The sequence below is a fragment of the Eurosta solidaginis genome, chromosome 1 (assembly GCF_040869045.1).
Source record: "Eurosta solidaginis isolate ZX-2024a chromosome 1, ASM4086904v1, whole genome shotgun sequence".
Classification (NCBI taxonomy): domain Eukaryota; kingdom Metazoa; phylum Arthropoda; class Insecta; order Diptera; family Tephritidae; genus Eurosta; species Eurosta solidaginis.
In genome coordinates, this window is record NC_090319.1 from 325,092,252 (window position 1) to 325,214,147 (window position 121,896).

General features: G+C 35.7%; 2 protein-coding genes and 2 long non-coding RNA genes across 8 annotated transcripts; 2 read left to right on the forward strand and 2 right to left on the reverse strand.

Moving 5' to 3' along the window:
- Positions 1-4,681: 4,681 nt before the first annotated feature.
- Positions 4,682-89,989, forward strand: LOC137237811 (fatty-acid amide hydrolase 2). Of its 3 annotated transcripts, XM_067762010.1 has the most exons (4): positions 4,682-4,792; positions 4,918-4,978; positions 43,907-44,087; positions 84,760-89,989. In XM_067762010.1, coding segments are annotated over exons 1-4 (1,644 nt in total). In that variant the 5' UTR covers positions 4,682-4,791; the 3' UTR covers positions 86,161-89,989. The 3 variants fall into 3 exon arrangements, with proteins under 3 accessions (XP_067618111.1, XP_067618112.1, XP_067618113.1); XM_067762011.1 differs by lacking the exons at positions 4,682-4,792; positions 4,918-4,978 and adding an exon at positions 38,580-39,360 and having other exon boundaries at positions 42,485-44,087; positions 84,760-89,988; XM_067762012.1 differs by lacking the exons at positions 4,682-4,792; positions 4,918-4,978 and adding an exon at positions 38,580-38,809 and having other exon boundaries at positions 43,522-44,087; positions 84,760-89,988.
- LOC137244158 (succinate--hydroxymethylglutarate CoA-transferase) lies at positions 20,202-22,068 on the reverse strand. The gene has a single exon (XM_067772766.1). It carries the CDS (start codon positions 21,659-21,661, stop codon positions 20,330-20,332), a length of 1,332 nt encoding a protein of 443 aa, XP_067628867.1. The 5' UTR covers positions 21,662-22,068; the 3' UTR covers positions 20,202-20,329.
- Positions 43,758-120,880, reverse strand: LOC137237812 (uncharacterized). The gene is made up of 2 exons (XR_010949041.1): positions 120,654-120,880; positions 43,758-44,134 (listed from the first exon to the last, which is right to left on the reverse strand). It is a non-coding gene; the product is annotated as an uncharacterized lncRNA (long non-coding RNA).
- On the forward strand, positions 103,816-109,580 carry LOC137244164 (uncharacterized). 3 transcript variants are annotated; one of them, XR_010950827.1, is made up of 9 exons: positions 106,269-106,304; positions 106,601-106,667; positions 106,885-106,985; positions 107,046-107,167; positions 107,224-107,336; positions 107,393-107,605; positions 108,206-108,528; positions 108,585-108,744; positions 108,808-109,580. It is a non-coding gene; the product is annotated as an uncharacterized lncRNA (long non-coding RNA). The 3 variants fall into 3 exon arrangements; XR_010950826.1 differs by having other exon boundaries at positions 103,816-106,667; XR_010950828.1 differs by having other exon boundaries at positions 103,816-106,667; positions 108,591-108,744.
- Positions 120,881-121,896: the final 1,016 nt, after the last annotated feature.

The following is a 121,896-nucleotide window of genomic DNA, read 5'->3' on the forward strand; positions in this document are numbered from 1 at the left end:
ATGGAAGAGAAGCTCGGCCTTAGATCTCTTCGGAGGTTATCGCGCCTTAAATTTATTTTATTTTTTAGGTATGTAGGTTGAACTGGCCGGTCCATGAGGACCTCACATAGACTGATTGTGTCCGTATTGTTACCAGAAGTTTGCTTTAACGACCAAACTGAAAAACCCTATCAAAACCCAGGACCTATGTTATAAAATAACTCCGTCCTTTTGGCAAATACTAGAAGCTTCCTAGGACTTAAGCCACTTGCTGCTTCTAGATCTGACTGCTGTATCACTCCTAATAGCTGGAGTCTTAGCCTGGCAAGTGCAGGGCACGAGCACAGAACGTGATCGATCGTTTCCTCCTCCAACCCGCACTTCCTACATCTGCTATCACTGACCAAGCCTAGTTTAAAGGCATGTGACGCCAGAAGGCAGTGTCCAGTCAGAATACCCGTCATGAGTCTACAGTCCTCTCTTTTTAATGATAGGAGCAATTGTGTTAGTCTAAGGTTGTAAGACCTACACATAATCTTCGACACTTTACAGCCCGCGCTTGAACCCACGCCTTTCCCGCTTGGTCGATCATGTGCACCTCTCGACTTCGCTTAATCTCGCCCAATATAATTGGGACATCTACGGAGCAAGCTTCAAGGGATGCGCCATTTTTAGCTAGTTCGTCCGCCTTTTCATTCCCATCTATTCCCATATGCCCTGAGACCCAATATAGATGTATGCTTCTCCCTGTCCCGATTCTCTCCAGAGACTGCTTACACTCTAACACGCATTTAGATGCTGTGCTATGCGAGATTATTGCCTTAATTGCTGCTTGACTGTCAATATAAAAGTTAACACGGTTGCAGCTTAAGCTATTCTCTTCCAGGGTTTCTACTGCTTTGGTTACGGCTAATATTTCCGCTTGGAAAACGCTACAGTAATCCGGGAGCCTGTAGGATCTGCTTATTTCCGGATCAGCGCAGTATACCGCAGGCCCTACACCTTCCACTACTTTGGAACCATCGGTGTACACATGTATCGCCTCGTCCGCCATTTGCGCACCCTTGCGCCAACCGTCCACCTCTATTGTGGCCTTAAGATCTCCCTCGAAGCGCAGATAGGGAATCATTTAGTCTGTTCGTCTTGTGATTGATGACGCTATACTACTATGGCCATATGGTCGGCGCTCAAGCTGCCCCGAAGCACCGAGCCTGGTTGCGGTCGTTAACGCTTTGTTCTTTGCTACCAGGTCTACAGGTGGGGTGTGCAAAATGACATACAGTGCAGCCGTCGGGGTTGTTTTCAGGGCTGTGTAATACCTGCAAAGATTTCAAGGGTCTTTTATATCACCCTGCAGAACTTTTTCATTTTCTTCTACTTAGTATGGTAGGTGTCACAACCATTTTACAAAGTTTTTTCCAAAGTTATATTTCGCGTCAATACACCAATCCAGTTACCATGTTTCATCCCTTTTTTCGTATTTGGTATAGAATTATGGCATTTTTTTCATTTTTCGTAATTTTCGATATCGAAAAAGTGGGCGTGGTCATAGTCGGACTTCGTTCATTTTTTATACCAAGACAAAGTGCGTTCAGATAAGTACGTGAACTAAGTTCAGTAAAGATACGTCGATTTTTGCTATAGTTATCGTGTTAACGGCCATGCGGAAGGACAGACGGACGACCGTGTATAAAAACTGGGCGTGGCTTCAACCGATTTCGCCCATTTTCACAGAAAACAGTTAACGTCATAAAATCTATGCCCCTACCAAATTTCAAAAGGATTGGTAAATTTTTGTTCGACTTATGGCATTAAAAGTATCCTAGACAAATTAAATGAAAAAGGGCGGAGCCACGCCCATTTTGAAAATGTCTTTTATTTTTGTATTTTGTTGCACCATATCATTACTGGAGTTAAATGTTGACATAATTTACTTATATACTGTAAAGATATTAAATTTTTTGTTAAAATTTTACTTAAAAAAATTTTTTTTTAAAAGTGGGCGTGGTCCTTCTCCGATTTTGCTAAGTTTTATTAAGCGTACATGTAGTAATAGGAGTAACGTTCCTGCCAAATTTCATAATGATATCTTCAGCGACTGCCAAATTACAGCTTGCAAAATTTTAAATTACCTTCTTTTAAAAGTGGGCGGTGCCACGCCCATTGTCCAAAATTTTACTAATTTTCAATTCTGCGTCATAAGTTCAACTCACCTACCAAATTTCATCGCTTTATCTGTCTTTGGCAATGAATTATTGCACTTTTTCGGTTTTTCGAAATTTTCGATATCGAAAAAGTGGGCGTGGTTATAGTCCGATATCGTTCACTTTAAATAGAGATCTGAGATGAGTGTTCAGGAACCTACATACCAAATTTCATCAAGATACCTCAAAATTTACTCAAGTTATCGTGTTAACGGACGGACGGACGGACGGACATGGCTCAATCAAATTTTTTTTCGATCCTGATGATTTTGATATATGGAAGTCTATATCTATCTCGATGCCTTTATACCTGTACAACCAACCGTTATGCAATCAAACTTAATATACTCTGTGAGCTCTGCTCAACTGAGTATAAAAACGGCGCGGCGGCGTTCGGCGCATTACTATATTTTCTACTCTTTTAAGACTGTCTATGCCATTTATTTTTCATCTCGAAAATTGGTCCGATATGGTCGAAAGGGGTATAAAGGGATGCGCATCACTGCCAGTTATGAAAATACAATCCAAGAATAAGCGAAATCAGTGATGCAAAATTCTTTAGTAGGCTCCAGTGGTTTAAATTCTCCTTTGAAATGATTCTCAGCTCACGCTTAAGTTCAACACATATGAGAAGGGTTTGAAAAATCACTTTATTTGCTTAGCTATAAAAATAGCGTCTGAAATCTTATTTTGATTTTCACACTTCATCGTTCAACAACCAAGTCTCCCGGTTTGATATTTCCTAAAGTTGGTGGCCCTATTCCCATCTAGTCCCTTGGAGTGAATCACATTGGATATAGCCTATCAACCATCCTTAAATATGACCAGCACGTGACGGCTCCTGTTACAAATGTGAATACGTAGGCACATTTTCTAACCAGGTTAGGCTTTGTCCTTGGCAAGAACACTCAAAGTGATGAAGCAAAAGCTTTCTCAAGACAGTCGAACAAATTACCGGGTGTTCTACTATCCTAACGTAGAGGCTAATCGAACTAGTCTGAAAACTGAAGGTGGTCGTCCATAATGAGCTCTTATATCATATGGCCGGAAACGAAGACTATTGAAGTCAATGTATCGAACACAAACGTTTGCGAATTTTGGTCTACATTTTAGAACTTTTATTCACGGTCCTAGTAAAGTTTTAATTATGTAGATGCGCCAACGATTATATGATTTTCACCCATGTGTTACCCAATCATATCGACTTAGACTGCTTATGATTTCGAGAGCGGCATGCTTGACCGAATAAATACTCCCTAACATTTCAAGGTGTTTTTTTGGTGTAGCTCGGAAGCATAGCGCGACAAAAACATCCGTCAGAAAGTCTTCGGAGCTACACCTACAGCTTCTAGGAAAGTAACGTCGGCGAAGGTATGAGTTCGAAGTCGCAGTCCTACAGCTTCTGTGCTGGCATATGGTATAAGGGCCAGCATACGTGGTAGCGACTGGTGGTCGGGATTGCTACTGTTCGCACGTCGGGAATTGTAGCTCCTAGAAAAATACTAAAAAACTGAAGGCGACCTTTGGCGCGATCAACAATAACCCAGCATTGACGGCAATCGTTAAACTTGGGCCACCAAAGTCATGACTATTAGTAGATAATTGATAGCAGCCGTAAGTCGCCTTCGTGCGTGACCAGCATGTAGCCACAAATGGTTTAAAGTAATCGTGCCGACGACGGGTATTAGAGTTAGCCCAGATCATCTCCTCCGGTAAAACTACGATACAAAAGTTTTAAGTATTTTTCCCCTTCTCTGCATGGAGGTACTCCCAAAATTGTTTGAACGTACTGCGAGATTTTGAGGCAAAAACCGCGGATCTTTCCGAAATGGCCGAAACGTCGATTTCCTTAAATACTTATAAACAAAACCTTTCCAAATATTTTTTTTTCTAATTTTCGCTTTACAAGCCTCCCAGACACTCATCCGGAAGTTAATGATATTGTTCGAGATCGTCAAACATACTCGTACCATTGACGTCTGCAGTATATTTCTATATCCATTAGTTGTGGGCAATGTGATACTGTGAAGTCCAGCCATTCAATTAAGAGGTTTACGCCGATCACTTTGTCGGCGCGCCGGTCACACCCCCGCCGCCGGTAAAAAATAGAGCCTATGCCGCCGCCGACGATTAAGTGACCGGCGTAAAACTCTAATATGTATACACAATAGGTAAATAAATCGTTAGTTAACCGAAGTACATAATGACTTTATTGCCCATCTTCGAGATTTTCCTGTGCCGGTATCTAAGTAATGTTGTTGTATTTGTTGTATCTAATAGTGGCAAATTTGTGTGTAACTGCGCTGTTGGCGTTAACGGTCATTGAATTAGGTGGTGTTGGGTGCGCGATTTCACCGATGGCTCTGTGTGGAGGGGTCGGCTGCGGCCGGTTAGGCGCCACACATGCCTACATTCATATATACCAATGAATGTAAATATGAAAATGCCTAGATGAGTTCGCCAATTTTACTTTTAATTTGCAATTATTTAGATTCATTTCGTTTTCGGTTGCGGACGTCTTACGCATTTTAGATTAATCTTTTAAGGCGCTTATTTGAAATTTTGTTCTAAGTGATTTTAATTTGTGTGAATTAAAATAAAATTTAATAGTAAGTGAATCATTATTTGTTTTTTGATTAAATTTTATTCGCTTATTTTTATTTTTGTATCTTTTAATTTTTCTCTTCATTGCTGCAACAACCACAAAATTCACACAAATGAATTGTGATATCAGTGCATCCGAAAAAATCGATAGCTGCAATCATCAGACAACAGTTGCATGAAGTTTTCTATTCGTAAGTGATACATTTTTAAAACAAGAACAAAATATTTCTTTATATTGTTTTATTGGAAATCTCTACTAACATATGTGCAAAATGTGGTTTGTTTCGGTACTATCTGCATAAATTTTTTGGCTGCACTAACCGTTTAAGTCAAGATAACAAAAGTTAGAGTTCTACGCCTGGTTCGATGCTTAACATTACAACGAGTCGAAAAAAGATTGCAAAACACCGCTCTTTGGTTTGAAGCTTAGGTTGAGCGGATCTCTTCAAAAGAACGTTTTCTTTGATCCTTGTAAATATGTGGTATTGAGAAGCTCATTATTTCATTATTATGGCCCTTTGATCACCAATTTAGTTTGAACATAGTTTGGTTGCTAAACGAGTTGTAGCCCCTAAAAGTGTGCTTCTAGTTTCACCAAACTATAGAAAAAGGACTTTGATAATATGTCCGTAGAGTAGAGATATACGCCGCCGATTTTAGTCGTTTTTCGCACGCCGCCGCCGAATGTCAAAAATATCGGCGCGGCGGCGGCGGCGTTCGGCGCATTACTATATTTTCTACTCGTTTAAGACTGTTTTTTAGCCCATTTATTGATCATGTCGAAAATTGGCCGGATATGGTCGAAAGTGGTATCAACGTATGCGCATCACTGCCAGTTATAAGAAACAAATTGCGAAATTTAACTCTTTCTAACTGTTCAAAAGTTATTAAAAAAACAGACGTTTTCGATGTCAGCTTAACACGGACTTTGCATCACCCAATTCACCAAGTTATTAACACAAAACACTAAAAGAGAAGTTATATGTGACCCGGTCTATAAAAAGGTGGCTTATGACAAAAAAAAAAAAAAAAACAGCTGTTAACAGCTGTTTCTCGCAATTTCTTTTATGAGTCCTAAGCGACGTTTTCATATACCGGGTCACATATAATAAATTTATATGCCCACTTTGCATATTTATACTCAGTTGAGCAGAGCTCACAGAGTATATTAACTTTGATTGGATAACGGTTGGTTGTACAGGTATAAAGCAATCGAGATAGAAATAGACTTCCATATATCAAAATCATCAGGATCGAAAAAAAATTTGATTGAGCCATGTCCGTCCGTCCGTCCGTCCGTCTGTTCGTTAACTTGAGTAAATTTTGAAGTATCTTGATGAAATTTGGTATGTAGGTTCCTGAGCACTCATCTCAGATCGCTATTTAAAATGAACAATATCGGACTATAACCACGCCCACTTTTTCGATATCGAAAATTTCGAAAAACCGAAAAAGTGCGATAATTCATTACCAAAGACGGATAAAGTGATAAAACTTGGTAGGTGAGTTGAACGGATGACGCAGAATAGAAAATTTGTAAAATTTTGGACAATGGGCGTGGCACCGCCCACTTTTAAAAGAAGGTAATTTAAAATTTTGCAAGCATTAATTTGGCAGTCGTTGAAGATATCATGATGAAATTTGGCAGGAACGTTACTCCTATTACTGCATGTATGCTTAATAAAAATTAGCAAAATCGGAGAACGACCACGCGCACTTTAAAAAAAAATTCTTTTTAAAGTCAAATTTTGAAAAAAAATGTTATATCTTTACAGTATATAAGTAAATTATGTCAACATTCGACTCCAGTAATGATATGGTGCAATAAAAAGCAAAAATAAAAGAAAATTTCAAAATGGGCGTGGCTCCGCCTTTTTTCATTTAATTTGTCTAGGATACTTTTAATGCCATAAGTCGAACAAAAATTTACCAATCCTTGTGAAATTTGGTAGGGGCTTAGATTCTGGGACAATAACTTATTTCTGTGAAAAAGGGCGAAATCGGTTGAAGCCACGCCCAGTTTTTATAAACAGTCGACCGTCTGTCCTTCCGCTCGGCCGTTAACACTATAACTAGAGCAAAAATCGATATATCTTTACTAAACTCAGTTCGCGTACTTATCTGAACTCACTTTGTATTGGTATAAAAAATGGCCGAAATCCGACTATGACCACGCCCACTTTTTCGATATCGAAAATTACCAAAAACGAAAAAAATGCCATAATTCTATATCAAATACGAAAAAGGGATGAAACATGGTATTTGGATTGGTTTATTGACGCAAAATATAACTTTAGAAAAAAAATTTGTAAAATGGATGTGACACCTACCATATTAAGTAGAATGAAATGAAAAAGTTCTGCAGGGCGAAATAAAAAACCCTTAAAATCTTGCCAGGAAATCTGTTCCTGGTATTATATATATAGATAAATTAGCGGTATCCAACAGATGATGTTCTGGATCACTCTGGTCCACATTTTGGTCGATATCTGGAAAACGCCTTCACATATGCAACTACCACCACTCCCTTTTAAAAGCCTCATTAATACCTTTAATTTGATACCCATATCGTACAAACACATTCTAGAGTCATCCCTGGTCCACCTTTATGGCGATATCTCGTCCACCTATAGAACTAAGGCCCACGCTCTTTTAAAATACTCATTAACACCTTTCGTTTGATACCCATATTGTAAAAACGCATTCTAGAGTCACCCCTGGTCCACCTTTATGCCGATATCTCTAAAAGGCGACCACCTATACAACTACCACCACTCCCTTTTAAAACCCTTATTAATACCTTTAGTTTGATACCCATATCGTACAAACACATTCTAGAGTCACCCCTGGTTCACCTTAATGGGGTTTTTCTCGAAAAGGCGTCCGTCCACCTATAGAACTAAACCCCACGCACTTTTGAAATACTCATTAGCACCTTTCGTTTGATATCCATATCGTACAAACAAATTCTAGAGTCAAGCCTGATCCACCTTTATGGCGATATCCCTAAATGGCGTCCACCTATAGAATTATGGCCCACTCCCTCATAAAATAATCTTTAATACCTTTCATTTGATACACATGTCATACAAACACATTCCAGGATTACCCTCGGTTCATTTTCCTACATGGTTATTTTCCCTTATGTTGTCATCATAGCTCTCAGCTGAGTATATAATGTTCGGTTACACCCGAACTTAACCTTCCTTACTTGGTTTTTCAAAAAATTAATAACGAACAATGAATTCAAATAAAAAGTCCCAAGTCGAACACCGTGGTGTGATAGTAGCGTGCTCCGCCTGCCACACCGTATGCCCTGGGTTAACACCCCGGGCAAAGCAACATCAAAATTTTAGAAATAAGGTTTTTCAATTAGAAGAAGTGTTTGGCAAGCGCTCCGGATGTATTTCTGCCATGAAAAGCTCTCTGTGAAAACTCATCTGCCTTACAGATGCCGTTCGGAGTTGGCATAAAACATGGAGGTCCCGTCCGGCCAATTTAAGGGAAAATCATGAGGAGCACGACGCAAATTGGAGGAGAAGCTCGGCCTTAGATCTCTTCGGAGGTTATGGCGCCTTACATTTATTTTTTGTTTTATTTAAGTCGAACATATTTTAAAATTTTGCTCAAGTTGGTATAAAAAGCAAAATGCCCAAAAAAGGTGCCGTTAACATCTTTCAACTTAAAATCGGTCGACTTTCATTCTAAAATATGGTTTGATTTAACGAAGAATATTTAAATCAATGTTGTGAACACAAACGTCTGCAAACTTTGGTCTACATTTTAAAAATTTTATCCAGGGTCTTTGTAAAATTTTAATTATGTAAATGCGCCGAGGATTATACGATTTTCACCCATTACTCAATGACATCCACTTAGACTGCTTATGATTTCGAAGGCGGCATCCTTGGTCGAGTAGTTACTCCCTAACGTTTCACGGTGTTTCTCTTGTGTAGCTCGACAGCATAGCGCGACAAAAGCATTCGTTGGAAAGTCTTTGGTGCTAGAGCTTCTAGGAAAGTTGCGTCGCCGAAGGTATGAGTTTGTACATGGTGTGAGGATCAGGAGGCGTGGTAGCGACTGGTGGTCAGGACTGTTCGCACATCGGGAATTGTAGCTCTTAAAACCAGCAGAAAAAACTGGAGGCGTCCTGTGCCACGAGAGTAATGAGTATTAATAGACCATTAATAGCAACCGTAAGTCGCCTTTGTGCGTGACCGCCAAGGAGTCACAAATGATTTAAAAAAATTATGTTCGCGACAATTATTAGGAGTTATCCCTAGGTGAAACTACGCTTTGCGAGATATACAGATAAAAGTGTGACTATTTTATGTATCTCTATTTCTTTTCAGCAGACGCAGCAGTACCAATTCCAAAGACTGGGGTTAGGTTCGAAGCCTCTCTGGGTAAGCGAACGAGGGACAATCCCTCCGCAAAGAGATACTCCTGAAAATTTTTGAACGGTCTGCGAGATCTTGAGGTAAAAACCGCGGATCTTTCCGAAATGGCCAACACGTTGATTTCCTTAAATACATACAAACAAAACCTTTCCTAAATATTATTTTTTTAAATAGAAAAATTAAGCTTTTTAAAATAAGAACACCGGCGGTATATAATAGAGCCTACGCCGCCGCCGCCGATAAAGTGATCGGCGTAAACCTCTACCGTGAGCCTAAACGAACAGTTATAGAGATCGTTTATTAAATAGCCAAGCAAGGAAGACAAAGTTCGGTCGAAACCGAACATTGTACACCCAGATATGTGCTCTCATATGTTTATATGTTTAGTAAGCATTTAATAATTAAGATTTTTAAAATTTGCGGCCGCCGTGATGTGATGGTAGCGTGCTCCGCCTACCAGACGGAAGATGCTGGGTTCACGCCCCGGGCAAAGCAACATTAAAATTTTAGAAAAAATTTTTTTCATTTAGAATAAAATTTTTCTAAGCGGGGTCGCCCCTCGTCAGTGTTTGGCAAGCACTCAGAGTGTATTTCGGCCATGAAAAGCTTCTCAGTGAAAATTCATCTGCCTTGCAGATGCCGTTCAGAGTCGCCAATTTGTAGCGAAAATACGACGCAAATTGGAAGAGAAGCTCGGCCTAAAATCTCTTCGGAGTTTATCGCGCCTTACATTTATTTATTTATAAACATTCAAACAAATGTCACGAGCATTAAATGATACGGAAACGTAAATATATGTAAATATCGTATTTCGTAAGAAGCTATAAAACAGTTACTGCCATATAAACAATGTTCTTGCCAAATCTCATTAAAATTCGACTTTTAAAAGCTTCTGGTAACACTACGGACTCAATTAGCCTATGGGAGTTCCTCACGGACCGACTTGTTCAACCTAATCATAATAATAACAAGAATAATAAACCCAACCGATTAATACCCTCCAAAGCCCATCCAACCGACACGAGGGGCGCATCCGCATGACGCACAGATTTTGTTTTTGCCGAGTTGTTGATACGCGGAGGTTTGTTAAGCGTCGATATCTAAAACTGCTCATCTACGGGATAAAAATCATCAGCTGAGTATTATATACATAACAGTTGGAAATTATACATATAGCAAATTGTTAAATAAGTTAACACTTTTAGCATTAAAAAGGTTTTTTCTATATTTTTTATTTATTTTGATACGAGTTCATGATTCAATATTAAGAGGTTGCTCGATAGACACATTTTTTGACAATTGCAGCCATTTTGCTCCCAAATCGAATTGACACCCGTTAACTGTGTTATTTCTTTGCGAATTTTCGAAAAATATTAGTAGTAGAAATAGGAAGCAATCAGTTTACAAATAAACGAAAAGTTCTTAACTGCATAATTCCTTACAACATTTATTTTAATTTTGTGATGAATTTTTTAACTATGGCATGATCTATAAGTGTGGCTGAACATAGGTTTTATGAAAAGTACGGACACCAAGGAATCGTGCACTTTCGTAAACCTATGAAATACGAAACCTAAACCAATTCAAAATTCATCGTTCAACGTCAAAACCTCGACTATTAAATCGATTCACGTAAAAATGTCATTAGTAAATAATGGAGATGCCATAACGAAATGTACTCATTGGGCATGTCAATTTATTCAGGTAAAAGTCTAGAACAGGAGTCTACTGCTAATACGCGTCCAAAAATATCGAGATAGGTGACCTCGACAATAATAATCCTAAGGCGGAAAAGAAAAATTGTATCTCTGTCCGGAGATATGTGCAGTTGAAGTTGGCAATTTTCATGTGTTTGTTGTAATGTTTTTGTGCACTGAAAAAGATTTTGTGTACAAAGGGATTTTGCACGCATTTAATTTTGATCCGACCTCATTGGTGGACCGGCCAGGGTAATTTTTTATAAGCTCGGTTAAAGGCCGTCAACGAAACCCGGGGTAATTTTCGGTTTTTCGTCAATATCTTTTGAACGAGCTAGAATTTTTATTTCCGCCGTCGAATTATTGTTATCGAGGTCAATACGCGTCTTTTGACACTTCTCTCGATATTTTTGGGCACGTATTAAAAGTCGACCTTCTGTTCTATTAATTCCGTATGCTCGGAATATTCGTCTCCATTTAAAAATTTGGAGAATCGGTTTATATTTGGAATATTACATATGTATATTGGGACCTCGTGCGGTAGTATCAAATGAACGTATTCCGAATATTCTAAATTAAATACTCCCTGTGTAGTGGCAGGACAGCACAAAAGCTTAACTCTTCTGTCAAAGTCAAGGTAGGAATATAAAGTTCTAAGACAATAAGCCATTTTCTTTTATTTTTGTTTTTGTCAGTTCATTGCAGCTGCTGAGTAGCTTATCACCCCATGTCGGCTGCCTGTTCAAAATCATGCTATCTCAAAATATTTTTCAAAAATTTCCCAATTCAGGATTTGTCACAAAACCGCCCTATATTAGAGTTAAATTGAAGAACGCTTCATCTCTTTTCATTAACTCCCTCTTATGACAAAATGCATTGAACTTATGCTCATGTAGGGAGTTTTGGAAACAAATTTTGAGATAGTGCATTTTTGAATAAAATTCTAACGTACGGCATTCTTCAAACAAGTTCTGAAAGAATGACCAAAGCAACATAACTTTATCAATTCACGAAATATTTAGTAGAAAATGAATTATTTTCCCAAAAACTTTTGGCATTTACAAATTTATTATCACTACTATTATCTACCAAAGATACTTGTCTACTACAATTTCACTGAAGGGGATTGAATTATTTCCCGTTTTCCTTACTTCGTAAAAGCAACCTGTCCAGAATTTTCAATTTGGGAGTGTCAAAGATCTGTCATCATTGAAGAACAAACCTCTAGTAATTGAATCATGATACGAGTTAAGATAGGATAGGACAGTTTTCTTAATAGTAAAAAGTGAATGCGTTATATCAAATGAATTCGAATGACAGTTAAAATCATGACACAAACACCGAAAAGGTTCATTTAATTCGAAATTAGTTCTGCACTGCCTCACGCTCGTGATGGGACATTGAAGTTTACTTCGTTCAAAAGAAAAGGGCTAAAAATTAGACCATTCAGTAATTTAGCCATAAATAATACGCCTAGCATTTCTTTACGACTAGCGAGAGTTGGAAAATTGATAAGCTTTAACCGACTAGTATAAGGTGGAAAATTATACGCAGAGTCCCAATGAAAATTCCTTAAAGAAAAAAGTAAAAATTGCTTCTGTATTGACTCAAGCCTATCTGCATGAACTTGATATCGCGGATTCCAGACTATTGATCTGTATTCTAGTACCGGTCTAACTAATGTGGTAAAAGGGCTTTGGTTTTTAAAGGTTTGAAAAAGCTTAAATAAAGGGGAGGGACCAGGACCAATTGATTTTTTTTTAAATTTCAGGCTTTGCTCTTATATATATATACAATTGTTATGTTTCTGTGATGGTTAAAACTTTAACCAACTTTTTTAAAAGAAGTGGGCGTGCTCGTTAACAAATTTTCCTCAGATCTATAATATAATACCAAGAGCGATTATTTTTACCAGTTGCAAAATGATATCAACGGCTTCTTAATTACTACTTTTAAATTTTCTTCTCCTAATTGTTGGCGATGCCATGCCCATTTTTAAAAATTCTATCCAATTTCTGTGAAATTTCCGATATCTAAAAAGTAGGCGTGGTTATATCTGATTTCACTGCGCTTCGAATTGGCTTTTTTAGAGCCACAACATAGGGAGCCACGCCCATTTTGAAATTTTCTTTTATTTTTGTATTTTGTTGCACCATATTATTACTGGGGTTGAATGATGACATAATTTACTTATATACTGTGAAGATATTAGATTTTTTGTTAAAATTTTACTTAAAAAATTTTTTTTTTTAAAAGTGGGCGTGGTCCTTCTCCGATTTTGCTAATTTTTATTAGGCGTACATATAGTAATAGGGGTAACGTCCCTGCCAAATTTCATCATGATATCTTCAAAGACTGACAATGTACAGCTTGCAAAACTTCTAAATTAGCTTCTGTTAAAAGTGGGCGGTGCCACGCCCATTGTCCAAAATTTTACTAGTTTTCTATTCAACTCATCTACCAAGTTTCGTCGCTTTATCTGTCTTTGGTAATGAAGTCTCGCACTTTTTCGGTTTTTCGAAAATTTCGATATCGAAAAAGTGGGCGTGGTTATAGTCCGATATCGTTCATTTTAAATAGCGATCTGAGATGAGTGCTCAGGAACCTACATACCAAATTTCATCAAGATACCTCAAAATTTACTCAAGTTATCGTGTTAACGGACGGACGGACGGACGGACGGACATGGCTCAATCAAATTTTTTTTCGATCCTCATTATTTTTATATATGGAAGTCTATATCTATCTCGATTCCTTTATATATGTACAACCAACCGTTATCCAATCAAACTTAATATACTCTGTGAGCTCTGCTCAACTGAGTATAAAAATTATTGACATAAAGCTATTTTTAACACGCTTATATTAGCTTCACTTGTATGTAAGCTTGCTTATAGCTCTCTAGGGTAGGCGCGCAAAGGAGAGTTAGACCAATCTAGCGGCAATTATTAAAGACTCACGGTAGTAGTTAAATAACTCGCTACAAAACGACTTGTGCTTAATAGCGGAGGCACGAACCGCTGTGCTTCTGGTTATTTCTACCGAAACTTCAAGGAATGCTTGGTCAAGAATGGGGCTGTGCCACTCCCATTTTTATATATTTTCACCTTTTTCATTATCCCATTAAAATGGTGTTTCCAATGTAATAGATATTGTAACGACCTCTGTGGGAATTCCGATTATTCAAAACCTTCTGCTCGAATCGCTAAACTGTTGAATAAATCACTCCAATATTCAGCATTGCAATATGGTCTTTATTTAGTCTACTTGTGAGTAGTGCAATTACATTTCAATATCACGTACTTCACAACAGTGTGTTTAAATAAAAACTGATTCGTTATTACTCAGCTTACGCTGCTTTTATACTCTCGGTTTCCTCGTTAACCCATTTCTCCTAAAGTCTTGTAATATTCGTCACAATATTGTCTGTTATGACTTTTTAAGAAAAGTGAGCGCGCTCCTTAGCCAACTTATACGATATTTAACAGACATATTCACAGTACATAGTACATATCATTTATCGAATTTTTTCGCGATAGATAAACTCCGTCGAAAGGTAATAGAATGCTTCGCGAAAAAAAAGAGGGTCACAACCATTGAAAAACTTGTTTGATTTTTCCAATTTTCTGTTGGAGGAAAAATAGCATTGATATAAGCTTATTATTCGCAATAATATTGTATATAATTTTCGCTTTCCATATCAAAATAGGCGTGGTTATATACCGATTTCGTTGATTTTTTTTTCAGACTTATTACATTTTATAAAAAAGTCTGGTTGACGAGTTTTGTGATGAAAGCACGTAAGGTTATTGATTTATGACCACTCATATTTATGAAATTGATTTTTCCAAAAGTGGGCGGACTCACACGCCTTTTTGAACAATTTTAGTTAGGAATCGACCTACTAACTTTCATATCATATTTGGTCATTGTATGTAGATGCATTATTTACTGAATAATCAAGTTTTTGCGTTTTTAAAATTTTATACATATAAAAAAGGGGGCGTGCTTATCGTCCTATTTTGTTCATTTTACTCAAGTGTTGACGGACAGAAGGACGGACAGGCAAGTCTTAATGAATTTCTTTTTTCTCTCTGATCATTTTGATAAATAGAAGTCTATATTACTCTCGATTAGTTTATGCCGTTATGAACTACCCTAATGAGTACGAAACTAATACACTCTGTGAGCTTTTTATAGCCGATCATTCAATTTTAGTCTAATAAAGTGTAACTTTTGATTAGTTTAAAGGTAGCTGATTGTTTTTATATGGAAAAATGTTTATACAGTAGTCGCTGACAAATTAGAACCTTTAGTAATAGGAATGTCCAGAAATTAGAATCAATACATTACACGATCTGAAATTAGAATCGAATTTTCTAATTTCTGAGCCAATTTTTTTTTTGTTGCAAAATAGACAGGAAAAGGGCAATCCCCAATTTATTCATGTTAAGCTTGAAACACAATGCCCTGACGCCGCGAAATAAACGCGACGAACATCGCCTTGTCAAAAATAGAATCCCCATAATTACATGAAGGTGAACACAATGAACGCCAAGAGCGAAATTTACGCGACGTTATTTTGCGACGATAGACTTATTTCATCGTCGCCGCCGGCCAATGACGACAAACATCCCAAGGGTTGCTGCTGTTCAATTTTTTAAGTATATAAAAAAAAAACATAATATCCAAAAACAATTTTTTTTTCTTTACATATAATTTTTAATTTAATTTCTTAACATTTTTGTTTTGTTTTGTTAATTTCTCAAAATTTTGGGCGTGGTTTAGCAGTCAAGTGCTAAAGCAGAGAATTAAAAAAGTTTTAATTTTTTTCATCTTTATTTCTAAATAATGGCCACTCTGAATAAACAAAAATGTCATCGCCCGACGTGGCGTATATCGTCGTCGCTCGGCATTGTGTTTCAAGCATTACGCTCGGTAGTCGTTGGATTTTCGTTGCGGTTCTGTAGTTTTTGTGTGAAATTCGATAAGCGTGCAAGTGTTTTGGCATTGTATGTTTAAAAGTAAAAGTAGTTCGCTGAAATGCCAAATAAACATAAGACAAATACTTTGTCCTTGGAAACCAAAGTTCAGATCTTGGGAAAGCTTGACAAAGGTGTTCAAGGGAAGCGGTTAGCCCTAGAATTTGATGTGGCGCCATCTGCAATCAGCTATATAAAATCGAATAAATCATCAATTTTAAACGCTGTTTCTAATACCTATCACAAGACTAACAAAAAAATCATTGCACATCGCTGAATATTAGTTATGTAGTTTTTGATTCATTTTTGGCTTTTTTAATGTATTTCCATCGATCTTTTATGTATTTTTAATGAAAAAATATTTTTATTGTAATTGGAGCTTTTGTTTTTTGGATATTTTTTTGATTTAGCGGATATATGCATATATGTTTATTTAATAAAAAAACATGTGATATGTATTGTACTGGATTGTTATCTTATGTTTTCTCGTTTTTATGAACAAAATTGAATAGGACACAATTTCATTGTAGTTTTTTATTGCAAATTGACTTAATTTTTAAGGTTTTATACAAATAAAAAAACGTCCGGGAATTAGATTTTTTCAGAAATTATAATCACCCTAAAAGCAAAGTGGTTCTAATTTGTGAGCGTCTACTGTACCTGCAGAAAAAATTGGCAAATTTATGTGTACGACTCTGAACGAAGATTTCTGTGACTAAAATATTTAAATTGAAACTAGATTAAATAAGTTTTAATTTAGAGTGGCACATTAAATCTTCTATTAAGAATAAATATTATAGTGTACATTTAATGTGTTGTAAGGCATGTAGTGATCTATGACGCTTTAGTTTGGTGCCCAAAAACTACGCAAAGAAAAGCAATAACTAAGTAAAGCAAACTGCATCGACTAGTTAGTTTTGTCATAAAGCACTTAGTGCTTAGTGGGAATACTCAATTTCCTATTCTAATAGCGAAGACTTTAAAATATCTCTGAGCTAAAGAACGGAAACATGACAGGGCATATGAAAGTAATAAGAAAATTCATCATGTAGTTGCAATACGGAATTTCCTATGAATTTTCTTATTACTTTCATATGCCCTGTCATGTTTCCGTCCTTTAGCTCAGAAATATCACGGAATTTTGAGATGTTCATTGTGGAAACAGGGAATTCATTTACATACCCTGTTTCAGAGTTCTGATTCACAGATGGATCAAAATTTAATGAAGGGAAAAGGAAGTTTGCATCTTATTTCCGAACTTCAAGAAATCGATACCATCGGGGTGCTACTCGACTATTTTTCCAGGCAGAAATCTATGCAATAGAAGTTTGCGGTAGAGAATGCCTACCAACAGGGTTATCCTCGAGGTGTATCCTCATTATGTGAGACAACTAGGCAGCCTTACGAGCTTTACAGTCTAAGAGGATGAATACGTTGGAATCCTAAATAATCTGCGAGCCAAAAACAAGGTTTTGTTAGGATGGGTTCTCGGGAATCAGGGCATGAAGGTAATAAACAGGTAGACTACCCAGCAAAGCAGGGTGTTCTAGCAGCATTTTATGGTTCAGAGGCCTTCTGTGGACTCACAAAGGCACACACTAGGGACACCAAAAGTACCTGGCAAGTTCAGACAACTCTGGATTGAATGCCCTGAGCAAAGGTAGGTCAAATTTTTTATACTTCCAGCAACGAGAGTATGATCTAAGCTCATTAATCTAAGCAAAGAGGACCTAATAACTCTCACTGAGTACTATACGGGAAATTTGTTTCTATGTTGTCTTAGATAATCTAAGCAAGCTAAATCTATCCGATACACAAATATGTGGCTTATGTGAGCTGTAGGATGAAATACAGGTTTACATTTTCTGCAAATGCGTCGCTTCAAATGCAGTAATAGGCTGAAGGGCAAAAATAACTGAACAGAGTTAAAAGCGGCATAGTTAATGTCAGCCTAGAAATTCTTGCCAACAAAACCTCTCGGGCTGGGTGGGCAAGTGAGGGATTCATTTCAATCTGGACGAACGAATATCGCGCGTTCGTTCGCCACAGGGATCGCTAATGTATTTTCACTATGTTAAACGATGATATCCTATCATCTGGCAACAGCTTTCGCCTTCCTGTTTGACATAAAGTAAAAAAGACGAAAATGATCGAGAATGGCATTGCTAGGCGACATCGCTTGGAAGCGAATCGTTCGTCTGAGCTATCATTCGCAATACAGAATAGCGAAGCTAAACAATTATATTTCCCTAGTCCATAGTGTAACCAAAAGTTTGCTCAACGGCCAAACAAAAAATCTCTAACAGAAACTAGAACCTATGCTATAAAATAACTTCGTTCGCTAGGTAAATGCTAGCAGCTTTCTATGACCTATGTTATTTTCTGCTTCTAGATCTGATAGCTGTCCTACTTCTACTAGCTGGAGTGTTAGCGTTGCAAGCGCAGGGCACGAGCACAAAACAGGAATGTAACATCTAAATCAAGAAGAAACCAACAACGGGTACCACAGCGTGGTGTCCTATTCCCGCTTTTGTTTAACTTCTACATATCTAAGCTCCCTTCGCTACCAGAAGAAGTCACCATTGATCCTACGCCGATGACGACTACACGAACTACATTTTGGTGAGCATGCAACTGAAGTTGGACCTGTAGTTCAGACCCGTTATAAAATCTCTTGCCGGCACACAAAGGAATTGGCCGGCCGCTTGCATGCTACGCCTCCCCGATATGGTCGCCAAGCCTGAAGAAAATATAAGTCTGCTCTTAGAATCCCTACGGTCTCTCTTCTCTTGTCCCCAGAACACCAAGTGAGGCGAGAGTACTCCCCATTAGGGAGACAAATTAAATGCTGAACAAACAGTTTCTGTTGAATACCCAGAAGCCTTGGCATCCCAACAGACATCTGATTGAAGAGGCCTCGCCTCCCAGGATCTAAAGAAGTCATCTTCGCAAGCATTATGAAGAAATACAGCACCTGAGAACACAGCCGTATGTAGAATAAAAACACAAACAGGGGCTCAGTGATATCCACAAAAAAAGCATCGGACCTCTTTACCGGGAATTGGCCGGCGAACTCCGTTGTTAAGGATAAATACCCTGAACTCGCAGGGGAGACGCGCGTAGCTCTAGCACAACTGCGATCTGGATACTATAACAGGTTAAAGTCTTACTTATCCAGAATCACCCCGACATACACAGTGTACTGCTTGCAATGTGTCCCTACATGGCGCCATCTTTTTAATTTCAATGTGGAACCAACGCCGCTAACACCATGTTCCACCCCTGTTGAAACTGCAAGTGTCCTTGAACTCTCATTAGAGGATATTGATGACAATTTTTGAGTGGTCGCACCTATTGGATGGGGCAATCCCTGGTACAACAACAACAACAGCACAAAACGTACTCGATCGTTTCCTCCTCTAATACGCAGTTCCTACATCTGCTACAACTGACAAGGCCAAATTAAAAGCATGTGATCCTAGAAGGTAGTGTCCAGTCTGAACATCCATCATGAGCCTACAGTCGCCTATTTTCAGTGATAAGAGTAACTTTGTTGTGTAACTTTTTAAGACCTGCACATGATCTTAGACACTTTGCAACACCGCACTTGGTTCCACGTCTTTCCTGGTTGGTCGATCATGTGCAACTCCTGCCTCCTGTTAAAGTCGTCCAATCTGATTGGAACGTCTACGGTACAAGCTTCGAGCGATGCGCCCTGTTTAGCTAGCGCATCCGCTTTTTCATTTCCGGTTTACTTTTGCAAATTACTCGGTTCAGAGTGGAACTCTCTACTTTTTTAGTGTTTAAAAGTGAATAAGGCTAAGACTAGCTACCACTCAGCATTGGTTTCATTCGCCAGCTGTAATGAAGATTCCACTATTCTATCTGCAGTATTAGTCATGTCAGTGCATGCGAGGAGGTGTGTATCTACCCTGAAGAGAACAGCACAAGCTACGAACTAGCGCAGAACTAACATAAGAGACGGTACTATTTCTTATCGTCCCTAGCAGTGCTTTCAACTGATAATTTTACCATTGTGATGATATACGAAGTGCCGATTGGATCCTTTACACACCTGTTACTCGCTAAGTCGTAGGTGGTTCTGAAATGATTCAAATATGTATAGCCCAGACTTCAGCGCTGTCGGCATAAGTGCCCCAGTTCCGAGGTAGTCATTAAATCTGTAGTGCAAAAATGTCCCTTTTGCAAGGCTGTCTCCTATTTCCTACGCAGGAGAAGACTAAGTTGAAAGTTGGACGCAGCCAAGATATTTTGACGAGCTTGGTTTCGTACGACCAGTTAATAGAAGATAAATATATGGAGCGGAACTCCTTGTAAAAACTTACTCGAAGATCTGTTTTAAACACTCTCATATAGGACTTTATTATTTGCCCAAGCTTAAAACTAGATTTAAGTTTACATAAATTCACTTATTTGAAATCTCGACTTACTCCCCGGATTTATTATTCTATAACTTTCTTATATCTAAGTTCCGCAATATGTTCCACGCTGTACCCAAGGAGTTGCGTTAACACCTCATCTGTATGCTGTCCCATACAAGGTGGTGCTGTGCGTGCATCGTTTCTGGACTCACTGTAAACAACGGGGGGCCCCACCACCTTCACACTGCCATCTTTTGGATGCTTTAAAGTTTTGACCAAACCAATTGCCTGCAGATGCTCATCCTCGAATACTTCACGTATATTATTTACAGGACCAACCGGAAATGAGGCACCCTCAAATTGTTGCATCCAACTTTTCGAACTCTTTTCAGCTAATATACTCGCAAGCAAGGCAACCAACTCTTGACGATTTGTAACACGATCTCGATTGTTTTTGAATTTTGCATCCTCAGCTATATGCGTTATTTGTAGCAGTTTACAAAGTTCCTTGAATTGTTCATCACTACCTGTGCCAAGTGTTAGATAACCATCGGCAGTTTTAAAACTTTGGTATGGTACAATACTCGAGTGCGCAGTACCCCAACGATGAGCCTCAACGCCAGCATTCAAATAGTTAGTGGCTACATTTATTAGCAGCGAGACGCCAGTTGATAGCAAATTCACATCGATCTTTTGACCAACGCCCGTACGTTCACGCTGTAGTAGGGCAGCTAAAATAGCGCCATGCGCATACAAACCAGTTGCAATATCAGTCACAGCAACGCCGACTTTACAGGGTGGTCCATCGCGTTCGCCAGTTATGTGCAATAGACCGGCCATGGACGAGGCAATAACATCGTAACCAGGGCGTTTGGCATAAGCACCCACCGATCCATAACCGGTCATGGAACAATAAATTAGTTGTGGTGCTACTTTACGCAACTGTTCATAATCCAGTCCATACTTAGCCAATTTTCCGGGCACATAATTTTCTACAAGCACATCACATTTATTGGCCAATTCATAGATAATTTCTTTGCCACGTTTCAAATCGATAGCGACACTCTTCTTATTGCGATTAACAGCTAGGAAGTAGGTAGCATCTTTACTCTCCGCCAAAAATGGTGGACCCCATTTGCGTGCTTCGTCGCCACCATAAAAGGGTCGTTCAATTTTGATTACCTCCGCCCCCATATCGGCCAATACCATGGTACAGTACGGCCCTGAAATGATGCGCGTCATATCAAGTATTCGCACGCCTCTCAGCGGATGAGCAGCAGTAACCGTTGGTGTTGAGTCAACATCACTGCTGCTCGTGGCAAAACAATAACGTCCGATTGCTTTTAAGCTATCTTGTCGTTTGAATAAAATCCGTAGGGTGTACAATAGTCGATTGCTTGAGCACGGTTGCATTTTTAGTGTTTTGCTAAACTATTCAAATTTCTATTATTGAAATTAATTTTAAATATGAGCACAAGTGCATGCACACGTTTGTTGATGGTTTTCAGCTTCGCTGGTCCTCTCACTTGATTTATCGTTTGTTTGTTTTTGTGTTTCCTTCAAAATTTCTTTGTTTTTCTGACCACTGAGTATATCGCATAACCACTTCTCTTCAATCGTTTCATATAACTGAATATACATATGAGTTCTCCAGCGTGTTGTCAGTTGGCGAAGATCAGTGGGAGAACCTTATGAAATCTTAGTATCATGCTCTTCTCTTTAGTTTAGATATCTGTCAAGATTTGGGTTTATGCTACTTTTATAGTATAAAATGTATACACAGTCGTGCATAGTAGGGATGTTACGGAACTAATTTTCACGGAATCGGGTTTTTAAAAATTTTCTCTATCGAAATTGGAATCATAAGCGGATGTTGGAAGAGGTGTTTCATTATCATCATAAAATAGCGCTTAACCGCATTGGAGCTTTCTCCTTTTTCTGCTTCTAAATGCGGATGTCGAAAGGCATACTTTCTGGGACGAAGTATTTTCTTTCATTCGTATAACGCGACCTCTCCATTGAATTTCTGGGCTTTTACTTTAGTTGTTAATTTTTTTCACCATTTAGACAGAGTCCTTCACAGTTTCGAATTAGCATCCATCAACAGGGGCGTGGCTACGAAGAGCGCTTTCGTGGATTCTCGCTTTGGTAATTACTTTGTCTTGTCATCGTTCATTGCATTATTCACTTTTTTTGTCGAGTTTGTTACGGCCAATGATATCAATAACATCGGCATACGAAAATAATTTGCTTGTCTCACAAAATATCGTAAAATAAATCGCTCTCGATGGAGAGTCTTTTTTTGGTATGACTCGAACAGAGCCTTGCCAATCTTTACGGAGGTAGTGTTGCCTAAATATAATTCGACATAGCCTTATAAGCTTTTTAGGGGACTAAAATTCGAAAAAAAAAAAACAGCATACACGGAACTCCGTTTCTAGTATAGTAAAAACTACTGTGCGGATTCTATTCTCGTGAGTCTTCTACTGGATTTAGGGTATGGGAAGAATTGGTTGATAATCGATCTACCAGGTCCTAAATCAGACTGATACACTACAATTAGTTCGTTGTCTTTGGTTTCGGTGTTTCACACCAATTTTTCGGCAATAAACCCAGTTTGAGAGATTGTCCTTCTTCTGGATGGATATAAGCAATTTATTTATTTATTCATTTATATTTAACTCCTCGCATCAGCCTTTCAACAGATCGGCGGATGGCTCCTCGTTATTTGGTACAATGTTATTTGTTACCCGTTATATTTCCATTATTACTTCGCCATAATCGGATGGTCCAGCTATATATTTCATTTTAAAGCGCCTTCTCCCTTGATAAAATAGTAGGGAAAAGTTTTCCCCACATAACGTAAACACACTCTATTCGTCGGTTAAGAGATCGCCATCCTCATTTCTGTAGAAAATTACCCTTGTTTTGAAACCTTTCGCCATCTATTGGATTTTTTGGTAGAATTTTCGGGAATTATTGCTATCGGCCTACCCCTCCTCATACTCAAGCTGTTCTACCTGAAGTAGACGATTCTCTTCCTTCTGCAAGTCACAATAACGCTTCTATACAACACAAAATGTGTGGCTGCGTCCGTACGTTGTGTGTACTTCCAAGCAACATCCTATTTTCCAAGGCAGCGCGCTATACCTCATTGAAACAGTTTTTTGTTCGCTGTGAGTCTATGGCGTCCGCAGCTGCAGTACGTTGAGTTTGAAACGTGCTTTCATTGCTCATTTATATCATTAGGTCTAACATTGCTCTCAGTAAACAGGTGTGAGAGCCAAGTGAAGTAATCATTAGCTCTCTGTGAGACCTTTCTTGTTGGATCACTTTCATTGGATCACTTCATTTACTTCATGCCCTTTCTTCGCTGCGCAGAGGCGTGTGCGAAAATGTTTATATTTTTATAACGCCGTTCTGACTAAGTATTCAGCTCATAATATGTAGGTTGTGTTTGGCCTGCGCTATTCATTGATATGGTTTGTGATTGTATATCACACATCGTCCAAAGGTTAAACACAAATGCATCTCTCTGAATAAAAAAAAATTATGTCGGGTAAGTATTTTGGAGAAATTTAAAATTCTTATAATTTAAGTTAATGTTATTCTTAAATAGGTGATGATTTCTAAATCTACTTCGATAATGTAAAGTATTCAACTCCTTATTAAAAATAAATAAAATAGGTTTATAAAGCTGGAAATTTGTATGAAATGCTATTTTAAAATTCATTTTATTTAAACCATTTGTATTACTTATGAGACATACCTTAACCGTCTCTAACCTGAACCAATATTTACGTTTGTTCGGTCAAGTTAGAACAAACAAGTAAAGAAGTCTAAGTTAGGGTGGAACCGAACATTACATACACTTTAAATGCTTTTGTTGTTTGTTTTGTGTGCTTACAAGGCTGCGCAATAATACATATACATATGGCTCTATTCTGAACTAATTTTTCTTCGAGTTATGGCTCCCGAAACATAGAAAATTGCTTAGTCATAAAATAGGGCGGTGCTACGCCCATTTTCAAAAATTTTAGTGTTTTCCAATTTAATGTTATAATTAAATTTAGAAACTAAAATTCTATTGATCCAGAGCTCTTTTTCGCTAACATATAGCTTATTATTTTCGTCTACGACCCTTTAGAAATCTTTTATATAAAAGTGAGGTGGTCTTTAACCGAATGCATATGATTTTATCAGCTTGTTTGTCAGATCTGAGTATTTACAAACGTGCTCGGTTGTATCCAAGAGCTGTTCCCATGCCAATTGAGCAAGTTTTTTAAGTTTGAGCACAATTAGGCAAAAGGTCAGATATGTTTCCGATTTGGAGAGTCAAACAGAAAGCCCTTTCCAAACCAGTTGATGAGAAAATATGAAACATGGAAGTAAGGCTCGAGGAGGTTAGGTGTAGATATAAACTTAAAAATCCTAACAAAAAGTAGTTCTGGAAGTGGGTATAAAATTAATGTGCAAAATCATAAATCTTGGGCAATTAAATGCAAAAAAAAAATGCTTAAACGGTTTGTAAACAGATATGTTTTAGTTTTAGCAAAATAGAATCAGATATTCAAATGTAACTTGTGTTTGCTTAGAAAGTACGGTCGACTTTTGAAGCTCACATATTCTTTTCTTTGTAGTCATAAATAATGCCGTCACACAAGGTAAAATGCAAAAAAACAAGTAAGGAAGGCTAAGTTCGGGTGTAACCGAACATTACATACTCAACTGCCAAAGTACAGCTTGCAAAAGTTTTAAATTAAAAAAAAAATAAATGTAAGGCGCGATAACCTCCGAAGAGATCTAAGGCCGAGCTTCTCTTCCAATTTGCGTCGTGCTCCTTTTGATTTTCCCTGCAAATTGGCCGGACGGGACCTACATGATTTTATGCCGACTCCGAACGGCATCTGCAAGACAGATGAGTTTTCACTGAGAGCTTTTCATGGCAGAAATACACCCGGAGCGCTTGCCAAACACTGCCGAGGGGCGACCCCGCTTAGAAAATTTTTCTTCTAATTGAAAAACCTTATTTCTAAAATTTTTGATGTTGTTTTGCCCGGGGTTTGAACCCAGGGCATCCGGTGTGGTAGGCGGAGCACGCTACCATCAAACCACGGTGGCCGCCAAGTTTTAAATTACCATCTTTTAAAAGCGGGCGATGCCACGTCCATTTTCCAAAATTTTACTAATTTTCCATTCTGCTCACCTAATGACAACCGACCTACCAAGTTTCATCGCTTTATCCGGGTTTGGTAATGAATTATCGCATTTTTTCGGTCTTTCTAAATTTTCTTTCATTTTAAATAGCGATCTGAGATGAGTGCCCAGGAACTTACATACCAAACTTCAAAATTTTCTCAAGTTATCGTGTTTAGAAATATTGTTCACTTTTTTCACGAAAATAATACAATAGGGGTATTCTCTCTGTTTAGAAACCATAAAAAATGTAGAAAGTTTCCCATTTTGCTGTTAAAAATTTTTTATACGCAAAAACAAAATAATTTATGAAAACTTGTTTACCGTTTCTACATTTTCTATACTCCATGTATATTTGAATATAATATTTATAATTTTGACAAATTTGTTGAAAACTGAAATAAAAAAAAATTAAGAATTTGTCTGCGCGACTGCTTCTAAAAATATTTCATTGCAGAAAATATGCAGATTATCTTTCATCTTCGCCGCTAATTACACTTTTGAATCGGAAGGAAGGTGCTTGTGTAAATGGTGCGTTCTCTGTGTGTGTTAAATTTAGCCTAGAAAGGGAGGAAAATATTCTATACTTTCTACGGCTACTAGACTAAGATAATTGCCCTAATATGTATGGTTTTTTGCTGGATTGTATTTATTTATGTATATGTTTTTTTACATATAATTTTTGAATTACTAATTAAAAACTTCTTTGATGAAACAATCCAAAAATAGAAAAACGGTTCGAACCGCTGAACCGTACCGGACACATTTTTCATTCAGTCAGTGGAGGTGTGACTGAATAATTCATTAACATCATTTGTAAGGATCACCCTAGTAATCAAATTAGTTGATTAATTTGAATTTACAAACATATCTACATACTTCATATGCGACATTTTATAAGTCATTATTTAAAATGCTTATTTTTGCGATTAAATAATTAAACTGGTTTAAAGTTTTGCACATTAAATTCATACTCGCACTGGCAAATTACCAAAAATATTAAACGATTTACATTTGGATTAGATGAGTATGAAGCACATTAAAATTTGTATGCTACAAATTTACATTGGCAAGACTTATACTTACAAACTATAAAAAGTACATTGTATCCACATATAAAAAAGTCTTGCAAAACTTATGAAAAAGATTAATAGCTTCAAAAAACGACCTTTACCTAGTTTAAATGTAGACTCGTAAGTATGAAATAAAACACCAAAACATGTTTTCCTATAAAATTTTACCTAATGAGTAAAACTTTCCAAAATACTAAGATACTTAATTCAAATGTCTTATTTTCGATATTTGCAAGATCACTTAACGTTCTACAAAAATACTTGTACGCACAGGAATTAAAGTTTATTCGGTGTAGCCATGATTCAATCACAAGAGATTTGCTTGGCTGACAAATTTTTTGACAATTGCAGCGATTCTGACAATTGCGGAACATTCATCTCCATTTAAGAATTTGTGGAATCGGTTTATATTTGAAATATTATGTATATATTTCTCTGATATATTCGGACCTCGTGAGATAGTATCAAACTAACGTGTTCCGGATATTCTAAATTAACTGTTTATCCGAAACACTTCCGTGAATACTTAATAGAAAAGGGCTTTCCGAAAATTTAGAATAAAAAGGTGAATACTAACTTATCTTGTTTGGTTGATATTCCGACAGGGTGGATAAATGATGTATATTGGAACGATTTTCCGTCATCCCTTGTCAAATTTGGTTTTGAGACAAACCGGTTTCGGCGTTGTGCCATCATCAGTGTCGATATTCGTTCTGATCTGTTGTTGTCATTTGTCCTGTATTTATAGTTCGTAGGTATATGAGCAGGTATTGTCAAATTGATGCTTGTGTATATTTAGTTATGTGTATGTGCTGTGTGTTCGTTCAGAACCGAGGGTGGTTTACTAATCGATTTGTGTGGCTGACTGGGGTAGGTAGAAATCTGTGATTTTAGTCGTTTGACCTTCTTTGTCGGTTTTTTGTTTTGGTGTGTTAATTGTTTTGTGTTTATTTGTTGTTGTGTGTTTGTCTGTTGTACCTGTGTGGTTAAGTTGTTTCCTGTAAACAAGTTTTAAAGGCTCGAATATTGTGTCAGAAATTGTGTTTATCTGTTCGTTTATTATTCTACCGTCGAATGTTTTCTGTTTGTAGATTTCCATGTTTTCGAGTACGTTGAGACGTCGGCCCTTTTCTTGTATGTGAAGAACCCTAACTGTTTTATTGATGTTTGCTGGGGAACATTCATTCTCGATCATGTGATTCGCGAAGTTAGACTCGGGTATAATGTTTGGATTCCGTATTTTTTTGTTGTAATCTCTAATATGTTCTCTGAACCGCGTTCTTATTTGCCGTCCTGTTTGTCCTATGTAACTATGCTGGCATCCGCAGGTAAGCTTGTATACGCCGTGGCTGCTAAACGGATCCTCTAAGTTAATGTTAGTTCTTAGTTTTCGCCCTAGATTATTCGATGTTTTCAATGCTGTGTTAATGTTGTATTTTTTAAAGAAGTTTGCCAATTTATATGTTGCTGTTCCAGTATATGTCATAGTCGTCCAGCTATTATTTTCCTTTTCATTATTTCTTTTTGGTTCTCCATTTGTCCTTCTGAGCTTATCTACTTGTGCTTTTTTATATCCGTTGTTTGCAGCGATATTATATATGACCTCAAGTTCTCTCTTATGTGCCTCTTGTGCAAGAGGTGTTCTTTCAAGTCTATGTACCAAGTGCCTTAATGCTGCATTTTTATGCTGTTGAGGGTGATTTGAGGTATTGTGTATTATTGTGTCGGTGGCCGTTGACTTTCTATATATGTCATAGTTAAATCTTTTGGCTCCTTTATCAATATTTATTGTGAGGTCTAGATAGTTGATTCCTCCGTCTTTTTCGGTTTCCATTGTAAATTTTATATTTCCGTGCTGCTTGTTGAGGTACTCCAATACAAGCTCTTCGTTATTAGTAGTTAAAACGCATATTATGTCATCCACGTATCTAGCATAAAATGACACGCCTAATTTGGACTTCAGCTCCTGTATGTACTTTTCTTCCAGATTTTGCATGAACACTTCCATAAGAATTGCTGATATGGGGCTTCCCATTCCAATACCGTTTGTTTTTCTATATATTTTATTGTTGAATTGAAAATAGTTTTGACGTAAAGTGGTTCTTAGCGTATTTGTGATTTGCATATTTTTCACTTTGTTTTTTGTGTTATGAACTATTGTAGAGCTAACTATGTCCAAAGTCTCCGATAGTTGTATAGATGGGTATAAATTTTTTATGTCAAAAGATACCAATTTGCTGTTTCTTGTTAGCTCTACGGTCTCGAGTCTCTCTATTAGTTCTGTTGTGTTAGCTATTGCATATTCGTTCCTTAGCTCCAGAGTATCTATCAATATTGTTTTTAAATATTTGGACAGTTTGTAACATGGTGCCGATTTAAAATTAATGATGGGCCTCATTGGCGTGTCCGGCTTGTGGATTTTAGCAGCCACGGCGTATACAAGCTTACCTGCGGATGCCAGCATAGTTACATACGACAAACAGGACGGCAAATAAGAACGAGGTTCAGAGAACATATTAGAGATTACAACAAAAAAATACGGAATCCAAACATTATACCCGAGTCTAACTTCGCGAATCGCATGGTCGAGAATGAATGTTCCCCAGCAAACATCAATAAAACAGTTAGGGTTCTTCACACACAAGAAAAGGGCCGACGTCTCAACGTACTCGAAAACATGGAAATCTACAAACAGAAAACATTCGACGGTAGAATAATAAACGAACAGATAAACACAATTTCTGACACAATATTCGAGCCTTTAAAACTTGTTTACAGGAAACAACTTAATCACACAGGTACAACAGACAAACACACAACAACAAATAAACACAAAACAATTAACACACCAAAACAAAAAACCGACAAAGAAGGTCAAACGACTAAAATCACAGATGAGTATATAACCTCAACCAACAGCGGCTCTGCCATAGTATCGCTAGTAGTGGCTGAATGCTTTAAAAATACCCAACATATTGCATTTTTCGAAGGCATAGGATGTTTCACTTTAATTTCAAAGCAGTGCCTCAAGGTGTTTTTTTTTCATTTACATACCGCAACCTTCAACTTTGACGTCTTGAAACTTCAAACCAACTTTTACATGGCGTTCATGTAGTAAGCAAAGTTTCGAAAAATATTTTAAAACAAAGTATATATTTTATGTATGTAATTGAAATAGGGTAAAAATGACCAAAAATTTGCTTTAGTACAAGTAGAAAGACTCCACTATTCAAGCCCTACATGTCGCTAATCTCCTTAATACTACTTACTTTTCCGTAATAATTTTAATAAATGCAGTCTGCCCCTGAGGAAGCTAATGAGATTGGCGAAACCTGGGGCTCTAATAGTGGATTCTTTTGATTTGCACTAAAGCAAATTTTTGGTAATTTTTACTCTATTTCAATCACATACATTTGAGGTATTCCATCCCATTTCGACCAAGTTTGAACCCGACCCCTTTAGAATTGGCTGAAAATTTTTCTTCTTTTTCTAGCTTACGAAAGACGTTTTTCAGAATTTTTTCATCCAACTCAAAAAAAGTTATGAATTTAAAAAAAAACACCGTTTTTGTTTTCAAAATGCTATAACTTTTTCAAAAATTGACAGTTTGGGATCTTTTTTTTTTTAAATTTGTTTTTGAATGTACTTTTCGGAAAAAACACAAACAAATTTTTAAAGTTTTTTTTTTAATTTTTCAGTTTTTCCAGATTTTTCGAATTTCGCCATTATTTTTTTTTTCTCATAAAAAACTTCAATCAATCCTGCAATCATCCCTACTAATCCCGGAGTGGGCCGATTTTTTTTATATTTTTTTTATTTAATTGAAACAAATTTAAAAAAAAAGATCGCAAACGGTAAATTTTTGAAAAAGTTATAGCATTTTGAAAACAAAAACGGTGTTTTTTTTAAAATTCATAATTTTTTTTGAAAAAATTCTGAAAAACGTCTTTCGTAAGCTAGAAAAAGAAGCAAACTTTCAGCCAATTCTAAAGGGGTCGGGTTCAAAATTGGTCGAAATGGGATGGAATACCCCATATATAGAAAAGTATTGACCAGCTTAATCAAATCTATATATTTTATATACTTCATAAATCAGTACATGCCAAATATTTGTTTGAAAAATCTCCAAAATATAAATAATATATGGTTTGAAAATACTCCCTTCTAAAAATTTTCGGTTGAGTAACGCTAGGCTTAATGATGACATCAAGACAAACTTCAATAATCTGTTTTTTTTTTTTATCAAAACTGACAAACTCATAATGACAGTGGAATAACCTTTCTTTTTATACAGTGTGGTGTAGAAATATATGTACCTCTTTTGAGTTTATTGATGTATAAACATTTTGCTCATGTATGCTGTATGGGGGAATAAATATAGAATGTAAACATAAGGGTATTTCCTACATACACTGTAGCCTAATGTGGGAACAAAGTACGTGGATGATTTGATGTGATCGAAATCAGACAGAAAATCAGTTAAGAAAAGGAAAGAAAATTTTGTAAGTCAAAATCAAAGCCAGAACCGAAACCAGACGGCGTGTTATCAATTTGTTAACGTAGTGTGAAGCGTTTGTTTTCGATGAGTTAGAAATTTGATATCGTCGTGATATGGGCGCGTTATCCACTTCTTATCGACGAGTTATCGGTTTGATATCGGTGTTTTACCGAGGAGGTATAGACAAGTCATCAATTTGTTATAGAAGCGTCAGAAACTTTCTTTCGATCACAAAGGTTATCGACTTTTTACGACGAGTTATTGGTTTGTTATAGAAATGCTATTCATTATTTATGGAAAAGTTGTCGTTTTATTTGAAAAAAGCTGTCGAAAAGCGGTTTGTTATCTAAAAGGTGTCAACTTACTATCGAAGAGTTATCGATTATTTATCGGACGATTATAAACGTGTTATCAGAAAGTCATTAAATGTAATCGGATATGATTTTGTTATTGAAAAGCTATAGACATTTTATCGAAAAGTTATCAAGTTGTTTTTCAGAAAGTTATAGATATTTATGGGATTGTATCGTACTATCGATTTTTTTGTCGATGACTCATCGGTTTGTTATGAAACAGAATCGATACAACTTCAATATAAAATCCATTACACATCTCATTAGTAAACCAATAATAAAACAATATTTTGTCGGTAATGGTTGTTGCCGATAAGACGCGGACGAAGCTTTTCTCAAATGAGCGAACTGCTCTTAATTTAAAAAACACAAATTTTCTAGACATCTGCTGTATGTTTACAAATCGAACTTCACCAATACTTGGTACATCCGGCTATTTTTATTCTTGATTTTAAAGACCCAACGTGATAGCAAACATTTTAGGCCCTCCAATTCAGATCTCTGACAATGGTGGAAGGAAATAAGAGAAAAAGAAAATCATAAGAACATTCTTTGACTCTATCTTTCTATAGGAAAGGTCAGACATCGCAGATTTGCAGATTAATTACCACCTCCTTAAGTACCAATCTGCGATGTCCGATAGCCTTTCCAATACTATTTCGGCCAGGCATGCCTATCTTCTATAGAATGTATCCAGTATGATATCCTGCTAATTATAGGGTTATACCACGAGAATAGAATACCATGCCTCCCTATGTTTCTCCATATTCCCTAAATATTTTAGCACTATTTTCACGGTTTGAGGTAACCATCGTTAGCAAGTTCTATATCACAATCAGTGCAGCAAGTAAATCAAGCATCAACCTACCTCAACTATCTGAAGTGCTTCTTTAGTTAAGTCCTTCGAAATTTCTCATTTATACTTCTTAAAAGTTGTAAGTGGGAATTCCCATCGTCTGGTTTTAATTCTTGTTTGATTGACTCAACTGGAAAAACCATTCAAAATGCATTCTCCCATTTAATCGAGCATTGGCTATTTAATTGCAACTGTCAAAGATATATTTGCACATATGTACATGTAACAATGTACACACATACATATGTTATGTGCGCATGCGCCTTTTGAAGTTTAAGAAAATGGGAATATTTCAAAAATTTTTGTTTGTATATGTGGTTACAGGTTGTTATCCTACTCATTTATTTAATTGAGTGAATTTCCATAAACTTTTTTAGCGCTGAGGTTAGAACTCTTCACAAAAAACCACAGAGAAACAAATAAAAATATTTGCATCTTTGTTAGTAAACAATTTTGTTGAATTATCAATTATAAAGTATATTAAAAAAGAAGCGTTGTAGAAATTTGTACATGACTACGCTTATACATACATATATGTTAGTATATAATTGAAGTTAACACTGACAGACAATTATCATCCTATTTTGACGCTTCATTGCCTAGGCGATTTTAGCCGTTGCGCAGCAATTAAGGCTAACCTAAACGGCCCTAGTTAGAGCTTGCGAACGCAGCACATGCACACAGAATGTGATGCAAGGTTTCTTCCTGCAGGCTATTCCTACATCAGCTGTTACTAAGGCCAAATTTATAAGCATGTGACGCCAAAAGACTGTGTCCCGTTAGTAAGTCCATCATGAGCCTTGGACGGTTTAATAATATTCGTTTGTAAGCCCCAAAAACTGTAGCCTCCGTGGATGACGTAAGAGTATTGGTATCGGGTCTGTATTTCAATGTGATCAATAAATAAGAAAGATGATTGGATGGTCGCAGACCGCAGAACTTACAGCTAATCTTTTAAAGACAAAACTGTTGCTACTCACCATTAGAACGAAAATTTCAGGCTTTTGCTTACTTTCCAAGCGTAATCTTATCTCTTTTTAATGATCATGGGCTAACTCTTGATAGAAGTGTTTCTCACACCCAAGCTGAATTGGAGGCTAAAAACAAAATATAGTGTTAAACCAAAATCATGTCACGGATATGCAAGACGAGCTAAATTGCAAAATATGTAACATTTATATAATAATAATATATTAAAATAGTAAGCGTAATCATAAAATTAACAATCAGCATACATCTTATATTAGTAAAGGAAGGAAAACAAAACTATCATCCCAGCTTTACAGCGGCTATTTGATAAAAGCAGACCACCAAGAGGTTCATACATCGAGTTGAACGAGAGATAAAAATAGAAATAATTTATCATTCTTGGCGAAAAACAATAAATAAAAGATGCAGCTTCATATCAAACGCATAACGACTGCGAAAAAGAAAACACAAAAAATAATGATGAGAAACAAAACGCTCAACGTATGAAATATACCCTTCACAACACGGATCTCCAAAAATTTAAAGTGATTGCCCTTTCGCGTACGCAATGAGAGTACAATTGCCCTACGGAATGCAGACTACTGGTTTACAGAGTCATCGCATGCTCGAGTGTCAGAACAACTGATAACCTCGCTTGTACTGCAAGTAATACAAGATTCACTCAAAATTGAATTCAATGATGTTCTCACTTATTTTAACAAGCTTCTCTCAATTCTGCAAAGTTTTACCAAATTTGGTACGACCAGTTGTCACAATACGTGCCTGGACCATATCATATCAGGTAATATAACATTGCATGATATCGTAATAAATTTGGTTACGTCGGTTCACATATGAGATAAAATGAAATTATACCAAATTCCAAAAAAAATAATTTTAATATTTTGTTTGTTTGGATTCACCTTGAAAAGTCGGCTAAGATAAAACCAAAGTCTAAGATATGACATCGTTTATCAAAATATATACATGTCAGTACCCATATAAAGATATCACATCACTCATGTGATGCCACACCATTAACTAACACATCAAGTCAAATGATACTGTATAAGATAGTTACATTTTAACAAGAGGAAAGGGAGAGCAGACGGAGTGTACAAGAAATTAGCGGTCTTGAAACTGGATCTGATGTTTTCTTATAGCACGTAAAGTTCGCGCTCAGTGCTTAGTATCCTTCTAAGCCATTGAGGCGGTCTTTGTGCATCACAAACTCATATAAAAAAAGGAATATGCATTTCAGAAAATATGAGGACAACCGGAGAAGGTAAGACTTGCTACTTGGCGCAAGAAACGAATTATTCAAAATTGGTGACACAATTACGGGACAGTTGTTTCAGTCCTAGGATCAAGTGTTGCTTTTGATCAGCTGGGCAGCACACCCACAAGCCGATTTGCGGTGTAAGATCACATTAAATTGGATCAGTTACTACACACATTAAGGCAATTTTCGGAGGCTTATCAGATTATCATATCACATCACAAACCCAATTTTGTTTTGAGCTATGACTTGGTGTCAAGATCACATCGATGCACAAAGTGATGTTATATGAGAAAATCCCTGCCTTAGATCTAATCTCATCATTGAAGATCAGAGTAAGTCAGGGTACAAGAAATCGTATAATTTTTGATGTGGTTAACATCTTTTCTCACGATATAGGGAAATCCAGAATGTCAGTGTAAGGTAAGTGAACGGAGTAAACGCAGTATTTGGAAATAGTATGCTCTAAGGGGAATACAGAATGTAAGCGTATGTGTAGTCGCTACACGAGGGAACATTGTACGTGCTAAAGTTGAAACGAAAGGAAATTAAATGAAAGGAAAGGAATGGAAAGCAAAGTAATGGAAAGGAAGGATAGGAACGCATATTCTAAGTCAAAGCCGAAGCCGGAACCGAAACTGGACCGCGTGTTATCAAGTTTTAACGGTGTGTCATCGATGAGATATCGGCCGGTTATGGGCGATTTCTTATCAAGTATTAGTTACCGATCTATTCTCGAATGGTTATAAATTTGCAATCCATTTCAAAGGCTATTATCTATTTTTTTTATCAACAAGTTATTGGCTTGTTATCGAAAAGTTATCGATTTATTATCGAAAAGATATCGATAATTTATCGAAAAATTATCCCTATGTTAACGAAATTTTATATATTTGTCATCGTCAAGTTATGGATTGTAATCAAAAAGTTATCGATTTGATATGGAAGTTATCGATTTCTTATCAGAGTGTTACCAATTTGTTACCGGCGTGATATCGTATTATTATCAAAAAGTTATGTTAACGAAATTTTATAGATTTGGAATCGTCAAGTTATGGATTTGTAATCAAATAGTTATCGATTTGATATCAAAAAGTTATCGGTTTCTTATCGGAGTGTTACCAATTTGTTACCGGCGTGAAATCGATTTGCTATCAAAAAGCTATCGATTTGATATCGAAAATCTATCGGCTCCAATTTGCTATCGGCATGAAAACGCCTTGTTATAGACGACTCATCGGTTGCCTATGAAACAGAAACAGGAAAAACTTCAATAACAAACATATCCCCTCGATAACAAACAGATAAGAAACCAATACAAAGTCGAAAACAAACCGATAGGTTAATGATAATACTTCGCTATCGATAATAAGCCGATAACTTACCGGTAACGGTTGTTATTTGCTTCTGGTAAAGTTATCTCTTTTGTGGTTTAAATTTAACATTAGTATGTTTAAACATCGAAATAGCCGAGTACTTTTTACTCACGCCTTTTTTAATAATCCACGTAAAATGACATGGAAATATCCGAGATCACATCACATAACTTACATTTGATACAATTTATACGATATTAAGAGCCCTAAAGTTGTTTGATTAAGTTTTTAATCTACCTTCATTGGGATCAAATAATATCAAATCACAAGCCTGATCTGATGCTTGGTGGTTTGCTGACAAATTGAAAGTTAAAGTTAGCATGATGATATCTTTTTATTTTTTTTTATATCATTTGACATGAAGTAAGGCTAAACAGGTTTATATCATATCATACATATTCACATCAAATCACATTCGCACATGTTATTTTTCATCATAAAGTACATGCCAAATGCACAGATCACATCATAGCATAGCTCATCACATCACTTTATAACAACTGCACATGATGTCACGTCGTATCGCTTTTTGCTATTGATAACACTGCTCTACAAAATTAAACTTTTTGTATTACCCTGGATCACCACATTTTTTTTGTTTTATTTGATATAGTCCCCTTATTATAAAAATGGTCGAAATTTAAAATTCTATGGATACTTTTTGTTTTTTTTTTTGTGTTTTCTAAAATTTGCATTTTTTGAAAAGGGAGATCCATTTATTTTATCATATCTCCGGAACGGGTTGTCCGATTTTGTTGGAGAAATCAGCATATAATAGCAAATGAAATTACCTTAAAATTGTTTGAATAGCATTTTTTTTAAATACTTATTGGTTTCAGAGTTATTTTCGATTTTTTGTATTAAAAATTTCCATTTTTTTCTTCTTTAATTCGTAAAAAATCGAGAAGGACAAAAACTTACAACTTTTATTAGATGATCTTAAAACTGTGAATATTCCAAATAAGGCAAGCTTTATTTCATGAAAATCCATGGATAAACGGTAATATTATTAACAATTAAGTGAATGAGTGGAAAATACGTATTTTTAATATTTTTGTTTATTTAGCTATTTAAGATACTTTTATTAAAGAAATCCTAAAAAATTTAGTACTTGATATATTTAAAAATAGTTTCTACTTTTTGCTTGTCTACTGTAATTTTCTGAATCAACATCTATTTTAAAATAATCCTTATATTAATTTTGTAGTGATATAGTGAAATTTCACCGCCCTTTTGCTGTAGTGTAAGGACCGCATACATAACAAAATATATTCGGGTAATTTTTGCATACAAATTTTCTACTGTTATTATTCATTTTTAAATTGTTAGATTTATTGAGCTAAAAGGCTTCAAGATGAATAAGACTTATTTTTTTGTTTATATTCATCTATAATTTATTTGGTCGATATTTCAACTTCAATCTGAAGTCATCATCAGGAACATATGGATATGTATGATCGACTGTATTAAAAAATTATTAATTTTTTTTTAAATTCACTAACCAATTAATAGTTTTTTGCTGTTGTTGACAACTTGACTTTTCGCGATCAGGAATGCTAGTTAAATAACATTGAATAAGCTAAATGAATTACTTTATATAGTCGCAGGCCACTTCGATTTTCAAAAGTATGTATCTTATTTTTCGTTAAGTTTGTCACAATCGGCGACAATATACCATACAGGGCAGGCATCTAATGAGTCTGTAAATTTTTTAAGTTGTATATATTTGATAACAAATATATATGACCATACTTACGAAAACCCGCGTTGGCAACTTAAATTTTCCATACAGTATGAGGCATTTTTTCTTATGATATGCGTTTTGCCTTCAGAAAAATTGATGGGGAAAAATTTCCTGAGTGTCATAATGGGCGATGCCCGTAGTAAGCTTTAAAAAGACAAAGTTGCGCAAAATGTCATACCTAAATAATTTGTTTGTCAAAAACAATAATAGGCTTGATATGCAAAATTTTCGCTAAATTGGGTATTTTCACTTTATTGTCATTAAAACCAACATTTATTCATGTATTTTTACGAAGTAGGATTTCAATTATTTATAATGTTTACAGTTTTCAGGCCGTAAAATAAAAATGGTAAGTTTTTAAAACTTTCGATTTTTTATGATTTTTTGAAAAATAAAAAAATGTTCGATTTTGAAAAAAAAAATTTTTTTTTTTCAATTTCATGTGAATAACTCCACAACCGTCGATCATATAAAAAAATTTTCTTATCAAGACTTGAAGAAAATTTTGCGGTGAATCCACTGGTGTTTCTAAACGAATTCAGATAAGTAATTTCCAAGATATGATACAATAAATGGAAAGACCTCTGTGAAAATTCGTGATTTTAGAAAAATAAAAAAAATAAAAAATCGTACTCATAGAATTTTAAGTTTTGGGTATTTTTATACTTAGGGGGCCATAGTACATCGAAATTAAATAGTTAGACTTCAGAGTAATTTCTCTTGTTGACTAGTGTAAATGGAAATTAAAATACTATGAGAATTATGATATTCATTAGTATGTGTATGAAAAATGATATACATATAGTTTAAAAAGAGCTTGTTTTATATGCCGAAGTATTTCAAGAGAAATAAGCTAAATGGCAACCATGCATACAACACAAAACGCTGCATAAAGCTCATTTTAAGCTATATGCTGCGCTCAACTTCGCTCAAAATTCATTGATAGCAGCTTACGATCGCCGGCTTGCCACGGTTGTTGATGGTGTAGTTGATTTTGGTTTTCATAGAGAAAGAGGGAGCGCAGTTGAAGCTTAAATGCTATTGTCAAGTGTCTGCAGATATTATTTGCTCAACGTTTTTCGAGCAATAATGTTGTAAATTTTTGGATTACGCGGAACGCATCTAAATAAGTGCAACAAAATAGAGCAAAACAAGGGCGTTTATTTATAAAGCCGTCACTGTGCGTTTGTGTGTGTGTGTGAAGCCGATTTACATGTGTAGATATTCTAATACAATTCTTTTTTAAGTAAATAAAGTACAGAGTCTTTGTTGATTTTTGTACGGAAAAGTAATTTAAAACGAAAACAAAAATAATATTTGTAAGAAATTGTTTTAAATAAAGCGCAAAGCGATCAAAAGACTCAAGCAACAAACTCGATGCTAACCGAAATTCATAGCTAAGTGTTACACATGCGCAGAATAAATAAAACGCTAAATAGTAAAAGTTTAGTAATACAAGTAAGAGATATTAAATATTTTTGAAATTTTTTACTCGAGGGAAAAACAAACAAAGCCTGTGGCTGCAAAATCCGACAAATTCAACACAAAAAATAAAACAAGTTTCCATAGCTGCCTTCGCAAGTATTTGTGTTGAAAAAGTGTGGCAAGAATGTGCTTTTTGGCCAACTGCAACAAAAGTGAATTGTGAATGCATTGAAGTAAATACAGAATTTAGTGATATATTATAAGCTGCTACAGTAACAATAACAAAAAACGAGAGCTTTTAAAATTTGTTAAAAATCATAAATACTTGTTAAATAGAGAGAAGGTACCTTAAAGTTTAAAAAGGAGCATTCCATGTCAATTGAAATATCTTCTGATTTGTATGAATTACGGTCAAATATTTTTTTGAGCATATAAAAATGTTTCAGAAATGTGTATTTTTTCTATAATTTTTTAATATTTTTTTTTTTTAGTTTTTTGAAGACTTGAAAGACTTGTGTTTTGAAGAACATTTTTAAGGATTTGAATTTGAGAATCTTAAAAGGAGTAAATAATGAGTTCATGTGTGTTTTTGTAGCAAAAACAGTTTTTTTTTATTATAGTTTCACACTTAAAAAAATGTTTTTAAATGAAAGATTCATATTTATAATATTAAAAAAAAATATTAAAATTATAATGGCAAAAAAATATTTTTTGTTTAATGTTCATAAACTAAAATAAAATAATTTAAATATTTCACTAAAAAAATTAATTTTAAATCAAAATTATTTCACATTTAATTAATTAAGTTAATTAAAACTTATAAAAGCAAAAAAAAATGTTGTTTATTGTTCATAAACTAAACAAATTTTTAAATTTATAAAATATATTTTTTAATAAAAAGTCTAATAATAATAAAGTTGAAATAATATTATTAACTATATACTTTGTAAAAGATTATTTAGAAAATTTTGAAATAAAAGGAAAATTTCAAAATAAAGATTTTGATTATTTAATAAGCGAATTGACTTTCTCCGAAATATTTCGAAGTACAATCTTAATAGTTAAATCGTAAATTTTGATGTAGGTCAAGAGAAGTACTTTTTTCTCAATTAACGTTTGAGAAAATTATTTCTAAAAATATTTCAAGTTAAAAAAAAAGTTATTAAAAATATTAATGCCAAAAAAGTTTTTTTTTGTTAAATGATAAGTAATAAACTAAAAAAAAATATTTTTTAATAAGAATATTCGACATTTACGAATATAAAAAATTTAAAATTTAAAAAATATATTTTTTTAATAAATCTAGATACGGCGGCCGCCGTGGTGTGATGGCAGCGTGCTCCGCCTACCACACTGTATGCCCTGGGTTCACACAAAGCAAACATGAAAATTTTAGAAATAAGGTTTTTCAATTAGATGAAAATTTTTCTAAGCGGGGTCGCCCCTCGGCAGTGTTTGGCAAGCGCTTTGCCATGAAAAGCTCTCAGTGAAAACTCATCTGCCTTACAGATGCCGTTCGGAGTCGGCATAAAACATGTAGGTCCCGTCCGGCCAATTTAAGGGAAAATCAAGAGGAGCACGACGCAAATTGGAAGAGAAGCTCGGCCTCAGATCTCTTCGGAGGTTAGCGCGCCTTGCATTTATTTATTTTTTTATTTAATTAAGGATTCTGCAATTTTTCAAACTTTTTTTTTTTTGTAAACAAATTTTAATTTTACATTCAAATTTTTTTTATATTCTAATTGAGAATTCTTGAATTGTCCCATCAATTAGCTGGCACTATGCACAAAATTTACCAGCTTTTAACTTTATTAAGATTGAGCTGACCGATATAAATATTTTTTGTGAACAAAATGTGTGTTTATTGGTCAGATAGATACATTTTAAAGTTTACATTCGAAAATAAGTCTTAAAAATGACATTCTACGAATTAAAAAATAATAAATTAAAAAAAAATTTGAAATAAAGAAAATTATAAATAAAACTACAACAAATACTCTTCCTTTTTTCTCTGATTAGAAAGAACTAAAGTAAATCTTTTTCTTAATATTTTTAAATTCAAAATTTAAATTTTTTTCGAACCGTTTTAAAACTTTTCACTTCCGTACTAAGAATTCTGAAGCGTGTAGAAAATGTTATGCCGAAAAGTGAATTTTAAAACACAGCAAATTAAAAAAAAAACTTCATATATTTAAAAATATATATTTTAATTTTATATCGCTACTTTAGTTAATAAAATTAAGTGAAAATTTTTATTTATTTTAAACCCATTTTGAAAATTCAAAATTAACTATTTTTGGCAGATATTTTAAATTCATATTCAAAATTCTTTAAATCTTATTTAATAATTCTGAGACGTTCTTTATAAAAGTCCAAAAATTAACAATCTCTTTTTTTTAATTTTTCATATTTTCAAATTAATTAAACTAAAGTTTAAAAAAATATTCAAGGAATTAAAAAAATGTGTACATATATTGAGTTTATAGTGGTTTGTTGATCAAGTAAAATATAAAGTGGAATTTTTTTTGAAAAACTTGCAATATTTTTTTTTTTTTTTTCAAATACTCTTACGTTTGTTACTATTGATTGGTTTTTAAAATTATGTTTGAAAAAATTACATTAAAACTTCTATTTTAAATTTTTAAAACGTTTATAAAATAAAAAACATTCCCTTAATTTTTTTCACTTGGATAATCAGACAAAAATTTTATATTTTATAAAAATATTCTTGAATGTTGAAATTTAAAATTTTTCACATACAATTTTTTTACACTCACAAAAAAAAGGCTTATTATTAATTCAAAACCAAACTTTGTGGTATTGTTCAGGTAGTGTACATTTTATCCTCAAGAAGAGGATTCTAAAAATAGAACTTAAATTAATATACTAAAAAAAAAAATTTGGATATTGCTACAGCCGGAACTTGATCGCGGGACGCTGGGTGTGCAAGCCGGAAGCATCACACCACTGCGACTCGCCGTTCACATCTGCTATTTCCTAATACAACGAGCAACCGCGTTGACTCGAAAATTAGTTTTGATACTACTCGAAAAAATGTTAACACCAAATTTTTTCACATTGCACTATTTTGGTGTTAAATTTGAAAATAAACCCAAAACTAGTTTTAATATTACTCCAAAAAGTGTTAATACTGCACTTTCTTTTTTGTAGGCAGATATGGAATACAGACGATTTAAGAATTTTGTTATTAAACAAACAAAAAAATAAAATTTTAGAAATTTGCCAAAAAAATATAAAAATTTGAATCACAAAGTATAAATAAAAAACACTTAAGCTAACATATTACTTTTTGAGTAAACAAATTTTGAGCAAAATGTAACTTTAACGCAATTGAGCGCTACCAAGCATGGTCGAATTGATATGGAATGGTCCGTTATATTACTTGCATTGAGGAATACAAGAAAAGTAAAAAATATTTACAAAACATAACTCATCCTTTTTTTTAGAGAAGTAGAAATAACAACAATAGTTGAGATTTATTTCTGCTGTGAAAAATAAAACAACTCAAATATAAAAACTAACAAGAAAAAATAAAAAAAATTCTTAAAAAAACCAAAGTTACACAGCTTTTCCATCATTTACAACTGCAAGTGTAGCTCGAAAACTTCTAATTAACATCTGGCTAGCGAATGAAATTTCAATTGCAGAAAAAAATCAAAAGCAGTCAACAAGTGAATTTCCATAAAGCCTTCGACGAGCTGGTCAATGCTCCAGCTGCCACTGGCACCACCATCACGACCGACCACCACACCTCTCACTAAAGCTACTCATATATATATTTACATACATAAATACGAGTTTGTAGCAGTCAGAAGACAGTCAAAAAAAGCCAAGGAACTTTAAGCTGCATGCCACTGTTTTGTCTGATTGCGCAACAACATTTAACAAAAATAAATTTAAACAAAAATTTAAAAAAATTTTAAGAAAAATGCTTTAAAAAGCAATGTAAACAATATTAACAAACAAACACAACCGCAACAACAACTGCATGTTAAGAATAATACATACTTATACATAACAAAAAAAAAAGATATTCGCAACAGTCGGTTGATTCGTGCTGCGTTTTGCACCTTATTTGCCCCTGTGTATATGTTGTTGTTGCATCTGCGTGCATTTCGGTCTGTTTGTATGCGCATGGTATATTGCACAATTCCGCGACCACGACCACTACAAAAAAGAACAACAACTGCAACGACGACTGGTGAGCTAGTAAGGCCGGCTAAATTACGCCAATCTATTCCACGCAACTGCGAAGCTTCGCTGCCTTAAGCTTGTAGACTGCCGCGCTTCTCTTCTTAGCCACACAGCTTCAACCCAGACTCAGATAGCTGCTGCGTTAGCCATATTAAGCACCATCATACAAATAAGCTGCAACTACTAAAATACATACATACATGCATATATATATAAGTATGTAAGTGTTGGTGTATCTATGTCAATGCAAGTGTATTTGTGTGCAGTTAAAAAATATCACATTATGTAGATATATAAAACAAAAAAGATTTGCGAATAGCGTGCTTATGTATTAGTTTTGCAATTGTAACCAATTACAATAAAATACAAGCAAAAGTGAATGATTAAAAAAATAGCAGTTTTAAGAATTTTAAAGAGCAAATGAATGAAATAAAAAATGAATAAAAAAAAATAAAAAATTATTTAAAAACCATCTTTAGTGAAGTTCCGAAATTACTCAAGAAAACACCAAAAAACGCAAATTAGTTTCAAACCACATATGCACAGATTTAATTGCGTCCGTGCTTTACTTGTGACCCATTTTTACATACCAAACCCTTGCACATAATATTATTTCACTGTGTGTAGTTGTGTTATATAAAAATCGCCAAAATTGCTGTGCTACTTTGTTCCAGGATTATGGGGTACATCATGCGGCGCTTTCTGCGGTCGGCTATGATCGTCTTCAGTTGGTTTGTTGTACCCTACAGTCGTTTCACCAACATCAAAGTGAATCGCAAAAATTTGCCGCCCATACGAAGTCATCTGCTGGAAATACCCGCTGTTGATTTAGCCAAACTGATTCGTACTGGAAAGGTAGGTTTGTGTTGATTTTTGATTACTTTAACATATGTATGTGTGCACTATAGTGGGTCAAAAAGAAAAAAAGTTGTAAAAGTTTAAAAGTGTATCTGAAATGTATTAGAATTTTATTGCATGTAAAGCTCTATCTAGCGTACTATGCAAAAGACTGAAGCCTAAAGTCCAACATCGAACAGTTGTTCACAATGCGCCAGAACCCAGAGAAGACTCACGATAAAGGAACCCACACGCGCCATCTTTTTGTCGACTTCAAATTAGCCAGCAGACAGCGCAAAACGACGTAGATTGTATGCTGCTATGTCTGAATTTAAGCTCCTTACAAAGTTAGTAAGTTTCTGCGAAATAAAGTTGAGCAACACCAGCAGCTCCGTAAGCATTGGCAAGTAGGTACCTATTTAAGCCATTCGAAACCAAACTAGGCTTCAGAAAAGGCGACTTCCTTTCGTGCAATTTTATTGGCTTTAACAAACGTGAGTTCTGTCTTCTCCGGATTAGATAAAGCGGCAAAAAGAGGTGGGTCCTGCAGTAAATGATGACAGGACGAAGTACCTGCTGTCATTCAAGAAGGAATTGGCAAATGACGGTTGACGTATATAACTCGAGATTCATCTATATGGAAACCAGCATTAATAGCGAAAACAATGTAAGCAATCAAACGTACCATAACTCTACTACTACTTTGGGCTTACGAACAAAAATCACCCTCTAAAAGTCGCTCATGATGATTGCCCAGATGTATGGCTCGGAATCATGGACGGTGTCGAGATTAAAAAGAGATGGCTCTTGTTGTGTTTGAGAGAAAGGTTCTCCGGAAGATTTACCATCCTGTCCGTGATACCAACGGCGAATATCGAATTAGGTATAATAATGAACTGTGTGTGCTCTATGCAGATACGAAGATAGTGTAGCGAAGAAAGTATTTCAGTCGAGGGTTTTGGGGAGTGCTATCGTTGTTGATGATATTTTTACGTTTTGGTAACAATCCCGACCATATTGGGAGCGATTTAATATCACCATATTGACCCTTCTGGCCTATCTTGCCCCTATCCCAACCTCCTAGTTCCATGAGGAATTTGGAGTCGTCGCAGCTTCGCCTGCTAAAGAAACTGGATTCGCCATTGGTAGGTGAGGTTAAAAATTTGGTTGCAGAAGCTATACATTTCGCTGGAAACCCCTTGGCGGGGCTGCGCTACTCACGACCTTGAACCAAAGGTATAAGGTCTTCTGCGCTGTCGAAGACAGTCCAACCCTAAATTCTTATCTTTGACTTTAATTTTAATTTCATTCTTTATTTTTCTTTCCTTTTACATCTCTCTCTGTTGCGTTTTTATTTCTACCTTTTCTAAGCTTTTTCCTTTTTAGTATTTTTTTAATTTTTATTTTTGTACTTTTTTCTCACTGTTTTCCCTTTTCTTTTGCAATGCTATCTCTTTCTTTCTGGTGGAACTTTTTTTCTGTTTCTTTTTTATTAATTTCTTCTTTTTTATTGTTTTTTTTTTTCAGTTTTCTTCAATAATTTTTTGTTAATGGTTGTAGGATGCTTTTCCACTTAAACTTTCTGTACTACTTTCTGCTGCTTTCGTTTTAATATGAAGAAACAGAAAGCAAATTAAATGGGATTCAGACCTAAGTTTTTCGGAGTGTAAATAAAGGTTTTAGCTTTTATTTATTGTCAAAGTTGTTACGGTTCGAACCGAACCATCCATTAGTTTTGGGTTTTGAACTGAGCCGCGAACAGGGCTATGCAGTTTTGAAGCTCAAAAAAATTCTGATATAATAATCTTTTATTCTTATCTTTTTCATTCTGACTTGCGAATTTTCGACCGGAACCGGTTCGGCGATTCAGAGGTTCGCAGCCTTGGTATAAGTATTTCCAAACTATACATTAATATTAATGTTCTAAATTTAACAAGATCTCCGTTTAGTTATTGAGATGTACGAAGTCTTCAACGCACACACTTACATAGCGGTTCCGATGTGCCTAAAACTGCTTGCTCATTACACTGTGTAACAAAAAATAGGAAAAGATACGAACACAATATTAAAATCATATTCGCACGCAAACAAAAATTCCTACAAATTCCTGAAAACGAAAAAAAGGTGCGATTTATTTTGCTCCTTAGGAAAGCTTCCTTCAATTTAGACAAGCAGTGTTCTCAAAAACAGAAATTTTTTCCTTAGTTATAGGAATAATTTTCTAAAAAAAATTGAGAAAATTGTGTGTGGATTTCTAGTCGAGCTGCGCAACTTTACAGTCGAGTACTTTTCAGTATTCACTGAGCTAACTCGTACATGTTAATATTCCTCAAATTATTGAAAAGTATACAAAAATAAGAATGTCTTACTCACTACATTGAAATTTTCCTCAATTCAAAGAAAATCTTTTCAGGAAACGTTTTCCTCATCTGAGTGCGTCTAATCAATTTGTGCCTGATTGAAATTACATTTAAATTTTTACAATGTACTGAATTTGTTCCTGTGCGGTCCTTGCAGAATTTATTAAAGTACTGAAACACGCTTTTAAGCGATCAACTTAAAATTTAGTAAGAAATACTTTTGTCAAACACTTTAAAACGTATGCCATATAAGGAATATTCTGAAAAGAAAGTGCATACTTTTAATTAACTATTTCTGGAACTGTATGTGCCGGATCATTACGGGTAAAACACTGCAAGAGAGTGGGGCCTATTCAGGACTTTTAACTGGCTTCTTCACCAATAGATCCTTCATGGTTTTAGCTGTATCGCGAATTCAGGAACAAGTGCATAAAAACAAAGTTTACAGCTACCTTAGTAAAAATAAACACTGATGATGACACAACGCCGAACCGGTTTATCTCGAAACAAAATTTGACAAGGTACGACGGAAAATCGTTCCAATTTACATCGTTTAATAATGTATAATTACAATTCGGAACACTTGTTAACGTAAGCTTTTTCCAAAAAATGAAAAACATGTGTTTCGAGGATAAAAGTCGTGAAGGAAAATAGGGATTGAATATATAGAAATGAGTCAACATCAATACGAAATTTACCACAAAATTGATAGCACTTGCACCATAATAAAATTAGCTAATCAATAGTCTCAATTAAGTCTCAAAACAAAGGAAAAACAGTTGATATAGGATCTCCAAAAATCTACGAAGGTTTTAATGTAAAAAATATTTAGTGAATTAGAACATATAGTTAAACCTACATTAAAATGGATGAAAAATGCTATTTTGTTCCAGTTTTGCGTTAAACCGATTGATGTGAATGTATCCCTTCCAGTGTCACCAATTTGAATAACAAACTTATGCAAAAACTAAAAGTATGATAACTTATTTGTACTGTAGGCTTGAGGACAATCTGCAATTGTCGTATTGGGGCAAAATATCCAAGAGATAAAAAACGAAGAGTGTTCTAAGTAACGGCTAACACCTTTCTCTTGCAGCACATTATGTCGGCTTTATTTTGACACATTTTGGTTCCTGCACGTTTCATCAGATCTACAGCAGGATTGTAAAGCAAAGTCGCTAGAGCTGTTAATTAAAAACAGGAGAATCTACCAAGCTTCCTAGAATTGAGCACAACAGAATAGTCTTCGGTTAATGACATGCAGAACATGCCCGGATAAGCTGGAGTTTTCTATACCAAAAAAAACTTTAAAAAATAAACGAAAAGCAAAGGTTAATTTTCTCGAAACAGGTGTACAAAAGTAAATCAAAGGTGGTAAAAATAAAGCTCTGTAAAAGCTAAGAGACTCATGTTTTTGTTTTCCTCTTTAAAACATCAACTGATTTAAATATGCAACCTGCACCGTTGCAATATTGCAGCGTTAGAAGAAAATTTAAGGAAAAAAAGTGAAAGTTAGTCGAAATGCAAGCAAAATAAAGCATGCATTTTATTTTCGGAACAGTCCTTACTTTCACGATGTCTAAAAAATTATTTTTTATAATCGAAAGTTGTGCAAAGTGTTTTTTGAATAATTTGATTCTCCGAAGTTACTAAGGGCTTCATTCTCTATTACGAAACGAACGTTCGTTTCGCCTGAGAGTCGAATCGCTGGTGTATTTGTGCTATGCTAAACGATGGCAACATATCGGTTGACAATTGCTTTAGCCTTTCTGTTTGATAAAAAATAAAAACGTTATGGTCGAACGAAAATTATTAAAAATGCCATTGCTAGACGAAATCGTTTATAGGCGAATAGTTCGTTTGAGCTATCGTTCGCAATACAGAATGAAGCCCTAAAATTAAAGTTGTAAACAATTTTATAAAGGGCACATTCAATATCACTAATATATTATTGTATTTTTTATTTGTTAAATTTTGTAGAACAGTTTTCTTATGAATAGGATTTTTTAATACCCACACTAAAAAAGAAATACTTAAACGGAAACATTTACAATTTTAATAACTGTATCATGCAAATGCCTTTTTAGGGGGGCAATAGGCATGCTTAAAATATTAAGCATTCAGCCCCATTATCGTCAAGTGTTAATTGAAATATACAAAAATATCGATTATTTTAAATGATTGGCAATTTGCAAGCACGAAATAACAAAATTATTAAAAAAACTGAAAGCTATAAATAAATATGTAATTAAATAGCAAATGAGTTTAGTTGAGAAAAAATATTGCTAATAAAAATTTAACACTTTATTTACCAACACCATACAATAATATAAGTAAAAGTAATCGTACGCTTGAAAAAGAAATAAATAATAGAGAAAAATTGCAAAGTTTACAAAAGGCGATGGTTACTAGGACATGTTTCTGAATTTCAATCCTATGTAACCGAACTAAAATTTAGTAAATAATGTTTAATCACAAAGAATTTACTTTACATTAGGGATGTTCCATCGTGACGGGTGGGGCAATTGTACGCAATATTTCATCTTTGTTGGAGCATTCTGATAGAACCGGCTGAAGATTTTAGATTATATTTAACAGGTTGAAATAATTAACATTCACTCAGTATAGTTATGTACAAAAAAATTACATTATCTTAGCATATATGAAAGTTTTTATTAGTTTTATTGTCACAGGTGGGACAAGACAACGCTATCCGTTAATGTTCTCATATATTACAAAAGCTCTGCGATTATATGAAAGTAGCTTTTTTTGTTTGAATACTTTAAGTTATAGATGCCGTATTTTTATTAAATTTTCTACTGGACGTAATTAGTTGATATCCCTATTAGGATTATAAGGCGTATTAACAATTTGTACTCATTTCTAACAACTGTTTCTGCCTAGTAGTCACGGGTGGGACATACTTCATTCTTCAATAACTCATTGACAACCTCGAAAAGTCGAAACTCAATTGAAACGAAAGAACGAGCTGCAAAATTTAGAATAACAACTCCCAACTTTTTTGTAACGGGTGGGACAAAGATAATACTGCCCTAGAAATTGGAAAATAAAAATACAGGGTTTATATAATTTGCTATTTGAATCAGCTTCATTAATTAAAGATGAGCTACGGTAGTTTTTTCAAAAGAAGCCATTTCTATTTAATTAAAATACTTAAAACAGCACTTTACTTTAAGAAGAAAAGCAGGTATTGAAAATTAGTTTTAAGATTAAATTTAATAGTTGTGGGTTGATTTTACAACATTAGTTTTATAAGAAGAATAATTATATCAGCAGCAAAGTTCACTTTCTCATGGAACATCCCATTAGTAGAAGGTGGAATAAATTACCATAAATAATTTGCTCAAAATAAAATTAACTATAATAAAATTTAAGTTATTAACAGAATGATCAAATACATAGGTTCATTTTACCATATTTACATAATAGTTGCAAAAGACAATTGGTGAATTCAAATGGCCAGTTGAACTTATGACCAATTCAAATTGGCCTTATGACCCTTTTGAAGTGGTCATATGTTTAACTCACGTTATGTCCCTTAACCTGTAGTGGAATTCACTAACTTATAAATATGCGATTTGTCGCTATTTTAATTAACGATTTTGTTGCTTGCCTTTTCGATTGTACTATTCACTAACTTAGTTTTAACGACTCGAAATAAATGACATTTAAATTTCGTTTTAATATTAGAAAGGTGGCAGCACAGCTTAACGAAACCTAAAAGGAATGCCAAACATAAATAAATTCCGTACTCCGCTTTTAAAAGTCATTATTGTGCCAGTTTTTGCATATTTTAACAAAAGGTAAGTAAATGCGGCATTAATTTCTCTTTTTTCTCTGTTGATATCGCACTTATTCTTGTATCCCTTAATTGACCATCAAGTTGAGAAATAATATCATGAGTCTGGGGTTAGTCATGACAGCTTTCGAAACTCCGTTGCATTTAAGTGGAATGGGTTATCTACTTCTCTAAGAAGGTGTCTGTCCACTGGCGATGGACTTAGTAATTCTTCATCTTGTGAAAAAACGTACGCCAAGTACTCAAATGCCATTTGATTTATAAAGCAGATTTTTGTCTTAGAAAGTAAATGAATTAAATTTCCGATTTTCTTTTTTAACTAAAATTGCCAGAAATATTTATTTCGTAATTTTTAACGCAGCCAATTTACTTGCCGTTTATTTAACAAACCAGCTGATTGTCGATAAACAAATATCGATACAAAATAGTTACTGAATAACGAAATCGCTATAGTTATCGATTCGCAAATAAAGCGATGGCAAATGCGGTTAAAAAAGTTAGTGAATTCCACTACAGGTTAACTGGCCTTATGCCCGTTTGAAGGAGCCATAAGGTCAACTGAATTTATGCCCTTTGATCTTATGTGACCCCACATCCATTCTCATCGGTCCTTTGAGAAGTGTGACGTGTGCAAAGTTTCAATCAACCTTATGACCATTCTAAATAAGATCAATTTACCTTATGTCTGCTGACCTTATGCCTCACCATCAAAAATATTGCGTTTTTATCGGTCCTTGATACGTGCCAATTTGTAGGAAGATAAACTAGGCCTTAATCTCCTCAGAGGTACATTGCAACAAGTATTTGTTTTCTTTTACAAAACAACTCTGTAGATTTTCTCATAATATACTATATTATACTAGCAGACCCGGCAGACGTTGTTCTGCCCTAAATTTGGCCTATCTGCATACATTTTAATAAGCTTTTTCCGTCTAACTCTGCCCTACCCCTCTACACTTTTTCCTAATCTTTTAAATCGCGGGCCCCCTGAGAAACACATTTTTGTTTGATGTTTTTATTGTCTCCTCCGGCCCCTGCAAAAAATCATTATCAATATTCGTTGCTTTTGAAATTCGGCTTAAAATTTGCACATGGAACAACTAAAGACTCTCCTGAATTTAAAAAAAATGTCTTAGTACCTCTAAATCGCGGGACCCCTGAGAAACCCCGGCACGTACACACTGTTTACCAATAGCTAGTTTGTTCAAATAACTTAAAATCGAATAGGTCATATTGCGTTGGCTTAACGTCGTTTAAATAGCCTGCTTGTCAATGCGCTCAAGGTTCCTCGCTTGTTTGCTTCTGAAAGCGTTAGGATTATGCGTCTATCACATTCTTGAATACTTTTCCGATGTACCGGACGATGTGTTGGACTGTACAGTGTACATCCCATTTTGTTCACATATTTATTTTGCATGCAAACACCATGAGTCACATTTTTTAGAACTAGAAAATTTTTCTACATGGTATTAGCTTGTCTGTTTATTTTTGGATAATTGGGCTGCTCTCCACGCTCAATGGTTTTGTTGTTTATAGGCGCGTGCTTACATTTGCTTATTCTTTCAAAGTTATTGACGAACTACTTTGATAGAAATGTATGAATATGAACGTGGTTTTTATGTGAAATTTTTTAAACTAAACAAATACGTACCTACATATGTTTGTTCGAATGTCAATGAGATACACTAAAGCGTATACTCATAATAGGCTGGGCCGCCGATTTATAAACCGATATCGTGCCATCGAATTTTCGATAGGATTTTGGGCTCATACCCAAAAAATTAATATTGGAGCCTGCAAAATTTCATTTTTTTTTTACTTTTTTTCGATTTCAATTTTTAAAGTTTTTTTCATGACCCACTAAAAAATTTTCATTTGATTGTAAAATTCTCATGTATATCCTGTCCGACCCAAAAATGTCCGCTAAAAACGTTGTCGATAACATTTTTTTGAAAAAAATAATTTTTTTTTATTTTTTTTCCAAAAAACTGTTATCGCCAACGTTTTCAGCGGACGTTTTTAGGTCGGACAGGGTATACATATGAAATGAAATTTCGCAGACTCGAAAATTATTTTTTTGGGTATGCGTAGTGGAACTTTTTTCCTGAGCCCAAAATCGTATCGAAAAATCGATGGCGCGATATTGGTTAACTTTCGTCCATACAAATCGACCCAGCCTAACCCATATTCATTATGTACAAATCTATGTACACACTCCTTGCTTCTATTTCTTGCTTAAACGTAAGCTCGATCATTGTAGCGAAACATAATTAGACTTCATTGCCAAATGCAATTTATGACGGCTTCATATACATACTTATATGTATAGCACTAAGTACATATGTATGTATGAATGTTTGCATAAAATGTAAGTGAAGTGCACGTACAACATTTTATTGTAAAATGCCATAAACAAACATACATATAAATGAACAAGCTAACAAAAGTATCAAAACACAAAAAGATAAAAAGTACATCACTCATATGCCATTCAGACAAAGATTTTCATAAAGATACAGGGGCACAGGCAGGCTTTGACTTAAGGTGGGCCCAAGTTATGTATTCATTTGGTTAAAATTTACGTTTCGTTAACTTTCAGACGCGCGACCTCCGCGGATCAACATTCATTATTCGAAGCTTAATCTCACTACCTCTTTTTTCAACGGAGTAAAGGTCTGCCCCTCTTATTCAATGATGGAGATGATTTTGAATGAAGAATATCGTGTCAAAAAGCCACAACTTTTAATACGGATAACATTTTCACGATATGAGCAAAAACCTAGCCACGCCTTTTTTAATGGCCGGTATGCAGAGTATTGAATAGTAGAATTTCCCGTAACATCAAAATTGCCTACTTTAAATTATAAGTACAACTTTATTAACGCAGCGGCCCGTAAAATACCAGCTAGCTATGCTGCGCTTTCTTAACTTCTGCCTACCGCGTTGGAAACGCCAAATCTCTGTCTTTCCACAAGTTCTGCTGGCTAGTGACATGTGACGTGCATATATATATACATACATACACACACACATTTTCTAGATTTTCGATCTTCCCCGAAAGATAGGGTGGTCTGAGAGTGCCTGACCTCGCTTGCCATTGCACCGAATTATTTTACAAATAAGATTATCTGGGTCCAGGGCCATAGAGATATCCCGGGTAACTGTCAAGCGGATCTCTTAGCCCGCATCGGTACAACTGAACCGGATGAACATGGCTGTAGGGATTTCGGGATTCCGCTCGTCACCTGTGGATTGCTCCTCCGCAACTGGGCCTCGTAAGCTCAGCAAACGTTGGGCGGACACCACGTCTTGCAGGGTAGCAAGATCTTTCTGGCCAAAAGTAGATGGCAGGAGGTCTGCTGAAATAATTGGGTTCACTAAGGCCTATCAATGGTCATTGGGGTTTTGACAGGGCACTGCCCCATGGGTATCCCTGCGGTACGTCTCAGTATATTGGAAACCCCATCCTGCAGGCAGCTGTATGGAGGATGATGAGGTGGAATCACCAAATCACTTTATGTTTGATTGCATAGCTTTTGCCAGAACTAGGCGAAAGTACTTCGGACGCGATTCACTTGGATCTACAGAGGATTTATCCAAAGTTGAGATCGGTATCCTTCGGAGCTTTATCGTTACTACCCAAAGATTCACTAAGTAGCTAGATCTAAGTCACCGTTATTTTTGGTGTATGTGGTATCACAACGGACCTTAGTGTTGTCCAAGTGAGCTATCCTTATCAGGGCAGCTACCACGTAACCTAACCTAACCTAGGGAGTCAGAGTCAGAGGTTCGACAACACATTTTTCACGGACGGATCAAATATGGACTTCCGGGCACGTCCATATCTATGTGTCTTCCATACTCAGCGAATGTGTTTCAATCACTTTTTCTATCCAGGAAGTGTGTAAAGCATTACAGAAATAGTAGCGGTAACAAGATTGCAATCTTCTCCGACAGTCAGGTGGCTCTTCGGGCTCTTGGATCAGCGACGATAGCATCTCGTCTAGTCGGTCAGCGTAGGGAGTGGGTTTTGGATTTGATGAGTATGCACAGCGCTTCCCTTAGTTATGTGCTGGGTCATAGTAAAGTAGAAGAAAACGAAATGGCAGATGAGACAGTACTGCGTGGATCGGTTTTTGATGTGGCAGGAGCGAAGATGATCCGTGCACCCCTCAGTTAGATCAGGTATCACATATCCCAGTGCTGGCTCAGGGAGTTTATCAATAGAAGGAAGTCCTGTAGAGTTTTTAGGAGCATGTGACCTCCATACAATGAACAAATATCTTAAGACGTTCTAAATATGAATAGAAGAGATATATTGAGATTATTTGCGGTAATCACCGGGCGCTGGAGTTGCCAAGCAGGTACCCACGTAAAACTACAACCGGACTTTGGGCAATTGGAGTTTACGCGGATTGGAAATGTTATAAAACACCTAATTTCGCAGCTCAAATTTGTAAGGCATCCATTAAACAAACGCCATGTAAAGAAGGTGCCTACCATATTAACTGGCCATGTAGAATTTAACAAATTAGGTTAACTCTATGCTGTAAACTTTATTTATGTATTCTGCTCTTAGATTGAATTCTACTAATCCAGAAGAAGAGCTTACTTACTTCCCTCTTAGGTTCCACCTTTTCATCCTTCGTTGGATAAATGCAATCAGAGTGTCATAACTACGAAACCTCTCTGAAAATCAAAGGGGTTCTAACACAGAAGCGAGTTGGTACAACAAATCAGAGAACGGTTGTCGAGCTCCAACTTGCTCTCAAATTCATAAAAAACACAAAAGAACTCAACTGTACATATAAAAGCTGGTCTCTGCGCAGACATTCCGACGCTATTAGGTTAAAAAAAAATTATTTTGTTTTTATACCCAGCTGTACTTGTACACAGGTTATTATAACTTTGATTGGATAACGGTTGGTTGTACAGGTATAAAGGAATCGAGATAGATATAGACTTCCACATATCAAAATCATCAGTATCGAAAAAAAAAAAAATGATTGAGCCATGTTGGTCCGTCCGTCCGTCTGTCCGTTAACGCGATAACTTGAGTAAATTTTGAGATATCGACACTAAATTTGGTACACGAGCTTATCTGGACCCAGAATAGATTGGTATTGAAAATGAGCGAAATTGGATGATAACTACGCCCACCTTTTATATATACACCTATTCCTCGAATTACACGGAAGATCGGTTCCAGACAAAACCGTGTAAAGCGAGAAAACTACCCAATTCAGTCATTTATTTAAATAAAACAAAACTAAAACATCTTAATGAAGGTTCACGAAAAGATAATTCAATCAATAACTTACCAGTTCAAATCAAAAAAACTCGCAATAATAGTAAAAATTATGCCTTTTTGTTAAAATTTTCATCAAACGATTTTCCTTCCACATGAGCTACATATGTACTCTGCGTTTGGTTATGTACATACATATTCCCAATAAGGGGAATTCCTCAATATTGCAATCAGTGTTGCCAAGGGGACTCAAAAAGGTTTTTAATGATTTTTGAATCATCGAAGTTTTTCAAACTTTGCTGATTTATGAACCGTGTAAAAGCGAAATCGTGTAAAACAAGTACCGTGTAAATCGAGGGATAGGTGTATAACATTTTGGAAAACACAAAAAACCTGATTATTTAGTAAATAATACACCTAGAATGTTGAAATTTGACGTGTGGACTGATATCGAGACTCTTGATAAAAATTTGGAAAACAATTTTAAAATGGGCGTGGCACCGCCCACTTTTGATAAAATAAATTTTACAAATATTATTAATCATAAATCAAAAATCGTTAAACGTATCGTAAAACAAAATTCAGCAGAGAGGTTGCCTTTACTATAAGGAAGGATTTGAAGAAAAATTAACGAAATCGGTTAAGGACCACGCCCACTTTTATATAAAAGATTTTTAAAAGGGTCGTGAACGAATAAAATAAGCTATATCTTTGCAAAAAAGCGCTTTATATCAATGGTATTTCATTTCCCAAGTGGATTTATAACAATAAGTAGGAAAAACTTCAAATTTTAAAAAATGGACGTGTGACCGAAAGCGAAAAGGAGCTTTGTATCAATAGAAATTTACTTTCTAAATTGAATTATAACATTAAATTGGAAAACACTAAAATTTTTGAAAATGGGTGTGGCACCGCCCCTTTTTTGTCTAAGCAATTTCCAATGTTTCGGGAGCCATAACTCGAAGAAAAATTTACATGCCGTAACAAAATTGGGTACACGTATTTTTCTTATAGCAGGAAATATTTCTAGTAAAAATGGATGAGATTGGTTAAGGACCACTCCCATTTTTATATAAATGGCTTTAAAAAGGGATGTAGGCAAACATAATAAGCTAAATCTTAGCGAAAAATAGTTTTTTACCAATCGTATTTTGTGCCATTATAACAAGAAATGGGAAACAATTAAAATCTTGAAAAATGGGCGTGGCACTGCCCCTTTCTTACAATGCATTTCCCATCGTTTATGGGGCCATAACTCGACGAAAAATTTAGTGTTTAACAGGAAATATTTTCAGTAAAAATGGACTAAAGCGGTTAAATCGCTTTTTTTATATAAAAGACTAGCTTTACCAGGCGCACGTTGTAACGCCCGAGATCGAATGGATGTTGCGTTATTTTTTCTGTTTTGTTTGTTGATAATTTAATTTATTGTTCTGTAAATTGAATTGAATCTTGTACGCATATTTGGTGAAATTTTCTGTTAAAACATTTTATTCTTGTATCTTATTGTATCTTATTTTTATATTATTGTATTGCTTTTACCGCTGATGATTGTTGCTTTGATTACATTCCGAAGAAGCATTACTGGTGAGCCAATTTTCAAAGTTGATATATGCGCAGGCATTCCTTTTGGTTCTAAGGAGTATAGAAATTCATTTGGATAATTCACAATTTGATCTTCATCTGTAACTGTGTCGATCGATTTATATTTCGTCACTTCACCAGGAAATTGATTTTGAAAGCGATCATTGATTTTGTTAACATGATGATTTTTGGGAGCTAAGATAGTTCTTTCGCATAGCCATAAAACAAAAACATTTAAATTTAAAATTTTTAATTCTGAAATATGAAAAACTTTCGTCTTGATCGAAGGAACCTCGAGCCAAAATTTGGTGATGATCGAAGTATAGCAAACACGTTTTCATTGGGAACACACACACAGAATTTGATTTTTATAGAAGATGTAGATAGACTGAAGCTAAACAATTTTTTTAACAACGGCAGATTACTAAACGTCCAAAAGGCATAACAATGCAGTCAAACTTTAGGTGTTAAAATAACTTAAGTTTGTACGGCAGCCATAGCTTTTCCCCATTCCACATTTTACTGGAGGTTTTAGGACTTAACGTCACATAGCTCCTTACCAATTTTAATTATCCTACCATTACGACATCCAGATATATGCAGTATAATATGTTCCATTTATATGGGAGGTGCCACGCCCCCTTTTTCCCAATTCCATATTTTCTTGGTGGTGTTAAAGATTGACCTCAAAAAACTCCTTACTGAACTTCAATGTTCTGGCATGTATACCTTCAAAGTTATGCATTACTAAAGATTCCATTTGTATGGGAGGTGCCACGCCCCCTTTCTCCAAATTCCGCATTTTCTTGGTGGTGTTAGGGATTGATCTCATATAACTCCTCATTGTATTTCAATGTTCTGGCATGTATACCTTCAAAGTTATGCAGTACCAAAGATTCCATTTGAATGGGAGGTTCCACGCCCCCTTTTTCCCAATTCCGCATTTTCTTGGTGGTGTTAGGGATTGGCCTCATATAACTCCTTACTGAATTTCAATGTTCTGGCATGTATACCTTCAAAGTTATGAGTACCAAAGATTCCATTTGAATGGGAGGTTCCACGCCCCCTTTTTCCCAATTCCGCCTTTTCTTGGTGGTGTTAGGGATTGACCTCATATAACTCCTTACTGAACTTCAATGTTCTGGCATGTATACCTTCAAAGTTATGCATTACCAAAAATTCCATTTGAATGGGAGGTTCCACGCCCCCTTTTTCCCAATTCCGCCTTTTCTTGGTGGTGTTAGGGATTGACCTCATATAACTCCTTACTGAATTTCAATGTTCTGGCATGTATACCTTCAAAGTTATGCATTACTAAAGATTCCATTTGCATGGGAGGTGCCACGCCCCCTTTCTCCAAATTCCGCTTTTTCTTGGTGGTGTTAGGGATTGACCTCATATAACTCCTCATTGAATTTCAATGTTCTGGCATGTATACCTTCAAAGGTATGCAGTACCAAAGATTCCATTTGTATGGGAGGTGCCACGCCCCTTTTATATATCGAAATTATGTTTAGCCTGGAACCTTCCCGTTGATCGAAGGAACCCATAACCAAAATTTGGTGATGATTGATGTGTGGGAAATACGTTTCCATAGCGAACACACACACACACACAGAATTTGATTTATATATATATATATGGCTAAACCGATTTGGGATTTTAAAATCAACTAACCATCATCTCTCCTTCCTGTATCTTTCCTAAAAATTTCATGGCAATCTGTCGAGCCGTTCTCGAGTTATGGAGTGACAATCAAAATGTACACTTCTTTTTATATATATAGATTTTGTAAAAGTGCGCAGATGCAGGTAATAAGCTATTTCTAGTAAAAGTTGGAAAATTTTGTTAATAACCCTGTGCTTTTTTTTGTAATAACGGTTTTTGGTACAATGGCACTTGTGTGGTTATGTTTATTGTTCTGTTATATCTTTATTTTAAAATAAACAGTAGGGAAATCCCCATATCTGAAGGAAAACCGCATTATTACCCGCTCAATGGCTAAGGATACAGCTTCTTTTTCTTCTTTTAAAGGAAAATTAGTTCAGAATAGAACCATATTTATATGTGTTATTGCGCAGCCTTGTAACACATTAAGCACACATAACAAACAACAACAGCATTTCAAGTGTACAGCTAGGTATGTCATGTTCGGTTTCACCTGAACTTAGACTTCCTTACTTGTTTTAATTATGTTGCAAAATGTTCCGCTATCGCGACTGCAGTTGATGTGTACGACCTTCAATTGATATCAATATCGTGAGAGAGCCATGCCCTATGTTAGCGAAATAAACACGTACGAATATCAAACAACATTACATACATACATATTTACATACGTGCCTTAATATTACTCTTCGTTTTGGCCAATTCTGTTAATTAAGCTACAATAAATGTAACTTTACCTTTGACCGTGGATTTTATTGTGATGACATGCATACGTACTTGCTTACTTACATACATAAGTACATCAGGGAACACGAAAATAGCACTGGCAATTTTATCAAGTTCTTCTTTTTTTACTTTCGAAAATTTAAAAAAATGCTTCAGTGAATTTTTTAACAGAAACTGTAACAAAATTTGAGAAGTTTTTTCAACCTTTTTATACCCAGCTGTACTTGTACACAGGGTATTATAACTTTGATTGGATAATCGAGATATATATAGACTTCCATATATCAAAATCACCAGTATCGAAAAAAAATTTGATTGAGCCTTGTACGTCCGTCTGTCCGTTAACACGATAACTGGAGTAAATATTGAGATACCTTCACCAAATTTGGTACACGAGCTTATCTGAAACCAGAATAGATTGGTATTGAAAATGAGCGAAATCGGATGATAGCCACGCCCACTTTTTATATATATAACATTTTGGAAGACACAAAAAAGCTGATTATTTAGTAAATAACACACCTATAATGTTGAAATTTGACGTGTGGACTGATATTGAGACTCTTGATACAAATTTGAAAAAAAAAAAAAATTTAAATGGGCGTGGCACCGCCCACTTGTGATAAAATCAATTATACAAATATTATTAATCATAAATCAAAAATGGTTAAACCTATCGTAACAAAATTCGGCAGAGAGGCTGTATTTACTATAAGGAATGCTTTGAAGAAAAATTAACGAAATCGGTTAAAGACCACGCCCACTTTTATATAAAAGATTTTTAAAAGGGTCATGGACGAATAAAGTAAGCTATATATTTGCAAAAAAGAGCTTTATATCAATTTTCTATGTTTCGGGAGCCATAACTCGAAGAAAAATTAGTTCAGAATAGAACCATATGTGTATGTATTATTGCGCAGCCTTTCAAGTATACAGCAGGGTATGTAATGCTCGGTTTCACCCGAACTTAGCTTTCCTTACTTCTTTCATTTAGAGTTTTCTGAACTTTTTTGAGTACACAAAGTTCAAAGTCCACGTTATAGATCCCTCAAATTTCGCAGTGATTTTTGACAATTTTTTTCGAAGTGTATGTCCGGAATTTCTTCGATACAAATGCGCATAATTTGGTTTTTATATGGAAGTTAATATAAAACATCCTACGGAAAAGAAATATTCAAAATTTAATGGGAATTTTTTTGGACAAACTTAAATTTATTGTGCATACTCAGAAAGCTAGGGCTTCTAAAATATTCAAATAATTCGATTATTCGATTTTAGATTTTTGTATGTTTATTAATCCTATTTCTCTATTCGAATTGTTAATTTATTTAGATTTTTCGAATAATCGCACTCTAAATCGACCTTCCAATTTGTATGAAATGCTTATAAAAGAAATTACGTATACGCAACGGGTGTACCACATTTTTCCTCTTTTTTGAACTTTCCGAATCCGGTAAGAAAAACATAGGTAAGCTAACAAAACTTGTTCAATATTTTAGTCACAGGGTTCAAAAAATGGTCAGAAAAATTAAAAAAAAATTTTAGAGCCTGTTTGCGGTCATCGCAAATATCTTTAGCTTTAAAAACTAAGGGCAGGTCCGTACTTTTCCAACGTGCAATGTCTGATCTTTCTACGATGAGAAGTACGCGGAAATCCACCGGGATGTGATGAGTGACAATAGCCTGACACGAGAGTTTTGAAGAACAATTTCTCGAAAAAGTCGTATGAAACTCAAATGAATTTATCTGATATGCACTTTTGTCAGTTATACATATATACATCGTCTTACAACGTCAGACTAACAATGCTTTATCATTAAAAAGAGAGTATGTTCTAGTCTGTTCGTCGGAGTGGTCGTGCAGTGTCAACCTCGGCTCAACTTAAATTTTTCGGACTTATTTGGCTGAGCTGAAAATTTAAAAAGGCCTCAAGGTTGGCTTTGTGCTTCCTTCTGGCGTTTTGGCGGAGTTGGAAGATGCAACGCTTCCGTGACCTGGTTTCCTAACAGGAATCAATATATTCATATTAAAAACTGGCGTGGAGCCATCTACAAACCAAATTACTATTGGTTTTGTGCCTGGCGTGGTGCCATTTAAAAACCAAAAACTTTACATTTCGAGAAATAACGGAATTTAAATATTATTGAACAAAGGAGCTATTGTGAATAACGGAGGAACATGGGGAATGAAACGACAATCTAGAAATACCATTTTGATTTTGTACTTGGCGCTATGGTCATAGAACCCTGCCATTAATCCCAAACACGTGTAATGAAACGACAATCTAGAAATACCATTTTGATTTTGTACTTGGCGCTATGGTCATATAACCATGCCATTAATCCCAAATCCCTTTGATACTGTGAATAACGGAGGAACATGTGAAATGAAACGACAAGCTAGAAATACCATTTTGATTTTGTACTTGGCGCTATGGTCATAGAACCCTGCCATTAATCCCAAATCCCTGTGCTACTGTGAATAACGGAGGAACACGTGTAATGAAACGACAATCTAGAAATACCATTTTGATTTTGTACTTGGCGCTATGGTCATAGAACCAAGCCATTAATCCCAAATCCCGGTGCTACTGTGAATAACGGAGCTATTGTGAATAACGAAGGAACATGTGGGATGAAACGACAATCTAGAAATACCATTTTGATTTTGTACCTGGCGCTATGGTCATAGAATCCTGCCATTAATCCCAAATCCCCCCCAAAAAAAACACAGAGAGTACTGTCGACACAGGCGGTATTCTGACTGCACACTGCCTGGCGGCATATGTTTTTAAATTAGGCTTATTGACTGACAGATGCAGATGGAGGAAGTGCGGGTTAGAGGAGATCACTTTCTGTGCTCGTGCCCTGCGGTTGCCAGGTTAAAACTCCAGCTATTAGGAGTGATACAGCTATCAAATCTAGAAGCAGCAAGTGGCAAATGTCCTAGAAAGCTTCTGGTATTTGCCAATTCGAATAATCTACGATGTATCTATCAAATTTTGAAACTTGAGTATTAGAGCGTTCAAATAATTCGTATAATCAAATATCAAAATCCCTACAGGAACTTCGAGATTTTCGTGAAATTTTCGAAAACGTTTTTGCGGTTAGTTTGCATAGTATTAGCCACAAAATTAATAAACGCTTTTCCTTAAATTGTCGAAAGTAAAAAAAAAAGCATTTAATTATCGAAAATTGATAAAAACTGACACTGCTATTATCGTGCTCACTGTTGTACATACACAGCATGTACGTATGCATCTTTCGCACTCGCTTGTAACATATTTTAACTTGAATTATTACATAACAAACATCATTATCTTTTTCGACGTCTTTATTGTCATTGGCTTGCTTATTAGACGCGTATCATACTCATTCAATACAGATTTGCATATCTAAATAATACTCATTCGCACGAGTATTTGAATTTTGTTCAACTGACAGCGATCATTGCGTTTGCTCTGACTAGCTTGAGGTTCGCAAATTCGATTGCGGTCGCTGCCCTAAATTATTGTTTGAGGTCACTGAAGTGCAATTCTTGTTAGTGATGAAGGTGGTGAGTGATGCATCTTCTATTGACATTTTGAAGTGAAACCTCTGAGATATCAATGCATTGCTTAGATTGAGTATGGATATATTTAAACACATTTTCCTTAAAGGTTGGATCAGGAAGCTATTGATATCGATTCATTTTGTTTTGTTGATTTTCCTGCCGTGTTATCCCCTGGCACACAAAAGAAAGTGGTATCTACGTTGGACCAACCCCATGTATCTATTTGTATAGCGAAACAGAAATAGCTGACGTGATTTGTTACGAAACGGCCAAAAACGGCTTAACATACCGACGATCCTGGGTTTAGAAACAAGTTTTTTCATGTCGTGTAATATTTCAGAAAGAAACAGTCCTTGAGAAGTTAGTAGAAGGATTTACAAACTTAATATAAATCCGAGTGCAGTGAGGTGAAACAGGAAATGATAAACTTGCACATAGAAATCCGCCTTTTCTTGGGTATAAACCACGATTAGTGATCGAACTTTTAAAAAAGTATCGATACCTGTACTCAGTTAAAATAATCGGATCAAAGTATCGCTGCTAGTACTAATACTCAGTAAAAGATATCGAGTATACTCGATCCAATTGAGTACTTCGGGTTTACTACCAAAAGCGAAGGAAACTTTTTATTTTATTTTGTAACCCTCCGATTAGCGGTGAATAAATTCAATACATCTGCCCAGACGAAATCTTACACGTTGAACTTTATCCACAAATATTTGAATTTTTATTTAAATTTTGAAGAATACTCGTCGCACACTGTGACTACCCAGAAATAAGTTTGAATTTTTATTGATAAATTTTGAAATGAATACGAACGCTATGAGTACAACGCTAAAATTACATAATCAACTTTGGTACAAACAAGTAAAGGTGCCTAAGTTCGGGTGTAACCGAACATTATATACTCAGCGTGAGCTTCAATTCTACATTTCATTTCAGATAATTACTTTTTTACATAACACGTGGCACCGCCCGTTTAAAAAAAATGTATCCCCATTTCCTCTTACAATAAAACTTGATAAGTGAAATATCATTGATTCAAAACTATTTTTTGCTAAGTTATAGCTTATTGTTCTAGTCGACGACCCTTTTAAACTTGTTTTATATCTAAGTTGCCGTGGTCTTTAACCGATCCCGTCCATTTTTACTAGAAATATTTTCTGCTACAGGGAAAATTTGTGTACCTAATTCTATCACGATCCGTTAATTTTTCTTCGGGTTATGTCTCCCGAAACATAGAAAATTGCTTAGTCATAAAAAGGGCGGAGGCACGCCCATTATTTTAAATTTGAAGTTTTTCCTATTTTGTTATTAATCCACTTGGGAAATGAAATACCATTGATATAAAGCTCTTTTTTGCAAAGATATAGCTTATTTTATTCGTCCACGACCCTTTTAAAAATCTTGTATATAAAAGTGGACGTGGTCCTTAACCGATGTCGTTAATTTTTCTTCAAAGCATTCCATATAGTAAAGGCAACCTCTGCCGAATTTTGTTACGATAGGTTTAACGATTTTTGACTTATGATTAGTAATATTTGTAAAATTGATTTTATTATAAGTGGGCGGTGCCACGCTCATTTTGAAGAAATTTTCCAAATTTTTATCAAGAGTCCCAATATCAGTCCACGTGTCAAATTTCAACATTCTAGGTGTATTTTTTACTAAATTATCAAGTTTTTTGTGTTTTCCAAAATTTTATATATATAAAAAGTGGGCGTGGTTATCATCCGATTTCGCTCATTTTCAATACCAATCTATTCTGGGTCCAGATAAGCTATTGTACCAAATTTGGTGAAGATAACTTAATATTTGCTAACGGACGGACGGACGGGCATGGCTCAATCAAATTTTTTTTTCGATACTGATAATTTTGAAATATGGAAGTCTATATCTATCTCCATTCCTTTATACCTGTACAACCAACCGTTATCCAATCAAAGTTATTATACTCTGTGTGCAAAGAACGCTAAGTATAAAAACAGATAAAATAAAAAGAAAAAACTATCGATTTCGGAATTATTATAAAGACCACCTCTAAAGTTAAAAAGTCACTAAAGCTTTTCATGATCGGGTGGTATCAGTAAAGTTATTCACGAAAATAAAGCCTTCTCGTATGGCCAGACGCCGTAATCTATCGGAGGGTTAAATGATATCGTACATTTATTATACTCAGCTGAGCAGAGCACACAGAGTATATTAACTTTGTTCGCATAACGGTAATCCGTAATGGCATAAACTAATCGAGATAAATATAGACTTCTATATATCAAAATGATCTGTGCGAAAAAAGAAATTTATTTAGTCATGTCCGTCCGTCCGTCCGTAAACTTGATAACTTGAGTAAATTTTAAGGTATCTTGATAAAATTTGGTACGTAGGTTCCTGGGCATCCATCTCAGATCGCTATTAAAAATGAACGAAATCGGACCATAACCACGCCCACTTTTTCGATATCGAAAATTTCGAAAAACATAAAAAGTGCGATAATTCATTACCAAAGACGGCTGAAGTGATGAAACTTGGTAGGTAGGTTGAACTTATTAAGCAGAATTAAAAATTAGTAAAATTTTGGACAATGGGCGTGGCACCGCACACTTTTAAAAGAATGTTATTTCAAAGTTTTGCAAGCTGTAATTTGGCAGTCGTTGAAGATATCATGATGAAATTTGGCACGAACGTTACTCCTATTACTGTATATGTGCTAAGGAAAAATTAGCAAAATAGGATTACCAACACGCCCACTTTTAACAAAAAATTTTTTAAAAGTCAAATTTTCACAAAAAATTTTATATTTTTACAGAATATAAGTAAATTATGTCAACATTCAACTCCAGTAATGATATGGTGCAACAAAATACAAAACTAAAAGAAAATTTCAAAATGGGAGTGGCTCCGCCCTTTTTCATTTAATTTGTCTAGGATACTTTTAATGCCATAAGTCGAACAAAAATTTACCAATCCTTTTGAAATTTGGTATGGGTATAGATTTTATGACGTTAACAGTTTTCTGTGAAAATGGGCGAAATCGGTTAAAGCCACGCCCAGTTTTTATACGCAGTCGTTCGTCTGTCCTTCCGCTCGGCCGTTAACACTATAACTTGAGCCAAAATCGATACATCTTTACTAAACTCAGTTCACGTACTTATCAGAACTCACTTTGTATTGGTATAAAAAATGACCGAAATCCGACTATGACCACGCCCACTTTTTCGATATCGAAAATTACGAAGAATGAAAAAAATGCCATAATTCTATACCAAATATGAATAAAGAGATGAAACATGGTAATTGGATTGGTTTATTGACGCAAAATATAACTTTAGAAAAAACTTTGTAAAATGGGTGTGACACCTACCATATAAAGTAGAAGAAAATGAAAATGTTCTGCAGGGCGAAATCAAACGCCCTTGGAATCTTGGCAGGAGTACTGTTCCCGGTATCACATATATAAATAAATTAGCGGTACCCGACAGATGATGTTCTGGGTAACCCTGGTCCACATTTTGGACGATATCTCGAAAACGCCTTCACATATACAACTAAGGACCACTGTCAAATGTCATAATTCTATGCCAAATACGAAAAAAGGAATGAAAAATGTTGATTGGATTGGTTTATTGACGCCTTCACATATACAACTAAGGGCCACTCCATTTTAAAGCCCTCATTAATACCTTTAATTTGATACCCATATCGTACAAGCACATTCGGTTTCACCCGAACTTAGCCTTCCTTAATTGTTTTAAATTGAGCAGAAAACAAGTGAGGAAGCTTAAGCACCCAGCTGTGTGCCCACAGATATGGGGCTTCATAACTAGTTTGTAAATGTTTTCAAGAAATGCACCCTTCCTGTGCCGAAATATGAATGGATATCTGAGTATGTAATGTCCGGTTGCACACGAACTTAGCCTTCCTTAATTATTTTAAATTGAGCAGAAAACAAGTGAGGAAGCTTAAGCACCCAGCTGTGTGCCCACAGATATGGGGCTTCATAACTAGTTTGTAAATGTTTTCCAGAAATGCACCCTTCCTGTGCCGAAATATGAATGGATTGCGATTATACAGGGTGTCGAAAGTTTTTTCAATAAATAAATATATGTTTAGATAATTTGTATACCATTTTTCCGAGCTTTAAAATAATATCAAAACAAGTAAGGAAAATTAAGTTCGGGTGTAACCGAACATTACATACTCAGCTGAGAGCTTTGTAGACAAAATTAGGGAAAACGACCATATAGGAAAATGAACATAAGGTAACCCTGGAATGTGTTTGAATGACATGGGTATCAAATGAAAGGTATTAAAGATTATTTTAAAAGGGAGTGGGCCATAGATCTATAGGTGGACGCCAATTTGGGATATCGCCATAAAGGTGCACCAGGGGTGACTCTAGAATGTGTTTGTACGATATGTGTATCAAACTAAAGGTATTAATGAAGGTTTTGAAAGGGAGTGGCCCTTAGTTGTATATGTGAAGGCGTCAATAAACCAATCCAATCAATATGTTTCATTCTTTTTTCGTATTTGGCATAGATTTATGACATTTTTTTCATTTTTCGAAATTTTCGATATCGAACAAGTAGATGTGGTCAAATGAAAGGTGCTAATGAATATTTTAAAAGGAAGTAGGTCTTAGTTCACTAAGTGGATGCCTTTTCGGGATATCGCCAAAAAGGTGGACCAGGGGGGACTGTAGAATGTGTTTGTACGATATGGGTATCAAATGAAAGGTGCTAATAAGTACTTTAAAAGGCAGTGGGCCTTAGTTCTATAGGTGGACGCCTTTTGAAGATATCGCAATAAAGGTGGACCAGGGGTGACCCTATAATGTGTTTGTACGATATGGTTATCAAACTAAAGGTATTGATGAAGGTTTTGAAAGGGAGTGGCCCTTAGTTGTATATGTGAACGCGTCAATAAACCAATCCAATCAACATGTTTCATCCCTTTTTTCGTATTTGGCATAGAATTATGACATTTTTTTCATTTTTCGAAATTTTCGATATAGAAAAAGTGGGCGTGGTCATAGTCGGATTTCGCCCACTTTTAAGACCAAGATAAAGAGAGTTCAGAGAAGTACGTGAACTAAGTTTAGTAAAAATATATCAATTTTTGCTCAAGTTATCGTGTTAGCGGCCGAGCGGAAGGTCAGACGGTCGACTGTGTATAAAAACTGGGCGTGGCTTCAACCGATTTCACCCATTTTCACAGAAAACTGTTATCGTCATAGAAGCTTTGCCCTTACCAAATTTGATATAGATTGGTAAATTCTTGTTCGACTTATGGCATTAAAAGTATTCTAGACAAATTAAATGAAAAAGGGCGGAGACACGCCCATTTTGAAAATTTCTTTTATTTTTGTATTTTGTTGCACTATATCATTACTGGAGTTGAATGTTGACATAATTTACGTATATACTGTAAAGATTTTGAATTTTTTCTTAAAAAAATTTTTTTTCAAAAAGTGGGTGTGTTCTTCATCCGATTGGGGTAATATTTATTAAGCATACATATAGTGATAGAAGTAATCTTCCTGCCAAATTTCATCATGATATCTTCAACAACTGCGAAATTACAGCTTGAAAACTTTGAAATTACCTTCTTTTAAAAGTGGGCGGTGCTACGCCCATTGTCCAAAATTTTACTAATTTTAAATTCTGCGTCATAAGTTCAACCCACCTACCAAGTTTCATCGGTTTATCCCACTTTGGTAATGAATTATCGCACTTTTTCGATTTTTCGAAATTTTCGATATCGGAAAAGTGGGCGTGGTTATAGTCCGATATCGTTCATTTTAAATAGCGATCTGAGATGAGTGCCCAGGAACCTACAAACCAAATTTCATCAAGATATCTCAAAATTTACTCAAGTTATCGTATTAACGGACAGACGGACGGACATGGCTCAATCAAATTTTTTTTTCGATTCTGATGATTTTGATATATAGAAGTCTATATCTATCTCGATTCCTTTATACCTGTACAACCAACCGTTATCCAATCAAAGTTAATATACTCTGTGAGCTCTGCTCAACTGAGTATAAAAACATATGATAAATTTTTGCATAATTTTTTTGGCAACTTTTTGAAATTTTTAAAATAAATGAATTAAAAAGTTTAATTGGACGAAAACGTCACTTAACATTCTACATTTTAAAATGTATTCAAAATTTATGGAGTGGCAGCTTTTTAAACGGTTTTATTTAGCTTGACTTGACAGGCTGGTTGGTTGGATGGCACGAATTTTGTAATTGAAATTTAAGTAACTTCCCGATAAGCTACAAGGTTGAAACTTGAAATATAGTTCAGAACCCGATGACAATGCAATAGTAAGCAAAAAATCGCCGCTAGGTGGCGCAAGGATCGAGATATTCACAAAAATCGTGTTTGTGGTCCGATTTGGCTCATATTTGGAGCACATAATACATGGAAGAATAGAAAGCAATATATGAAAAAAAATCGACACTAGGTGGCGCAAGAATCGAGATATTCAAAAAAATCGTATTTATGTCTGATTTGGCTCATATATGGAACACATCCTACATACAAGAATAGATAGCGACCTATGAAATAAATAATAGTTTAAAGAAACTAAAAAAACACGCTTTTATAGCAAACCGAACTAAAAAATAGAAAACAGTTTTCAGTTAAAGAGGGTTTATATAACAGTAGTAGAAGGTCAAACAATAGTTTATAGTTAATCACCTCAAAATAAAATTATAATAAAATTTAAGTTATTAACAGAATAATTTAATTCAGACTAAAAAGCGTGGGGTGAATTTGACTACATTTCATATCTTTCCTCTCAGATAGTTGCCAATAGAATGATTGTAACATTCAATATCAAGCACCCCACGCTTTTTACTGTGAATTAAATTATTCTGTTAATAACTTAATGTTTATTATAATTTTATTTTGAGGTGATTAACTATAAACGATTGTTTGACTTTCTACTACGGTTATATAAACTCATTTTAATTGAAAATTATTTTCTATTTTTTAGTTCGGTTTGCTATAAAAGCGTGTTTTTTTAGTTTTTTTAAACTATTATTTATTTTTAAATTATTTTAGTTCAAGTAATTCTAAAAGTTTTAGTCGAGAGTGATGAAACCTCGAAACGCCAGCGGTCCATGGATGAATCCAACCCCACGGCACCGAAAAGGGCCAAGACGTAGGGAGGCTGGACGCGGTCTTTCGCCGAAATTTCCGAGGGTCGGCAGATCATTGGCATTATAGACGAAAGCAGCGAAGATGGCAGGATCCCGAAACAACAGTGGAAGTGGATCGAGGCCGCGCTCGGTACGGTGCATTCAAAGTGGTAATAAGGCCAATTGACCTTATGGCCGTTGACCTTATGTCACCAAACCATCACATTAATGCATTGTCATCGAGCAAAGTTTCAATCAAACTTATGGCCATTCAAAGTGGTAATAAGGCCAATTGACCTTATGGCCGTCGACCTTATGTCACCACACCATCACATTAATGCATTGTCATCAGTCTTTGATACGTATGCAAAGCTTCAAATTAATCAGACTTCTAGAAACCGGTGAAAATTAAACTCAAAAATTCCGTTACATACAGGCCAAGCTAATAAAGCGTGTTAAAAAGGGCTCCAGTATGCTCTTTCGTAGATGTGCCATGCATCTACTTCTATTATTAATAAAGGAATGCGTTTTTAGCATTATGTGTAAGGTTTCAAATCTATGGCCATTTGGGGTGGTCACAAGTTCAATTGGCCTTATGTCCGTTAATCTTATGTGACCCCACCATCACATTATTGCTTGTCATCGAGCCTTAATACGTGTGCAAAGTTTCAATCAAACTTATGGCCATTCAAAGTGGTAATAAGGCCAATTGACCTTATAGCCGTTGACCTTATGTCACCACACCATCACATTAATGCATTGTCATCGAGCCTTGATACGTGTGCAAAGTTTCAATCAAACTTATGGCCATTCGAAGTGGTAATAAGGCCAATTGACCTTATGGCTGTTGACCTTATGTCACCACACCATCACATTAATGCATTGTCATCGGTCCTTGATACGTATGCAAAGCCTCAAATTAATCAGACTTCTAGAAACCGGTGAAAATTAAGCTCAAAGATTCCGTTACAGAGAGGCCAAGCTAATAAAAGCGTGCTAAAAAATCCCCGCTAGGTGGCGCGAGGATCGAGATATTCACAAAAATCTTATTTGTGGTCCATTTGGCTCATATTTTGAACAAATATTACATACAGTCCGGTAGAAGTGACATCAAAATATTTTGGAGTTGGAGGAGGGACAAGCATACGTGGTGCTGAGTCGAGTAAAGTCTTTGGAAGGATTATGTATTGAGGACTTATATTGTAACAAATTGTCAGGAAAGAGTCCTTGTAATAATGAGTCACTAAATGAACTAAATAGAATAAGAAATAATAGGCAATTAAAGAAGGAATAAAAACTTGAAAATAAAATAATTTCAAAAAAATGTTTAAGTTAAACGGTTTTATTGAAAACAATACTTACATGAAGTAATAATAATACTAAAAGCTAGAAAATAATTAGGTATGTCCTAGGTACTAGTCATCACACTCCTTATCAATCTAGGGCGTTGATCAGACAATTAAATAAAAGCGTTGGACGCGTCAAATTTCTATTGATAGTCATATATAAGACCAACTGTACCTTAATCAGGTTATGCCACGCCTCACATTTTTTGAAAATTTCTCGCGCCCAACGCTTTTATTTAATTGTCTGATCAACGCCCTAGATTGATAAGGAGTGTGATGACTAGTACCTAGGACATACCTAATTATTTTCTAGCTTTTAGTATTATTATTACTTCATGTAAGTATTATTTTCAATAAAACCGTTTAACCTAAAATTTTTTTTAAATTATTTTATTATAATTAAGTTGAAGCTAGCATGTGCAGAAATCTTCTCCAATTCCACCATTTTCAAGAGGTCGTTTTGAATGAAAGATGGGTTAGCAGCGTTCACGATATCTTGGGTTAAATATATTGTGGTAATGAACTATACCTTGTTAAACTTAAACGATCAACAAGGTAAAGTATCGGGGAAAAATATTGAGGTAAAATATCGATACTTTATTCCGTACTTGGCAAAACGCATCGAGTACAAAATACTCGAGTATTTTTTGGAAAAGTATCGATAGTACTCACTCAATAGTCATATCCTTCTAACACTAACCACGATACAACAAAGTAAGGTGGTGACACTTTGACGTATTTAACATAAACTGTGTTGGTTGTCAGAAAAGAAATGCGCTCGACGCCATTTTATTGTACTTGAGGTTAATCTGTAGAACTTGCAACATTGAAAAAAATTTTTTAAAGTCAAATTTTAACAAAAAATGTAATATATTTACAGTATATAAGTAAACATTCAACTCCAGTAATGACATGGTGCAACAAAATGCAAAAAAAAAAGAAAATTTCAAAATGGGCGTGGCTCCGCCCTTTTCAATTTAATTTGTGTAGGATACTTTTAATGCCATATGTCGAACAAAAATTTACCAATCCTTGTGAAATTTGGTAAGGGCTTAGATTCTTGGACAATAACTTATTTCTGTGAAAAAGGGCGAAATCGGTTGAAGCCACGCCCAGTTTTTATACACAGTCGACCGTCTGTCCTTCCGCTCGGCCGTTAACACGATACTTTGAGCAAAAATCGATATATCTTTACTAAACTCAGTTCACGTACTTATCTGACTGAACTCACTTTGTATTGGTATAAAAAATTGCCGAAATCCGAATATGACCACGCCCACTTTTTCGATATCGAAAATTACCAAAACCGAAAAAAATGCCTTAATTCTGGTCTGCGTCACCCTGGTCCACATTTTGGTCGATATCTGGAAAACGCCTTCACATATACAACTACCACCACTTCCTTTTAAAACCCTCACTAATACCTTTAATTTGATACCGATATCGTACAAACACATTCTAGAGCCACCCCTGGTCCACCTTTATGGCGATATCTCGAAAAGGCGTCCCCCATAGAACTAAGCCCCACGCCCTTTTGTAATACTCATTAACACCTTTCGTTTGATACCCATATTGTACAAACGCATTCTAGAGTCACCCCTGGTCCACCTTTATGGCGATATCTCGAAAAGGCGTCCACCTATAGAACTAAGGCCCACTACCTTTTAAAATGCTCATTAACCCCTTTCATTTGATACCCATATCGTACAAACAAATTCTAGGGTCACCCCTGGTCCACCTTTATGGCGATATCTCGAAACGGCGTCCACCTATGGAACTAAGGATCACTCCGTTTTAAAATACTCATTAACACCTTTCATTTGATACCGATATCGTACAAACAAATTCTAGAGTTACCCCTGGTCCACCTTTATGCCGATATCTCGAAAAGGCGACCACCTATACAACTACCACCACTCCCTTTTAAAACTCTCATTAGTACGTTTAATTTGATACCCATACCGTACAAACACATTCTAGAGTCACCCCTGGTCCACCTTTATGGCGATATCTCGAAAAGGCGTCCATCTATAGAACTAAGGTCCACTTTTTTTAAAATACTAATTAACACCTTTCGTTTGGTACCCATATCGTACAAACATATTCTAGAGTCACCCCTAGTCCACCTTTATAGCGATATCTCGAAAAGGCGTCCACCTATAGAGCTAAGCCACACGCCCTTTTAAAATACTCATTAGCACCTTTCGTTTGATACCCATATTGTACAAAAGCATTCTAGAGTCACCCCTGGTCCACCTTTATGCCGATATCTCGAAAAGGCGACCACCTATACAACTACCACCACTCCCTTTAAAACCCTCATTAATACCTTTAATTTGATACCCATATCGTACAAACACATTCTAGAGTCACCCTGGTCCACCTTTATGGCGATATCTCGAAAGGCGTCCGCCTATAGAACTAAGACCCACGCCCTTTTAAAATACTCATTAACACCTTTCGTTTGATACCCATATTGTACAAACGCATTCTAGAGTCACCCCTGATCCACCTTTATGCCGATATCTCGAAAAGGCGACCACCTATACAACTACCACCACTCCCTTTTAAAACCCTCATTAATACCTTTAATTTGATACCCATATCGTAGAAACATATTCTAGAGTCACCCCTGGTCCACCTTAATGGCGATATCTCGAAAAGGCGTCCACCTATAGAACTAAGGCCCGCTCCCTTTTAAAATGTACATTAACCCCTTTCATTTGATACCCATATCGTACAAACAAATTCTAGGGTCACCCCTGGCCCACCTTTATGGCGATATCTCGACACGGCGTCCACCTATGAAACTAAGGATCACTCCCTTTTAAAATACTCATTAAAACCTTTGATTTGATACCCATATCGTACAAACAAATTCTAGAGTCAACCCTGATCCACCTTTATGGCGATATCCCTAAATGGCGTCCACCTATAGAACTATGGCCCACTCCCACATAAAATACTCTTTAATACCTTTCATTTGATACACATATCATACAAACACATTCCAGGATTACCCTCGGTTAACTTTCCTACATGGTTTTTTTCCTTATGTTGTCACCATAGCTCTCAACTGAGTATGTAATGTTCGGTTACACCCGAACTTGACCTTCCTTACTTGTTGTTACCTACGTTCAAATACCGCACAATGCACGCACAGCTACGTAGTAAGGTGCTCTAGTATTCGGCTGAGCTCTTAAGGTGTAATAGTGGAACAAAAATACGATGTATGTTTGCAGTGGCTTCAAGTTCCGAACAACCGTTATGTTAAGGAGAACGACCAAGTTACGTGTTGTAACGAATTAGTGAAATTCCTCTTATATGCAACCTTCTGCTAATGTTCGTATCGCTAAGCTGTTGAATAAAATAACTCCAATATTCAATAATGCAAAATGGTCTTTATTAGACTACTTTGAAAATACTTAACATTAACACTTATACTTCGCAACCAATAGCGTGCTTATATCAAACTGATCACTGCCTACTCAGCTTTCGCTCCTTTTATACTCTCTGCTGTCTCGTTCGCGTACATCTAGGCGTTTCTTCTGCTAGAATTTTCTACTTGATTACCAGCTATACGCGTCGCGTGTGTATCTGTGGTTTATAGCCTCTCGCATAGCCATATGCGCGTGTATATGTGAGTAATGATAATTGCATACTTTTTTGAGCATCTCAGACATATGCATGTGTTTGTGAGTATCTCTCCGCTGCTTGTATGTACATATGTGTAGACATAATGATTGATTTGTTTATGTACATGCAAGTGACTGCTTAGTATCGGTTCAGAGGGGTTGTGTAGCGCAACCCTTCTCAAGGGGTTGCCAGCGCAATATATAGCTTTCCAACACAATTGTCAACCTCACCTAGCTGTGGCGAATCCTGTTTCATTAACAGCAGAGGCTCTGGCGACCCGGAACTGCTGATGGATCTAGGGGTGGGAGGGCGATATGGCCTAGAAGGATTTATGTGGTCATACCAAATCGTTCCCGAGATGGTCGGCTAGTACCTTTATGGTGCTTGTTACCGGAACGTACCGGATCTGCATCCGGTAAAGGACCATCAATATCGGTAGCACTCCCCAAAGCCTTCGAGGAGTGTCCTTATCGCTACAAAAACAACAACAATGACGAATAAGAAGAATAAATGTAACTACTTCTGTATTTGTATCATGGTATAAAGAAGACAGATGGCGGTGTCGAAACGAGAAATTTTAATAGGTGGATTGACTGTCAGTCAAATTTTTCGACAGGTATTGAAATTAGACGCCAGCGATGCTCATTTTCGCAATATCAAAGTTTATATTAATTACATGATCATATTGCTTTATATAATTTTCTTTGTTATTGATATTAGAGGAAAATTCCAAAATTTGCAAACGGCGAATCTTACTGAATTTCTGACTGACATGTTTCTGAATTTCACTTCTTCATCAGCTATCTTTTGGGAAGCTAAGTATTGAATTCGAAATCTCCAACATTCATACTTTATATTGATGTAAAGGCAGATGCCTCTGTCCACTCAGCGATATGAATGCCCCCGCTGCATTATTCAATCACAAGAGGTTTGCTCGGCTGACACATTTTTTTTGACAATTTTGCTATCAAATCTAATTGACATCCGTTAAATGTGTTGTTTCTTTGCGATTTTTCGAAAAATATTAGTAGTAGAAATAGGAAGCAATCAGTTTACAAATACCCGATAAGTACTAGGGGTAGATTCAGTAACTGTGAGATTCAAAATATACACTTTTTAAACAGTTTTATTTAGCTTGACTTGAGCGGTCGGCCGAACAGAATTTTGTAATTGAAATTAAATTAACTTCCCAATAAGCTGAAAGCTTGAAACTTGGAATATAGTTCAGAACACGATGACAATGCAATAATAAGAAAAAATAAGGATCGAGATATTCAAAAAAAAATCGTATTTTTGTCCGATTAGGCTCATATTTGGAACATATTGTAACGAATATTAGCAAAACTAAGGGATACTATCATATCTAAGCCAATACTAAGCAGTGACTTGTATGCACATCAATAAATCAATCATTATGCCTATACATATGTCCATAAAAGCAGCGGAGAGCAACGCACAAACACATGCATATATCTGAGATACTCCCAAAAGTAGGCAATAATTTGTGCAAGCATCACTCACATATTCACGCGCATATGGAAGTTATAAACGTAGTTATAGCTGGTAATTTTATAGCTGGTAGGTAACTAGTAAAGTCTAGAAATAGAAACGCCTAGAAATATGACAGGAAATATTTCAGGAAATTTTATACAATATATTGCATACATGAATAGAAAAAGATTGCCGCCAGGAGGCGCAAGGATCGAGATATTAAAAAAATCGCATTTGTTGCCGATTTGGCTCATATTTGGAACAAATATTACATACAATCCGGTAGAAGTGACATCAAAATACTTTGGATTTCGAGGAGGGACGAGCATACGTGGCGCCGGGTCGAGTAAAGTCTTTGGAAGTATTATGTATTGAGGACTTAGATTGTAACAAATTGTCAGGAAAGAGTCTTGTAATAATGAGTCACTAAATGAACTAAATAGAATGAGAAATAAGAGGCAATTAAATAAAGACTAAAAACTTGAAAATAAAATAATTTTAAAAAAAATTTTAATTAAACGGTTTTATTGAAAACAATACTTACATTAAGTAATAATAATACTAAAAGCTAGAAAATAAATCTAGGTCGTTGATCAGATAAATAAATAAAAGCGATGGGCGCGTGAAATTTCTAAAAATGTTAGGCGTAGCATAACCTGATTAAGGTACAGTTGGTCTTATATATGACTATCAATAGAAATTTGATGCGTCCAAAGCTTTTATTTAATTGTCTGATCAGCGCCCTAGATTGATGAGGAGTGTGATGACTGGTACCTAGGACCTCCCTAATTATTTTCTAGCTTTTAGTATTATTGTTACTTCATGTAAGAATTGCTTTCAATAAAATCGTTTAACTTAAATTTTTTTTCTTATTTTATTCTTCATTTAATTTATATGAAATAAAAATGTACGTTTAAAAACTCACACTTCCTGAATACAGGGCATGAACTGCATAATTCCTTAGAACATTTTTTAATTTTATGGTAAATTTATTAACTAAGGTGAACTAAGGTCCGTAAAAATATGAACATACGAAAAATAAACCAATTTAAAATTCGTTGTTCAACGTCAAAAATTCGACTAATAGATCGGTTTACGTATAAATATCATTAGTAAATAATGGAGATGCCATCACCAAATGTACTCATTGAGCATGTTAATTTATTCATTCCGTATGTTCGGAACATACGTCTCCATTTAAGAATTTGTTGTGGAATCGTTTTATATTTGGAATATTATGTATATATGTATGTACTTATTTGGAATATTCGGACCTCGAGAGGTAGTATCAAACGAACGTGTTCCCAATATTCTAAATTAACGGTTTATCCGGAACACTTCCAAGAATAAAAAGGTAAATACTCCCTGTGTAGCTGGACCGCACAAAAAATGAACTCTTCTCTCAAATTCAAGGCCGGAATATAAAGACAATAAGCCATTTTCTTTTATTTTTAATTTGTCAGTTCATTGCGGCTTCTAGAGTATCACCCCATGTCGACTGGCAGTTGGAAGTCATCCTCTTCCAAAATATTTTTAAAAAATATTCCGTTTCAGGATTTTTCACAAAAACGACCTATGTATATCAGAATTAGGTTGAAGAGTGCTTTTCATTAACTCCCCCTTATGTCAAAATGCATTTAACTTTTGCTGAGATAGGGAGTTTTTGAATTCTTCAAACAAATCCTGAAGGAATAACCAAACCAACATAACTCTTTATCAATTCACGAAATATTTACTAGAAAATGAATTATTTTCCCCCAAAACCTGATGGCATTTACAAACTTATTATCACTACTAATATATACGACAAGTTCTTATCTACTACAATTTTCGCTGAAGGAGATTGAATTATTCCCCGTTTTCCTTAGTTGGTAAAAGCAACCCGTCCAGATTTTATACTCAGATGAGCAGAGCTCACAGCGTATATTAACTTTGTTCGCATAACGGTAATCCGTAACGGCATAAACTAATCGAGTTAGATATAGACTTCTAATTATCAAAATGATCTGGGCGAAAAAAGAAATTTATTTAGCCATGTTCGTCCGTCCGTCCGTCCGTAAACACGATAACTTGAGTAAATTTTGAGGTATCTTGGTGAAATTTGGTACGTAGATTCCTGGCCACTCATCTCAGATCGCTATTTAAAATGAACGAAATCGGACTATAATCACGCCCACTTTTTCGATATCGAAAATTTCGAAAAACCGAAAAAGTGCCATAATTCATTACCAAAGACGGATAAAGCGATGAAACTTGGTAGGCGGGTTGGCCTTATGACGTGGAATAGAAAATTGGTAAAATTTCGGATAACGGGCGTGGCACCGTCCACTTTTGAAAGAATGTAATTTGAAAGTTTTGCAAGCTGTAATTTGGCAGTCGTTGAAGATATCATGATGAAATTTGGCAAGAGCGTTACTTCTATTCCTGTATGTGTGTTAAATAAAACTTAGCAAAATCGGATGACGAACACGCCCACTTTTTAACATTTTTTTTTTTAAAGTCAAATTTTTACAAAAAATTTAATATCTTTACAGTATATAAGTAAATTATGTAACATTCAACTTCAGTAATAATATGGTGCAACAAAATACAAAAATAAAAGAAAATTTGGAAATGGGCTTGGCTCCGCCTTTCTTAATTTAATTTGTCTAGAATATCTTTAATCCCATAAGTCGAACAAAAATTTACCAATTCTTGTAAAATTTGGTAGGGGCATAGATTCTATGACGATAACTGCTTTCTGTGAAAATGGGCGAAATCGGTGGAAGCCATGCCCAGTTTTTATACACAGTCGACCGTCTGTCCTTCCGTTCGGCCGTTAACTCGATAACTTGAGCAAAAATCGATATATCTTTACTAAACTTAGTTCACGTACTTATCTGAACTCACTTTATCTTGGTATAAAAAATGACCGAAATCCGACTATGACCACGCCCACTTTTTCGATATCGAAAATTACGAAAAATGAAAAAAATGCCATAATTCTATACCAAGTATGAAAAAGGGGATGAAACATTGTAGTTGGATTGGTTTATTGACGCAAAATATAACTTTAGAAAAAACTTTGTAAAATGGGCGTGACACCTTCCATATTAAGTAGAATAAAATGAAAAAGTTCTGCAGGGCGAAATCAAAAGCCCTTGGAATCTTGGCAGGAATACTGTACGTGGTATTACATATATAAATAAATTAGCGGTACCCGACAGATGATGTTCTGGATCACACTGGTCCACATTTTGGGTAGATATCTCGAAAACGCCTTCACATATACAACTAAGTGCCACTCCCTTTTAAACCCCTCATTAATACCTTTAATTTGATACCCATAACGTGCAAACACATTCTAGAGTCACCCCTGGCCCACCTTTATGGCGATATCTCGAAAAGGCGTCAACCTATAGAACTAAGGCCCACTACCTTTTAAAATACTCATTAACGCCTTTCATTTGATTCCCATATCGTACCAGCACATTCTAGAGTCACCCCTGGTCCACCTTTATGGCGATATCCCGAAATGGCGTCCACCTATAGAACTATGGCCCCTCCCTTTTAAAATACTCTTTAATACCTTCCATTTGATACCCATGTCATACAAACACATTCCAGGGTTTCCCTAGGTTCATTTTCCTACATGGTGATTTTCCCTTATTTTGTCCCCAAAGCTCTCAGCTGAGTATGTAATGTTCGGTTACACCCGAACTTAGCCTTCCTTACTTGTTAAATTTGGGAGTGTCAAAGATCTGTCATCATTAGAGAACAAACTAGTAATTGAATCATGGCACCGGTGCACGCTTTCAAAAATTTTCATTTAACTTTTCAACTCTTCTTTTAAGCAGCATTTTGCTTAAATAGAAAATCCATCTATGTGACTTAATCTTTATACTCATTTTCGTTGAAATTTTTTATTGTTTTCTTTCCCATCTTGAAAACGTGAAATTCGTACACATTATTCCATAGCTTAATGTATTTAATTAAATAATTTATATTCCTCACGAAGCTCCATTTTATTGCTATTGGAAGAAAATTTAAATTCCTTATATTGCAACTTCGCTAATAAAATTTATATTGCAAATGCTTTCTAAGAAATGCGAGGTTGAAGACAGCATTGCTCATTGTATGCATATAAATAAAAAAAATAAAATAAATAAATGTAAGGCGCGATAACCTCCGAAGAGATCTAAGGCCGAGCTTCTCTTCCAATTTGCGTCGTGCTCCTCTTGATTTTCCCTGCAAATTGGCCGGGCGGGACCTACATGTTTAATGCCGACTCCGAACGGCATCTGCAAGGCAGATGAGGTTTTACTGAGAGCTTTTCATGGCAGAAATACACCCGGAGCGCTTGCCAAACACTGCCGAGGGGCGACCCCGCTTAGAAAAATTTTCTTCTAATTGAAAAACCTTATTTCTAAAATTTTGATGTTGTCTTGCCCGGGGTGTGAACCCAGAGCATACCGCGTGGTAGGCGGAGCACGCTACCATCACACCACGGTGGCCGCCATGCATATATATAACCCAGAGGTAAATGTCAGCTTAGAAATCCACCGGAAAATAAATTTTGCCAAAATGTGCTACGTTGAACTGAGTAGGCAATTTAAAAGTAAATTCCTATCTCGACAAACTTATCTTCTTATCTAGCTTATCATACATGTGTTGATGTATGGCTCGAGGCCATGGACGGTGTGGAGAGAGGATGAGATGGTTCTTGGAGTATTCGAAAGAAAAGTTCTACGGAAGATTTATGGTCCTGTCCGTGATACCGACGGTGAGTATCCAAGAAGGCATAATGATGCGCTGTATGAGCTTTACGCAGGCACGACGATAGTGCAGGTGCAGTGAATAAAAATCCAAAGGATTCGCTGGCTAGGTCATTTTATGCGAATGTCCTCGAAAGTATTTCAGTCGTTACCGCAGTTTGGAAGCATATGAAGGGGGCGACCTCCATTGTGTTCGGAGACGCAGAGTTCAACTTCTTTGGTTCTCCTAATTGGCCTCAGTTATCGCGAAACAAGGATGACTTAATACGAAACGGGCAAAATCGTTAAGACACCAATTAATGATGATAAAATGTATTCGGACTCTTCAGTCAAACCAACAAGTTGCGAAGTATGTACATCACAACTAGTTGGAGTTTCTTCCATTTCTATAGGAGAAACCGATATTGTTAACATGAGGATGTCTTACGATATGTAAATTTACAGCTTTCCGCCGTGGGTCAAACTAGAGATAAGAAATCCTAATTTACAGCTATAATAATACTGAGTGTCACGAGCTGGAAAATTCTGACTAGATTTTTTATTACCGTAAGAAGAAGAACCAGCGACCTAAGAATCAATGTTGAGAATTTGGGTCTTATTTGAAGTCTAAGAAACAGTGCCGAAAAAAGGAACTTAGTTTTAATGTCATAGACATGATTTTGAACTTTAGAAATGACACTATATTAAATTGGTTCGGAACTATAGAAGGAAAAAAATTCGGCAAGAATAATTTTTACTGCCCAGATTAGTTCCGTTCTTTCTGTTATTGCCATCTTAAGTTCACCAGTTCATAGCAAGCAAAATAGATGTATGGCCAACCAATAAGGAGACCGACTGTCTCAAAAGCGCAGCAGTTCAGAACAATACATTTCTCTACAGGGCTCACTTAAACCAAATGCGTGAACAATAGTCATTAAAAAATCCATTAATAAGCTATTCATGCCAATTTTAATTATGATTCACAATGAAATAATATTAGAGTGATAAACATATTCATTTAAATTAATAAGTAAACAATTAAAAGGCGAGTATCTATAGGAACGTATGTACCAGAGTGCGATCGAATCGGAATTTTATGTTCGAATGCGAATCCGAGCCGAATATTCGCTTTTTTTAAGTTTCTTACTTAATTGAATCATAACCGTTTTAACGGATTTGGCCGTTCAACAAATCGCAGCAGAGGCTTCTACATTGTCCTTCCAGCGGAGTGTGAGCCGCATAGTCGCATATTGGCACGCATGGATGTGCGGACAACGATATGAATACCTTCTTCAGCGTAACCGCTATGTTTTAATTCACTGTACTAGCTTGATGCCTGCATAAAGCTCGTACAGCTTATCGTTCTATCTCCACTATGCCATGGTGGGGTGGAAGCCGAAGGTCCTGGACAAACCAACATGGAAAATTTTGAAAAACACTTTTTCAATTAGAAAAAAAAGTATTTCTAAGCCAGGTCACCTCTCGGAGTACTGTGGCAATCACTGCGAATGTATTTCTGCTTTGGAAAGCTTCTCAGTGAAAATTCACCTGCCTTGCAGTGCCGTTCGGAGTCGGCATAAAAATTTAGTTCCTGTCCCGACAATTTGTAGGCACAAAATAAAAAGCAGCACGACAGCAATCGTGCCAAGTAAATCTTTGGAAAAACTTCTCTTGAACATCGCCAGAGCCGCCTCATCAGATGTCAGCGTCCATGCTTCTGCACCATATACATAACAGGAAGGGTACGATTAGTAGCTTCTAGAGCACAATTGTTTTCGCGGTGATAATACTACGACGAATATTAGCATCACTAATTAATCTCACATCCCTAAGGTTATTTAGAAAAGTCACAACAACATTAAAGCAAGCTATATAAACACATTAATCATCATTTACCCACAATATACAAGGCAACAGAGATATACTCACCATCAGCCAAAGAAGAAGGTCATGAAAAAAACCTTAAAAATCAAAGGAAAAAAAGTCAAAAAACTCAAATTTTGCAGACTCGAAAATTATTTTTTTGGGTATGCTTAATGGAACTTTTTTTCCTGAGCCCAAAATCTATCGAAAAATCGATGGCGCGATATAGATTAATAAATCGACCCAGCTTAATGTACATATATGGCTGGTAACCAAGCGTGAAGTTCGCGAAGTTACTAGACCTTAGGAGAAATGAGTGGACGAGACAACAGAGAATATAAAACAGCGAAAGCTGAGTAGTCAGTAATCAGTTTGATTTAAGCACGCTATTGGTTGGAAGTATAAGTGTTATTGTGAAGTACCCATAAAGTAGTCTATTAAAGGCCATTTTGCATTACTGAATATTGGAGTTATTTATTCGACAATTTAGCGATTCGAACGTTTGCAGAAAATGTAAAATAAGCGGAGTTTCCCTAAATTTGTTACAATACTTTACTTTTAACTGCCTACACAGTCCAAGTTCAGTTTCGATGATGTCAATGTCGCCAGCTTACGCCGGTAATTGCACGCACTTGGAAAATATTATTTTAATGCGGTAAATGACCTGATAGGTGGTCACCCTGTCTGAAACCTGGTTTAGTTTCGAACACGTGCTGAGAGGTGTTTCCCAATTCCGACTGAGCCGATAGTGTTCCTTTGCGTCATTTTGAACAGCAATATAAGTTTTGTGGGGAAACCAAATCCCAACATAACGACATACAGGCAGAGAGGAGATTATGTGTGTCAATCCTTTTTTTGCACGTTCTTCCAAGATCTGGCGCATAGTGAAAATCTGATGGATAGTAGATTGACAGGATCTTATATACGACACCAAGAAGGCTGATTCCACGATAGTTGGCTTCGTTTGAAGGATCTCCCTACTTCTGGACTTGGAAAATCTCGCGGGATTCCAAACGCCAAGCATGCACTCCTCCGACCTTATTTTGCACAGAAGTTGATGCGCGCATTTCCTAACTAGGCCAGCGCTCTTATGTCTTTGTCAAAGTAAGGCGGGGGGAACATTAAATCCATCATCAGGCTCGGGTTTATCAAATGTCCTGTACCACCGTACATCGCTGTCTCCATATTAGAGGACAGACAAGTGCTCCTGCATAATCTATGTACTTTCTGCAAATCGGTTACCAGGTCGCCGCTTCGTCCTGACAAGAGTTTGCCGAGCTTAATACTGCCATGAAAAGATTCTAGTGAAAATTCATATGCTTTGCAAATGCTGTTATTTAAAAGGGGCATGACGCAAGTTGGAAGAGAAGCTCGGCCTAAAATTTCTTTGGATTGAATTTTTTTATACTTATATAAGTAACGATGTAATTTAATTGCTTATTTAACTTTTAACCATCTTTGAAATGATTTGAAAACTAACTGTAATTTTATTTTCTTTGTTCATTCGCAGGTCAAAAGTGAAGAAGTAGTTGAAGCATATATCGAGCGGTGTAAACAGGTGAATCCGTTAATAAATGCCATCGTACAAGATCGTTTTGAAGAGGCGCTCGAAGAAGCGCGTGAAACTGATCGTGTTATTGCCTCCGGTTTACACAGCATCGAAGAAATGGAAGAGGACACACCATTGCTCGGAATACCAGTAACAGTAAAGGAGAGCATCGCCGTCAAAGGATTGACGAATCAGGCGGGACGTGTCTTCAAAACGCCACAAATAGCCAAATCCGATGCACCAGTCGTAGAACAGATCAAACGTTGTGGTGGCATTGTAATGCTTGTTTCGAATACACCCGAGCTGTGTTTGTTGTGGGAAACCTACAATAATGTAACTGGCCAAACCAAGAACCCATATGATTTAAAACGCACACCCGGTGGATCTTCGGGTGGTGAAGCGGCTTTGCTTGCTAGCGGAGCTTCACTTTTGGGACTTACCTCCGATATTGGTGGTTCATCGCGTTTGCCAGCTATGTTCAGTGGTATATGGGGTCACAAACCAACACCATATTCGGTATCATTCAAGGGACACCATCCAACCAGTGATTATCCCAAATGGGGTGACTTCTTTACAATTGCACCAATGACGCGTTACGCAAAAGATCTACCATTGCTACTCAAATGTATGCTCGATCCAGCCGGACCCAAATTGACGCTCGAACGTGAGATTAGCATACAGGGTATACGTTTCTTTTTTATGGATAACGATGGACCATCGGGTATGATGCGTCCTCTAAGTCGCGATCTGCATGTCGCCATCAATCGTGTTGCTACAGATTTTAATGCAAAACGTGTGAATATACGTAAAATGAAACTTTCGCTTGATATCTCACTATCGGCCATGTTGACCATGAAGAATATCGAAACAATCTATTACAAGACCGAAGAAGGTGAACGTCCCAAAACCGTTTGTACAGAGACAGTAAAATATTTCTTTGGTTGTTCGGATAGCATCCTGCCGTCGGTGATATTCGGACATTTACAGAATTTTATGAAGATAATACCGAATTCACGCCACAAACATTTGGCCACCATAATTGAGGCGCTCAAGACTGAATTCAAAGAGCTACTCGGTACTGATGGCGTCTTTCTTTATCCCACATTTCCAAATACAGCGCATCAACATTATCAAATTTATCATAAACTTTTGGAACCAATGTATATGGCAATATTTAATACGTTGGGATTGCCGGTGACTAATTGTATGATTGGGTTAGATCGCAGAAATTTGCCAATGGGCATACAAGTTGTAGCGAATCCTGGACAGGATCATCTCTGTTTGGCGGTAGCACGTGAAATGGAGCGACGATATGGTGGTTGGGTGCGACCACCTTCCGAAGAGTCAGCGAAGAGAGTGTAAGCGGGAGTGTACGAGATAGATTGAGAGAGAGAGAGAGAGAAAGCGAGAGCAAGATCATAACATAGTTAGCGTATTAAAATCAGCTTGAGCGTAAAGGTGGTACATAGTAAAGAGCTGCGTCGTCGTTGGTAACTACGAAATGTAACAGTAGCTTTCTAACAGTGCTGGCAAACGCCTAAAAGTATGCACTCAATTGAATCAATAAAATTTAAAATTGCTTTATACGGGACTTGGCATTATACATAGAAATCAGTCATTACATACTCTTAGGCGATAATTTTTGATGTTTAACAAAGCGACTGATGTTTTGAAAGGTATTTTTTTTTTTTTTGGTTTTAATGTAATATTATTTTTTAATTAAAACACGCCAGGATAGTACTTTTCGGAAAAAATACAAAAAAAATTTTAAAGTTTTTTTTTCCAATTAAATAAAAAAAAAAATTATCGGCCGACTCCGGGATTAGTGGGGATGATTGCAGAATTGATTCAGTTTTTTTATGAGAAAAAAAGGGCGAAATTCGAAAAATCTTGAAAAACTGAAAAATTACAAAAAAAAAACTATAAAAACTTTTTGAATTTTTTCCGAAAAGTACATTTAGAAACATATTTAAAAAAAAAAAATTATCCCAAACGGTCAATTTTTGAAAAAATTATAGCATTTTGAAAACCAAAACGGTGTTTTTTTAAAAATTCATTACTTTTTTTGAGTTGGATGAAAAAATTTGAAAAACTTCTGAAAAACGTCTTTCGTAAGCTAGAAAAAGAAGAAAAACTTTCAGCCAATTCTAAAGGGGTCGGGTTCAAAATTGGTCGAAATGGGATGGAATACCCCATATACAATGTATATTATATGTACATACATACATATGTGTAAACTTATCACATCAGAAAAGCAGGTCACTTATTTAAATTAACAAAGCAAAATAGACCAGTACTTGGTTCTCACAAATGGAGTTTAAAGCTTGTATTATAGGTTCAGTGATTTCATTTCAAAAGTATCGCAAAATAAAACATAGAAAGTAAAAACAGCAAACATTTTTTTCATGCTTAAGGAATAAAAGTCGCGACAACCCGTATATTTTTTTTTTAATCGATTTTTTGATTTTTAGTATCCTACTCATACTTTTCTGCTGAATCGTTTTAGTAGCTGAATGCTTTTCGTAGCTGAATGTTAGTTTTTATTTTATCGTAGAACGCTGAACAGTCCTCGTCACTGTTTATTTGAATATTCAATAACTCCACCAAAACTGAAATACGCATTCGACCACGTTCGTCAGACCATTGATATTTTCGCAAAAGAAAATGTCCGCTCCACTGCGGAAGATGTCCCCGGAATGCACGAAGCAAATTCCATTATTTCCATTAAATTTATTATTTTAATATGAGTTAGCTTTGCTACCTCAGCTATTCGTATCCATCTGTCTACACAGGTTAGTGCTTTCCATTTTTCTGTTCCTTTTTCAGTATTTATAATATCAATGACTAGTGAAATTTCATTTTTTCGCTTTTAAGGAAACCGTACTTCGTTTTCAACTTCTCCGTAAATAAGCACTTTCATTTAGACATTTTCAAAAATGACCAAAAATAAAAAAACATAAACTGCAAATTAGGTGATTGAAATATTTAAAAGCCAATCCGTAATTAATATTTTTTAAGAAATTACTAACGATCAGGTGATGACATTGGCTATGACACTGAACGAAAGGTAGCAATAATGAAGGAAAGCATATACTTCGCTTCGTCTACGCTAGACAACATTACTGAGTACATGTAAAATTAGTGAACGATCTAAGAAAACTAAGTAAATGTGCAAAATTATAATGTAAGCAAAATGCCTGGCAAAACACGATGTTGGCCTGATTACCTGACAAGGAGTTTAAAGCCTGTGTATCAGGCGAAATGCCTGACATATTCCTAGTTTATTAAAAAGCGTCTACAACTTTCACCAGTTTCTTAACATTGTTGTCTGAAAAAATCGTCAAGATTGATCGTATATAAAATATATGTCCTATACAACTTATTGTTCAAATAACAGTGTTTTTATCATTTCTTCCTTATTTTAACAGTTAGAAGCTTGAAATTACACCTGAAGCTCATTTTTTTTTAATTGTCCAGATCGGTCGTATACAGAATATATATCCCATATAACTGATAGTTCAGATAAGATGTATTTCGTTATTTCTGCTTCATTTAACAGCTAGATGCTTCAAATTTTATCAAACATTGTTGCCTGAAAAAATTTTCAAAATCGTATTATGCAAAAAATCATATATATTATTTCTAATTGCTGTTTTTATGTACAGGTGCCTTTTTCGCTCTTATTTGGAATCTGAATCTATAAATAAAGTTTTGGTTGTAAAGATGGAAATTCGGGCTATTAGCGAACTTTGGGGAATTTTGGTCGTAGTTCTTTTGTTTAGCTATAATTTATTATAATAATTTGTTAAAAATAATCGATTGTGAGCACACAAAGAAATCGGTTTGTACTATGACACTATTGTGAATATTTGCACTGCATTACCGGCAGTTGCTACCATACGCAAGACGGGATTGCCTTTAAGTTTTAATTGATTGATAGAACAGCTGATTTCTGTTGATATTTGATAAGAGACTTTTATATTCGTTGCGCAAGATGCGCATGGGTCCGGCTCGTAGTGCATAATTTCGAATAGATGGAAAACATCGAACGGTATGAAAGAATTTCTGATAAGATTGCTCCCGGCTCTTATTGCTGTGAAAAGAACTCTATGTTTATCTTAGCAAAATGCTACCTTTTACCAAATTTCAAGTCAGTCGTATCATAAATAAGATATGTTCGAATGGAGTGGTCCTTCAGCGGATTCCACTGGAATACTTTCTGCGTTTCTATGAAACTATTTTGAAATTTCTATAAAAAGTCAATCAGGTAGAAATTTTGTTTGCGAAGTATTGCGCCAGTTGTCAAAAATCACTTCACCATTTTGACTGACAGACACTGTATCCATGTATGTATGTGCTTAAGATTAAAAGCCCGGATTGGGTTTCCTTATTTTGTATACGTTTTCTTAAGGTGTTAAGGTTGAAATATTTTGTAGAAAAAAAATTTACAAAAAAAAAAAAAAAACAAATTTTTAAGCCTAAAATTGTTAATAGTGAAATTTAATACAAAAACCAATTCATAATTGAGGCTATCAGCGCAAAAGTAGTAGAAACAACTTTACACCATTGGGATTTCGTTTAAAATAAACTCGTTCTATTATGAGCTTTCAATATAGCAACTGTACTACTTTTAGTGTTTCACAAAATTAATTAAATTCTAAAACAATTTTACCCAACTTTAATACCTTATTATCTTCTTATGAAGTAGTCTTGCGTTAAACCACTTTTGTGCTGATAGTTGTTTTTTTTTTTTTTTTTTGGTTAGAAGCAATAATTGTAATTTTGGCCTCAAAAATGTCATTTTTAGTTATATAACTACGTATTTTATATAGTATTCATACAAACTTTATATATATATCTTAAGATCTGTACATACATATTTATACGCAATTATACTTGATTAAAGTCATACATCACACATAAACAAATTATGTACCTTGATTTTGTTACAGAATAATGACCACTGTCAACTTTTGAAGAAAAAAATTGTGACTCTGTATTTTAGGGTGGGCCCAACATATTGTTGTTGTTGATATAGTGGAAACATTTTTTGGAGACCGAAAAAGGCAGCCTACAGCGTTTTAACCATCATTCAAGCAAATGGTAACAATTGTCCCAAAAAGGGAAGTTTTCAGTTAGTCACTTATATATAAGTTATGGTAATTTTCGCTTTATCCATGAAGCTTCGCGCCTCAGTTAAGTGCAAGGAAACAGTGTAAACAAAAGTCAGCTGTTAAGCTAGTTTTCCGTGTATTCGCAATCGATTTTTCCGATTTGGTTTTGCTCGCCCTCTGTTGGTGAAAACGAAAATGTCAAGCGAATCCGCTTATGGAAGGAGATAAAGGGGCATTCAAGGGATTGATAAGCGCAATTCATAGCTTCCACAACCCGATTGCCAACCTCACCTACGCGAGGCGAATCCTGTCACAAATATGCATATATCATAAGCAGGCGAAGATCTGGTGACCCCAAGTTTCTCATGGAATTAGGCGGTGGGGGCGCGGGATGGCCTAGAAGGTTTAATCGTTCTCGAGATGGTCAGGTTTATACCTTAAGGGTGCCTGTTTACCGGAACGTACCGGATCTATATCCGGCAAGCAACCATCAACATCGATAACAATCGGGGAGAGCCCTTATCGCTACAACAACAACAACAACAACCAGGTGGGAAAATTATATAAATTCCCATAGTGTGACCAATTGGCGCCAGTTAACATAGCGCGAACGGACATAAACGTTTAAACGGTTAAGCGCCAATTAAGTATGTAAGTATAGAGACATTGGAACCATGACAGAGACAGTGCAATATCTTATCCACCGCAGTGGGACTTTCGATTACATGTTTGTATGGTATCCGCCAGCCCTTCCGCCTGGTATGCGCCTCTAGAAAGGGATCGTTGAGATGGGAAGCGATGTGATTGTGATCGCTGCAAGTGATGTCGTTTATGACTCTCCATCCAGCAGTGTTTGACAGCTAGCTAGCCCCAGTATTGACCTAGGTCAAACCAAGCGTGGCTGCCCTACGAACGACCAAATTTTTAACGCTTGTACTTTAACTTCAAACATATTTTATTAGGCGTACAACTCAGCAAAAATTACGCATACCCACATGTTTTATAGGTCGGTCAATATGAATTAATTGATCAATTAAATAGGAATATAACAATAATTATCATATATGTAAGTACCCAATTTAAAATAATTTAAAATACTTAACTGGACTACAAACATACATACACATATACATATGTACATACTATACATTTATAATCTTACATACCCAGCAAAAACTGTCATAAGCGGTTATAAGCTATAAGGAATACTGCCTTCACTCCTAATAGGTAAACCTTATAATAAGAAAATAATAGTACATCATACACTTTATAATGACCCCTTATTTTAGGCTTGTTATCCCCAAGGTAAATAGAAATAGAAAATAAATGTTGCCTAAACGTGAACGCGATACTTGATAAACAGAGCTGCTCAACCCCTACTTAACTTAAAGCACTTTTGTTTTTGTTTTGCCCTGAAGAATAGGCACAGACATAAATTCACACTTTGAGTATAAAAAAAATTTTCATAGCACTTCTATATGCCCTCAAATATAAATTCGATTCATATGAAAGTGCCCGAATTGCATAGAAAGAACACTTCCATATGAAGCCAAGGCACTTCGGTATGATATTCAAATTTACACTAACAAATTGACACAAAAATTTGTCAAAAATATTGTAGCACTGATTCCAAATATATTCATTAAGGGGACCATCAAAATTCTTTAAGCATTTATTATAATTTTTTTTTTCTTTTTTAAACGGTTTTATTTAGCTTGAGTTGACAGGCCGCATGGCCGCATGCACGGCTGCACGGCCGTTGTGAACGAATCTTGTAATTGAAATTTAAGTAACTTCCCGATAAGCCACAAGCATGAAACTTGGAATATAGTTCAGAACCCGATGACAATGCAATAATAAGAAAAAAATCGCCGCTAGGTGGCGCATGGATCGAGATATTCACAAAAATCGTATTTGTGGCCCGATTTGGCTCATATTTGGAATCATAATACATACAAGAATAGAAAGCGACCTATGCAAAAAAATCGCCGCTAGGTGGCGCATGGATCGAGATATTCGCAAAAATCGTATTTGTGGACCGATTTGGCTCATAGTTGGAACACTTAATACATATAAGAATAGAAATCGACCTGTGAAAGAAAATCGCCGCTAGGTGGCGCATGGATCGAGATATTCGCAAAAATCATATTTGTGGCCCGATTTGGCTCATATTTGGAACACTTAATATATACTACAAGAATTAAAAGCGACCTGTTAAAAAAAATCGCCGCTAGGTGGCGGAAGGATCGAGATATTCACAAAAATCATATTTGTGGTCCGATTTTGCCCATATTTGGAACACATAATACATAGATGGCGGCCACCGTGGTGTGATGGGTAGCGTGCTCCGCCTATCACACCGTATGCCCTGGGTTCAACTCCCGGGCAAAGCAACATCAAAATTTTAGAAATAAGATTTTTCAATTAGAAGAAAATTTTTCTAAGCGGGGTCGCCCCTCGGCAGTGTTTGGCAAGCACTCCGGGTGTATTTCTGCCATGAAAAGCTCTCAGTGAAAACTCATCTGCTTTGCAGATGCCGTTCGGAGTCGGCATAAAACATGTAGGTCCCGTCCGGCCAATTTGTAGGGAAAATCAAGAGGAGCACGACGCAAATTGGAAGAGAAGCTCGGCCTTAGATCTCTTCGGAGGTTATCGCGCCTTACATTTATTTTTATTTAATACATAGATACATGAACAGAAAGCGACCTATGATGCCCGATTTGGCTCATATTTGGAACAAATATTGCATACAGTCCGGTAGAAGTGACATCAAAATATTTTGGAGTTGGAGGAGGGACAAGAATACGTGGCGCAGAGTCGAGTAAAGTCTTTGGAAGGATTATGTATTGAGGACTTAGGTTGTAACAAATTGTCAGGAAAGAGTCCTTGTAATAATGAGTCACTAAATGAACTAAATAGAATGAGAAATAATAGGCACTTAAATAAAGACTAAAAACTTGAAAATAAAATAATTAAAAAAAATGTTGTAAGTTAAACGGTTTTATTGAAAACAATACTTACATGAAGTAATAATAATACGAAAAGCTAGAAAATAATTAGGTAGGTCCTAGGTACTAGTCATCACACTCCTTATCAACCTATGGCGTTGATTAGACATTTAAATAAAAGCGTTGGACGCGTCATATTTCTACTGATAGTCATAAGTAAAACTAACTGAACCTTAATCAGTTACATTTTTAGAAATTTCACGCGCCCAACGCTTTTATTTAATTGTGTGATCAACGCCATAAATTGATAAGGAGTGTGATTACTAGTACCTAGGACCTACCTAATTATTTTCTAGCTTTTCGTATTATTATTACTTCATGTAAGTATTGTTTTCAATAAAACCGTTTAACTTAAAAAAATTTTTTTAATTATTTTATTTTCAATTTAAAGAAGTTTCAGTATACATATAATTTTGTATATGTATTGTGATATGCACTTCCATATACAAAATTTTGAATAGCGCTGTCGATGAATAATATTTTTGTCTCCCTTTAAAAAATTTAATACCGACAAAACAAGTTTCAATAAACAAATCTGTTTTTTGTCCTTTCAAAGAACACATTTAAATTAATTGTATATCCCGATCAGTTCTCTTTTTAAAATAAAATTTATCAATAACAGGCTTTTCTGATCTAATTCCAGCGTGCAAATAAAACTAGATTATTCCACTATTATCCCAACGTTTCGCTAATCTTTGTTAGCATCTTCAGGGGGGTATTTATTTTAAAAATCCCTGCCACAAACAAAGGTTAAAATTGCAAGATAGTTAAATGAGTAAAAATTTGGAATAGACGAGAAATGGAAAGACGAGAAAAGACAATGAACAAACGCGAGGATACAGAAAACATTGCTGCCGCCTACATAGCATGTTTACAAATATAAAAATAAGAATATTTAGTATTGACAAGACTACTATGATGGTTAGATGGTACTGATTATAGTTTATTCATGTATATGTTTAAGTGATTAATGTTTTTGTTGTTTTATGTTCATGTTTTCGATACGAAATCCAATAGTGTAAGTGTTTCTTGTTAAAAAAATTTTTACTCATTTAACTATCTTGCAATTTTAACCTTTGTTTGTGGCAGGGATTTTTAAAATAAATACCCCCCTGAAGATGCTAACAAGGATTAGCGAAACGTTGGGATAATAGTGGAATAATCTAGTTTTATTTGCACGCTGGACTTAGATCAGGAAAGTCTGTTATTGATAAATTTTATTTTGAACCCATTTAAAATTTAAATTCTACATTTCTTGCTGTATGAGTAGATCTATTTAAATTTTTTGGTACTATGTTTTTTATGTTTTATGCCGACTCCAAACGACATATGGGAAATGAAAACTGACAAAGGAATTTTCGGAGAGAACATTTTCATGGCTGATATACATTTTATAGGTAAGCCGAACCACTGCCAGGGAGTGACCACATTTAAAAAAACTTTTAAATAGTATTTGTCATATTAATTGTGCCATAGGAATTGAAAATGAATTTGAAAATTTAGTCAGACCGTGTCTTACTATAAGTTTATGAGAGTTTGAGTTTATATGTGCAACAGGACTTAAATATAAATAAATAGGTTAAAATATGAAATACTTTTCTTTATTCTACCTGGGGGTCAATTCCCTAACTGTGAAAAACTGAAAAATGTACATTCATTGAAAACTCATTTGCACACATAATTTACACTTTAAATTTTCATGCGATTCTGTAAATTATTGTGCACATTGTTTTGCTGAATGAGCTCTGAATGTAAAAGTGTACGCTGGCTGCCAAGAAAACTTACGAAGTTTTTATCAGTGAGCTTTTTTGTTCACAGTTTTGCTTTACAGAATCAGAACTTCAAAGTTTAAACAATTTCTTGTGTACACTTTAAAACTCACAGTTAGCGAATAGGGCCCCTGGTTCGTAAACCTTATAATCTGGTTCTTGTTGTTGTTGTTGTAGCTATAAGGACACTCCCCGAAGGCTTTGGGGCGTGTTATCGATGCTGATAGTCCTTTGCCGGGTGCAGATCCGGTACGTTCCGGTAACAAGCACCATTAAGATACTAGCACGACCAACTCGGGAACGATTTAGAATAACCACATGAAACATTCTAAGCACCCTAGATCCATGAGGAAATTGGGGTCGCCAGAGCCTCGGCTGCTAAAGAAACAGGATTCACCAAGGGTAGGTGAGGTTGACAATTGGATTAGAGAAGCTAAAAAAAGCGCTGGACACCTCTTGAAAGGGTTGCGCTACACAACCCCTTGAATAAATTTGGTATTTTAGTCGCCTCTTACTGTCAATATAAAAGTTAACACGGTTGCAATTTAAGCTATTCTCTTCCAATATTTCTACTGCTTTGGTCACGGCTAATACTTTCGTTTGGAAAACGGTACAGTGATCTGGAAGCTGGGCGTCTTATAATGAGGTAATTGTATCATGAGGTAGTTGTACTCAATGCATTGACTTATTAGAACGCCTCATTTAAGGCTGATTACAATCGCCTTATAGGCCTTACATTAAGGTCATAATACAGCAAGTAGTATATTCTTATAAGGCTTTATGTAAGCCTGATTTTGTGTGAGTTGTAAGCCTTATAAAAGGCATAAGAGAAACGGAACATGCCTTATTATAATAACTTATTAAAGCCTTAGTTAAATTTGTTGTTAAACTTTAATATAAGGATTTCATTTTCTGCCTAATTACTTATAATAATGCCTTATATAAGCGTTATATTTGAATATTACGCTTGTTAACATAACTACAGAAAAATAAAGAGTATTATAAGGAACAGGCCACATTTATAGAATTAAAGAATATTCCTTAAGCACTTTAGCTCTATGAAATAAGCTTTGTATACGGCTCAAATTTTTCGCTGGGTATGTACATGTATGTACATAATATACATTCATAATCTTACACACATACATACAATTACAAATATACACACATGTACTACACCAGTACAATTAAAATAAGTTATTAGCCGTGTTTTTTTATACACGCGTATACGTTTCGTTTGCGCGTGTTAAAAAACGCCTATCTTCGCTTAGATAATGCTTAGGAGACCCATCTAGCGGCTGTGGTTAAACAACTAGCTACACCAACACGGTGTACCGAAAAGCGGAGACGCAACGCTCTGATGGCCATAGGGTATAACATATAGCTGAATCAGTTGCGATGAATTGTGGACACACATAGAATACATAGAATTAGTGTAGAGGGTGACACAAAGACACATATTTCAGTTACATCTGAGTATAATGCGTATTGAAATTTAGTAGGACAAAATTTATGAGCAGCAATTTCAGAGGTGTATTTATAGTTTGTCCCTTAGCAGTCAATATAAAGTTTAAGCGTAAACGGATATACGCGTGTTAAAAAACACGGCTATTATACCATTTTACATGCATAAACTATCAATAATTTTCAAATAAAATAATACATAAAAAATTAAAAAAATATTATCAAACGTTCGAATCTAGAAAATCGACAAAACACAATCGTTTTCCAATTTAATTACCCAGAAGCAGTTTCGCTATACACAAATTAAATTGTTGCGTTATTAAATTGGTTTAACTTTGTATTTACTTACTTGTTTTGATGTTTCTCTATATTTATTTATTGTTATTGTTTTTTTTTTTCTTACGCCAGGAATGTGTATAATTGTTGTAAATATTGCGTAAAACTATTCAAAGCAAATAATAAATGGCAAAAAAAGAAGTTGACCTCCATAAAATAAAAAAATATTTTAAAATACGAGTGAAAATGTTGTTGTCGTTCAAATGCGAAATTCGTGCAAAATTTTAATGTTTTTATTGGTACTACATATGTATATAGATACACACCTATTTAGGTAAATTTGTACAATTGTTATGCGATTTTGCACATATTTTGATATTTGATATCTTTTATCTGGTAAAACAAATGCCAGTTTGGAAAAAAAATATGTTTCTCAGTAAGCCAAACCGACCAGAGGTCAAACAAATTTTATTTGCCAAATTTGAAGCCTAAGTTCGGGTGAAACCGAACATTACATACCCAGCTGCGCACTTGAAATACTGTTGTTGTTTGTTTTGTGTGCTTAATATTTGCCGTCTCGCTCATTTTTTTAAATTTTAAGTTTTTCCTATTTATTGTTATAAGTCCACTTGGGAAATGAAATACCATTGATATAAAGCTCTTTTTTGCAAGGATGTGGCTTATTTTATTTGTCCATCACCCTTTTTTTTTTTATTTATATAAAAGTGGGCGTGATCCTTAACCGATTTCGTAAATTTTTTTCAAAGAATTCCTTATAGTAAAGGCAACCTCTCTGCCGAATTTTGTTACGATACGTTTACCGATTTTTGATTTATGATTAATAATATTTGTTAAGTTGATTTTATCACAAGTGGGCGGTGCCACACCCATTTTAAATTTTTTTATACTCAGGTGAGCAGAGCTCACAGAGTATATTAACTTTGATTGGATAACGGTTGGTTGTACAGGTATAAAGGAATCAAGATAGATATAGACTTCCATATATCAAAATCATCAGGATCGAAAAAAATTTTGATTGAGCCATGTCCGTCCGTCTGTCCGTCCGTTAACACGATAACTTGAGTAAATTTTGAGGTATCTTGATGAAATTTGGTATGTAGGTTCCTGCGCACTCATCTCAGATCGCTATTTAAAATGAACAATATCGGACTATAACCACGCCCACTTTTTCGATATCGAAAATTTCGATAAACAGAAAAAGTGCGATAATTCATTACCAAAGACGAATAAAGCGATGAAACTTGGTAGGTGAGTTGAACTTATGACGCAGAATAGAAAATTAGTAAAATTTTGGGCAATAGGCGTGGTACCGCCCACTTTTAAAATAAGTTAATTTAAAAGTTTTGCAAGCTGTAATTTGGCAGTCGTTGAGGATATCATGATGAAATTTGGCAGGAACATTACTCCTATTACTATATGTATGCTTAATAAAAATTAGCAAAATCGGAGAACGGCCACGCCCACTTTTAAAAAATTTTTCTTTTTTAAGTCAAATTTTAACAAAAAATTTAATATCTTTACAGTTTATAAGTAAATTATGTCAACATTCAACTCCAGTAATGAGATAGTGCAACAAAATGCAATAATAACAGAAAATTTCAAAATGGGCGTGGCTCCGCCCTTTTTCATTTAATTTGTCTAGGATACTTTTAATGCCATAAGTCGAACAAAAATTTACCAATCCTTGTGAAATTTGGTAGGGGCTTAGATTCTGGGACGATAACTTATTTCTGTGAAAAAGGACGAAATCTGTTGAAGCCACGCCCATTTTTTATACACAGTCGGCCGTCTGTCCTTCCGCTCGGCCGTTGACACGATAACGTGAGCAAAAATCGATATATCTTTACTAAACTCAGTTCACGTACTTATATGAACTCACTTTGTATTGGTATAAAAAATGGCCGAAATCGAACTATGACCACGCCCACTTTTTCGATATCGAAAATTACGAAAAACGAAAAAAATTACATAATTCTATACCAAATATGAAAAAAGGGATGAAACATGGTATTTGGATTAGTTTATTGACGCAAAATATAACTTTAGAAAAAAACTTTATAAAATGGGTGTGACACCTACCATATTAAGTAGGATGAAATGAAAAAGTTCTTCAGGGCGAAATAAAAAACCCTTGAAATCTTGGCAGGAATACTGTTCATGGTATTACATATATAAATAAATTAGCGGTATCCAACAGATGATGTTCTGGGTCACCCTGGTCCACATTTTGGTCGATATCTGGAAAACGCCTTCACATATACAACTACCACCACTCCCTTTTAAAAGCCTCATTAACACTTTTCATTTGATACCCATATCGTACAAACATATTCTAGAGTCACCCCTGGTCCACCTTTATGCCAATATCTCGAAAAGGCGACCACCTATACAACTACCACCACCCCTTTTAAAACCACCATGAATACCTTTAATTTGATACCGATATCGTACAAACACATTCTAGAGTCACCCCTGGTCCACCTTTATGGCGGCATCACGAAAAGGCGTCCACCTATAGAACTAAGCCCCACGCCCTTTTAATACTCATTAACACCTTTCGTTTGATACCCATATTGTACAAACGCATTTTAGAGTCATCCCTGGTCCACCTTTATGCCGATATCTCGAAAAGGCGACCACCTATACAACTACCACCACTCCCTTTTAAAACCCTCATTAATACCATTAATTTGATACCGATATCGTACAAACACATTCTAGAGTCACCCCTGGTCCACCTTTATGGCGACATCTCGAAAAGGCGTCCACCTATAGAACTATGCCCTACGCCCTTTTGAAATACTCATTAACACCTTTCGTTTGATATCCATATTGTACAACCGCATTCTAGAGTCACCCCTGGTCCATCTTTATGACGATATCTCGAAAAGGCGTCCACCTATAGAACTAAACCCCACGCCCTTTTAAAATACTCATTAACACCTTTCGTTTGATACCCATATTGTACAAACGCATTCTAGTGTCACCCCTGGTCCACCTTTATTGCGATATCTCGAAAAGGCGACCACCTATACAACTACCACCACTCCCTTTTAAAACCTTCATTAATACCTTTCATTTGATACCCATATCGTACAAACATATTCTAGAGTCACCCCTGGTCCACCTTTATGGCGATATCTCGAAAAGGCGTCCACCTGTAGAACTATACCCTACGCCCTTTTGAAATACTCATTAACACCTTTCGTTTGATACCCATATTATACAAACGCATTCTAGAGTCACCCCTGGTCCACCTTTATGCCGATATCTCTGAAAAGGCGACCACCTATACAACTACCACCCCTCCCTTTTAAAACCCTCATTAATACCTTTAATTTGATACCCATATCGTACAAACAAATTCTAGAGTCAACTCTGATCCACCTTTATGGCGATATCCCTAAATGGCGTCCACCAATAGAACTATGGCCCACTCCCTCTTAAAATACTCTTTAATACCTTGCATTTGATACACATGTCATACAAACACATTCCAGGGTTACCCTCGGTTCATTTTCCTACATGGTTATTTTCCCTTATGTTGCCACCATAGCTCTCAACTGAGTATGTAATGTTCGGTTACACTCGAACTTAACCTTCCTTACTTGTTTTTTTTTTTTTTTAATTTTTATCCAGAGTCGCAATATCTGTCCACACGTCAAATTTCAACATTCTAGGTGTATTATTTACTAAATAATCATTTTTTTGTCTTTTCCAAAATGTTATATATATAAAAAGTGTTCCGAATTCGCTCATTTTCAATAACAATCTATTCTGGGTCCAGATAAGCTCTTGTACCAAATTTGGTAAAGATAACTCAATATTTACTCAAGGTATCGTGTTAACGGACAGACTGGCGGACGGACGGACATGGCTCAATAAAATTTTTTTTTCGATACTGATGATTTTGATTTGTGGAAGTCTATATCTATCTCGATCCCTTTATACCTGTACAACCAACCGCTATCCAATCAAAGTTATAAGACGATGTGTACAAGTACAGCTGGGTATAAAAAGTTAGATGAAAACAAATAAAATAATCTAAGTTCGGGTGGGATCGAAGTTTATATACCTAGTTGCGACAATGATAGAAATATAGAAAGGAAGGTAGTTCCACTTCTTCTTCTTGCCCGCGATTGAACATAAATTATGTTTTGGCATTCCCTTTTGGAGCAATGCTTCCATATCTGCAAAAAATAAATGTTCCAAAATGATATTTTTTTTCAATTCTACTTGATTGGTCTCTTACTGCCACGATAGAGGCGAAAGTGTGGCGCAAGTGCGCTCGAATGAGAGACGTGGCGATACACGTACATACCGATGGTTCCAAAGTAATGGAAGGAGTAGTGTATGAGGTATACCGCGCAGATCGGAAAATAAACAAATCCTATAAGCTGCCACATTACTGTAGTGTTTTTCAAGCGGAAGTAGTAGTAGTAGTCACTAACGTAGTAGAGACACTGGAGGAAAAAAGCTTAAACTGCATCATCCGCGACAATTTTTTACATTTACAGCCAAGCAGCAATTAAGACTATAATCTCTCATAGCACAACATTTTAAAGTGTGTTAGAGTGTAAGCAATTCCTGAAAAGAATCGGTATATGGAGAAACATACATCTATACTGGCTCCCTAGGCATGTCGCAATAGATCGAAATTAAAAAGCGGATAAGCTATCTCATGGTGGAAAGATACAAGGTGTTAACATGGTGACAACCTACAAACAAAAATCAAAGTTCCATGTACTTTGTTTTTGTAAATTCGATGGACACATGTCAAAATTACTGCGCCGGAAGTTGATAAATCAAATCAAACCAAACGCGGTGTTGCAAAGTGTGGAAGATCATGTGCAGATCTTACAACCTTACACCAACAAAGTTACTCTTATCACTGAAAATAGAGGACTGTAGGCTTATGCGGGATATTCTGATTGGACACTGTCTTCTGGCATCGCATGCTTTTAAATATGCCGTGTCAGTGATATCATATGTAGGAAGCGCGGATTGGAGGAGGAAACTATAGAGCACGTTTTGTGCTCGTGCCCTGCGCTCGCAAGGCTAAGACTGCAGCTATAAGAAGTGGCACAGCTATCAGGTCTAGAAGCAGCAAGTAGCGTAGGTGCAAGAAAGCTTCTAGTATTTGCCAAGCGGTCGGAGTTATTTTATATCCTAGGACCTAGTTTCTGATAGGGTTTTTCTGTTTAGATGATAAGCAAACTTCTAGACTCATTCATTATCTGGTAATACTACACCCAGAGAAAAAACGCGTTGTAGAAATAACTATGAAAATATTCAATTTAAATATGCTCAAATCTAATATGAAAAACCTGAATCTGAATATTTTACTTGATTTTACTAAAAATATAGTTAATCAACGGATTAACTATGAAAAATATTGATTTTAAATGTGACACACGTTGACTTGAATACAAACATAGTTGATCAACAAATAAGAATCTAGCATCGTTAAATTAACAAAAATAAACTTCAATATAACTAATTTACATATTTAGTCCAACGTTGCAGCATATTGTGAAGAATATGAGTGACACTAAGTGATACTCACATCCCTAGTCTGATTCTAAGTAAATAAAGTCACAACAACAATAAAGCAGACAGTCACTTGAAACGAATCAATCATTATGTCTACACATATGTACGTATACGCAGCTGAGAAGCAACGCACAGCCGCATGCATATATCTGAGATACTCCCGAAAGTATGCAATGAGTGAAGCTATAAAATCGTGCAATTGTAGTTACAGCTGAGAAATTTTATAGCTGCTGGCCAACTAGTAGATTCTGGAAATGGAAGCGCCTAGAAGATGCGAACGAGGAAATCAAAGAGTATAAAAGGCAGCGACAGATAGAGGTGCTGGAAGCAGTTTTGATTAAGACGCTATCTGGCGAGCAATAGCAGTATTATTTATTGTGAAGTACTTTAATAAAGGCCATTTTTCCATTATTCAATATTGGAGTTATTTATTCAACAGTTTAGAGATTCGAACGTTAGCAGAAGTTTGCAAATAAGGGGAATTGCAGTAAATTCGTTACAATTGGTGTCAGAAGAGGAATTGTTGAATAAATTCCGAAGACTTCGAATACAACTTGGACAATGCAAAATGGAGTGAATTGAAGATCCAGCAACTTAAGAAGGAGTTGGAGAGCCGTGGATTGAATACAACCGGCAATAAGATCGAACTTCAAGCACGGCTACGAGAGGTAATGGAGTCGCAAGGAATTGATGTGGACGAGTATGTCTTTTATCCTGATGGGGACGAGACAACAACAAAAATTGGATAGAAGAACGGAAGTCCGAGTCCAGTCGCAAGCGGCGAGAATAATGCGATATTGGCTTTGTTATCACAGATATCGGCAAAAATGGAAACCCAGGAAACACGCATAACAGAAATGTCATCACAAATATCCACAAATATTGCATCCCACCTAGAATCCCAGGAGAACAGTATAACATCCAAGATAGAAGCACAGGAGACACGTACATATATCTGAAATATCGTCGCAAATGTCGTCTCAGCTGGAATCGCAGGAGAAACGTATAACAGCGAAGACTGAAGCACAATTGGATGAACAGAAAACATACATGGCGTCACAAATTGCAGAACAATTAAAAGAGCAAGAGGCACGCATAACATTACAACTCGAAGCCCAGGAAGAGCGTATCTCAACGAAGCTGGAGGCACAGGAAACAACGAACGACAAGATAAAATGGAGGCTGAGATGGATGCTTTGAAATATCGTATACAGGAGTTGCAACTAAATCGCCCAGCAGTTTCAACGAATAATTCAAAGGTAAAAACACCATCCTTTGACGGGTCTGTTCCTTTCCACGTCTTTAAGCTACAATTCGAGAAGACCGCAACAGTGAACAATTGGAATGCTGAAGATAAAGTTGCTGCACTGTTCATGGCATTGAAAGGGCCCGCAGCTGAGATTTTACAAACCATTCCAGAGGGTGAGCGGAACTGTTATGAAGCATTGATGGGTGCTCTAGAGAGACGATACGGAACTGAGCATAGGAGACAGATATACCAAATGGAGTTACTGAACCGCTTCCAGAGGCCTGGTAAAACATTGCAAGAGTTTGCGTCGGATGTTGAAAGGCTGGCACATTTTGCGAATGCGGACGCACCCGTGGAATACACTGAAAGGGTAAAGATTCAGAGCTTTATAAATGGCATACGGGACGTCGAAACAAAGCGAGCTACATACGCAAACCCAAAGCCAACATTCGCAGAAACGGTGTCACAAGCTCTGATTCAGGAAGCAGCGTCGCTTCTGTGTAAGCCAGTTTTCAAAGCACGCCGTGTGGAAGTAGAAAGGCCAGAGTGGCTAGACGCAATATTGGAGGTGCTGAAAGGATCGCAAAAGCGGAGTGGAAGAGTTATCAAATGCTACAAATGCGGGAAGCCCGGTCACATTGCACGTCATTGCGATCTTGGTCCTAATAGTTCCAACAATGTGGGTGACCGTAAACGCAAAGCCGGAGGAGATGAGCAAGAGCGTGTCAGATGTAAAGAACGAAAACTTGCCCTAGCTATTGAATGTCCTGTGATATCTGTGTCGCAAATTCGAAGAAAATCGAGCAGTCTTGCCGTCGAAGGAAAGCTGGATGGCAAGGAGCGTGTACTGACTGTAGATACAGGCCCATCTCATTCCTTAATCCGATCTGACTTGGTCAACAGGAAAGTAAAACCGTTACCTGGAGCAAGGTTGCGTACGGTCACTGGCGAGTATAACCAAGTCCAAGGAGAAGTGATATGTGAGGTATTAATTGGAAAGGTCATAGTTCTACACAAATTTATTGTGGCGGAGATTGTTGATGAAGTCATATTGGGAGTGGACTTCTTGGTTGACCATGACATCAGGATCGATATGCGGAGAAGGATTATGCGCTAAAAGAACCAGGATATACCACTTAACTTTAGTTTGGGAAAGGGTTCAGCAGTAATCGGGTACTGGTGGAGAAGACTCGACAAAGACCACGAAAGTCAAAGGTAAATGTTGATGCATCGAATGTGCCAAATAAAGCGAAATCAAAAGTAACTGCGAGAGAAACACTGGCATTGACAAATCCTAATGGACGCACAAAAACGAAGGAGCGAATTTCCCAGAAAGAATGCGAGGGTAGTTTCAAGCCGGGGCACACTACTGTTGTGAAACGTGGGAACGATACTGATTATGCGAAGCCAATCCGTCAAGCGCAAGCTCTACGAAGTAGTTCATTGGCCAAACAACAGAGTGCGAGGGAACGATCCAGGATAATGAGTAGTAAGATGAAACACAGCTACGACAAGGAAAATAATTCGGAAGGTTTCCGGGAGGGAGATTTAGTACTGCTATACAACCCTCACCGGCGGAAAGGTGTTCCATCCAAGATTCGGTGCAGTTGGGAAGGCCCGTACAAAGTTGTGAAGAAGATCAGTGATACCATCTACCGCATACAAACCACTGGGAAACCACGGTGTAGAAGAGTGGTACATTTGGAGATGCTAGCGGCGTTTAGATCGGGAGATTTGTCTGATAGCGACGATCAGATTTAGGTGGAGGGCAGTGTGACGAATATGAGTGACACTAAGTGATACTCACATCCCTAGTCTGATGCTAAGTAAATAAAGTCACAACAACAATAAAGCAGACAGTCACTTGTATCTACATATATAAACGAATCAATCATTATGTCTACACATATGTACGTATACGCAGCTGAGAAGCAACGCACAACCACATGCATATATCTGAGATACTCCCGAAAGTATGCAATGAGAGAAGCTATAAAATCGTGCAATTGTGGCTACAGCTGAGAAATTTTATAGCTGCTGGCCAACGTGTAGATTCTGGAAATGGAAGCGGCTAGAAGATGCGAACGAGGAAATCAAAGAGTATAAAAGGCACCGGCAGATAGAGGCGCTAGAAGCAGTTTTGATTAAGACGCTATCTTGCGAGCAATAGCAGTATTATTTATTGTGAAGTACTTTAATAAAGGTCATTTTTCCATTATTCAATATTGGAGTTATTTATTCAACAGTTTAGAGATTCGAACGTTAGCAGAAGATAGAAAATAAAGGGAATTGCAGTAAATTCATTACAATATTTATTTTAACTATGGTCGTAGTCACCCAGTTTTTATTATATGTACATACATACATTCACACATACATTTATTTATATATTTACTATGGGCCATCTGCACCGCGATTCATACATATGTACATAACTAAAGCGCAATTGGTTCAGTGTTGCCAAGATACCAACGTGTTTAAACTAAAGTAGGGCATACTTTGCGGCCGCACGCTGCAACGAATTAATACTCAAATGACCACGCAAATTGAATTTTCTTCTAAAATTTAGTGTTTATAAAAAATTTATCTTTTATCTCATTAAAAACCAATAAAATAAACCAAAACAATAATAATATTTTTACAAATAAGTGCCAGATCCCAAATTAGCGACTTATTTTTAGAGACTAGTGACGTGAGAATGCTAAGTCAATACCATATAGTCTCAAAATGGGATTTCACTAGTGTATTTTATATTGAAATATTTAAAAAGTGAGCATTCTAACATCGTTTTATTTTTCTAAGATATGCAATTATAGTAAAAAATGCCTACAATATGCATAAAATGTATAATATACACGCATTATGAAATGATATTTGAAAGTAGTGCTGTTATCAAGAATGAACCTGGTTCTCAAAGATTTTAGTTTTTGAATATTGACAACCATAGGATGTCATTGGCGTGGATAACTGTAATTGTCAATTATAAGAAGTTTTGTGTACTTTGAGTGAATAAGACGTGCGATCGAATATCAAAAATTAAATTACATTATTGGTAAGATGTGAAAATAATAATCTTACATTGCGTGTAAAACGTGTATGGGCAGACATTCATACACTTTAATATGCACATACAAAAATTAGATGTAAATAAACGAGCCCCGAACTAAAACTATGTGCGTTTCTTAACATTCGTTGATTCCTCTACATACGTATGTAAGTATGTATGTGCATGTTAATGTGTATGGATGCCGGTACAATATGTACATGTTTATACGCGAATATTTTCTTCAGAATATAGTCATTTACATTCAAATAATGTTGCTTTTGTTTCTGATTACTTTTGGTCAGGTTTTGTGTACTTGGAGTGAATAGGAGTTGTGAACTAAATTAAAAATTATATTACCTAATGATATTGGTAAGTGTGAAAATAATACTCAATCAGAAATCAATCTTAAAAAAGTGTTGTTTTGCGTGAAAAACATGTATGGACAGGCGTCCATATGCTATGTGCGTTGCCTAATTTGCATGTCAATGGGTATGAATGCCGGTATATACATAGATGTTTTTCACGCGAACATTTTTTGATTTATGTATACGTTGAAATATTTATTAGTTCTTTCTATTCCATTCAGAAATAAAATGTTAAATGTGCAAAGCGAACGAACTGATGACGAAAACTTACAAGAACTATTAAATTTATTCGAGTAAGACTGCTTATTTGAATGCTTAAGATGTAAGTAAAATATTATTGGAAAACTGTCAATGCAACTTTATTAAATTAAAGTTATTCCAGCGAACGGGGTAACTTATCGCTGTCTCAAATACGTTTCAAAGTCTGACATTAAGGATGCTATCTCCAATATTAGATTAAGAGCTGAGTTCAGGGAAAAACTTTTTGCTTGGCGTAAATCCGAGGTGACACACGTAGCTAAATAATCTTGTCATAACATTAAAACGTTCGTTCTTACTAGTTCATGATGGCGAAACAATTTCGGTAGAGTCCAGAGTCGTATCTTGGTTGGAAAAATCGCATAGCTCGAATTCAACGGAATTCAGCACGCAAATACACAAAAAATCATTGCTGGTAAATCACTATTTTCTGTTACCCGTATTTATTTTTAAAATTTCCTATAATTTCAGGACATCAGTACCATTTTAAAAAACTGTTCGACAGGCAGGAGTATTCTAAGTTACTACGAGAATCACTCTGGTTTAACTAATACTCAAAGGGAGCAATTAATCACGATTGTAGTGGAAGAAGCAAATTGCTATGACATAACCATTAGAACTTCCGACTATCCTGCAATCGTGGACCAAATAATTTCAATATTTTCTTCATAACGTGAAGCTAAGGTAAATGACTTTGTGTGGCGTCAAAATATTCCTTTATACTTATGGGGTATTCCATACCAAATCGACCTCTTTAGATTTGGTTGAAAGTTTTTCTTCTTTTCTACGTTAGGAAAGACGTTTTTCAGAATTTTTTAAAATTTTTTCATCCAACTCAAAAAAAGATGAATTTAAAAAAAAAAGACCTCTATTTTTCAAAATGCTAGAACTTTTTCAAAAATTGACCGTTTGGGATTCTTTTTTTTCAAAATTTTGTGTTTAAATGTACTTTTCGGAAAAAAATACAAACAAAATTTTCAAAGTTCATCTTATATGAAATTTTTCAGTTTTTCGAGAAAACTCACCCATTTTTCGAAGTTCGCCGATTTTTCAAAGTTTGTCATTTTTATTTCTTGAAAATGTTCTAGCATTTTGAAAAAAAAAGAGCGGTTTTTTTTAAATTGATAACTTCTTTGGAGTTGGATGAAAAAATTTAGAAAAACGTCTTTCATAAGGTAGAAAAAGAAGAAAAACTTTCAGCCAAATCTAAACGGGTCGGGTTCAAAAGTGGTCGATTTGGTATGGAATACCCCTTATATATTCCTAATTTGCTATATTTAACAGGAATTTTACTTTATTCCGCGGATTGGCAAAAAATGCACGTGGAAAGTTGTACGCGAAATATGCAAACAGCCGCAAAGCGATTGAAGTTTCCCAACACACCTAATAAGGTGGCTGATGCCAATATAGGGCTGGAGCCAGAGTTCGATGTGAAAATTTCAACTGCTTTAAAGGCAGAGCTTAGACGAGACATTTCAGACTGGGAAGCTGTTATTGACAAATGGCATAAAACTTTTCATTTGCGCCGTAAAGATTTGTCATCGCTTGATTCGGTGAAGTTCCTTAGCGAGTGGCCCAAATATAGTGATAGCACAGCTATCGACTTGGTAAGATATGTTTGCGTTTCTAGTTAATTTTTGTTTTTTATATTCGAATATTTAAGTTCAAGGTCGATTTCAACATCATATACCCGGGGAAAGAGCTGATGCTATTTAGCAAGTGGGGTATTTTTAAAGCAAAAATTGAGCTTTATTACCGACAAAATTTGCACAAGGAGAGTTGCAAAAAGCTACTAATAGAATTGCAGCTTGCTGAAAACCACGGTAAGTACAGATAAAGTAATTTGTTTTTAAATAAATCATTTCCAATTAAATTTTACTTAACAGATTCATCCGATTTCATTATAACAACCTTGCTCCCATTTGTTTTGCCCCCCACTTCCTGGTATAAGAGTGGCTCGAAGGAGAAAAGAAAGAAAATAACAATACTGGACGCACTAGAAAGCCTGGTTCTACATTTGTCTTCAGTCAGCGACTACGAACAGAAAATAGCCGATATTGAAACATTTTTTTTTAAATTCAACAGTTCAGCCGTTTATAATTGTAGAAGGATTTAGTTCATACAATCTGAAGTCGTTTTTTGTTTATTTCGATAAAAATTTATACAAGTTAAACTCCTCCATAGAATCCTTGATAACATGTTTCAAAATATTCCATACATTAAATTTAAAATATACAATCGCATCTGAATTGTCATGGTTATTTATTTAGAAATTCTTTTTTGAAATCGACACAAGATATGATACAAAATCTTCAAATTTGACGGCACTGTTGAATTTTTTGAAGACTGAAGCGTAGTTTAAAATAAATACATAGAAACTATACGAAACAAAGTAAAAACTGCTTATCAAGATGTATCCTTGCTTCAAATGTAACAAAACTATGATTACTGTAGATTTATTATTAAGACATCTAAAATATGACCATTTTTTATCGCGAAATAGTCCATTACAATGCAAAGTAAATACTTGTAACCAATTATTTAATATGTATAACAATTTCAAAGCACATTTGTGTAAAGTACACTCATGCGTAAAAGGCATTTATCCTATAAGTATCGCACAATAATATTGTACAAATTTATTTATTTTTGAATAAAATATACATAAAAACTAATTCAAAACTATTATTTAGAATAGGAAATATTTCTGGTAAGTATACACCACATTAAATTTAACAATGCACGCAATTAAAACCAAATACGGAGCATAGTAAATTTAAATATGGGTGCAATTAAAATTAAATATGAAGCATAGTAAATTTTACTATGCACGTAGTTGTAATAACTATGAAAAATAGTCATTCTTAATATGCTGCATAGTAAGATTGAATATGAATATTCTTTGAAACCATATATGTAATACTCTTATATCGCTACAAAAGGGTAGGTACATTCCCAATCATAAGGGAGTGCCGATATATTGCTGTTTAAACGTTTTTGTTTTTGTATTCAATAATCGAATGTACCTAAATTTAAATTTTTTTCTTGTCACACTTATGCTGCTACCAAAGAGTATATATTTGTTAAGAGGCGTCACTCGATACTTTTGTTGTTGCCAAAGCAACCCTGTCATATCGAATGTGATTCTCAAGGAAGTTTTGTTTAGTTTTCTTTAACTGCATCCTATATATTTATGCGGTGAAGTGACTGCATAATTACGATTTTTGGAAAGAGAATTAATTAATTAATTTAATACAATCAATAAAATAAACACAAATACCCCACGAAAATGTATAGAAAGCGTTTTTTATAAATACATCAGACAAAAAAAAAAACCAACGACTACCTTGATAAAACATCGAGTAATTTGTCAAAGTATGCGTTCTGATGGCTCTTATTAATATATACTCTTTGCTGCTACAGTCACAAAAATTTTATAGGTGTTATGTATGAAACGAGATGGCAGCGCCACGACAATAAATTATTTATATATACATCTGGCAACTGTGTTGCCAGAACATTCTTTATCTTCTTCTATATTATTTTTTTATCTTTCAATTGATATACTTTTACGCATTAACTTTAAAATGTAACAATTAACTTATTTCATTAATTAAATAAACACTCATATACAAAAGTGGTGTCAGAAGTGTATTTAAAAATGAGCCTTACACCGGAGGATTTAAAAACAGTGTTGGATGCGCTGGCAGGAGCAATCCGAGGAGCTGTGGAGGAGGCTGCACAGATTACTGCGGCAAAAATAAAGGTAAATCGTTCGTTGTCACCCAAACCGCCACCGTTTAGTATTATGGAATACAAATCGGAAGATAAATCCTCAGTACAGGATTATTTCACACGTGTAGATTGGGCATTACAAATGAGAAGGTTCCAGAAGCGGAACACCACAAGTTCGTACGTGTACACATGGGGACAGAGCTTAATACAGCGCTAAAAATTCTTGTTAGCCCAAAAACACCAGACTCGCTCAACTACAGCGAAATAAAAAATATCTTGATTCGCCATTTTGATGGCTGTAGGAATAAGTATGCATAAAGTATCAAGTTCCGGCAAAACAAACAAGAAAAGGGAGAGCCAATTTGCAAGTTCGCACTTCGGTTAAGAGAAGCTGCTGTACACTGTGAGTATGGAGAATTCTTAGATAGAATGCTACTTGAGCAATTGTTGCACGGCGTAGAATCAGGAGTTATTTGTAATTGTAATTTTGCTGAAGCATACGGAATTGCGCATACAATCGAATTAACACAAAACGCCACAACAGACCTAAAGTGCACAGAAGTGATACAAACAAGCGAGCCAACGTATAAACTGGGATACGCACCAGTTAAAACAAAAAGAAATACAAATTCGAAAAACCTGAGTGGCGAAGAACCGATGCAGAGGGCAAAAGAGAAAGGGTCCAATTGTTACAGATGTGGGGGCAGCACCTTAGAAAAGACTGCAAATTTAACAATTCCAAATGCTTTGCATGTGGAAGAGTGGGCCACATCGCCAAAGTGTGTGCGCGATGTACCGATGGCGCTGAGAGAGGAGTATGCCCAGGAAATAGATGGTTAAATTCAGTCAGGTTTTTACAAGAGAGTGGAGCATTCAGAATGGGCCTCAACAACACACGTAGTAGCAAAAAATAATGGGGGTATTCGCATTACCGGTAATTATAAGCCCACTGTCAATCCAAAAATGATCATCGACAAACACCCGATTCCAAAAGCAGAAGATTTGTTTAATAAAATGAAAAACGCTACAATATTTTGTCACTCAGATATAACAGATGCATATACGCATTTAACAATTGACGATGAGTTTGCGCATGTATTGACATTAAATACAGTGACACATGGGTTAATACGACCTACTCGTGCGGTATATGGAGCAGCAAATATTCCAGCTATCTGGAAAAGAAAAATGGAGACTGTGTTACAGGGAGTCCCAAATATTTTAAATTTTGTTTGATGATATCTTGGTGTTTGCTGAAAACTTCGAGCAGCTACTGATAGTTTTGGAAACGACATTAAATCGCAGTAAATCACATGGTTTGCATTTGAACAAGTCAAAGTGTGTCTTTGCGACACCATCGGTGGAGTTCCTTGGCCACCGCATCGACGAACAGGGCATACATAAATCCGAAAAACACATTGAAGCGGTACTAAACGCTCCCAAGCCAACGACTTTCGAAGAGTTACAACTGTTTTTAGGAAAACAACGTATTATAGCGCATTTATTCCAGATTTGGCCACAAGTGCACGGCCATTGCGGGATAGAGAGAAATTTTACTGGACTAAGGAGGCAAACGCAGCGTTTGCCCTATTGAAAGAGACGTTGGTTTCACGTCAAGTGTTGATGCCATACGACCCAATACTACCTGTACTACTGGCAACAGACGCGAGTCCAACAGGACTAGGAGCCGTGATTTCACACCGTTTAGAGAACGGAACCGAACGACCAATTGCATACGCAAGTCGAACATTTAATGCTACAGAACAACGCTATCCACAGATTGACAAAGGGGCATTGGCAATTGTGTGGGCGGTTCAGAAATTTTTCAAATATTTATACGCGCGTCATTGGACACTAATCACCGATCATAAGCCATTGTCACAAATATTACAACCTGACAAATCGCTTCCAATATTATGCATAAGTAGAATGGCGAACTACGCAGTTGTTGGACGAAGTGTTTGCGGCTTACGGCGTGCCGCTAACTGTCGTTTCTGATAATGGAACAAATTTCACTTCTGCAGAATTTAACAACTTTCTGACAGCAGTTGGTGTTAAATATCACAAATATTCAGCGCCGTATCACCCAGCAACTAACGGACAAGCAGAGCGTAGCGTACAAACTGTCAAGAAAGCATTGAAAGCGATGGGTACTACGAGTAGTTCATTAAAGACAAATTTGAATGAATTTTTGAGGCAAAACAAAAACGCACCGCATGCAACCACAGGGTCATCACCAGCACTACTATTTATGGGCGACAGTTGCGCACAAGGTTGAATCTGATTCGACCAGAGGAAATTTCAAAGAAGGTAGAAGGGAAGCAATACGTAAAGTCCAAGAAAACTATTAGAGAGTTTGAACCAAATCAAAATGTTTACTTTTTGTCTGGAAATCCACGAATTTGTAAGTGGCTCAGGGGAACCATAAACGCACGTCTAGGTGATCTGCACTATGAAATACTCTTCAATGGGAAAAGTGTAAAACGGCATGTGGCCGAAATACGCGAAGCCCCGGTTGGACCTGATAAACAGCTCGGGAAGTTGATTATTACAAGTCGAGCCTGTCAGCCGAAGACAATACTAATGAAACCGAGGCATCAGCTGAAGTAGATAGCACTGAAGCAATAACGCAACCGGTGGTTACTGAAACGGCGCAAAACGAATCGTGGGGATCGGAAGATTTTGAAGGCTTTGCTTCGGCCAATAGTACAATAGCGCAAAATTCTACATCGACACCGCATACAACAACAACAAGTAGGATACCTCAAATTCCACGGAGATCAACCAGACAGAGAAGGGTACCTTTCGGATACTCACATTAGCCCTTCCAGAAGAGGGAAAAATGTTATGTATGAAACGAGATGGCAGCGCCACGACAATAAATTATTTATATATACATCTGGCAACTGTGTTGCCAGAACATTCTTTATTTTCTTCTTTATTATTTTTTTATCTTTCAATTGATGTACTTTTACGCATTAACTTTAAAATGTAACAATTAACTTATTTCATTAATTAAATAAACACTCATATATAAAAATAGGCTGTCTTGTTTTGATTTCGAATTCAAAACACATTGCGAGCATTTTCTATTAGCAATATAGGAGTATTACATATATGTTTGAAACAAATAAGCTGTCACTTAGATTTGACTAAAGTTATATTCATTATTATAAAAGAATATATTTGAAACAAATATGAAACATATTTAATTCTACCACGAAGCATAGTTGGTTTAAATAATACCGCATATTAAGTTTATCTATTTGTATAGTGGAATGTATTATGTTCATAGTCAAACCAATTTTAAAGTGCAGCATAGTTAGAATGACTATTTTCCAATTAACTGCAAAACCATTCACAAAAATAGTTAAATCAACGTGTAAATAGTCAGATTTACGTGTGTTTTGCGCTGAGTGTAAGTACCCTATGTGACGTCCTCACGAACCAGCCAGTTCAGCCTAACCTAACCTACTTGATGTACGGGCAGATATTGAACCAAACATATGTATACATATGTACATCTACTGCATCCCGGCCTTGACACAACCGCAACAGATATTATAGTTTGTGTTAAACTATTCGGTGTGAAGCCATTGCTAGGACAGTCAGTTTGTCACTGGTGTCTGTATTTGAATAGAGCTTTCCCCTCACTTGGCCCCTACTAAACGAGTCAAGTTAGCAAAAATCTTGTTAGACCTTTGATTGTGATTTGGCTTCTTACGTTTAGAGGCCTGCTACACTTTTTAAAGCAACTTGAAAATTGTACGATATGAATGGAAATACTAAACTCGCGATTGGGCATCCCATTTCAATATAGGTACCAAAAGGGAACTAAAAGATTTTTTTTGCCCATCCTAATCTACATATACATTGTATATGTTTAAACTTTTTGGATCGCCCGTTCTTGACCTTTTAAAAGTTATTTTAATCTTATTTTGCTTATCATCTCTTATCAACACCCATTGTTACCCCAGCTACTACATTACCAATAAAAATAATATCAATATTAAGTTTAATGGGAGGTTCAATTGTTCAGTATGTCAAAGATCTACATATCTCTAAATAATATTTTATAAAGGCCCAGGAATATATGTACATATATACATGTATGTATGTATGAATCTTTATGATTTGCCGTAGGGGATGTTCCTGCCAAGTGCATCTAAATTGGACTTTCATATAATTAGCATATACATAAATACAAAGTATTTATCAAAGAGGCGGCACCTCACATTCATTAAGAGAATTATAATGCGAGAAACAGCAATGGAAATATTGCCGCTAAATAACATTGCACTAAAGTTTGTATTGACATTGAGTTGTATGCTGTGGACGGAATTGTCACAGCGAGATGGAGTTGGACAAAAATGCAGAGAAGACTAGCTCAGTGGCTGTAGAATGGTTGACTTAGCTGATAACCTGGCAATCGCGGCCAACGGTTAATTTCCGGGCTCCCTGAGTGACGTTTTACAATGTTAACCAAACACGTCATGGGGACTGACTGTAAATCCTAGCTAAACCGAAATATTGCCTTTCATGAGATAGTATACGTTTTATAAGTAGAGACCTCCTTCGATTTGCGAAGTAGCTTGTAGTGTCCAATAGAGTGAAATATCTCGTGCTTATGCTGAACAGGAAGCTGTCCCAGAAACTGTCCCCTGAATATAGGGATTAGGACTAGGCCACCTTGTCCTTGTGTAGGGGTCAATCGGCAGGAGCTGGGCTTCTTGAGGATACTTCTGACAAAAGGCTGATATTTGTATAATAGGCAGCCCTGATTGGTATGAGGTATGTCTTTAGTGAAATTAGAAATAAGCTTGAACTCAATCAATAATCTGTTAATTAGAGCATTTCGCGAATAAAATATCTTGAAAGTACCAACATGGAAGAAATCAGATCTGTGCGTTGGGCTATGGATTTTGCTTTTCGACCACCCTTATTTCTTACCAGTTTTGACTTACCCTCAAAACAACAAAGTACGTTTCCTTTTACATTTAATTTTTCTTACTTTCCACCTGTGCTAGTTTCAGCACCTGCATTCCCTAGAGATGACAATAAGGTAAGAGATCGACCACTGAAATGACTTCTATGGCAAAGCAATTGTATAATACTATGGATAGCCAAGCGGCAACTGATGCCGTGTGCTCATAAGTATTGCAACCGTGGGTGGTCGAAGAATACCAGACTTTGCCCTCACCTGCATCGAACTACGTTAAAATTAGCATCATCTGACTTCCGTGGCAGTACAATACCTCGTCACATGGATTTTATGGCATGGATGGATATTTGTGAGCCGAAGTGTTGTAGGCGATTCGGAGTCCCGCTGGCTAATTATATTCTTCTTTTGAACCAGGCATGCTTAACCAACGAACCGATATCATTTCGTTACGATAATTAACGTTAATAAACGAAACAGTCATTTCGTTTCGTTTATTAACGTTAAGAACGTCAAATTAACGATATGAATTCGTTTCGTTTTCTGTCATATCAAAACGAAATCAAATCGTTTATGTTGATTTTTAATTTCAAACTATGCTGGCAAACCTGATTGATGGCGGAGTCATTAAAGGTGAAAGCATTAGCCAAGCTGATTGCAACTTTTCTCATGAATTTTGACAGTACGAACATTTCTCAGAGTATTTTTGACATTACCACCAACGAATTACACAAACAAATTACATGGAGTTTGTGTGTGTATGTGCGCTCGTTGTTACCACGTTACGGCTTCACCATGGCTATAGCATTGCCAGCACAATTCAAACATATAGTATCACGTTTTTGTTAACGTTTTTAGCGTTAACGAAAGCTTTTCGTTTCGGTTAAAAACGAGATACAATTTATCTTGATAATTTCTTTATCGATAATATTTCGAAGTGTTTCAACGGAAACGGTGGAAATTTTTTGATAAACGATTAGCTTAACGTTAAGGTGCATCCCTGTTTTGAACAGATGAGTCTGAAGTCAGCTGAGCAAACGCTGGGCAGACACTACCTCCTCTAGGGTTGATACCAGACAGGGTTTCACACAAGGTGTCTCCTTTATTTAACCTGTGAAAAATAGTTTGAGTAGCATAAATAAACCGCTAAGAACCAGTTTCTCAACCACAGGCTAATGCTTACCGGCGGTTTATTTGACAGAAATCGTTCGGTGAATTGTCAAATCAATTGCCGGTTAGCGTTAAGTTGACATTAATAAAGGGGCCCTATGATCCAACCTATAACAAGAGCCCGTAATTGACAATTAACGCTGATGATATTTATAGTAGTCAAGTTCTACCTAGGCTATCCTGATTAACTAAGCTTAAAACAACCCCTCAGTAAACGAGGACAAGAAGTGATTCCTCTAAGGTAAGCCTATAAATGATATACATACATACATAGACACTCGTATGCGGGTAATTTTTTTTTATTTTTCAGTTCTCTTCATACATTCGATTGAGATATTCGGCAGAACACTAATTTTGCTATTCAAATTTCAAACCTGATTTGAATAGGTAGAGAGTATTTATAACTGAGCGTAAAATGCCAACGCGGATACATAATAACATATCTTCAAATGGAAATATTGCTTGCTTAACTACCTGAGCTGGAAGTTGATTTCCTTGAAATCGACTTGTGTATGCTACGCGCTCTTTAGCGCTCATTTACAAGCACGGTTGCCACTTTCGGTCCATTTGGATCTAAAATGGTCCCTTCCAACCCCATTTCGTCCGCTTGTCCTTTTTTTTCAATTCTGGTTCTTCTTAGGCAGTAGCCACGATTTTGGTGCTTTTCTTCCTTTTTCACTGAGGTTAAAATTCACAACTCTGCCCACAGCATTTGGCACAATTTCATTACACGTATAATTTTCAATTTACTTACATATGTATATGAAAATCTTACCACAAAAATTGCTCAGTCAATAAAGTGTAGCAGACCAATGACATTTCATAGGAGATATTTTAGGCGAGGATTAATAAGAAAAGTGATGGATCTAAGGGCAAACGCATTACACAGACTTATAAGAAAAAATTCTTGTTTTAGTATCCAGATATCTCGATCAGTTATCAAACACTTTTCGTGATAGATTTTTTTCACTAGTTGAGCTAAGAAACTTTTTCTCAAATGCACGTATGCCTCTAAGAAATTTGGCAGGGCTTTCCACTGATGGAGCCATTACGATGGCCGTCGAGTTAAGATTTGATTTGAAAACTAAGTAAAATAATGAAACTAATTGGTTTTATGTTTTGGTAACACTTTCAAAATTTTTTACAAAGAAATCCTATGTAAAAATTGCAGGAGTATTGTGGTGTTCCAGGAGTATTTTGCTTAACACCGCCGCCAAATACTTGAAAAGTAAGTAGCTTGGCATAAGAAATATTTTAACTGTAAGTAAGGCAGGAATACTTCTTGAAAGGGGTAACTTTATAAATTAATAACGAATCGCGATTGAACAAATTTACTTTTAAATCCAGATTTTGAAGCAAATGTAAACAATATTGGATTTCGAAAGAAGTGTTTTGTGTTTTATTCTCGTAGGTACAGAACCCCATAAACTTCAATAACAACGCTGTTAACTAACTTCTAGTACCTACTTAAATGCAATCAGGTTCCGTTATTGCACAGTTAAAACTTTTAAGACGTTTGATTTTTAATCTGAAGCCGGGGGCTAAATTCAGTAAATGTGAGTTTTTCAAAAATCACACTAACTAAATCTAGGCTTTGGTATGTAATTTCAATGTTCAGGGAAAAAGTAATCCTTTATGAGTTACTGACATTTTTGAGCCTTTCCTTACTAAAACCTAACTGCGCTATACATTTTATTTCTTTTCGATTAACAACATAATGCTGAAACTAAGCACTTTGTCAGCAAAACTACATTCAAAACGTATAGTTAGTGAAGGTATAAACTTATCCTAGAAATTTGATGATACCTAAAAGTAGTGTTTTTGTTTGTGCAGTTTTTATTTAGTCTCCTATTCGCTAAGTTTATTATAATTTTGTATAGGAAACCATGGAAATATCCTGAAATTTTATATTTAACAACAACTACGAAACTTTTGTGAATTGCTTGTATCACAATCAAATAAAACAAAAATTTGGTCCTTTTTTCTGAGATTTGGTCCTTTTTTCGATGAATTTTGGTCCCAAATGAAAACATTGTGGGTAACCGTGTTCACAAGCACGCTATTGAGGGTGATTTTATTTAAACAAAAGATTTATCTATGAGTCTCAGCGACTGGAAAGGTAAGCATAAAATGCGCGTAATCCTAATCTAATAGAGATGTACAAAACAGAAGAACCGGATCCGGAAAAGCGGTTCGTTTCGGTTAGCAATCTGTAAATGTAATTATGGCGATCTATTTTGAGACATTAAAAAGGAACAGATATGTACACCGCAGCTCCTCGCAATATGGAAATGATACTTCTTCAGTTTACAACAGCAAATGTTTTATTTTTACAGTTGGTCACCGACTTTAACATTGTGACGAACTGAGTTTATTTTGCATTTCGGTCTGCTTGTCTAAACGTCTGCCCATTTACACTCAAACTAATATGTCGCTTCTTTAGATAATTCCACGAAATTTTGTATGCGGGTTAAATATGATGTTTTTTAATCAGTTGTTTGAAACTAATAGGATTGGGCTACTTAGACATTTATCGACTGCTGAGTGGAATATTATCTTATCTCGGCTGCCATTTCCACAAATCACCAAACTCAAAAACAAAACTATATCACAATCAATTTGAAGAAGATAGTTCAAAAGATTTCCCGAAACCCTAAAAATAGTGTTATTGAAAAGCGCCCTGTTGTGGAATGCATTCGCAGAACGCCAAAACTCAGAATTTGTTTCAAAAATGCTCTATCTTAGCATAAATACAATATAATTGTATGTAATTATGTAATTAGTAATAAATTATGTACTTAGATTTGTTGAAAAGAACGTTAATATAATTAATAATATTAACATGATGCTCAGATTAACGAATTTGTGCCATTACTTTCAGTAGAACGGGTAGATTATAGAGAACATATTCAAAATCATAAAGAACTCACTCCAGGTAGAACTTTCGCGCTTATATGCAATTGATTATACCGATATGGTAGATTTAAGTTTTCTGGGCTACTCATTTCTTTCAAATTTAGTCACCATATAGTTTAGTTACAGACAGGAAAATTATAACACCTTTGATATAACCAAGAACAGGCAGTCTCATTGTGTACTTATCCACAATGGACAGTCTGGTCCTTACCACAGTATACAGTAATTCTTGGTAGCTCCACTTTTTTTTTTTTTTTTTTTTGATTTTGATACTCCTTGGTGCGAAGTGAAATGGCCAATAGTTAATTAAGCCTTCTCAAACAGCCAGGTTGTCATGCAAGTATTTGTGTTGTTTCCAGATCATTTTATATTTATTTTCTTTTTCGCGTGTTAACAAAAAAAAAAAAAAAGAGAATTCAGTGTTTCAACTTATTTAGAAATGCCTCAAACGACGAATTATTGTGAAAAAAATTAAACTAAAAAGTGTAAGAACTTCTTTGAGTCTAACTCAGATTACCTTTAATCGGATCTATAATTCTAATTCGATACATTTTATCTAGCTTAATTTTTTACATTGTTTTTTGTTTTTTTTTTTGGGAAGAATTGCTACATCACAAGTTTTCTATGAGGAGTGTTTTATCTAGAAACCCAATAAGTTCTTCATATTCTGATCAACTCTTTATTTTTAGTAAGTCTTTTAATTCACCATATTTACTGAATATTTTGTAGATGACTCTTTTCTGGTTGTATTTTGGGCAGTGAAAAATGATATGGTCCGCAATATGACTTACATTACATTGTGAACAAACACCTGAAATACCTATGTTAAATTCACTCAGATAATAAGGACAGTATGTGTGACATAACTAAGGCCTATTTAGAATTTAATTACTCTGCATTCTAAATTACATTTTTTGTTTTTGAACCAAGGAACCCTCATTAATTCATCCATATTTTCTGCAAAATATTTACCTTTTGTCTGGCTTATTCCTTTAAATTCTGAACTCCACTTATTCCATATCGAGCTTTTAATCCTAATTTCAGCCTCATAATTCGTCGGATCTACATTAATGTTTTTTCCAATCGTTGCTGCTGTTTTAGCTGCTATGTATGTATGTCTGCTTTCTCATTGAATGTAGTTCCAATATGACTAGGAACCCATATTATTTTAATCCTTTCTACAGTTGCTTTATTTCTATGTAATATACTATGAATGTCTGCAATAATATAATTATTTGTTACATGAGTGTCAATAACATTAAGTGCTGATAGACTATCTGAAAAAATGTCAATTTTATTCGTTTTGCCTTTTATTGCATATTTTACCGCTTCACAGATTGCAATTAGTTCACAAGTCATTGAAGGGTAACTCCACTCGAGTGATCACTGATTTTCGTCTTTTGACTTTTACTTGCATTATGACATCTGATATAAAATAGTGCTACCAGACTGGAATACAGCATTTTGCTATGTTTTTTGGAGGATTTTTCCCAAAAAACATTAAAAAATTTTAGCTCATTTTCGTTTTTTATAGCGACGTTGTTGCTGTTATATTAACGATAAAGAATAAGCTTTGACGAGAAGCTCCAGTTTGCTTGGAGAAAACGAAAATCTCGACATGGATCACGAAATAAAGGTTACAGAAATTTGGACTTCGACAACTTCTTTAGAACAAACAAAGAATAATTTAAAAACTTCTGTCAGTGGGGCAAGGTTGGTCATGATGTTTACGAAAAATGGAAATGAAAAAAAGCTTTTATACGTCAAAAGTTTCTTTAGTGAAATTGATCTTAAAACTGGCTTTTGAACTTTTGAGATTCTATGATAAAAATAAATACAAAGAAACTTTAAATTTTGGGCATGGCCAGGAACCTAAAACATAAACAAGTTCAAATCACTGCTTCTTTTACTAAAACTTGTAAAACTATTTAAAAAAAATAATTAGAGCTAAATAGTGGTGATGTACATTTTTCTGCTACAATCGGCGCCTGTCAAAATATCCGGTTATCTTTCGTGTCGCACTCAACAGTACCGGTTTTTTTTAAATACTCTGAACTGCACATCATTACAATATACTGGGTTTTCTTCCAATCCATTGCCTTTTGGCTGCTAGCAGTTACCCTCAGCCAACCGAAATCTTCTTCGTTCATTTCATTTTCGGCAATGGAGCGATACCAAACTGCTTTTAATTTAATGTGCTAACCGCGTGGCATTT

Coding starts and splice junctions, on each gene's coding strand:
- LOC137244158 (XM_067772766.1), bottom strand. CDS start 21,661: ATGCAACCGTGCTCAAGCAATCGACTATTGTACACCCTACGGATTTTA.
- LOC137237811 (XM_067762010.1), top strand. Junction 4,979..43,906: donor TTGCATGAAGTTTTCTATTC/GTAAGTGATACA, acceptor ACTTTGTTCCAG/GATTATGGGGTACATCATGC. Junction 44,088..84,759: donor AACTGATTCGTACTGGAAAG/GTAGGTTTGTGT, acceptor GTTCATTCGCAG/GTCAAAAGTGAAGAAGTAGT.